General features: G+C 41.7%; 4 protein-coding genes and 2 pseudogenes across 6 annotated transcripts; 4 read left to right on the top strand and 2 right to left on the bottom strand.

The window, feature by feature from the left end:
- Positions 1-21,957: 21,957 nt before the first annotated feature.
- On the top strand, positions 21,958-26,815 carry LOC308283082 (nuclear factor 7, ovary-like; the record flags this gene model as incomplete). The annotated part of the gene is made up of 2 exons (XM_080723470.1): positions 21,958-23,343; positions 26,807-26,815. The coding sequence occupies 2 exons, from the start codon at positions 21,958-21,960 to the stop codon at positions 26,813-26,815; spliced, it is 1,395 nt and encodes a 464-aa protein (XP_080579596.1).
- Positions 26,816-29,742: 2,927 nt separating this feature from the next.
- Positions 29,743-43,749, top strand: LOC308283081 (annotated as a pseudogene). Its single transcript has 6 exons — positions 29,743-31,085; positions 34,521-34,645; positions 38,238-38,260; positions 38,508-38,638; positions 40,091-40,344; positions 42,344-43,749. The product of its transcript is annotated as an uncharacterized misc_RNA (transcript).
- Positions 43,750-49,648: 5,899 nt separating this feature from the next.
- LOC308283080 (nuclear factor 7, ovary-like) lies at positions 49,649-51,052 on the top strand (the record flags this gene model as incomplete). Its single annotated transcript, XM_080723469.1, has 1 exon — positions 49,649-51,052. The coding sequence occupies one exon, from the start codon at positions 49,649-49,651 to the stop codon at positions 51,050-51,052; it is 1,404 nt and encodes a 467-aa protein (XP_080579595.1).
- Positions 51,053-56,120: 5,068 nt separating this feature from the next.
- Positions 56,121-59,509, top strand: LOC308283079 (nuclear factor 7, ovary-like; the record flags this gene model as incomplete). Its single annotated transcript, XM_080723468.1, has 2 exons — positions 56,121-57,500; positions 59,459-59,509. 2 exons carry the CDS (start codon positions 56,121-56,123, stop codon positions 59,507-59,509), a joined length of 1,431 nt encoding a protein of 476 aa, XP_080579594.1.
- Positions 59,510-67,829: 8,320 nt separating this feature from the next.
- LOC308283078 (G-protein coupled receptor 182-like) lies at positions 67,830-70,088 on the bottom strand (annotated as a pseudogene). The gene is made up of 3 exons: positions 69,765-70,088; positions 68,820-69,023; positions 67,830-68,456 (listed from the first exon to the last, which is right to left on the bottom strand). The product of its transcript is annotated as a G-protein coupled receptor 182-like (transcript).
- Positions 70,089-91,185: 21,097 nt separating this feature from the next.
- LOC308283077 (uncharacterized protein) lies at positions 91,186-138,602 on the bottom strand (the record flags this gene model as incomplete). The annotated part of the gene is made up of 5 exons (XM_080723467.1): positions 91,186-92,181; positions 105,874-105,958; positions 113,227-113,355; positions 114,061-114,289; positions 138,240-138,602. 5 exons carry the CDS (start codon positions 138,600-138,602, stop codon positions 92,166-92,168), a joined length of 822 nt encoding a protein of 273 aa, XP_080579593.1. The 3' UTR covers positions 91,186-92,165.
- Positions 138,603-144,179: the final 5,577 nt, after the last annotated feature.

The raw sequence follows: 144,179 nt of genomic DNA, 5'->3' as shown, positions 1-144,179 counted from the left end.
TTATAGATCTGCTATTTTCTGTATTTATTTATGGAAATTATTCGATTTATTTTATTTTATTCATTAAATATTTGTTAGAATTGAATGCAATTTAGTTTGTAATAGATTGTTTAGTTTTTTCAACTCTTAAATAATTTGAAATAATATTACATATTATTTATTGTAGGAATAAAAAACAAAGGGTTATATTTACTCGCGACTCCCAAATAATTGGTCCACGACCCAGACATGGGTCCTGACCCACTGTTTGGGAACCAGTGCTGTAAGTGATCTGCACTGGTTCCCAAACAGTGGGTTGGGACCCATGTCTGGGTCATTATGAACGATGATTTGACCTTTGCTTTGAGACAAATAAATAGCCTAGTTACTGCACTTTTATATCTATTTCTTCCCCTTTGATCTGATTCAAGTTGTTAACCTGACATGACTCAATTCAAGGATTAGATTTTAACATCCTTTAATATCAATGTAAATGTTCTTCCTTTTCATTTCAATTCCCCATGGAAGAATTTGACATAGTGTCAACTGAATACGATCCATACAAACAAATTAGTAAAAACACATACTTTTTTTGTCAAGCGACATTTCGAAAGGGCAATGTGATATATTTATAACCACAATACCTCCAAGTAAGCTGTTTTAATATTTTATTATGGTGTTATCATTTTATTGACAGTGATTCAAGTGACTGCAGGGTTCATAGTCTACCTCACCGACACCAGCCCATTGTGGCTTAATAAAACTAATTTAATATTTAACATACTGACCTCTGCTAACCATCATATAACTGTACTTTGTCATAAAAGGATTCATCCAACGTGGTTATCTATATTAGGAACATTTATAAAAAATACAGTACAGTTCAGTAAAAGAGGAAAAGTATCATAATAATAGTCTGATGCATTTCACACGTGCTGTATCTCAACTGTATCTCATCGTTCTCAATTCTCATTCTCATTCTCATGTTGTCAATGCAAATAACCTAGCTGTGACAATTGAGGATTTAATTGCAGTCAAGAGCAGATTTAGATTTAGATTTGGACTCCTCAATGATAGCTACGCATGTGCATGTGCACACACGCGTATGGAAAGCAATGTTGTCTGCAGCAGGGACACCAGCCATTATGGGCCTGGAGGTCGATTAGAGTAGGATCCTATTGGGAGACTGGAGCCCAGGGCGTCCTTGGCTGTTCTCCGCTATTGCTGTTTAATTTCTCCAGAAAAAAAGGAATTTGCGAAAGGTGGGAACGAGGACACATTACATTTTTCCACCAAGGAGTAGTTTTTGGTGAAAAACAAATGCTTGCAATTAATTCCGAATCATGACAAATCCCAAGCTTGACCCCACACAAGCTATTATGGCAGAATTAAACATTTGTGGAGCATACCGATACTTTTCCTGGAGTTATAATTATAGTTTTACAGTTACGATCAAATGTCATGTAACTGTTTAGTTAATAGAGATGCATAGAGATGTGATAAGATTGATGATCAAATGTCATGACTCTAACAGTAGATCATACTTTTTCTTTTTTCTTTTTTTTACTTTATTTTAGGAACACAGATGTTTACTAAAGAAAATGTAAACCTTTTTGAAATAAACCAACTCAGTTGAGAGGCATATTTCTGCTGGCATGTGACTATTTTGTTTCGTGTACACCAAATGTACATTCTCAATTTAACGCTGGAAAAAACTGAAGTTACTTTTTCTATGTAACTTTACATACCAGGGGTAGAAATGTATCTTGATCAAGTTACTGCCATGGTGAGTTACTTGTAACTATGCAAGTTACGCTTTCAAAGTATCTTCCCCAACACTGCACATAATTCAGAGCACATATCTTCGAACGGACAAGGACTAGTTCAACTTGGCGAGGTCGCGCCAATTCTTGGGTATCTGGCCAGTGATGGGACCAGTTACTCATATGGAGACCCCTTCATGATAGTTATGTTATGTCAAAACATGCCCATATATGGACATTACCAAATATGGGCATTCCCATACTGTATATGTCCTTAATATTGATAACATAATATCCTTAATAATGTCCTTAATATTGACAATATAGGAATCTCCATATATCTCCATATATGGGCACAAAACGTATGTTAATTAGTAATGCCAAGCAGGGCCTTTGTGAGTTAGGGCCTTGGTTTGATGCCTGTGGATGTATGGGCATGTATGGGCATAAAACGGCCATGGTTTGATGCCTGTGGATCTCTATATATGGGCATAAGGGGGTACCCTAACATTCTCATTTTCGGCCTCCATTTTCTGTACAATGTCACGTGACATCCCTTTTATGCCCATATATGAGTCATTCTGTACCACATCACTGTGATCAACTTTCGCTTTGCCATGCAATCAACTTCAGAGCAGTGATGTGGCACAGAGTGACAGTGAGTCACAGTGATGTGGTACAGAATGACTCATATATGGGCATAAAAGTGATGTCACGTGACATCCCTTCCTGTACTGAAAAACATGTGACATCACACTGACATCACTTCCTGTACTGAAAAACACGTGACATCACAATGACATCACTTCCTGTACAGACAGACAAGCCATGAGATTTCTCAGGGTATATGCGACCTTCAGTCGCAATAATTGAGTTTTTCATTTCATTGTGTTTCTTTTGTAGACCGGCTGTATCATCATATTTCTGGTCTCTCTTCCGGTATGGACTCAATTTCGATCCTTTAGAGAACATATTATTCGCCTGTGGTCTTACAAGCTATATTTAAAATGTGTCAGCTGCATGTCTCTCTTCTCTTTTTGATTATGAATCTCTTGATGTCTTCATGTGCATCATAGCAATCGTGCTGGGAGACCTTAACCAGTGTTATTTGGACACTGTGCTGCCGGGGTTTGATCAATACGTCAAGGACGCGACGAGGAAAAATAATATTTTGGATAAGTGCTATGTAAACATTCCTAATGCTTATGTAGCCAAGGTTGGGCCACCCATATCGACCTCTGATCACAATGTTGTGTGTATGTCTCCAGTCTATAAGTCAAAGCTAAAGAGAGAAAAGCCAGAGAAGAAAGTAGTTAGGACATGGACTCATGAAAGCAAGGAAGAACTCAAAGCATGCCTGGACTGTACAGATTGGGACACTTTTAAGAACGGTTCATTAGATGAAATCGCCACCGTTACAAACGACTATATTAATTTTTTTGTGTACAGTTGGTTGTCCCCACAAGGGAGATAAAAATCTACCCAAATAACAAAACATATGTGACCAAAGACATTAAAGAAATTATAAATGAAAGAAAAACGGCCTTTGTAAACAAAGATTTTGGTGCTATGAAATTGGCAGATAAAAAGATAAAAATCAAAATGAGGCAGGCAAAATTGGCACATAGACAGCGGTTGGAGGACGCATTTAATGCCAATAATCACAAAAGGGTGTGGGATACGATGAAATCCATGACAGTGTAGTGCACATATGAATACTGAATATGGATACAGTATTAATATATATCGTAATATTAAAAATAATATTTCATAAAATAATTATGAAACATAATTTTTCTATCACGCTATTGTTTACAAGCGTGAGTTCTTGGCAGAGTTGCAATAAATGTTCATTACTGTGCATACATACTGTAAAATATGAATATTTACTAAAAATGACAAATTACCTTTTAATAGAATGCCTAAGCATTTAAGATTCCAGTACCAATCACATTGATTCAAAACACACAGAAAGAATGTCAATGTCCACACTTAAGGTTAAAATATGAAAAAGTGATTTATTATAAAAATCATAAAATGTACATTCAGACTAGCATAACTATGTCTGATTCTTCAAGCAAAAGATAGATAAATGGGTTCCTAGGGAAGTAGTAGGCATAGTATTTTAAAACCTGTCAAACTGTACAAAATAGATGGCAGGCTACTGTACATGTTATCCAGTGTTGCATATCGTTTCCCCAAAAACATATAAATCCAAACAATCACCAAAAGAAAAGAAATGAAAGAAATGAAATCATACAAAATCATTAAACATCTAATCTAATCCTACTCTGCCTTAGTTGCCATTGACACATGTAAAAACTTTGCCTTGCCTGCTTTCGTCACGTGTCTGAAGAAAGGAAACAGGAGGAAAGGGCTGGTGGCTAGCTGGTTGCTAGCTGCCTAGCATGCGTTGGGCGTCGGCCAGCCATGCTGTCTCCATGCGGCAGCCGCCATCTTGGATTGCCACAGGAAGTGATGCGTGCACCCCCCTTCAGGGCAGGAGAGGAGAAACAGGAAGTCTCCCGGTCTGCTGGTCTGGTGTCTTCGCTGCTGGAGAGGAGGAGCAGCTCCACACACCACCCTCTGGCTGGAGGAGAAAGTACAGGGGATACTGGAAATCCACCCTATATTTGTTGAGATATGTCGTTGCTGAAGTCGGCGAGAGCGCGCATGCTCCAATCGCGGTTCTGGATACCTTGCCTCTGATGAAGGGACAGAGAGAGAGCCGCTGTGGCCCTCTGTGGAGAGGCCAGAGGCCAGGCGTCCACTCTGTTATGCGTTGGTCAAAAGCATGCAAGAATTGTGAGTCCCTCCTGTATGGCACAGGAGTCTTTCAGAGAAAGGTAGAACCAGAGAACATGTGTCCCCTGGTGTATTTGCGAGCGGGACAGGAAGAGAACGTGTCTTCCCTGCTGTCCTGGTGTCCTTGTTCAAGAGCTTGTTTTTTTGAAAGAGAGAGTTGTGTTCACCAGGGCATGGCAGCCCCCGGTGGCTGAGTAGTCTTTAGCCCTACTGTCCTGTTGTTTTCTGTTCAGTGATGTTTTTGCAAGAGAGAGAGAGAGAACCAGGAAGTCACTTATAAAGTGAGTAGGCGGGGCTTGTTCCTAAGCCCCGGAATGGGTGGGGTTGAGGCACAGTCTTTTCGGCAAACCCCCTTTCTTAGATGGAGTGAAATTAACTTTTTCCTGTTAACTTCTAAGGAACGAGATTTTCGTACATTTGACCAGATATTTGTAATCATCATTATTTTAGACATGTATGGATACCAAGCATCATTGTTCTGCACCATGGAAAGAGTACTTGAGTTAAAAAGTCAAATAATGAGAGAAATACCCAATTGCATCATGCCAACTTGGTATATAGTTGGTGTACATCATGTTAGAATACAACACATATGTTCATGTTATGGAATGTTATTTCATTAAGCTTTAATTCGCCGCATTCCATGATTCATGATCTTCTACATGTGGTCTGAGAGGCTCAATACTGTGTGCACATGAAGAGAAGAGACCCTGGCAGGATGCCCCTTATCTTGATCGGCAGGGTAATAAAACACTATACTGGCACTTTGGAATGTGGTGTTGGGTGACACCATGGAGTAGAGAGTCAATATCTTTTTTGGGGGAAGAAGGGTACATTCAACCGGTCCTAACACAAAGGGTCCATTTGGTTGAATATGAGTTATGAATTTGTCGTGTCCATATCTAGCGTTCAGGCTACAGATCCCCCCTTTTGTCATCGAAGTCCGACAAAACGGAAGGTTGAAGTCACGACCTTTGGATGACAAAACAAAGATGAGAGCAGTATATAGGACACAGATGGCAGTAATATTTACACATGTCAGATGGCAACTTTTATTGATCTTCACTAACTGATCTAGCATCACTGGGTACAACTGGAAAAAGATAGTTCTACATCATGGATTAACAATTCATGAAATGAAAACCATAAATCATAGAACATAAAGTAAAACCCCTGAACATGGATAACAGTAATACGGTAACACGTAGTTCACATAAGGAGGCTTTTGTATCACCCAGTGAAATGGGCCTAATAGTATGGGGCCCTTAGAAATAGGATCAAGACAGGAAAGACAGGAAAAACAAAAACAAGATAAAATAATCAAACCAAAATCATAAACAAAACTATACTCGAAATGCCTGTGGAAAAGGTGTGTACATTCAACAGGTTTCTCCAGAGAGAGATAGTTATCAGGCATTACATAGTGTATGATTTTCTTATTGGGAGCTAAAGGTTCCTATCTATGTTTCAAAAAGCATATAAAAAAATGAAAATATGAGATAACAAACAAACAGAAACAAAACAAAAAGTTGCAATCATACAGTACATAGGTGGAGGTCATTCCCACTTTTCCTAAGAGGGAAGGCAATCATGCTTATCGATATTGTTCTTTAAATGTGTTTGTCATTATAATTCTCTTCGTCCTAAATGCCTTAGCAAATATTAGTAGTTTAACAGGCCATCTCCGTTGCGGCCTGTTAAGGATATTGTCATATATTAAGATTTAAAGTTTTGATTGGATTTGACCGTCTGAGTATACATTCTGTACTTGGTTATTTGTGATCCGAGCCTGCTTTCTAAGTACAAATATCAGTGGAGCTCACTCCCTTGACCTTGAGTTTGTCAAGGGAGGGCATCTGGTTCTGAGTATTTTAGCGTCAGAAAGGAACAGGTATAGGATTGTCCCATGATGGATTCAGGGAAAAACACAAGCACACAAGCATATCAATGAGAGGTGGTTTTGTAAATAGTGGTCTAGGAAGTCTGTGATCAGCAAACCGACTAGATTCTAACTACAATCCCGTGGGATTTGCTTCTATGAACATTTTGGCTCGGGTCTGGATGGATCAGATCCAGACACCGCTTACTAATTATCATGGGAGCAAACGGATTTATGGTATTCTTCCTATTGCAGGAAAAAAAACATAAAGAGAACAGGGCACACTTAGTATTGCCCAGGTGGGGCAAACCTAATGCAACTTAATGCACAGTGAATGCCCAACAATACTACATGTGCTTTATTGGGTTGAGCTATTATTTTGAAATAACCGCTGTGGTTTGAATGACCAACCAAACCCCCCTTTTTGCAAGGCGTCGATGTCCTACAGTGAGTCGTGGACCTCCCCTGTGCGGCTACTGCGTAGCAAACGCAGAGCAGAATAGGCAGCAGCAGCACACTCAAATAGATGAGCGTTGACATAAGGCGCCTTACCAAAAGGGGTGGGGTCTGCAGAGAACTAACGTCAGGGTTTGTGAACAGACAGACATATTGGGTGGGATTCAAAACAACATATTCCGTGGCGAGATCGGTCGCCCTAGCCCTGGCAGGGGTATCGGTGTCAGCCTGCAGTCGTTGGAGGGAGACCTCCCTGTCCAACGTAGGTACTGTCTCGACCATGTGTCGACGTCCTCCCTTTAGAGAAACACACTTAACAAAGTCAGTCAAATCCACAGGATTTGGCCTGAGTAAGCTAGCGGTTAGGGCGAAACCCCCCTCTGAAAGGTTGAGTATAGGTTCAGACACATATATCAGGTGCTTCACAGCCATGTGCCCTACCTGAATGAGACACAATAAGGCCTGATGCATTTGAGTACCAGTCATAGCGTACGGTTGAATGGGGTGAGACAACATGTGCATTTCACGGTTGGCACTTTGTGCCCGGTGTTGCAGGTCAAGGAACAAACTCTGTGACATCACACTAATGTCCGCTGTCGTGTCCAACAGCGCTTCGTGGGTTACTTCATGTTGTAACTTCACCGGCAGGGATAGCTTCCTATACACGCTCTTTCGCGGGACTTTGGCTAACCTTTGGGTCTGCCTAGTGTCCGCAGAGGGCACGTGGGGCTTGCAAGCTCTACGCGGGAGCTGTTTCGACTCACAGACGACCGGGTCACGTTGTGTTGCGAGTGTAACACTTTGAGCCATCGACGAGGCTAAGACAACGCAGACGGAAAGGGTGAGATCAGAAAGAAGGCCCCCAGGGACGAAGTCCCATGCTGAGTTGTTGACAGCCCCTGCTTTAGTAAGGGCACTTGCCTCGTCATTGAAAACTATGGCAGGTCCCAGAAGGTTTGAGTGGTTTCTGACCTTTTTACCGTATACCTGCATGTCTTGCTTGTTCGCGTTGTGATTGCGGGCAAGAACCAACTCCTTATGCTTGACGGGTTTTAACTCGGCTGTTCGAAAACCGTTTTTACGCCCGTTGGGCAAGTGATGAGTGTAGTCGAGACGGGTGTAGTGTGAATCGGTGCAAAACATTACTCCCTTATTGCCGTGCGCGGAAGCGCACCAAAGAGCGATCAGTATGCTGGAAATCACCGCAACAAGTTTGAAACACAAAGGTCTCGCCGGCGTGTTATCTATCCATACCAATTCTACCTTCGCTTGGCGAGGAGGTTTGCTGTATGAACAGATGTCAACACACACCGTAGGCGAGTCTGTGCACGTGTTGCCTTTCAAACTCCGGTCCTTTTGGGTGACATTGTTTGCCCCAGCGTCTGCTAGGGTGTCAGTCACGCCGTTACACGCAGTGTCTGCGAGGGGGCCCTGGAGAAAGGGGCACACAAGAATTTGTTGCTGTTGGAGGACACCCCCCTCGTTCAACGGTGGCATTGGCTTGACTACGGGTGGGTGTTTCCACGTCAGAGCGTCACACTCCACAAAGTCAGTTAGATTTAACGAGTCTTGCGCGGGTTTTTCAGTAGAGAAGGAGGATTTCTCCTCTGAGAAGGCAAGTACAGATAGTAGTTGCAGTAGTAACAGGACATAGCCCAGGAGAAGTGGGAGGTATTCCATTTCAGACGCATACATTGGACGGATTGCAGCCATGTGTCTCATCTGAAAAGGACACGAGAGGGCATGAACCATCTGAGTACTAGCCTTAGTATAAGGCCGAACACTGGGGGATTGATACAACCCGTCGCCCTCTAGGTGGGCACGCTGTGCCCGGTATTGCAGGTCAAGAAACAAACTTTGAGACATCACACTACTGTCAGCTGCTCTGTCCAACAGCGACTCGTGGGCCCATTCGCATTGCGTTGCGAGTGACAAACCACTGGTTTGTGCTATTAACGAGGCTGTAACAGCTGTGATGTGTATGTATCTGTACCTGTCAATCACTTTAAGAGTGCATGCATTGTAATCAGTGCACAGAATGTGTTCTGTGCATGATGGTGTGTCCTGTACTGGTGGCACATTTTCGCGGTTCTCAGCTCCTGGGCTGTGAGCGGCCATCTGGGCTTGATTGCTGAGCGTTTCAAACGCAGTGTCGTCTCCGGAGAGACACAGAACCTCTTTCAAGGGACACTTATCTGTTACCTGCTGAGATTTAGGGTCATTAACTTTGGCAGCAAGCTCTGACAACAAAGCTGTTGCAGAAAGCATGGACAGTTGTCCAATATCAAGGGATTGAATTAGGCTTTTATCACTAGGCAAAGGGCTTTCCCGTGTCGTAGGACGGGTTGACAAGCTTCCCGACCGAAGTAAATTGGCCTCGTTCGTACTTCCGTCACTGAGACTCAGTTCGTGGAACGGGCTTAGACTACAGTCACGAGAGACCTCGCCGTCAGGCAAGGAAAAGCAGTTGTGATTGTGAGAGGAGGGCCTGCGGCATCTTCTCCTCTCTCGATCAGGATCGCTCTGTCTCTCTTGAAAAGTTATATCACCTTTCGCTATGAGTTGTAAAGCAAACAATTCAAGCTTGTTGCTGGGCCTCGGACGCTCCGTCTTAAAACCCTGGCAAGCCAGTTTTTTTTTTACCTGGTGAACCGTCCTGGAGTAAGGCCCCAAAATGGGTGGACCGTTAAAGTTAGCAGTCGTCGCTAAGGACTTGATCATCGAAACAAAAGCCTCCATGATTACAAGATAGGCGTTAGTTTGACCAACTACAGCTGGAATATCAAGGAGAAATAAGATCGAACCCTGATATTTAAAATAAAAATGTTTTATTCCAAGCGTTGTTTTTGGGTTTATATTCTTTTCCAAACTAATAGCACAACAATTCCTCTAGGTTCATCCAGAAAGTGAAATCAAATTCAACAGCTGTTTCTTACGATGCAAACTGTGAAAACTAATAAGTTCTGTAAATTATGAGTTTAAATAAAAATTCCTCAGTTAGTCTTATAAATTAAATTAATAATCCATATGACTAACGGGGCTTATAAGTAAAAATTCCCTTTTCTTTCAAAAAGAAAAATTTAAAGAATTTAATTGAAATTTAGATCTTAATTAGAATAATTGTTTTCAAATACTGGATAAAGCACAAAGTAAACAGAGCTTACTAACGACCCAATAGCAAGATAGGTGACTCCAAACCTCGAGAACAAAACTATTAAATAATAGAACAGATTAAACTGGGTTAAAAGAGATTAATCCAATGTAATCCTCTTTGACTGGGACGGTTGTTTGACTGAACAGACTAGACTGGACTCAATGGAAGAGTCCCATCCAGTTAATCAATCACTCAAGCGTGTCAGATAGAATTTATAGAAACCTAAGTTCGGAAACACACAAAATGCAAGGTACAGTTTTGGGGAAAAGAACTATAAACTCAAAATTAATGATCGCTTACCAGTGTTCCGCAGAACACTGGTTGGTCAGACGCTTAAAGAAAATGAAATACTGCTTCTAGCTAACTGATGGAACGCTCGCTATAGTTTGTTTGTTATGTAGATTACCCACTGTTAAAACAAATCTAGTGCAAATGGCTGGACAATGCTCAGCATGCAAGCAGACCATATAGCCCTCACCGTCATAAACTTACAGGCCTGCGTGCGAAGGACGCAGGAGAGACAGTTTTATTGTCTCTCTGTTTTGTAGTGTTGTTTATGCCTGGAGTAGGGAGGTGCCTTGGCCTGATGGGGAAAAGTTTTAAAACAGGTAATCAAATAACAAAGATGTACTGTAGGTCCAGTGTTTGTCAAAACTCATACACAGCCAAGCGTGCGTGTTTTGATGGAAGTTGGACGAATGAGCGAGAGAGATGGGTTCCTTCTGAGTTATGGCTAAAGCGTTTTCGTCAGATGGTCCAGACGAAATGAAAACGAATGGCTGATCTGACAGTAGGCGGACACAAAGTGTCCTTAATAGGTAAATGAAGGATAAAAGAAATAAAAACAATTGATTGGCGTAATTGCAGGATTTGACAAAGATATTTTCAAACCACGGTGACCGAGATAATGAATTAATTAATAAATTAGACTGGATTACAATAGGTTAATCCAATTTAGTCTTTATTGGCTGGAACGATTGTTTGTTTGATTGACTAAACTGGAGCATGAAAGAGCCCAAATCAGTGATCAATCAATCAACCGTGTCAGCTATATAATTTCTATAGGTCTCCGAGGTTAGAGAATATGCCAAAAATGTCTGACTTGTAGTCAGACCAAATATCCTAGTTTGGGAACTTGATATTAAATAAACCTAGTAGGTTTTAAGTGTTTGCTCTAGGCTTTCATCATTCTTCTTCAAGTAATAAAGAACACCCTTGTATTTCATCCAGAAAGTGACATTTAAATTTCAATCTTTTCAATTTTTAATGAAATTTGAAACTTAATTAAAATAATTGTCCTTGATAACTGATGAAACACAAAGGGCGTAAACCATTAGACCTATTGATAGGTTTGGCAAAAAATATTTTTCAAGCGTCGATGACCAAAGTGAATAAGTAATTAAAACAAATTAACTTGGATTAAACTTGATTAATCCAATTAATTCATCCAGTAGTTGGAAGAGTGTTTGCCTGACAAAGCTGAACCGGTTCATGTGAGACCGATTCAGTTATCAATCAAACAGTCGTGCCAATTTATAGAATTCACTAAGTCCTCGAGGCTGGGAGAATACAGCCAAACTGAATAGGGAGAGAGTAGATAAGATAAGAAAACAAACACTTTAAACGTTTTAAAACAAAGCTCACAGTTACAGCTTGATAGCTATATAGGTGCGTGGAGTTGTAAATTATGGTTGGGATATCCTTAATGTTACAACGTGGTACAAAGTCGAAAACGGGTTGAAAACCCAAAGATCTGAGGTGATGTTAAGACTGTCACACAGAGAAACCTTTTAATTGTCCTCTGGTCTGTGTATTGTGTATGGGAGGTGTTTAATTCTCACCAGAGAAGTGATAGCTGCGCGTAACGCTGAGTGTGAGAGAGAGGGAAGTCCCAAAGCATGTGAGACTCCACCCTCTATTCAAGATGGCGTCTTAGCCAAAATGGGACTCAAATGGGTCTATTTTGCCTGGCTCTTGGAGAGCCTAGTGAAAGTAACACCCACTAAGCACGTACACCCACACACGCGCGCACAGACACAGACACACACACACACACACACACACACACACACACACACACACACACGCACACAGTTGTCCACGGAGTCCCGTGTCCAACGTCCCGCAGCTGTATATAACCTGCTTTGATTTAAGAATTGTGTTGGGATTTACAAGGCACAACGCTCCGGTTACTTTACTGTTTCGTAGAGTTTATCAGATACGCTATTAAATAATTCCCCTTCATACACAACGAACGATTTGGCTGTTATGAAGCGCTGAAAGTAGGACCAATTCTAAAAATCCTACTTTGTCAGAACACACAGTAGTTTTCTTCCAGTCAGTTTAAACGATAGTTTAATTTTGACGGGCGCACACTCACTTTAATTTAACTTAAAGTGGAAAGTGGCCCGGAATACCGACTACTTATGCTTAAATCAGGGTACATGTATGGAATGTAGCTATCATTACAAATGGTTACCACTGACTTTCAGGCGTTTCGACCCACCCCACACACATATACTGTACTCAATATGAGTACTGTACATGTACAGTATGAATTATTCAGAACCGTGGCCGCGACTCTGTCTAATCCATAAAGTAAAGATAAAGTACAGTATGACACTGACAATTAGTGCATTTGCTGTGGCTCGGTGCGATACTACTACAGTACGTCCAGCGTATATGTAATAGCCTCGACAGACACAGAAAATGGAAAATTACTTTCTGCTCATTTTGAACAAAATATGATTAATACTGGAAATCAGCTAAAATCCCGGACGATTTTTAGACCAAAAATCATTTTTTTCAGAAATATGAAATTTATGAATTTTCATAAATTCATATCTACAGTATGTACAGTAATGGAACAAGACTCTGCCCCACGTTGGGCGCCAAATATGTAGTGCACATATGAATACTGAATATGGATACAGTATTAATATATATCGTAATATTAAAAATAATATTTCATAAAATAATTATGAAACATAATTTTTCTATCACGCTATTGTTTACAAGCGTGAGTTCTTGGCAGAGTTGCAATAAATGTTCATTACTGTGCATACATACTGTAAAATATGAATATTTACTAAAAATGACAAATTACCTTTTAATAGAATGCCTAAGCATTTAAGATTCCAGTACCAATCACATTGATTCAAAACACACAGAAAGAATGTCAATGTCCACACTTAAGGTTAAAATATGAAAAAGTGATTTATTATAAAAATCATAAAATGTACATTCAGACTAGCATAACTATGTCTGATTCTTCAAGCAAAAGATAGATAAATGGGTTCCTAGGGAAGTAGTAGGCATAGTATTTTAAAACCTGTCAAACTGTACAAAATAGATGGCAGGCTACTGTACATGTTATCCAGTGTTGCATATCGTTTCCCCAAAAACATATAAATCCAAACAATCACCAAAAGAAAAGAAATGAAAGAAATGAAATCATACAAAATCATTAAACATCTAATCTAATCCTACTCTGCCTTAGTTGCCATTGACACATGTAAAAACTTTGCCTTGCCTGCTTTCGTCACGTGTCTGAAGAAAGGAAACAGGAGGAAAGGGCTGGTGGCTAGCTGGTTGCTAGCTGCCTAGCATGCGTTGGGCGTCGGCCAGCCATGCTGTCTCCATGCGGCAGCCGCCATCTTGGATTGCCACAGGAAGTGATGCGTGCACCCCCCTTCAGGGCAGGAGAGGAGAAACAGGAAGTCTCCCGGTCTGCTGGTCTGGTGTCTTCGCTGCTGGAGAGGAGGAGCAGCTCCACACACCACCCTCTGGCTGGAGGAGAAAGTACAGGGGATACTGGAAATCCACCCTATATTTGTTGAGATATGTCGTTGCTGAAGTCGGCGAGAGCGCGCATGCTCCAATCGCGGTTCTGGATACCTTGCCTCTGATGAAGGGACAGAGAGAGAGCCGCTGTGGCCCTCTGTGGAGAGGCCAGAGGCCAGGCGTCCACTCTGTTATGCGTTGGTCAAAAGCATGCAAGAATTGTGAGTCCCTCCTGTATGGCACAGGAGTCTTTCAGAGAAAGGTAGAACCAGAGAACATGTGTCCCCTGGTGTATTTGCGAGCGGGACAGGAAGAGAACGTGTCTTCCCTGCTGTCCTGGTGTCCTTGTTCAAGAGCTTGTTTTTTTGAAAGAGAGAGTTGTGTTCACCAGGGCATGGCAGCCCCCGGTGGCTGAGTAGTCTTTAGCCCTACTGTCCTGTTGTTTTCTGTTCAGTGATGTTTTTGCAAGAGAGAGAGAGAGAACCAGGAAGTCACTTATAAAGTGAGTAGGCGGGGCTTGTTCCTAAGCCCCGGAATGGGTGGGGTTGAGGCACAGTCTTTTCGGCAAACCCCCTTTCTTAGATGGAGTGAAATTAACTTTTTCCTGTTAACTTCTAAGGAACGAGATTTTCGTACATTTGACCAGATATTTGTAATCATCATTATTTTAGACATGTATGGATACCAAGCATCATTGTTCTGCACCATGGAAAGAGTACTTGAGTTAAAAAGTCAAATAATGAGAGAAATACCCAATTGCATCATGCCAACTTGGTATATAGTTGGTGTACATCATGTTAGAATACAACACATATGTTCATGTTATGGAATGTTATTTCATTAAGCTTTAATTCGCCGCATTCCATGATTCATGATCTTCTACATGTGGTCTGAGAGGCTCAATACTGTGTGCACATGAAGAGAAGAGACCCTGGCAGGATGCCCCTTATCTTGATCGGCAGGGTAATAAAACACTATACTGGCACTTTGGAATGTGGTGTTGGGTGACACCATGGAGTAGAGAGTCAATATCTTTTTTGGGGGAAGAAGGGTACATTCAACCGGTCCTAACACAAAGGGTCCATTTGGTTGAATATGAGTTATGAATTTGTCGTGTCCATATCTAGCGTTCAGGCTACAACAGGAATGTCATCCCCCACGAAACCTATTGTGGCAGATAATGAGCTTGGCTTTGCCAATGACCTAAACACATTCTTTGCTAGATACGAATCATTGGACAACTCCTCAAAGTGCACTGAGATACTGAAGGCTGTAACACCTGCCCCCTCAGACCGAATTACTATCACGGAAGAGGATGTAAGGAAAGTGTTTCAGTGTACTAACACGAGGAAAGCTAATGGGCCGGACGAGTGCAGTGCTTTTCTCCTCAAAAATTTTGCATCTGAGTTGGCTCCAGTGTGGCAACCATTATTTCAAACCTCTGTAAACACACACACACAATTCCTCTGCCTTGGAAAACATCATACATAAAACCACTGCCTAAAATCCAATGTCCAAAAGAACATAAGGATTATAGACCCATAGCTCTCACTTCAGTGATTATGAAATCACTAGAAAGAATACTCTTGCACCATCTTGTTAGTATGACCAAAGAGAAATTCGACCCCTGCCAGTTTGCATACAAGAAAGGTTGCGGTACAGAGGATGCGGTTGTCACACTAGTCCACTTAATTACAAAACACCTAGATAAGTCTAACATGAATCATGCAAGGGTGCTGTTCTTAGACTTTTCTTCAGCTTTCAACACAATACAGTCTGATATACTAGTGTCAAAGATGGTGCAGTTGGAACTGAATCCATACTTAATACACTGGTATGCTGCCTTTCTCACCAACAGGGTACAGAGGGTGAAAGTGAACGGAACCCTCTCCTCAGCAGTAACTACTAATGTTGGGGCCCCCCAAGGTTGTGTAAGCTCAGCTATACTTTTCACCCTTTATACTGACAGCTGCCGTACTGAGGAATGTCTGTCTGAATGTCGTACTAACGAACCAGACCAACACATTCTAAAGTACTCTGATGATACAGTTTTAATTTCACTCTTAGATAGTTCCAGTGATCCTGGACTGCACCAACTCAGAGTAAACTAGAAGCAGTGCTCTTCCGAGCACAGGTCTCCACCAGGCCACACAAATCGGCCTGTTATAGCGCCACCATGAGGCTGATTTAAAAAATGTGGGGCAGAGGTTCTGAATTAGCATCCAGGGAGTGTGTGTGCTCAGTTTGGCAGCGATCGGGCCAACGGCGCCGGAGATTAGCTGGTAACAACCAGGCCACACAAATCGGCCTGTTATAGCGCCACCATGAGGCTGATTTGAAAAATGTGGGGCAGAGGTTCTAGATTGGCATCCAGGGAGTGTGTGTGCTCAGTTTGGCAGCGATCGGGCCAACGGTGACTGAGATTAGCTGCTCACAAACTGCGAGGACGCACGGACGCACGCACGCACGCACGCACGCACGCACGCACGCACGCACGCACGGACGGACGGACGGACGGACGGACGGACGGAGGGGAAAACATACTCTCCCTCAGCCTTCGGCTGGTGGAGACAATAAGGTGGTTGAATGGAGTGATAACAACGCTCTCATCATTAACACAAAAAATCACACCTGTGTGAAGTGGAGCTGTGTGTGTGTGTGTGTGTGTGTGTGTGTGTGTGTGTGTGTGTGTGTGTGGATCATGTGTACCGATTTTTGTGACATTTGAAGAAAATATGTAGGAAAAGGAGCAAAAAGTGTGTTTTGGAGAAAATTCAAGATGGCGGAAAATCTATCATGGCGCAAATGGGCGTGGCCTATATGGGGAGATGCGTCATGACCCAAGGAATCCAGGGAAAAAATATTTTTAATTTTCCGACCTACGGTTCAAGAGTTACAGGCCAAAACGTAAAGTGGGGTGTTATGGCGCCACCATGCGGCCAAATGACACAATTATTTTTTATTTAATCCTTGAAATCATTATGAACCTCCTCTCCAAGTCTTGAAACTCTAGCCCCTATGGTTTGCGAGAGACAAATAATTGAATGTGAGTTTTTGCGATTCCCATTATAAGTCAATGGGGAAAATTAATTCACTAATAAATTAATATCAATTAAACTATTTAACCTTTCTCTTAGCAAGTTACTAGCCGACGATTCCCGAGTAAGCCGGTCGATTTGACATATGGCGCGAGTGTGTGGTGGCAAAACTGTGGGACTAGTAGCGTGCCGAAGTTTAGGAAGTTCAGGCTACATACAGACACACACACACACACACAGACCCACAAAGCTACGTATAGGGAGCCTGTGTTTCACACAGCTCCAAAAAGACAGAAGAGATTGTTTTTGGTGCACCACCAGATACACACAGATCTCCCATTACTATTTATGGTGAACAGATCAACCAGGTATGTTCGTATACGTACCTCGGAGTAGTAATAGACCATCTTTTGTCATGGAAAGATCAGATTGAATCTGTGTGTAAGAAAACAAAGCAAAGAATCTACTTCCTTCGCCGTTTAAGATCATTTGGTGCTAGTAGACAGATTCTTCTTATGTTTTTCACGTCTGTCATTATGAGTGTTCTTCAGTACTGTAGTACCACCTGGTATGGATGCTTGTCTGCAGCCCTTAAGTCACAACTGCTGCAACAACTGAACATTTGTTCAAAGATAGTTGGACAACCACTTCAGAGGCTATATACGACTACGTATGATAACAGCATTCTAAGGTTGGCAAGAAATATTACCTCTAATAGTAGCCATGTGTTGCATAGAGAATATAGGTTGCTGCCTTCAGGAAGGAGATATGGTGTTCCAGAATACAATAAGGTCAGACTAAAAAGGTCCTTTGTCCATCAGTCGACTTTAAGGCTTAATCAAGAGTTTGGCCATAGGTAGGCCTGGCGGTGGACACTGCTCTTGTCTATATTATCCTTATGTATGTAAACCTGTCTTGTTTTTGTTACATGTGCTAAAATGTTTGTATATACCGGTATGTTACTGTATGTGTCGCATACATGGCTGCTGTGTCGCAAGACAAATTTCAGTGTGAACTGACAATAAAGTACTATATCATATCATATCATATCATATCATAGTGAAAACACTCCTCCTGACACCGTGTAGAAGCATCCTTAAACAAGACCCTGAACCCCTAACTGCTTCTGTTGCTGCCTATACATACTGTATGTATTACCTGTGTCTGTCTCATGACGTCAGAACATCTATGATGTCACCATCTCCGTATTTGGGAAAGGTTTAATTTTAGCATTCTCCCAGTCAAAGGAGAAAATGAATTCACAAATAAATTAATATAAATGAAACTATACTAGATCCTTACCCCTCTCCTCACCCGTCCCTAAGGGATCCATACCTGTCCTTACCTGTCCTTACCTGTCCTTGTCCTGAGAAAGAGAGAGAGAGAGAGAGAGAGAGAGAGAGAGAGAGAAAGAATATAATATTATTTTTTTCATTTTCATGTCATTGTGTTTCGAATTGTTGACCTGTATCATCAGATCTCCACCTGGAGATTCTCCAGGTCACTCTCTTCCACTATCATATTAGTTGTATTTCGGGTAAATGTTAAAAAAGAAAATGGCATTCTAACGATTTGTTTTGTATCGACAGAAACGATTCAAAGCAATAATTCAACACTCATCATCTTTTAATTAATATCATTACAAAGTCGTAAAAGAACCCTTTTTAAAATGTGTCAAATGATTGTCTCTCTTCTCTTCTTGATGTATCTCTTATGTCTTCATCTGCATCATGATGAAAACTCTCCTCCTGACACTGTGTGTAGAAACATCCTTGAACAAGACAGTGCAGGTATGTGACTTGCATGGCTGTCAATGCCGTGTGAAAGAGTCAATGTGAGGCCTACAGTACATTGTAAAGCACTTTGAATGGTCAAAATGCATTCTGAGAAACACTGCTGTTGTCTTTATTGCGACCGAAGATCGCATTATACCCTGAAAAACCTTGTAGTTTGTCTGACTGTCTGTACAGGAAGTGATGTCAGTGTGATGTCAGTGAGTCACAGTGATGTGGTACAGAATGACTCATACATGTGACATCACTCCCTGTACTGACAATCAGACAAGCTACGAGATTTCTCAGGGTATAAAAGTCCATATATGGTGATTCCCAGAAAAAGAAAAAAAAATGTATGTCCATACATGGAGATTTCATAAATTCCAGGTCGAAAATGAGAATGTTAGGATACCATATATGGCCCATATATGGAGATCCACAGGCATCAAACCAAGGCCCTAACTCACCAAGGCCCTGCTTGGCATTACTAATTAACGTACATTTCTTTATGCCCATCTCCATGTATGGGCATAACATTGTATGTATATGGATACATATTATTATTAATAAAGGATAAAATAAAATAAAAAGTCCATATATGGTCATTCCCAGGAAAAGAAAAAAAAAACTTACTCAGGGCTCTATTCTTGGTCCTTGCCTTTGTCCTGATAATTAATCACTGTAAGTGTGTGTGTCCATATGCACATATTGCAAACAACGTAGACAAATGTACAATTGCATTAATTTAATAGTGTTCAAGTATCTGTGTGTGTGTGTGTGTGTATGTGTGTGTGTGCGTGTGTGTGTTTGTGTGTGTGTGTGTGTGTGTGTGTGTGTGTGTGTGTGTGTGTGTGTGTGTGTGTGTGTGTGTGTGTGTGTGTGTGTGTGTGTGTGTGTGTGTGTGTGTGTGTTTGTTTGTTTGTGTGTTTTACCAGGACTGAGTCAACCAAACTATAAAATAATAATAGATAGGTCTGTCTCCTCATAGTAGATTAATGACAGTTTGTTCCCATGTTCTTTTCTCAGTGGAGCTGCTTGAAAACATCAGCATAGTCAAATCACTTGCTGGATGGAGCATCCAGGTCATGTTTTCACCTTAAACTTTTGATTTAAGGACACAAAAAATGAGTTCATATCCATAATACAATTATTATAAAATGTACGATTTGACCACATATTGTGGGCATGTCATAAAAGTAAAGTTAAATATGCGAAATATGCGATAACAGGCCCATAATAATGCTGCTTTACAGAAACTGTATCTATGAATATGAGAAAGTTGAATCTGAAACACAATGTTATACAATATGTAGTGGGGGTCCCTGCTGTGTATCTCTCTCTATGTAGTGGGGGTCCCTGCTGTGTATCTCTCTCAGCTAAAAGCTCACAACGCAACATATTGTGAGCTTGAAGATCAGCTATTTTCCTCTCAGAAAAGGAATGCTCAGGTTCAAGTCAGGTTCAAGTCAGGTTCAAGTCAGGTTCAAGTCTGGTTCAAGTTGTAAGAAATAGATTTGCACACAGTAGCTCCATTCAAAGGTTTTATAGAAATCCTCCTGAGAGAAAGCTCTTCTTCAGACTCCAAAGTCAAAGTGCAGTAAGAAGACAACAATTATACTGATGAATTGGGCTTTGAAGTGTTTCTACTGTCAGTCAGTGGTTCCCAAAGCTTTTAGATCAAGGCCCAAAAGAGAAATGAGACATCATGAATAGCAGATCTAAAAGCTTATAGATCTGCTATTTTCTGTATTTATTTATGGAAATTATTCGATTTATTTTATTTTATTCATTAAATATTTGTTAGAATTGAATGCAATTTAGTTTGTAATAGATTGTTTAGTTTTTTCAACTCTTAAATAATTTGAAATAATATTATATATTATTTATTGTAGGAATAAAAAACAAAAGGGGATATTTACTCGCGACTCCCAAATAACTGGTCCACGACCCAGACATGGGTCCCGACCCACTGTTTGGGAACCAGTGCTGTAAGTGATACTGCACTGGTTCCCAAACAGTGGGTTGGGACCCATGTTTGGGTCATTATGAACGATGATTTGACCTTTGCTTTGAGACAAATAAATAGCCTAGTTGCACTTTTATATCTATATCTTCCCCTTTGATCTGATTCAAGTTGTTAAACTGACATAACTCAATTCAAGGATTAGATTTTTACATCCTTTAATATCAATGTAAATGTTCTTCCTTTTCATTTCAATTCCCCATGGAGGAATTTGACATAGTGTCAACTGAATACTATCCATACAAACAAATTAGTAAAAACACACTTTTTTTGTCAAGCGACATTTCGAAAGGGCAATGTGATATATTTATAACCACGATACCTCCAAGTAAGCTGTTTTAATATTTTATTATGGTGTTATCATTTTATTGACAGTGATTCAAGTGACCGCAGGGTTCATAGTCTACCTCACCGACACCAGCCCATTGTGGCTTAATAAAACTAATTTAATATTTAACATACTGACCTCTGCTAACCATCATATAACTGTACTTTGTCATAAAAGGATTCATCCAACGTGGTTATCTATATTAGGAACATATATAAAAAATACAGTACAGTCCAGTAAAAGAGGAAAAGTATCATAATAATAGTCTGATGCATTTCACACGTGCTGTATCTCAACTGTATCTCATAGTTCTCAATTCTCATTCTCATGTTGTCAATGCAAATAACCTAGCTGTGACAATTGAGGATTTAATTGCAGTCAAGAGCAGATTTAGATTTAGATTTGGACTCCTTAATGATAGCTACGCATGTGCATGTGCACACGCGCACGCACACATACGCACGCACGCACACACACACACACACACACACACACACACACACACACACACACACACACACACACACACACACACACACACACACACACACACACACACACACACACACACTAACCTGGGCTAACCTGCTTTCCCAAAAATGCCATGCATGTGACCAAGACGTCACATGCTAGTTTGAGAACCTGGCACAGACTCATTAAAGGAGTTTCCTTGTGTGGCAAAGCTCCACCCAGACTTTGCCAGATTCATACAGTATAAGACCATAAGATTCACGTTCAGATCAAACACAACTTACAGTGAGGAGGACAGACTTCTTTCCACAGCTACAGGAGGGAATACTGACCCAGACCACTGGAACCTGCTGCTGACTCTGACAGCTGAATGGACTTTAACAAGAACCACCATTCACAGTAAAAGTAAACTTCAGGGAACATTCTAGAATAGGGAGAGTGTTACCACCACTGACTGATTTCCTGGCTTGAGTAGCGTATTTGAAGCTACACACTGAGACCAAATGGCATCCAAGGCAACTCGCCCAGAAGAGGATTATTCATGTCCTGTGTGTTGTGACATCTTTATAGATCCTGTTGTTCTGCCATGTAGCCACAGCTTCTGTAAAGCCTGTCTGCAGGAATGGTGGAGAGAGAAGGTAATAAAAGAATGTCCAGTTTGTAAAGAGAAACATTCGGTGGATCCACCCAGAAACCTGGCTCTGAAGAACCTGTGTGAGGCCTTCATACAGGAGAGACATCAGAGAGCTTCAACAGGCTCTGGGGTTCTCTGCAGTCTGCATGATGATGAGAAATTCAAACTGTTCTGTCTGGAATGTCAACAGCCAGCATGTTTTGTGTGTCGAGATTCTAAAAAACACATCAACCACAGATTCAGACCCATCAATGAAGCTGCACCGGAACACAAGGAGAAAGTCCAGAAATTACTGAAACCTTTACAGGAGAAACTCGAGGTCTTTAATAAAGTTAAAACAAACTATGACCAAACAGCAGAACAGATTAAGGTCCGGGCCCGGCACACAGAGATGCAGATGAAGGAACAGTATAAGAAGATGCATCAGTTTCTACAAAAGGAAGAGGAGGCCAGGATCACTGCACTGAGGGAGGAAGAGCAGCAGAAGACTCAGATGATGAAGGAGAAGATTGAGGGTCTGAACAGAGACATATCAACCCTTTCAGACACAATCAGAGCCATAGAGGAGGATCTGAGAGCTGAACACATCTCATTCCTGCAGAACTACAAGACCACAGTGGAAAGAGTCCAGCTCACACTGCAGGACCCACAGCCGGTCTCAGGAGCACTGATAGACGAGACCAAACACCTGAAGAACCTGACCTTCAGAGTCTGGGACAAGATGAAGGACATTGTCTCCTACACTCCTGTCATTCTGGACCCCAACACTGCCCATCCAAACCTCATCCTGTCTGATGATCTGACCAGTGTGAGAAGTGGAAATAAACAGCAGCTTCCTGACAACCCAGAGAGGTTTGACTACTGGAACCGTGTCCTGGGCTCTGAGGGCTTTAACTCTGGGACTCACAGCTGGGATGTTGAGGTTGGAGACAACACATACTGGCTACTGGGTGTGCTAGCAGAGTCTTATCAGAGGAAGGGAGATGGAGGGGGTCAATTCTGGAGCATATGGTTATCTAAAGGTAAATACTGCACATACTCCTCACCAGGGTCAGACACTGATCTCTCAGTGAAGCAGAACCCCAAGAAGATCAGAGTCCAGCTGGACTGGAACAAAGGAAGGCTGTCCTTCTCTGATCCTGATACTAACACACTCATACACACCTTCACACACACTTTCACTGAAACACTCTTTCCATTCATTACCTGCACTAGCTGTACTCCCCCTCTGAAGATGTTACCATGGAAGATCAGTGTAACTCTGGAACCATGTACAGTAGTTAGACATGAGGATGATGATGATGATGATGATGATGATGATGATGATGATGATGATGATGATGTATAAAGCATATCAGTAATAGTACTATAATAACATAATTATTTGAATGATTTTAAAGGTAATTAATATTAGGGGATTCATACAAATGTAATTATCTCAGTAGTAAACATCGAGATATGATACTTTTACTCTTGTACCTAACTGCACTGTACTTTTTACACTATTTCCTTAATATAGAATCATCACGTTGGATGAATCTCTCGCGACATTATAAGTATGACATGTTATAATATGATGGTTAGCAGAGGTCAATATGTTTAATATTACATTCGTTTTATGAAACCAGAATGGCTGAGGAAGACTGAACCCTGCAGTCACTTGAATCACTGTTAATAAAATATTAAAACAGATTACTTGGAGGGATTGTGGGTCTAAATATGTCATGTTGCTCTTTTGAAATGTCGCTTGATAAAACAATTATTTGTTTTTAACTGAATTGTTAATCCCATTAAAATCAGGAAAGCATTTGTCCTTTTAGATTTTGTTTAGATTTGCTTTAGAACAGTGTAGTTCTAAAAATATACCAGATCTACAAGCTCACAGCCCGTCACCTTCATGCTGCGCTGCGAGCTTGTACATCTGCTGTTTTTGAAAATCTTTAGAAAAGTCTTGAAAGTGTTTGAAAAAACTTCTAATATTTAGATCTATTCTTTTGTGTGGACAATTTCAGATGGGTGAGTCCTGCGGCCCAAATACATACAATTTAGGGGGTCCTTGGCATGAAAACATTTTGAGAACCACCGATTTAAAAGGCATTTGTAGAATCGGCCTCAGGTCTTAATGGGTCGTTAAAGTATTCAGTTTACACTTTAATTTCTTCCATAGGGAATCTGAGAAATACATTCATATGAAACAGGAGAACATTTTACATTGATATTAAAGAAGGATACAAAAATAACAACTTGAATCAGGACACATCCACACAGACCCTTTAAAGGCAGCTGCTGAATCCAAAAGATCACAAGATCAAAGGGCAAGAAATAGATATAAAAGTGCAGTAACTACGTTATTTATTTGTCTCAAAGCAAAGGTCAAATAAAGAACACATTAGTGCAGTATCACTTACAGCACTGGTTCCCTAACAGTGGGGTGGGAACCCATGTTTTTTATTCATTAAATTCATATTTTTACCATTTTTATTCCTACATTTAAAATATATATAATTATTTAATGAAAAACATTTCATTCAATTCTAATATTTACAAAAGTATTTAATGAATAAAATAAAACATCGAATCATTTCCATAAATAACTAAAAATATTGTTTAAGTAGTAGTGAAAATAGCAGATCTATAAGCTTGTGCTATTCGTACTGCTTATTTCTCTTTTGGGCCTTGAGCTAAAAACTTTGGGAACCACTGACTGACAGTAGAAACACTTCAAAGCCCAATTCATCAGTATAATTGTTGTCTTCTTACTGCACTTTGACTTTGGAGTCTGAAGAAGAGCTTTCTCCTCCAAACTCAGGAGGATGTCTATAAAAACCTTTGAATGGAGCTACTGTGTGCAAATCTATTTCTTACAACTTGTTTAGTTTAGTTTTAGTTTAGTTTAATAGCACATTATTAAAAAAAATAGAACAATACATATTGAGTATACAAAATACTGCGCAAGGAGAGGAAGAAGCCAAAAGGCTTATCCTTTCCTTAATGAAAAAGGTCATTCATTTAACAAATACTAAAAAAAAAAGTTCACTAGGAACAAATACAATTGAATATACAAGTTATGTCAGAGCAGCTGTGCAATAAAGTAAAAACACAGAAACTCCACAAAAAACAGAAAAAGACAAAAACAAAACAAAACAAAACACACATTTGGTAATACAACACATCAGTAGATGAAATCATATGGAATTACAGTAAAGAAATAAGATATTGTTTCATACGTTTCTTAAATATTGACAAAGATAATGATGACTTAAGTGATGTATCTAAAGAGCTCCACAATTGAGGGCCTCTAAATGTAATAAATAATTGATGTTTCGTGGTACGACAAAGAGGTCGTTCAAAATCATCTCTATTCCTTGTAAGGTAGGAGTGAATGTCAGAAGTAACAATTATGAAAAGAAAGGGGAATGTCTTGTTTGCATTTTTTAAATTCAAACATAAATAAGCAGGTTTGTAAAACGTTTACTTTGTCTATAGGCAATATTGAATATTTAATAAAGAGAGGAGCCGATGGCTCATATCTATTTGAGTGTGAAATCATCCTCAGAAACCTCTTTTGAATGATAAGTAATTTAGATAGGTATGTCGGATATGTTGCAGCCCAAACAATATTACAGTAACTAATATGGGGGAAAATTAAGCTATAATAGAGTGTTAAATACGATGAAGGAAGAACAAATGGACAGATTTTTCTTCATCAACTTGAACCTGAGCATTACTTTTCTGAGGGGAACATTAACCGAAAATAGCAGATCTACAAGCTCACGTGTTGTAATGTGAGCTTTTAGCTGAGAGAGATACGCAGCAGGGATCCCCAATACATATAACACTGTGTTGAAGATTAAACTTTTTCATATTCATAGATAGTTTCAGTTTCTTCATACACTTGTTTGTAATGCAGCATTATTATGGTGTTGCGTACATACTTTTTTTATTTTTTTTCTTTGTTTACTCACTTTTTCTATTAATATGCGGGTTCATGCTAATGTGTATTTTCAGACATTTAAACACTTAAACCCTCAATACTTCACCAAAAATAGCTGCTCTACAAGCTCACGTGTAGTAGACCTATGCTGCAACAAGCTGTGAGCCGTTATCCCTGTTTTTGTATCTTTACTGTTACTATTATGACATGCCCACAATATGTGGTTAAATCATACATTTTATAATAATTGTATTGAAATGGATGTGAAGTCAAACGCATTGTTTTTGTGTCCTTAGATCAAAGTGTTAAGGTAAAAACATGACCTGGATGCTCCATCCAGCAAGTGATTTGACTATGCTGATGTTTTCAAGCAGCTCTGCTGAGAAATGAACAAGGGAACAAACGGTCATTAATCTACTATGAGGATCTATTATTATTTTATAGTTTGGTTGACTCAGTCCTGGTAAAACACACATGCACACAAATGCACGCACACAGATACTTGAACACTATTAAATGAATGCAATTGTACGTACATTTGTCCACCTGTCTACATTAATAGACACATATACAAATGTATGCATGTATGCCATTGCCATGTGTGCTTATGGACACGCACACTCACAGTGATGATTTAGACAGACAAAAGTAGGTGACCAAGAATAGAGCCCTGAGGGACAAATGTCAACTAGTAAACATGGTTTAAGTGGTAAAAACAAGTATAAAATGTGTTCAAATATTCCCAGTCCTCAGCCTCACCCTGTGTGCTGTTGACTCCCTCTAGTGTCAGTGAAGGTGTAGTGTTGTTCAATAGATATCAGTGGTGTAGGTTAAACATGCAGCTCATACAACCTCTGTTCTACACAGCTACTGTAGGTCCCTTCCACACCATGTCATAAACAACATGTCTATCACTAGTTGATTTAAAATACTAGAACATGCACATCATAAATACTATAGTCATAGATAGTTTTATCTTTTAGTTTTAAGAGAGGGAGGTAGCTTTGTGGATAACTTGGTGCTTTCTTTGATTTTATTTTGTAAAACAGAAAGTATATGTCAACTCAATATTCTCAACAAAAGTCAAAACATCAAAACACTGAGGAGACTCCATGCTCACTGCTTATCAGAGTAGTTCAGTTCCTACATACAGTGGTTTCTGAACGGCAGACATAACAAATACAACCATTAGTTGTGTTGCTGCCTTCACCCAGTGCTTTGAAAAGCTCCTGATACCTCCTGCTCCAATATGAAGGACCACACTACAATATGTGCAATGCTTCTGCTTGGGAATTGTTTCCTTCCATGCTTTGAATGTGATGGTGTGGCTGTAGGTGAGACTACAACACTGCTAATGTTTAGGAGGCCTGTCAGCTGTGATGAGAGTCTCCACTTTATGTGCACTAATATGGAGACATAAACTGCAATCTGAGAACTTTTAACAAGAGAGTCACTGGTTATGGTTACATGAACACCAACATCTCAGAACAACAGTGGGATAAATGTACCTGGAATATTCTGACAATGTTCACAATACTGACTGAATTGAATTGAATTCAATTGAATTAGCCTTTATTGTCTCCGAGGAGAAATTTGTCTTGGGCAATGGAGCACACAGATTGCCTACGGAACTCGCCTGTCGGCTCGTTCCTGCGGCAAGGCTGTCGTGCAGGATAACCGTGTTATATGCACACCCTCTCGTGTAACATTGCTTAATTATTACACAATACAAAACATGTGTTATACCAGTACGTTGTGCAAGAAAGTTTCCAAATACAGTCACATTCTATCCCCTAGAACAGGGGCCAAGGACATCTTAGCTGAGAGAGAGAGATGAAGCAGGGACCGCCCCCACATATTGTATAAAATTGTGTAAACTTTTTCATAGATTTCATAGACAGCTTTATAGAGACCAGTGTTGTGTTAATGAATGTTTTATTTTTTATTTTATTTTTGAATTCTCACATTATCCTTTCTATTATAACTTGGATTCAAGTTAACATGCCATTATGTAACTTTTCTTTTTATTCTGTCCGATCTGTATGGTAAATATTAATACAATATAATTTGGGAGGTTGTATTTAGTCTCCCTGCCCTTCTATTGAGACATTTAGATGTGTCAAAGGTCATGTCTCATATGTCTAGACACAGGATCTGACAGAAATATCGACCTGATGGTCAAGATTCAATTTATCCCCTGAGCAAGCAGGCCAGCTTACCATTGAGCTCATGGTTCAATGGAAACCGGGTTCAAATCTGGGACAGAAGAGGAAAGTTACATAGTGCAGCTTTAATGTGTATTTTCAGACAGTTAAGCCCTTTGCACACAGGACAGTTGCGTTTTTTTCAATTGCTGCATGAAAAAACACTTTATGTGCACTAATATGGAGACATAAACTGCAATCTGAGAGCAATGGCACTTTTAACAAGAGAGTCACTGGTTATGGTTACATGAACACCAACATCTCAGAACAACAGTGGGATAAATGTACCTGGAATATTCTGACAAAATTTTATGTTTAGAATACTGACAGATGCTCAGTTTTGGCAGCACGGCTAATTCGGATCGGTGTGCATGAGGTCGTAGAGAATCATTGTTTTCTTTTAATAAAATTAAATTGTCAGTTTTATCCATGCAGATAAACACGCCTGTGTGCAAAGGGCTTTATCCTTCACTGTTGCCTCTGTACTTGGTCTGCTTTTTTCCCTCCACAGTTTAAAAGAAGGAGCGAGAAGCAGAAACCAATAATCTTTAATCCTACAAGAGTTAGCTCTCACTTCAGTATACAACAGAAAACCAACTCATCTCTGGGCCTACAGAGTTAAAGGTTTGGAATGTGGGGAGAACAGATGATCATTCTGGGGAGAAGGAACAAAACTCACAATAACAAAATGTCAAACCAGTGCCAAAACAGTCATGTGCTCACTCCACACACACACACGACACACTTGCATGCAAGTGAATGGGAACACGTGGGTATAGAGGCTGTCTGAAACAAGAGAACCAGACCAATCATAATGTATAGGAAATGATGGTAACCAATGATTGTATGACATGAACTCATGTAATATGTTAATGAGGTGAATAACTTGCCATGTGAAGCCAGCGCCCAGATTCAGAGTCTACAACTATGCTCACTGCTGTCTCTGTCTGCACCATTCTGTAACTAATACATTGTAGCAGAGAACCATGTCTTTACCCCAGCGTGTACAGTGTTATTTCTAGTCCCAAGAGGACATTGTGTGTGTGTGTGTGTGTGTGTGTGTGTGTGTGTGTGTGTGTGTGTGTGTGTGTGTGTGTGTGTGTGTGTGTGTGTGTGTGTGTGTGTGTGTGTGTGTGTGTGTGTGTGTGTGTGTGTGTGTGTGTGTGGCAACAGGTCTGTGGTGTGTCAGAGCTCCTCCCCAATCTGACTCAGAGATCTCAGGAAGCAGAAACTTACAGCACACTCCTCTCTGTAGACACACACAGAGAGACAGACAAAAGATTCACATTCAGAACACAACTTCCAGGAGGACAGACAGTCTTTCCACAGCTACAGGAGGGAATACTGACCCAGACCACTGGAACCTGCTGCTGACTGCTGAATGGACTTCAACAAGAACCACGATTCAAAGTGAAAGTAAACTTCAGAGAACATTCTAGAGGAGGGAGTTTTACCAACACTGACTGGCTGATTTCCTTTATTGAGTGGAGTGTTTGTTGCTTCATTCACGGACAAAATGGCATCCAAGTCATCTTTCTCAGAAGAGGATTTTTCCTGCCCTGTGTGTCATGACATATTTAAAGATCCTGTTCTTCTGTCATGTAGCCACAGCTTCTGTAAAGCCTGTCTGCAGGAATGGTGGAGAGAGAAGGTAATAAAAGAATGTCCAGTTTGTAAGGAGAGACATTCAGTGGATCCACCCAGAAACCTGGCTCTGAAGAACCTGTGTGAGGCCTTCATACAGGAGAGACATCAGAGAGCTTCAACAGGGTCTGAGGTTCTCTGCAGTCTGCATGCTGAGAAACTCAAACTGTTCTGTCTGGAATGTCAACAGCCAGCGTGTCTTGTGTGTCGAGATTCTAAAAAACACATCAACCACAGATTCAGACCCATCGATGAAGCTGCACCGTCCGGAACACAAGGAGAAAGTCCAGAAATTACTGAAACCTTTACAGGAGAAACTCAAGGTCTTTAATAAAGTTAAAACAAACTATGATCAAACAGCAGAACAGATTAAGGTCCGGGCCCGGCACACAGAGATGCAGATGAAGGAACAGTATAAGAAGATGCATCAGTTTCTACAAAAGGAAGAGGAGGCCAGGATCACTGCACTGAGGGAGGAAGGGCAGCAGAAGACTCAGATGATGAAGGAGAAGATTGAGGGTCTGAACAGAGACATATCAACACTTTCAGACACAATCAGAGCCATAGAGGAGGATCTGAGAGCTGAACACATCTCATTCCTGCAGAACTACAAGACCACAGTGGAAAGAGTCCAGTTCACACTGCAGGACCCACAGCCGGTCTCAGGAGCACTGATAGACGAGACCAAACACCTGAAGAACCTGACCTTCAGAGTCTGGGACAAGATGAAGGACATTGTCTCCTACACTCCTGTCATTCTGGACCCCAACACTGCCTATCCAAAACTCATCCTGTCTGATGATCTGACCAGTGTGAGATATGGAGATGAACAGCAGCTTCCTGACAACCCAGAGAGGTTTGACTACTGGGGGCGTGTCCTGGGTTCGGAGGGCTTTAACTCTGGAACTCACAGCTGGGATGTTGAGGTTGGAGACAACACATACTGGGTACTGGGTGTGTCAGCAGCGTCTTTTCAGAGGAAGGGAAAGGGAGGGGGTCAACTCTGGTGCATATGTTTATATGATGGTAAATACAAAGCATCCTCATCACCAGGGTCAGTCACTGTTCTCTCAGTGCAGCAGAACCCCAAGAAGATCAGAGTCCAGCTGGACTGGAACAAAGGAAAGCTGTCCTTCTCTGATCCTGATACTAACACACACATACACACCTTCACACACACTTTCACTGACACACTCTTTCCATTCATTGACAATGGTCATACTGTCCCTCTGAAGATGTTACCATGGAAGATCAGTGTAACTCTGGAACCATGTAGTTATTGATGATGATGATGATGATGATGATGATGATGATGATGATGATGATGATGATGATGATGATGATCATGATGATGTATTAACAATATATTAGTAATAGTACAATTGCAAACAATAATGGTAATTAATATTAGGGGATTCATAGAAATGTAATTATCTCAGTAGTAAACATTGAGATACTTTAAAATGTATCAGACTATTTTATGGTACTTTTAATCTTGCACTGTACTTTTTACTGTCTATTTCCTTTTTTTTCTTTTTTTTTTTTTTTACTGTCTATTTCCTATTATCGAATCATTACATTGGAACAATCTCTTTATGCCATTCTAAAGAATGGCATGTTATAATATGATGGCTAGCAGAGGTCAGTATGTTAAATATTACATTAGTTTTATGAAACCACAACGGTTGAGGTAGACTATGAACCCTGCAGTCACTTGAATCACTGTTAATAATAAGACCATAATAATAATAAGACCATAATAAAATATTAAAACAGTTTACTTGAAGGTATTGTGGGTCTAAATATGTCACGTTGCTCTTTTGAAATGTTGGTCGACTAAACAATTATTTGTTTTTAACTGAATTGTTTAATAAATTCAGTTGACACTTTCATTTCTTCCATAGGGAATCTGAGAGATACATTCACATGAAACAGGAGAACATTTTACATTGATGAAGCATACAAAAATCTAATCCTAAAATATATGGTCAAATCTTTGTTCATGATTATAGGGGATAAAGATTGACCTCAAGAACAGATTAGTGCAGTATCACTTAAAAGGTAAACTGGTTCCCAAACAGTCGTTATGGGTCGCGAGTAAATATATTATGTTCCATAATATGTTCCTTCATGAAAAAATATATATAATTATTTCAAAAGATTTAAGAGAGTTGAAACAAGTAAAAACAATTCCAAGCTTTTCATCAAGTAAAAACAACTATTAAAAGCAGCATTTCAAAATGATTTAATAAATAAAAAAGTCTAATAATTTCCATTAAAAAAATATAAACTCAGTAGCTACAAAAAGAAAGGAAACTTGACTTCGGTCCATTATGTCTCCCCTTTAATAATACCAATTTGTAGTGTGTTTTATATAATTTTCAGCATTGATTCGTCAACGATTGGTTTCTTTACAAGGAGCTATATTTGGTAAGCATCGGGCATTCATGGATTGAGCACCACAGCCAAACGTGTGGGTAGCGCCGACCAAATTGTTGCCAAAATGGCTTGCAATATAGTCCTACTGTTCTGCTGGAATTTACTCTCGTTTTGGGCTTCCCTGACACTGACCTTAAAATTAACTGAGTGTAAAAATAGCCAATATGTGCTGTTTTTTCTTTTTCTAATTCCTGTCGGAGAGTGCAATCATTCAATGAACCAAGCAACAAACGAGAACACCAAAAGAACTGTATTGCAGGCCTGCCAGGCCATTTTTGGAGGGGCGCTACCCACACGATTGGCTGTGTTGCTCATTCCACGAATGCCAGATCCTTACACTTTGTTGTAAAGGTGACAAATCAACGATAAAAATTATATCAAACACCATTTGGCATAATTAAAGGGGAGATATAATGGAAATTTTGGGTCTACCCACACGTTTGGCTGTAGTGCTCATTCCACTAATGCCTGATGCTTACAAACTGTACCTCCTTGTAAAGGTCACAAATCAACAATGAAAATGATAAAACACAATACAAATTGGTATTATTGAAGGGGAGATATGGACTGAAGTCAAGTTTCCTTTCTTTTTGTGCTGAGTTAATATAATGTTTAGTAGTGAAAATAGCAGATCTATGAGCTCACAGCGTGGCATGGTGTGAAGCGACACATTGTGAGCTTGTAGATCTGCTATTCATAACATCTAATTTCTCTTTTGGGCCTTGAGCTAAAAACTTTGGGAACCACTGACTGACAGTTGAAACACTTCAAAACCCAATTCATCAGTATAATTGTTGTCTTCTTACTGCACTTTGACTTTGGAGTCTGAAGAAGAGCTTTCTCCTCCAAACTCAGGAGGATGTCTATAAAAAACATTAAATGGAGCTACTGTGTGCAAATCTATTTCTTACAAAGTTCTAGTTTGGCTATTATTTCACATTAGGTCTATCAACTGTGGAACCAAATCAAACTAAATGTAATACTCCTATAATTCCAAGTGTTATTATTATTATTGTATTCTAGTTTGGTTGACTCAGTCCTGGTAAAACGCACGCACACACGTGACAAATATCAACAGAGTAAACATGGTTTAAGTGGTAAAAACAAGAATAAAATGTGTTCAAATATTCCCAGTCCTCAGCCTCACCCTGTGTGCTGTTGGCTCCCTCTAGTGTCAGTGAAGGTGTAGCGTTCTTGTTCTAGTAAGCTATACATGCAGCTCATAACAACCTCTGTTCTACACAGCTACTGTAGGTCCCTTCTACACCATGTCATAAACAACATGTCTATCACTAGTTGATTTAAACTACTAGACCATGGACATCATAAACACTATAGAGACCAGTAGATAGCTTTATCTTTGTATCTTTATTTTAAGAGGGAGGTATAGCTTTGTGGAAATCAGCAAAGGATCATAGTTTTGTGGATAACAGTGTTCTTAGATTTTATTTTGTAAAACAGAAAGTATATGCCAACTCAACATTTTCAACAAAAGTCATAACATCAAAACACTGAGGAGACTCCATGCTCACTACTTATCAGAGTAGTTCAGTTCCTACATACAGTGGTTTCTGAACGGCAGACATAACAAATACAACCATTAGTTGTGTTGCTGCCTTCACCCAGTGCTTTGAAAAGCTCCTGATACCTCCTGCTCCAATATGAAGGACCAGGACCACGCTACAATATGTGCAATGCTTCTGCTTGGGAATTGTCAAAAAATGTTTTGAAAAAGTTTCAAACATTTTCAAAAATAGCCGATCTACAAACTCCCAACATGTTGGGAGCTTGTACAGTAGACAAGCTATTTTGGAAAGTCTTTGAATAGGTCTTAAGTAGTTAAAGGCACGTATTTAAAGATATACAGTGAATAAGACCATAAGGGGCTGTTATTTCAGATGCAGTGTGTATTGTACAGTGTGTACAGTTTGTACAGTACTAGTCAGTGTGGTAGAACATCCCAGGGGATTGTTGTCCTCATAGAACATCCCAGAGGATTGTTGTCCTCATAGAACGTCCCAGAGGATTGTTGTCCTCATAGAACATCCCAGAGGATTGTTGTCCTCATAGAACATCCCAGAGGATTGTTGTCCTCATAGAACATCCAGAGGATTGTTGTCCTCATAGAACATCCAGAGGATTGTTGTCCTCATAGAACATCCCAGAGGATTGTTGTCCTCATAGAACATCCCAGAGGATTGTTGTCCTCAGGGGAACACGTCAGTGGGCAGATGGAAGTCTTTGAAGGTGTAGAAGGAGATGTCACCATGGTCCACCACAGCAAAGGTGACAGGAACGTCCCTGCTCTGGAAGGCCAGCAGTTTGACAGTCTGCAGGTCAGGAACTGGACCCTGGAAGCTGTGGACACATGGACACAATCACATTATTATGTTGGTTAGGTTTTACTATGGACATGCACGTTGTAGGCACACAAGTGAGAAAAAGAAAACACACTAGCACACTATACAGGGAGCTCTGCACTTATTTACTCATTTGTCAATACTGTGCTGCATGGTGGTGTGAATGTTCCATAGAGAATGAATTATGACATTTTAGTCTTGTCTACACCAGTATGCCAAACGAGGAACACTGGTCTGCCTTGAAACAAGCCCAGGTGTGTCAACCACAAATTACTGTTATTATACAACATACAACTATACAAGACTATTATTATCAGTATTGTGCAAGAAAGTTTCCAAATACAGTCACAGATTTCTTTTTCATAGATTTCATAGACAGCTTAGATCAGTGTTGTATTAATGCATTTCTTTTATTCTCACATTATCCTTTCTATTATTGTCATGTTAAAGCGGCATTATGTAACTTTTCTTTTTATGAATAAAATGTTATTTTGTCCAATCTGTATGGTAAATGTTAATACAATATAACAATTGGGGAGGTTGTATTTTAGATGTCAAAGGTCATGACTCACCTAGACACAGGATCAGACACAAAGTTTGACCTGATGGTCAAGATTCAATTTATCCCCTGAGCAAGCAGGCCGGCTTACCATTGAGATAATGGTTCAATGGTAAAAAAAAAGAAAAAGAAAAAAAAAATCTCTCAGTAGTAATCATGTTGAGGAATTGAGATACTTTAGTATACTTTAGTGAAATGCATCAAACTATTATTATGATACTTTTGTTCTTTTACTTTTTAATACAATTTGCTAATATAAAATCACCACATTGGATGAATCTTTTTATGACAAAGTACTGTTATATGATGTTAGCAGAGGTCAGTATGTTAAATAAATTAGTTTCATGAAGCCACAAGAGTTAGTGAGGTAGACTATGAACTCTGCAGTCATTTGAATCACTGTTAATAAAATGATAAAGCCATAATAAAATATTAAAACAGCTTACTTGGAGGTTCTAAATATGTCACATTGCACTTTTGAAATGTCACTTTGTTTTTACTCAATTGTTTGTATGGATGGCAGGCCTATTCAGTTGACACTATGTCAAATTCTTACATTGAATTGAAATGAAACAGAAGAACATTTACATTGATGTTAGTGGATGCAATAATCAAATCCTTGAATTGACTGATGTCAGTTTTACAACTTGAATCAGGGTAAAAGGACACATCAACACAGAACCTTTAAAGACGGGCGCTGAACCCAAAAGCACACCAGATAAAAGGGCAAGAAACAGATCTGCATCCTGTAGTGAACTGAGTCTGAAGAAGAGCTTTCTCCTCCAAACATCATAAAAAATATACATCTTTGAAGGGTGCTTCAGTGTGCAAATAGAATCTTTACCCTTTGAGTTTAACCCTGATTGTGTTTGGCTATTTGTGAGCTTGGTCTGCTACAACCTGCAACTGGTCTGTATTTTTCCATGTGCCGCCCACAGAAAGCAGCCAAAACAGTGAAAAAGATTGTAGTATTGTCATCATCCACCGGTCATTATAATTATCTAATCTTAAAAAAACTTCAGGCCCACGCAGATTTTTCCAGGCACATTTTGAACAGGACATGAACCATGAGACGAAAGCAGCTCACGCTTAAATCCAAGGCAATGTTTAAATGTTTGTTCAACTAGTGTCAATTGTTTACAGTTAAGCTCATCTTGATCAAACAGCCCATGTGTCAGTTAGTGCAGACTTTTGACCTACAGACACATGTGTCAGTTAGTGGGGACTTCTTACCTACAGACCAGTGTTGTTTTTGACAGCAAATTTAGATTTAGTTTTAGTCATAGTCTTTTGACTAAAATGTCATTTAGTTGTAGTCATAATTTAGTCACCTGAAAAGTTTTAGTTTTAGTCTAGTTTTAGTCGACTAAATATCATAATATTTTAGCCGACTAAATGTACAGTTGATTTTGTCGACAAAACATTTTTGGCGGGCCTTGATGGTGTCGTAATGGCTGATTTTACACACTTAGTTGCACTCTGAAAATAGCCATTCTACAAGCTCACAACGCGTCGCAATGCGACGCGTTGTGAGCTTGTAGATCTGCTATTTTCAGAGTGCAACACCCGCGTGCAACCAAACATAAAATTCCTTTTTTTCTTTTACTTCTACTGGATCTCTTCTCCACTAGTCCGTCTAGTTTTTATTTGTTGACAAAATTGTCAATATATTTAGTCATAGTTTTAGTCACCATAGCTTAGTTTTTATTTCGTTTTTATCAGTGAAAAAAGGTAGTCTACAAACATTTTTCGTCATAGTTTTAGTCGACAAAATCAACACTGCTACAGAAACACATGTGTCAGTTAGTGGGGACTTCTTACCTACAGACACACATGTGTCAGTTAGTGCAGACTTCTTACCTACAGACACACATGTGTCAGTTAGTGGAGACTTCTTACCTGCAGACACACGTGTCAGTTAGTGCAGACTTCTTACCTGCAGACACACATGTGTCAGTTAGTGCAGACTTCTTACCTGCAGACAGACAGGTGGGAATAGGGTTTCCCCGGGTTGCTCTTCTTGAAGTCGGCCACCGTGTCGGGTTGGTAAACACTGAAACTAATCCTCCACTCCTCGTCAGCTGTCAACCTGAACACACAAAGCACAAGGTCACCTTGTTCCCCCAATACTGTGTTATTATGTATTAAGTCACTCTCATGAAATCATAGGAATACACACTCGATCCATACTGTAGCTGTAGTGTTCATTCAATAATGCTTTGCTTTATAATAAAATGGATGTAAAGTCAAATGCATTGTGACATTTGAAATCAAAAGTTAAAAACATTACCTGGATGCTCCATCCAGCAAGTTGGATGATTTGACTACGCTGATTTTTTCTAGCAGCTCAGCTGAGAAAAGAGACAAAGAAATGTCACTCTGTTATTCATATCTTACAAGCAAAAAACAATATTTCACTCACCCTCCCTCCCTCTCCATCTCTGCCTTTGATATCAGACATAACCATGTTGAGGCATAACATGGTGAGCGGGTGATTTGTGCAGACATGGTTTGGGCATAATATTCACATTTTGGGCCATAGAAAAGTAACTTAAGACCTGAGGCCGATTCTACAAAACCAGTAGTTGTCCCACTTTCAAGATTTTTCAGATGCACAAGCTCGCATCACGGCACAAAGTGACAGAATGAGCTTGTATAACTGCTATTTTTGAATAACCAACACAGCAAACCACCTGGTGACAGTGTAGTGCTGCTGACCCACTCTCATAATAGGAAAACGATAACTTTTGTTCATCGTAATCGTAATAGAGTCAAACTCTGTCATTTCTTTCTAACATGGGGTCAGAGTGTGGTCATACCAGTCAGGGTGTAACATGTCTTTCTAACATGGAGTCAGAGTGTGGTCATACCAGTCAGGGTGTAACATGTCTTTCTAACATGGAGTCAGAGTGTGGTCGTACCCGTGGGGGTGTAACATGTCTTTCTAACATGTGGTCAGAGTGTGGTCATACCAGTCAGGGTGTAACATGTCTTTCTAACATGGGTCAGAGTGTGGTCGTACCAGTCAGGATGTAACATGTCTTTCTAACATGGGTCAGAGTGTGGTCCTACCAGTCGGGGTGTAACATGTCTTTCTAACATGGAGTCAGAGTGTGGTCGTACCAGTCAGGATGTAACATGTCTTTCTAACATGGGTCAGAGTGTGGTCCTACCAGTCGGGGTGTAGTGGTTGGGGTCGTGTAAGGGAACGACGGAGCCCTCCCATAGGTGGGGGGGTCTGTTGCCGTGGCGACGGTGCCGCCTCCTCCCCTCCTGCAGCTGGTGGTACTCTGTCCAGCTGCTGCAGCGTCTCACCTCTCTGTCCTCGTTGACGTCCCGCCTGTACCTGTCCCTGTCCTCCTCCCTCCGCCGCTCCCCCGCAGACATCTTCATCTGTCAGGGACAGGAACGTAGAGTACAGTACTCATGATTCAATCTCAAGAAGACTGAAAATGTTTGCATGACCAAGTCGTAACAAGTGATTTGTGAAACAGTATGAAAAGGAGCCCCTCTCACACACTAGCACTGTTTCCTAATTAACACAATATGTAAAATTATGTTTTTGTATTCTTGTTCTACATACTGCCAAATAGGGCTGGGGACGTGCAGCGGTTACCGTCCAAAAAACGCTGTACCTGCATCCCTCAGCTCCACAAAAAATATATCTAATTGTCCGCTTATAAAAAAGTAAACTTGGATGGGTTTGTTTCGCTTACCAGGCGAATGTTTCTCCACCTCGGCTACTGCATGTCTGCTTCAACTTGTGATCTTATATTTATATAATTATTTTAGGATAATATTCCTAAAATAATATCCTATGGAATGGAAGTGATGTATTGCAATTCATTCGTCGTTGTTTGACCAGGGACTGAGTTTCAGTGCAGTTTGTTCACACTTCACAGTGATAGCGGGCAGTGTCTGTAAAAGCCCCACTCACTCACGGTCCTATAGTAACCCGACACTGCACAGATATACAAGCTCACAACGCGTAGCAGACGTGACGCATTGCAAGCTTGTAGATCTGCTACTTTTGAAGCGAGACCGGCTGCGCTGTACCACTGTAAGGCTAGTATAACTCAGGCTTATATGACTGTGGAGCAGCGAATTTTGGTCCGATGATATTTTTGGCTTATATATATTTTTTTAGGTATCGCAATATCGAAATTTCAATACCGACCCACCCCTACTGCCAACCAGGTGAAGAAATCACACATTGAGGCGTTAACCTTGCTTTGAAATGGAATCCTCTAGACAATTAAGATTTTAGTTTGACCAATGCTCTAATCTTCAAATAATAACCAAAAATGGCCAATCTACAAGCTCTCAATGCGTCTGAGCTTGTAGATGGGGTAATTTATAGCAACATGAAGACATTCTGGCTTTGATGGAATACAAATGACAGTAGAAATCAGTAGTGTGGTGAACTTGAATCCACAACCACAAGTACATTTATATCTGTACTTTACTTCAGCATTTGTATTGCTTGTGGCTTCTACTCTGTTATGTTTCAAAGACAAATATTGTACTTCAGACTCCTTCAACTTTTCCAGGAAGGGAAAAAAGGAAAGGGAATAATAACCACTCAAGCCCCATTTCAAATATAGTGTAAATAGCAGATCTACAAGCTCACATTACGGAAGATCTTTGTATTTATTTTGAGAATAATTGCAAACAAACAACAAACAAAAAAAAGCAATAGATTGATAAAAAGAAAATGTACTTTCTTTGTAATTTGTACTTTTGAATACTTAACTATTTTCATGAGTAAATACTCCAGTACAGAGCAACTTTAACTTGTAGTCGAGTAATATTTGACCAGGAGTATCTATACTTTTGACTCAAGCACTGGGATTCACTACTAGGGTTCAGTACTTTGCCCACCACTAGTCAAGTCCTCACCTGGCGCAGGTTCAGCCTGTGCAGCCAGGGGGCGACGTCGCAGCGGCCCACAGCCAGAGCCCCAGGCAGCAGGGAAGGGTCCGGGGAGGCCAGCCTTGTGGAGGAGCTCCACCTGGAGCCCAGGTCTGGGAAGGGAATGGAGTGGAAGTCCCAGCGTGGAGAAGAGGAGCAGGAGGCCCTGGGCCTGCTGGGGGGAGGCTCTGCTGGTCCCCGCTCTGTGTTACTATACGTTTAGTTGAAAATGAATTGTCATATAAGTAGTTGTGATTAATTAATGAATTGACAATTTAAACACAAATAAGAATTGCATTTATTGAATCCTATTATTAGACCATTGATTTAATAATTGTATCTCACAGAGCAAACCATGCCCTAAAGAAACTAAGGACTCCACAGTTTAAAACTCCAGCTGCTACAGTATACAGTACTTTTCATCTTGAACTCCAAGCTTCAAGATGAAAACAAGTTACTGTACATTGTGACGAATTCTGAGCTTGTAGATCTGCTATTTATGCATTTTTGTAATCATCTTCAAAATATACGAAACATTTTCAAAGGATGAATGCGAATTCTGACCATTATGCAAAACAACAATGATTAGTTTGAATAATTGCTCCCAGGCTATTATGTAATGTAAAAGGCCTACACTGGGGTCAGTTTGCAGCAGGTTCTGGGTCTCTGAGGTCTCAGGGGTTGGAGGGTCTGCAGCAGACTCTGGGTTCTTCTCATCCTTCTCATCTGTGTTGTCATGTTCATCCACCTCTGTTCTGTCACAGACGGATCCCTCCTCAGCTTCTGTTTGGCTGCAAGAGGACACACAGTACTGTAGATGCAAGACACCTCTCACACAGGAGATCCTTGCACACAGGCAAGGATCTTCACAAATACATTGACTGCCATGTACATACAAGCTCACAACAAAGAAATCCAAGCAATATTAATCCATGTGATGTGTTAATTCAGGCTAGAGCCAGATCATTATATCAGTCTGGCTGATTTATTGGTCATGTGTTATGTGACTTTTTGACAACGGCATCTGAAGTTATATACAGCAGCAGGCGATGTGTTCGATTTGTAATCAACCACTTCCATCTCTTAGGGCTTTTTCTGTTATTCTTTTGGAATTATTGATTAATTAATCGTACCATTTGCGAACTGTTAATCAAATCAACCTAACGTCCACAAATTACAACTAGAAGCAGTGCTCTTGCGTTTTGCAAAAGTCTACCTGCTGGTGGCGCTATAACAGGCCAATGTGAAAAGGGTGGCATTTGTTCCTCGACCTAGTGGGAATGTGCGTGCAAATTTTCGCTGCGTTCATGATTTGAGACATTTTGTTTAAAACGATCCAATCCTGCAAACTTGCCTTTGTGCTGGCGAACATTACTTTTTATTAAGTAAAAATGTTTATCAAGTCATCCTACCCAAACAGGGCTTAAAATAGGAAAGATTGGATGAATTGTTAATCTGGTTATTTTTCTCCCTTCAAAGTCCATTTTCTCACTGTTAGTAACACATCAAAGCTTTTACATCTCCGGGTGACCGCCATTGAACTCCCGTTGAAACCCCCCCTCTCGCGTTACTTGTGTTCTCCAATGCAAGTGGATGGGACCCAGAAGTACAGCAAGACTTGGAGAGAGATGGGATTTCAATGGGAGTTAAAAGTTGGCTCCAGTGGATCTGCTCATTAGCCAACAGTATAAGACAGTTGTTGTACTGGGCATGACGTTAAACTGCTCCATTGTAACTGCCATCGTCAAGCAGATGCAATGGATGCATTTGCAACTTCTGTGGACTATGTAGCTTGCATGGTTGTTGGAGGGTTTCGACATACTGCCGAGTTTCATAAAAAGCGACTGCACGGTCTAGCCACTATAGAGAAAAAGTGGCGGAATAATAATAGTAATGATGAAGTACAATATCAATGAGTGGCCTTTGGCGTGCGTGCGTGCATGCGTGCATGTGTGTGTCTATGAACTTTGCAAAACTTCTGTTGTGTGCCAAAGCTCCTCCCATCAGACTCAGCAGACAGAAATAGGAAACAGAAATATAAACCTTACAGCACACTCCTCACAGACCACTGGAACCTCCTGCTGACTCTGTCAGCTGAATGGACTTTAACAAGAAACTGGATTCACCGAAAATGAACTTAATTTGAAAACTCTAGAAGAGGCAGTGTTATCACTAATGACTGGCTGATTTTGTGTCTTGAGCAGTGCGTGTGTAAAATGGCATCTAAGTCGTCTCTCTCAGAAGAGGATTATTCCTGTCCTGTGTGTTGTGACATCTTTAAAGATCCTGTTCTCCTGTCCTGAGCCACAGCTTCTGTAAAGCCTGTCTGCAGGAATGGTGGAGAGAGAAGGTAATAAAAGAATGTCCAGTTTGTAATGAGAGACATTCAGTGGATCCACCCAGAAACCTGGCTCTGAAGAACCTGTGTGAGGCCTTCATACAGGAGAGACATCAGAGAGAGTCTGAGGTTCTCTGCAGTCTGCATGATGAGAAACTCAAACTGTTCTGTCTGGAATGTCAACAGCCAGCGTGTCTTGTGTGTCGAGATTCTATAAAACACATCAACCACAGATTCAGACCCATCAATGAAGCTGCACCGGAACACAAGGAGAAAGTCCAGAAATTACTGAAACCTTTACAGGAGAAACTCGAGGTCTTTAATAAAGTTAAAACAAACTATGACCAAACAGCAGAACACATTAAGGTCCGGGCCCGACACACAGAGATGCAGATGAAGGAACAGTATAAGAAGATGCATCAGTTTCTACAAGAGGAAGAGGAGGCCAGGATCACTGCACTGAGGGAGGAAGAGCAGCAGAGGACTCAGATGATGAAGGGCAAGATTGAGGGTCTGAACAGAGACATATCAACCCTTTCAGACACAATCAGAGCCATAGAGGAGGATTTGAGCGCTGAACACATCTCATTCCTGCAGAACTACAAGACCACAGTGGAAAGAGTCCAGCTCACACTGCAGGACCCACAGCCGGTCTCAGGAGCACTGATAGACGAGACCAAACACCTGAAGAACCTGACCTTCAGAGTCTGGGACAAGATGAAGGACATTGTCTCCTACACTCCTGTCATTCTGGACCCCAACACTGCCTATCCGGAACTCATCCTGTCTGATGATCTGACCAGTGTGAGACGTGGAGATGAACAGCAGCTTCCTGACAACCCAGAGAGGTTTGACTACTGGCCCCTTGTCCTGGGTTCTGAGGGTTTTAACTCTGGGACTCACAGCTGGGATGTTGAGGTTGGAGACAGTACACACTGGGTACTGGGTGTGTCAGCAGAGTCTTATCAGAGGAAGGGAAAGAGAGGTTGTCAACACTGGTGCATATGTTTATCTGAAGGTAAATACAAAGCATTCTCCTCACCAGTGTCACTCACTGTTCTCTCAGTGAAGCAGAACCCCAAGAAGATCAGAGTCCAGCTGGACTGGAACAAAGGAGAGCTGTCCTTCTCTGATCCTGATACTAACACACACATACACACCTTCACACACACTTTCACTGAAACACTCTTTCCATACATTCACACTAAACATACTGTCCCTCTGAAGATGTTACCATGGAAGATCAGTGTAACTCTGGAACCATGTAGTTAGACATGATGATGATGATGATGATGATGATGATGATCATGATGATGTATTAACAATATTAGTAATAGTACAATTGCAAACAACAATGGTAATTCATATTAGGGGATTCATAGAAATGTAATTATCTCAGTAGTAAACATTGAGATACTTTAAAATGTATCAGACTATTTTATGGTACTTGTAATCTTGCACTGTACTTTTTACTGTCTATTTCCTATTATCGAATCATTACATTGGAACAATCTCTTTATGCCATTCTAAAGAATGACATGTTATAATATGATGGCTAGCAGAGGGCAGTATGTTAAATATTACATTAGTTTTATTAAACCACAACGGCTGAGGTAGACTAAAATATAAGGTCAAATCTTTGTTCATGATTTTAGGGGATAAAGATTTACCTCAAGAACAGATTAGTGCAGTATCACTTAAAAGGTAAACTGGTTCCCAAACAGTCGTCGGGACACATGTTTGGGTGGACCAATTTTTATGGGTCGCGAGTAAATATATTATGTTCCATAATATGTTCCTACATGAAAAAATATATATAATTATTTCAAAAGATTTAAGAGAGTTGAAACAAGTAAAAACAATTCCAAGCTTTTCGTCAAGTAAAAAACAACTATTAAAAGCAGCATTTCAAAAGTATTTAATAAATAAAAAAGTCTAATAATTTCCATTAAAAAAATATAAACTCAGTAGCTACAAAAAGAAAGGAAACTTGACTTCGGTCCATTATGTCTCCCCTTTAATAATACCAATTTGTAGTGTGTTTTAAATATTTTTTAGCATTGATTCGTCAACGATTGGTTTCTTTACAAGGAGCTTTATTTGGTAAGCATCGGGCATTCGTGGATTGAGCACCACAGCCAAACGTGTGGGTAGCGCCGACCAAATTGTTGCCAAATTGGCTTGCAATATAGGCCTACTGTTCTGCTGGAATTTACTCTCGTTTTGGGCTTCCCTGACACTGACCTTAAAATTAACTAAGTGTAAAAATAGCCAATATGTGCTGTTTTTTTCTTTTTCTAATTCCTGTCGGAGAGTGCAATCATTTAATGAACCAAGCAACAAACGAGAACACCAAAAGAACGGTATTGCAGACCTGCCAGGCCATTTTTGGAGGGGCGCTACCCACACGATTGGCAAAGAAATGTCACTCTGTTATTCATATCTTACAAGCAAAAAACAATATCTCACTCTCCCTCCCTCCCTCTCCATCTCTGCCTTTGATATCAGACATAACCATGTTGAGGCATAACATGGTGAGCGGGTGATTTGTGCAGACATGGTTTGGGCATAATATTCACATTTTGGGCCACAGAAATGTAACTTAAGACCTGAGGCCGATTCTACAAAACCAGTAGTTCTCACACTTTCAAGATTTTTTCCAATATGTTCAAAAATTTCAGATGTACAAGCTCGCTTCACAGCACAAAGTGACAGAATGAGCTTGTATAACTGCTATTTTTGAATAACCAACACGGAAATCTAAAATGACAGATGCTTTCCCGGTTTTAGTAGATTTAATAAACTATTTCAGACCAGCAAACCACCTGGTGACGGTGTAGTGCTGCTGACCCACTCTCATAATAGGAAACCGATAACTTTTGTTTGTCGTAATCGTAATAGAGTCAAACTCTGTCATTTCTTTCTAACATGGGGTCAGAGTGTGGTCGTACCAGTCAGGGTGTAACATGTCTTTCTAACATGGGGTCAGAGTGTGGTCGTACCAGTCAGGGTGTAACATGTCTTTCTAACATGGAGTCAGAGTGTGGTCGTACCAGTCAGGGTGTAACATGTCTTTCTAACATGGAGTCAGAGTGTGGTCGTACCAGTCAGGGTGTAACAGGTCTTTCTAACATGGAGTCAGAGTGTGGTCGTACCAGTCAGGGTGTAACATGTATTTCTAACATGGAGTCAGAGTGTGGTCGTACCAGTCAGGGTGTAACATGTCTTTCTAACATGGAGTCAGAGTGTGGTCGTACCAGTCAGGGTGTAACATGTCTTTCTAACATGGAGTCAGAGTGTGGTCGTACCAGTCAGGGTGTAACATGTCTTTCTAACATGGAGTCAGAGTGTGGTCATACCAGTCAGGGTGTAACATGTCTTTCTAACATGTGGTCAGAGTGTGGTCGTACCAGTCAGGGTGTAACAGGTCTTTCTAACATGTGGTCAGAGTGTGGTCGTACCAGTGGGGGTTTAGTGGTTGGGGTTGTGTAAGGGAACGACGGAGCCCTCCCATAGGTGGGGGGGTCTGTTGCCGTGGCGACGGTGCCTCCTCCTCCCCTCCTGCAGCTGGTGGTACTCTGTCCAGTTGCTGCAGCGTCTCACCTCTCTGTCCTCGTTGACGTCCCGTCTGTACCTGTCCCTGTCCTCCTCCCTCCACCGCTCCCCTGCAGACATCTTCATCTGTCAGGGACAGGAACGTAGAGGGCAGTACTCATGATTCAATCTCAAGAAGACTGAAAATGTTTGCATGGCCAAGTCCGAACATGTGATTTGTGAAACAGTATGAAAAGGAGCCCCTCTCACACACTAGCACTGTTTCCTAATTAACACAATATGTAAAATTATGTTTTTGTATTCTTGTTCTACATACTGCCAAATAGGGCTGGGGACGTGCAGCGGTTACCGTCCAAAAAACGCTGTACCTACCGCATCCCTCAGCGACACAAAAAATATATCTAATTGTCCGCTTATAAAAAAGTAAACTTGGATGGGTTTGTTTCGCTTACCAGGTGAATGTTTCTCCACCTCGGCTACTGCATGTCTGCTTCAACTTGTGATCTGAAATTTCAAAACCGACCCACCCCTACTGCCAACCAGGTGAAGAAATCACACATTGAAGCTTTAAACTTGCTTTGAAATGGAATCCTCTAGACAATTAAGATTTTAGTTTGACCAATGCTCTAATCTTCAAATAATAACCAAAAATGGCCAATCTACAAGCTCTCAATGCGTCTGAGCTTGTAGATGGGGTAATTTATAGCAACATGAAGACATTCTGGCTTTGATGGAATACAAATGACAGTAGAAATCAGTAGTGTGGTGAACTTGAATCCACAACCACAAGTACATTTATATCTGTACTTTACTTCAGCATTTTTGCTTGTGGCTTTTACTCTGTTATGTTTCAAAGACAAATATTGTACTTCAGACTCCTTCAACTTTTCCAGGAAGGGAAAAAGGGAAGGGAATAATAACCACTCAAGCCCCATTTCAAATATAGTGGAAATGGCAGATCTACAAACTCACATTATGGAAAATCTTAGAATTTATTTTGAGAATAATTGCATTTTAATAGAGCAATAGATTGATAATAAAAATAAAATGTACTTTCTTTGTTAATTGTACTTTTGAATACTTAACTATTTTCACAAGTAAATACTAAAGTACTTTAACTTAATAACAAGAGCAACCTTCACTTGTAGTCGAGTAATATTTGAACAATATCTTTGACTCAAGCACTGGGGGTCAGTCAGTAGCCTAGTACTTTGTCCACCACTAGTTAAGTCCTCACCTGGAGCAGGTTCAGCCTGTGCAGCCAGGGGGCGACATCGCAGCGGCCCACGGCCAGAGCCCTGGCAGCAGGGAAGGGTCCAGAGGCCCTGGGCTTGGGGGGAGGCTCTGGTGGTCCCCGCTCTGTGTTATTATACGTTTAGTTGAAAATTAATTGTCATATAAGTAGTTGTGATTAATTAATGAATTGACAATTTAAACACAAATAAGAATTGCATTTATTGAATCCTATTATTAGACCATTGATTTAATAATTGTATCTCACAGAGCAAACCATGCCCTAAAGAAACTAAGGACTCCACAGTTTAAAACTCCAGCTGCTACAGTATACAGTACTTTTCATCTTGAACTCCAAGCTTCAAGATGAAAACAAGTTACTGTACATTGTGACGAATTCTGAGCTTGTAGATCTGCTATTTATGCATTTTTGTAATCATCTTCAAAATATACGAAACATTTTCAAAGGATGAATGCGAATTCTGACCATTATGCAAAACAACAATGATTAGTTCGAATAATTGCTCCCAGGCTATTATGTAATGTAAAAGGCCTACACTGGGGTCAGTTTGCAGCAGGTTCTGGGTCTCTGAGGTCTCAGGGGTTGGAGGGTCTGCAGCAGACTCTGGGGTCTTCTCATCCTTCTCATCTGTGTTGTCATGTTCATCCACCTCTGTTCTGTCACAGACGGATCCCTCCTCAGCTTCTGTTTGGCTGCAAGAGGACACACAGTACTGTAGATGCAAGACACCTCTCACACAGGAGATCCTTGCACACAGGCAAGGATCTTCACAAATACATTGACTGCCATGTACATACAAGCTCACAACAAAGAAATCCAAGCAATATTAATCCATGTGATGTGTTAATTCAGGCTAGAGCCAGATCATTATATCAGTCTGGCTGATTTATTGGTCATGTGTTATGTGACTTTTTGACAACGGCATCTGAAGTTATATACAGCAGCAGGCGATGTGTTCGATTTGTAATCAACCACTTCCATCTCTTAGGGCTTTTTCTGTTATTCTTTTGGAATTATTGATTAATTAATCGTACCATTTGCTAACTGTTAATCAAATCAACCTAATGTCCACAAATTACAACTAGAAGCAGTGCTCTTGCGTTTTGCAAAAGTCTACCTGCTGGTGGTGCTATAACAGGCCAATGTGAAAAGGGTGGCATTTGTTCCTCGACCAAGTGGGAATGTGCGTGCAAATTTTCGCTGCGTTCATGATTTGAGACATTTTGTTTAAAACGATCCAATCCTGCAAACTTGCCTTTGTGCTGGTGAACGTTACTTTTTATTAAGTAAAAAGGTTTATTAAGATCTTTCGTCTAGTATCAAGTATAGATACTGCTGGTCAAGACATCAAATAAGAATAAAATAAAACTTAATGATGTACAGAATATTTTAGTTAAAAATCAAAAAAATCTAAAATCTATTTTTGTTCAAGCCGTCCTACCCAAACAGGGCTTAAAACAGGAAAGATTGGATGAATTGTTAATCTGGTTATTTTTCTCCCTTCAAAGTCCATTTTCTCACTGTTAGTAACACATCAAAGCTTTTACATCTCCAGGCGACCACCATTGAACTCCCGTTGAAAACCCCGTCTCTCGCGCTACTTGTGTTCTCCAATGCAAGTGGATGGGACCCAGAAGTACAGCAAGACTGTACCCAGAGAGATGGGATTTCAATGGGAGTTAAAAGTTCACTCCAGTGGAGCTGCTCATTAGCCAACAGTATAAGACAGTTGTTGTACTGGGCATGACGTTAAACTGCTCCGTTGTAACTACCATCGTCAAGTCTATGCAATGGATGCATTTGCAACTACTGTGGACTATGTAGCTTGCATGGTTGTTGGAGGGTTTTGACAAATTAAGATGCCCAAAGATGTGACAGAAAGGCTGGCAAAGTATTGTGCTGTCCTCTGCTGCCATTATACTGTATGGTGGAGCCACCACTACTTGTGCCATGGAGTGGCATATCCATGATTTTATGAATGTTACCTTTACTGCACCTAAAATATGTGTGGACATACTGGTAAGTAAATGGTTAAACTGTGCGTGCGTGCGTGCGTGCGTGCGTGCGTGCGTGCGTGCGTGCGTGCGTGCGTGCGTTTATGTGTGTGTGTGTGTGTGTCTATGAACTTTGCAACACTTCTGTTGTGTGCCAAACCTCCGCCCCATCAGACTCAGCAGACAGAAATAGGAAACATAAATAGAAACTTTACAGCACACTCCTCACAGACCACTGGAACCTGCTGAATGAACTTTAACAAGAACCTGGATTCACCGAAAATGAACTTCATCTGAAAACTCTAGAAGAGGGAGTTTTATCACTAATGACTGGCTGATTTTGTGTCTTGAGCAGTGCGTTTGTAAAATGGCATCTAAGTCGTCTCTCTCAGAAGAGGATTATTCCTGTCCTGTGTGTCGTGACATCTTTAATGATCCTGTTCTCCTGTCCTGTAGCCACAGCTTCTGTAAAGCCTGTCTGCAAAAATGGTGGAGAGAGAAGATAATAAAAGAATGTCCAGTTTGTAAGGAGAGACATTCAGTGGATCCACCCAGAAACCTGGCTCTGAAGAACCTGTGTGAGGCCTTCATACAGGAGAGACATCGGAGAGCTTCAACAGGGTCTGAGGTTCTCTGCAGTCTGCATGCTGAGAAACTCAAACTGTTCTGCCTGGAATGTCAACAGCCAGCGTGTTTTGTGTGTCGAGATTCTAAAAAACACATCAAACACAGTTTCAGACCCATCGATGAAGCTGCACCGGATCACAAGGAGAAAGTCAAGAGATTACTGAAGCCTTTACAGGAGAAACTGGAGGTCTTTAATAAAGTTAAAACAAGCTGTGGCCAAACAGCAGAACACATTAAGGTCCGGGCCCGGCACACAGAGATGCAGATGAAGGAACAGTATAAGAAGATGCATCAGTTTCTACAAGAGGAAGAGGAGGCCAGGATCACTGCACTGAGGGAGGAAGAGCAGCAGAAGACTCAGATGGTGAAGGACAAGATTGAGGGTCTGAACAGAGACATATCAACCCTTTCAGACACAATCAGAGCCATAGAGGAGGATCTGAGAGCTGAACACATCTCATTCCTGCAGAACTACAAGACCACAGTGGAAAGAGTCCAGTTCACACTGCAGGACCCACAGCCGGTCTCAGGAGCACTGATAGACGAGACCAAACACCTGAAGAACCTGACCTTCAGAGTCTGGGACAAGATGAAGGACATTGTCTCCTACACTCCTGTCATTCTGGACCCCAACACAGCCCATCCACGACTCATCCTGTCTGATGATCTGACCAGTGTGAGATATGGAGAGAGACAGCAGCTTCCTGACAACCCAGAGAGGTTTGACCACTGGGGGCGTGTCCTGGGTTCTGAGGGCTTTAACTCTGGGACTCACAGCTGGGATGTTGAGGTTGGAGACAATACAGGCTGGTGGCTGGGTGTCTTAGCAGAGTCTTTTCAGAGGAAGGGAGAAGAAGGGGGTCAACTCTGGTGCATATGTTTATATGAAGGTAAATACAAAGCATACTCAACACCAGGGTCAATCACTGTCCTCTCAGTGAAGCAGAACCCCAAGAAGATCAGAGTCCAGCTGGACTGGAAGAAAGGAAAGCTGTCCTTCTCTGATCCTGATACTAACACACACATAAAGACCTTCACACACACTTTCACTGACACACTCTTTCCATTCATTAACACTGGTTGTACTGTCCCTCTGAAGATGTTACCATGGAAGATAAGAGTAACTCTGGAACCACATAGTTAGATATGATGATGATGATGATGATGATGATGATGATGATGATGATGATGTATTAATCATATTCGTAATAGTACTAGTGCCAACAATAATTAATATTAGGGGATTCATATAAATGTAATTATCTCAGCAGTAAACATCAAGATACTTTACTATAAAATGTATCAGACTATTATTATGATACTTTTACTCTTGCACTTAACTGTATTGTACTTTTTACAATCTATAATATCATCTCTTTATGACATTATAAAGAATGACATGTTATAATATGATGGCCAGAGGTCAGTATGTTAAATATTACATTAGTTTTATGAAACCGGCTGAGGTAGACTATGAACCCTGCAGTCACTTGAATCACTGTTAATAAAATGATGAAACCATAATAAAATATTAAAACAGCTTACTTGGAGGTATTGTGGTTCTAAATATGTCACATTGCCCTTTTGAAATGTCACTTGACAAAACAATTATTTGTTTTCAACTGAATTATTTATCCCATTAAAACAGGGAAAGCATCTGTCATTTTAGATTTGAGTTGTAGTGCTTTAAATTAGCCGTGCTGCGAGCTTGTACATGTGCTGTTTTTGATAATCTTTTGAAAAATCTTGAAAATGTTTGAAAAAATATATATATATATTTATATTTATTCTTCTGTCAGTCCCACGGCTCAAATATCATTTAGGGGATCCTTCCTTAATACAAAAAAGTTTGAGAACCATCAAAGGCATTTGTAGAATCGGCCTCAGGTCTTAATGGGTCGTTAAAGTATTCAGTTTACACTTTCATTTCTTCCATAGGAAATCTGAGAAATACATTCACATGAAACAGGAGAACATTTTAAACTGATAAGAAAGAAGGATACAAAAATCTAATCCTTGAATTGAGTCATGTCAGTTTAACAACTTGAATCAGATCAAAAGGGAACAAATAGATATAAATGTGCAGTAACTAAGCTATTTATTTGTCTCAAAGCAAAGGTCAAATCATCGTTCATGATTTTAGGGGATGAATAACAGATTAGTGCAGTATCACTTACAGCACTGGTTCCCTAACAGTCGGTCGGGACCCACGTTTGGGTCGTGGACAATCTTTTGGGGGTCGCAAGTAAATATTCCCCTTCGTTTTTTATTCCTACATTAAAATATATATAATATTATTTCAAATTATTTAAGAGAGTTGAAAAAAAACTAAACAATCGCAACTTTTCATCAATTAAAAACAACTATTAAAAACTAAATTGCATTCAATTCTAACAAATATTTAATGAATACATTTAAAAAATGTAATAATTTCCATAAATAAATACAAATATTGTTTAAGAAGTAGTGAAAATAGCAGATCTATACGCTTGTAGATCTGCTATTGTTAATGTCTAATTTCTCTTTTGGGCCTTGAGCTAAAAACTTTGGGAACCACTGACTGACAGTTGAAACACTTCAAAGCCCAATTCATCAGTATAATTGTTGTCTTCTTACTGCACTTTGACTTTGGAGTCTGAAGAAGAGCTTTCTCCTCCAAACGTCACTCAGTCAGGATGATGTCTATAAAAACCTTTGAATGGAGCAACTGTGTCTAAATCTATTTCTTACAACTTGAACCTGAGCATTCCTTTTCTGTAGGGAACATTAACCGAAAATAGCAGATATACAAGCTCACAACGTATCGCATAGTGAGCTTTTAGCTGAGAGAGATACACAGCAGGGACCCCCACTACATATTGTGTTGCAGATTCAATTTTGTCATATTCATAGATACAGTTTCAGTTGCTTCATATTGTATAATGCAGCATTATTATCAGTGTTGTGTAAATACGTTTTTGTTTGTTTCTATTAACCCACATTTCTTATTAATATGTTGAGTTCATGTTAATGTGTATTTTCAGACATTTAAACACAATAGAGCCTCAATACCAAAAATAGCTGCTCTACAAGCTCATGTGTAGCATGCAACACTGTGAGCCTTTTATCCCATGTTTTTGTTGAATTTTCGCATCATTACTATTATTATGACATGCCCACGATAGTGGTTAAATGTACATTTTATAATAATTGTATCTAAACGGATGTGAAGTCAAACACATTTTTTGTGTCCTTAAATACAAAGTTTAAGGTAAAAACATGACCCATGGATGCTCCATCCAGCAAGTGATTGGACTATGCTGATGTTTTCAAGCAGAGAAAAAAGAACATGGGAACAAACTGCTATTAATACATAGACCTATCTATTATTATATTCTAGTTTGGTTGACTAAGTCTTGATAAAACACATGTACAAATGTATGCAATATGTGTGCATTTGGACACACACACACACACACACACACACACACACACACACACACACACACACACACACACGCACGCACACGCACACACACACACACACACACACACACACACACACACACACACACACACACACACTCACAGTGAAGACGATGGCCAAAAGCAGGGGGGCAAGAATAGAGCCCTGAGGGACAAATATCAAAGTAAATATGGTTTAAGTGGTAAAAACAAGTATAAAATGTGTTCAAATATTCCCAGTCCTCAGCCTCACCCTGTGTGCTGTTGGCTCCCTCTAGTGTCAGGGAAGGTGTAGGGTTGTTCAATAGATATCAGTGGTGTAGGTTAAACATGCAGCTCATACAACCTCTGTTCTACACAGCTACTGTAGGTCCCTTCCACACCAAGTCATAAACAACATCATTAGTTGATTTAAAATACTAGAACATGGACATCATGTTAGTGTTGTCTACACCAGTGTCTCCCAAAGAGGAACACTGGTCTGCCTTGAAACAAGCCCAGGTGTGTCAACCACAAATTATTATACAACATACAACTATACAAGCCATGTATTATATCAGTACTTTGTGCAAGAAAGTGTCCAAATACAGTCACATTCTATACATTAGAACAGGGGTCTTTGAGGTTGTTCAGGCCAAGGACCCCTTCACTGAGAGAGAGATGAAGCAGGGACCTCCCACTACATATTGTATGAAATTGTGTTGCAGATTAAACTTTTTCATACATATCATAGACAGCTTTACAGAGATTAGTGTTGTGTTAATGAATGTTTTTTATTATTTTTTATTCTCACATTATCCTCTCTATTATAACTTGGATTCATGCCAAGCGGCATTATGTAACTTTTCTTTTTATGAATAAAATGTTATTTTCTCCAATCTGTATCGTAGAGTATGTTAAATACAATATTTTGGATAGGTTTTTTCTCCCTGTTCTTCTATTGAGACATTAAAATGGTGTCAAAGATCTTGACTCACCAAGACACAGGATCTGACACAATGTCTGACCTGATGACCAAGATTCAATTTATCCCCTGAGCAAGCAGGCCGGCTTACTATTGAGATAATGGTTCAATGGTAAAAAAGTACAGCACATATGCAAGAGACCGGGTTCAAATCCGGGACAGAAGAGGAAAGTAGCATAGTGCAGTTTTAAGGTGTATTACAGTGTAGAGGATATGAATGAAGAGGCTATAATCTTTAATCCTACAAAGTTATAGAGTTAGCTCTCACTCCAATATACTGTACAACAGAGAACCAACTCATCTCTGGGAGTTAAAGGTTTGGAATGTGGGGAGAACAGATGATCATTCTGGGGAGAAGGAACAAAACTCACAATAGAAAATATTAAATGTACTTAACAGTGCCAAAACAGTCATGTGCTCGCTCCTCATGAACACACTTGCATGCACGTGAATGGGAACACGTGGTTATAGAGGCTGTCTGAAACAGGAGAACCAGTCATAACCAATCATAACATACTAGGAAATGGTTGTAACCAATGATTGTATGACATGAACTCATGTGATATGTTAATGAGGTGAATAACTAACCATGTGAAGCCAGCGCCCAGATTCAGAGTCTACGACTATGCTCTCTGCTATGTCTCTGTCTGCACCATTCTGTAACTAATACAACTAATACTATGCTCTCTGCTATGTCTCTGTCTGCACCATTCTGTAACTAATACAACGAATACTATGCTCTCTGCTATGTCTCTGTCTGCACCATTCTGTAACTAATACAACTAATACTATGCTCTCTGCTATGTCTCTGTCTGCACCATTCTGTAACTAATACAACTAATACTATGCTCTCTGCTATGTCTCTGTCTGCACCATTCTGTAACTAATACAACTAATACTATGCTCTCTGCTATGTCTCTGTCTGCACCATTCTGTAACTAATACATTGTAGCAGAGAACCATGTCTTTACCCCAGCATGTACAGAGTGTTAGTTTTAGTCCCAGGAGGATTCTCCTCTTCAGCTATTTTCACAGAAAATACTTCCGGCTTTTGTTCCTCCTCACACAAAAATGTGGTGGACCCCCTGAGGACCCCCTGTTGAAGACCCCTGTCCTAGAAGTACATTTTCCATCATGCCCACAAAAACTTTGAAAACCACTGTAGAGAATATAACAACACACTGAACCACTGACTGCCCCTGATGAGCAGGACTGTCTCTGTTGTCAGTGTGTGTAAGAGTTAATATTTAGCCTACACAGTCACAGTTTCGTTTGAGACAATAAACACATAACCACACACACACACACACACACACACACACACACACACACACACACACACACACACACACACACACACACACACACACACACACACACACACACACACACACACAGCGTGTCCATGATCTAACCTACTTTCCCATAAATGCCATGCAAGTGATGACTTGTTTGACAACCTGATGGCTTGAGGCACAGAGTATATGAAGGAATTTCCTTGTGTGGCAAAGCTCCACCCAGACGTTGCCAGATTCATACAGTATAAGACCATAAGATTCACCTTCAGATCAAACACAATTACAGTGAGGAGGACAGACTGTCTTTCCACAGCTACAGGAGGGAATACTGACCCAGACCACTGGAACCTGCTGCTGACTCTGTAAGCTGAATGGACTATGACAAGAACCACGATTCACGGTGAAAGTACATTTCAGGGAACATTCTAGAGGAGGGAGAGTTACCACCACTGACTGGCTGATTTCCTGGCTTGAGCAGCGTATTTGAAGCTACACACTGAGACCAAATGGCTTCCAACGCATCTCGCCCAGAAGAGGATTATTCATGTCCTGTGTGTTGTGACATCTTTATAGATCCTGTTGTTTTGTCCTGTAGCCACAGCTTCTGTAAAGCCTGTCTGCAGGAATGGTGGAGAGAGAAGGTAATAAAAGAATGTCCAGTTTGTAAGGAGAGACATTCAGTGGATCCACCCAGAAACCTGGCTCTGAAGAACCTGTGTGAGGCCTTCATACAGGAGAGACATCAGAGAGCTTCAACAGGGTCTGAGGTTCTCTGCAGTCTGCATGCTGAGAAACTCAAACTGTTCTGTCTGGAATGTCAACAGCCAGCGTGTCTTGTGTGTCGGGATTCTAAAAAACACATCAACCACAGATTCAGACCCATCGATGAAGCTGCACCGGAACACAAGGAGAAAGTCCAGAAATCACTGAAACCTTTACTGGAGAAACTGAAGGTCTTTAATAAAGTTAAAACAAACTATGATCAAACAGCAGAACAGATTAAGGTCCGGGCCCGGCACACAGAGATGCAGATGAAGGAACAGTATAAGAAGATGCATCAGTTTCTACAAAAGGAAGAGGAGGCCAGGATCACTGCACTGAGGGAGGAAGAGCAGCAGAAGACTCAGATGATGAAGGAGAAGATTGAGGGTCTGAACAGAGACATATCAACCCTTTCAGACACAATCAGAGCCATAGAGGAGGATCTGAGAGCTGAACACATCTCATTCCTGCAGAACTACAAGACCACAGTGGAAAGAGTCCAGTTCACACTGCAGGACCCACAGCCGGTCTCAGGAGCACTGATAGACGAGACCAAACACCTGAAGAACCTGACCTTCAGAGTCTGGGACAAGATGAAGGACATTGTCTCCTACACTCCTGTCATTCTGGACCCCAACACTGCCCATCCAGAACTCATCCTGTCTGATGATCTGACCAGTGTGAGACGTGGAGAGAGACAGCAGCTTCCTGACAACCCAGAGAGGTTTGACCACTTTCCCCTTGTCCTGGGCTCTGAGGGCTTTAACTCTGGGACTCACAGCTGGGATGTTGAGGTTGGAGACAGCACATTCTGGGGACTGGGTGTGTTAGCAGAGTCTTATCAGAGGAAGGGACAGGGAGGGGGTCAAAACTGGTGCATATATTTACATGAAGGTAAATACAAAGCATACTCCTCAACAGGGTCAGTCACTGTCCTCTCAGTGAAGCAGAACCCCAAGAAGATCAGAGTCCAGCTGGACTGGAACAAAGGAAAGCTGTCCTTCTCTGATCCTGATACTAACACACACATACACACCTTCACACACACTTTCACTGAAACACTCTTTCCATTCATTCACACTAGTCGTACTCTCCCTCTGAAGATGTTACCATGGAAGATCAGTGTAACTCTGGAACCATGTTGTTAAACATGATGATAATGATGATGGTGATGGTGATGGTGATGTATTAATCATATTAGTAATAATACTGGTGCCAACAATAGTGGTAATTAATATTAGGGGATTCATAGAAATGTAATTATCTCATTAGTAAACATTGAGATACTTTAAAATGTATCAGACTATTTGGTTTAAGAAACACAGGATAAGATGTTGATTTCCTTTGTGCAGGGCAGGCACATGCGTTAGTGTGTGTGTTGTCGTTTAGGATGCATCATCAGTAGTGTTTGTACTCTTGTATTGCACTTGAACTGCACTGTACTTTTTACACTGTCTATTTCCTAATATAGAATCAACACAACAATCTCTTTATGACATCATAAAGAATGACATGTTATAATATGATTGTTAGCAGAGGTCAGTATATTTAATATTACATTAGTTTTATGAAACCAGAATGGCTGAGGTAGACTATGAATCCTGCTGTCACTTGAATCACTGTTAATAAAATGATAACACCATAATAATATATTAAAACAGCTTACTTGGAGGTATTGTGTGTGTAAATATGTCACGTTGCTCTTTTGAAATGTTGCTTGACTAAACAATGATTTGTTTTAACTGAATTGTTTATAGTATTCACTTTACACTTTCATTTCTTCTGGGGAATCTGAGAAATACATTCACATGAAACGGGAGAACATTTTACATTGATTTTAAAGAAGGATACAAAAATCTAATCCTTGAATTGACTGATCAGTTTAACAACTTAACTCAGGACACATCCACACAGACCCTTTAAAGGCAGGTGCTGAATCCAAAAGCACACAAGATCAAAGGGCAAGAAATAGATATAAAAGTGCAGTAACTACGATATAGCAGATAAAGATTTACCTCAAGAACAGATTAGTGCAGTATCACTTACAGCACTGGTTCCCTAACAGTGGGTCGTGGACCAGTTTTTATGGTTGCGAGTAAATATCCCCTTTTGTTTTTTTTATTCCTACATTTAAAATATATATAATTATTTCAAAAGATTCAAGACACAAAAAAAAACAATCACAACTTTTCATCAATTAAAACAATTATTAAAAACTATTTCAAAATTCAATTCTAACATTTTGTAAAGTATTTCATAAATTAAAAAAATTGAATAATTTCCATTAAAAATAAAAATATATAATGTTTAAGAAGTAGAGAAAATAGCAGATCTATAAGATCTATAAGCTCACAACGTGGCGTGGCGTGAAGCGACGTGTTTTGAGCTCATAGATTTGCTATTCGTATCATCTAATTTCTCTTTTGGGCCTTGAGCTAAAAAACATTGGGAACCACTGACTGACTGAACACTTCAAAACCCAATTCATCACAGTCATTGGAGTCTGAAGAAGAGCTTTCTCCTCTAAATGTCACTCAGGAGGATGTCTATAAAAACCTTTGAATGGAGCTACTGTGTGCAAATCTATTTCTTACAAGTTTGGCTATTTTCACATTTAATTGTGGAACCAATAAGTCAAACTAATTGTAATGCCTCAACTCCTATAATTCCAAGCACTGTCAGGATGCATGGGATGTACCCATGCACTCCCCAGTCCCCAGCTCAAATATGATTCTTTTAGTGCACGGCCTGGAAAGTTTGGGAACCCTTGCTCTATACTAGTGGCTTTTCAGTTATCACTCATTAAATATCTTAGAATAAAATAGCAGGTCGACAAGCTCACATCCGAAAGTTTCCCCCAGAATATGGTTCCTGGGGTTTAAGAATGCAAATGTATGTTGCACTTGCACTTAATGAAAAGTAGTTGGTTTTGGGGGTATGAGGTTTCCACCTGACAGTGACAATATTCAAAGTAACTGTATCACATAGTTTATTTTTAATGAAACCATTTAACAGTTTAAATCTCATACTGACATTTATTGATATGTCCCATTGTTTGTGCTCTGTGTCCCTGTACCAACAGGAGGTGACACTAGATGGTGCTGTTTACACTGCAATGGTGGAACCCAACTAATTCTGAGATAATGTTGGATTATTCAGTTTGGTTCACATTTTTCATGCTTATTTCTCTTAATAGTTTCTAGTTTCTAATGTGGTTAGGCTTTCAGTGACATTCGTTATAATATAGCCTACAACTTACTGTAGTAGGCTATCAACTTTAAAGAGGCATTATGATCCTATATGTTAATGACAGTTTTCACTCAAGGAAACCCCAAATAAAGTAAATCATGATCGTTCATCAAGTTGTTTCCATTTATTGTTCAGAGGTCAAACGTAACCTTAACCTGAGCTTTAGCGCGTGAGATTGAACTGAAATGAAACAAATAACATCAGTAAAAGCAAAACTGCCCACCAAAACTTTGATTATTTATCCCCTTTAATATTGACAATCAGTATTGTATTTTATATCATCTTTACCGTTGATTAGTCACCTTTACAATGAGGGGGTCCAGCTTGTAAGGATAGTGCATTTATTGGAATGAGCAGCAAATGTGTGGGTAACGCCCCAAAATAAATTTGCAAAAATCCCCTGCAATATTGTTCAGTTGGTATGCACCCTTGTTTTGAGTTGCTAGGTGGATTGGATGATTGCACTCTCCCACAGTATAAGGAAAAACAACACATATAGGCATTTTATACATTTTTTCAATTGGGTTGAGGTCTGGACTCAGCAGAGGTCAGAGGACTGAGTGGGCAGGTGCGCAAAAGGCTCTTCTGCGCGGGCCTGGTGGTCTTTTTTTAGCACAAGGGTCCCTTGTGCCATTTCACACCAGAAATGTAGCTATCATATTCATAGCATGCTTTCTGGCCGCCTCAAATACAGTTGTTTGCAGCTGCAAGGTTAACGAGGTGGAAGGGCACTTGACATCTCTGCATCAGGTGAAAAGAAAAGAAAAGAAAATATGCACGTGCCTGGTGGTCTGTGACTCTCTCAGAGTTATGGTGGTCCTTGAAAAAACGTCTATCCTAGTGTGCCATAGGTGTCATAGTCTGAAGAGAACCTGGAGACTGACATTCAATGACATTCAGCAGTGGGGTCTTGGTGTTCAAAATAAGAACATTATAATGCCCACGGTCAAGGGCAAGTCTTGCCATGTGTCTGTTTACGGCCATATTGATGACCTGTGTGATGATCCGGGCTCTGGGTCTTTGACTTCATGCTGGAACACCAGCAGCTTCCAGTTGTCCTGTTGCACATATATATATATATTTTTTTTTTACTTTTTTTTTTTTTTTGCAGATTTTCACATGCATCTCAGTACAGGGTTTACAATGTTATCATTTCAAATGTCTCATTTCAGTCCGTTTCACAGTTAGTTATCAGTGGTGTCATCCTGTTGGGTGTTATACACAGTCCATTTTCCCCACTTCTCCAAAAATAGTTCTTCTTGTAACCTGAGCTTGCGTGTAAATCTCTCCATCACACATAGCCTGGGATCGCTTCCAATTTCGGGCTTTTGATCCGGTCGGGAGCGGATGACGTCCCACGTCATATTGTATTCAAAACGGACTACACTTTGGCAGAAACTACCGACCGGAATCAGTTTTAATCTGGTTTTGCGCATGCGCTAACTGGAATAAAACTGATTCCGGTCGGTAGTTCCGGCCAAAGTGTAGTCCGTTTTGAATACAAAATGACGTAAGATATCATCCGGTCTATACCGGATCAACCAACCTGTTTAGTAAACGAATACCAGGCTTTAAAGCCTGGTGAGGCGAGGTTAATCACACATATCTCCTCCACAATGCACAGCCACAGCTCACAACTCGGAGGGTCACTTTTATACCACAATCTTGTGATTGCTTTTTTGCTGGCTGCCAATAGCACCTTAATCAGATAAATGTCCTCTCCACGTGTGTTTTCCTGTGTCAAGTTCCCTAGATACAGTACCACACTTGTTTTCGGTATTTCGTATTTTATTATCTTCTTTATTACTGACCATATATCATCCCAATATTTGACAATTTTTGAGCAATTCCAAAATATGTGTTTGTGATCAGCATCCATGTGGCCTGGTTGTTTCTCTGCTGTAAAGTGTCCTCTGATCTTTGACGTTATGAAATATCTGATAACATTTTTCCCACGAAAGTCCCTCCACAGTCTAGAGCTTGTGGCTGCTGCTGCACAAATCTGTTGCCTTCATTCCATTTTGGGGGCTGGGCGGCCAACAAAGTAAATCGTCACTGTCGGGCAGAAACCTCGTATCTCCAAGTTTCAAATGTATACATTTTTTCGCAAAGCAAATCCCTGCTTCATCATACAAGGCCATTGCACAAAAGTAGTGAAAACAGCTGATCTACAAGCAAACAACGCATCGCGGTGCGAGGCGTTGGGTGCTTGTAGATCGGCTGTTTTCACTAGTTTAAATCATTTTTAAAATGATAAATACAAAACAAACGGTTTTGGACATACAAGGTTTCCACCCGACAACGACGAAATATAACTCATGTACAGTAATTGGCCCACTGGCTTGTCACTTCTTTTTCAAATCTTTGAGTAGCAGCAGCGCTGTAGAGATCTCTCTCTATAGCGCGCAATGAGGGCCTCTCCAACTCTTTTTCCCGGGCTGAATCAGGGGCCCAGCACGTCCCTGCTGGCACACACCTGTGACTGGCACACACCTGTGACTGGCACACACCTGTGACTGGCACACACCTGTGTCTGGCACACACCTGTGACTGGCACACACCTGTGACTGGCACACACCTGCCAGCACTTGAAGCTCATAACGAAAGTGAATGCCAACAGAACAATGTTGCAGGGTTTTTGGGGGGGCGCTGCACACACATTTTGCTGTGTTTCCTGATCCTTTCAAATCCTTACTTAAAGGTGTAAACTAATCAACGATAGAAGTGATATAAAATACAATATCAATTGGTTTTATTAAGGGGAGAAATAATTGACCGAAGTTGACGCACGCACGCACACATGCATGCATGCACGCACGCAAGTCTGTTTTGCTCTTGTTTTTGTGAATGAGTCGTGTACCAGTGCTGATGCAGTAATAATATTAGCTTTACTGCTCTGCTAATAGTGCTGACACCATTGTTGATGGTGTTTACTCAGACTTTCACACAGAACACGGTGGGCCTCAGGGACCGCTCTTCCTTCAACTTTCCTAGAATTAGTCATTCTGTGCTGACTACTCCTTCCTGCTGCTTTGGGAAAAGACAGAATGACTGTCTTTAAACAATGAAAATCAAGCAGGATGGATGAGGAGAGAACGAGCGACAGTGGCGGACAAAGTAGGCCTACTCAAGCCCCAGTACTCGATTTCTGGTCAAATTGTATTCAAGTGAAAGTTGCTCTGTTGTTTGTACTTTAAGTACCGGGGTACACATATATACTCACTATCCACTACAAATTATAAAACCATGTTCTTTTCAATATCAGCAGTGTAGGCCTACTTCTGTATACTGGAATTCTGCAATCTCCCATCCCTCAAAATGTAAAGGTTTTCCATAAATAAAAATAACACCATTTAAGAGCATTTATTTTATTATTATTATTTCATTGCACTTTGGACGACATCTCTAGGACCGAAACGTACAAAATCAATATTATGCCCGTAAGCCCTATTTCAAATAGTGCAAATAGATGATCTACAAGCTTGTGGTGCTTATACTGTAGATCAGCAATTTCCAATATAAAGACATAAAATGTTAAATAAATTAAAGAAAAAAATCTGACCATTTCTGAAAATGTACTTTTGTAACTTGTACTTGTGATATACTTATTTACTTGAGCGTAGAATTAGACTATATGTCCGTCCAGCACTGGAAACAGGAGACATGCCATTAATCTGTAGCTGATGTGATGCTCGGCCAACACAAACGTCCCTGCACTCTGTCCTCTGTCACACGGTGACCTCAGTGCTGGTTCTAGGACTCTAGTGGCCCTATGCAAGATTATTTTAGGTGGCCCCTCACTAACGGATGCGCGCGTACGCGCGCATCCGTTAGTGAGGGGTGAATCTGCCTGTACATGAATCAAGTACAGGCAGCCAGGCCTAGAGTGAAGTTTGGGATTATGAGGAAGGAGGAAGGGGAGCGCATATTAAAATAATAACGCTAGTTTTTGGATAGGGGATACATGACATAATGTAACACTATGTTTAAAAAATATCTTCTTCCTGTGATGTGGCTCCCTTATTGGTTGTGGCCCTAAGCGGCCGCTTATGTTGCTTATGCCAGGAACCGGCCCTGGGTGACCTTGTGTGACCTGGCCTGACTCTCACCCTGGTGACCACATGGTCAGCTATAGACCAGGGATACTCAAAGCTGTGGGTCGGGACCCCTCAGGGGGATCGGCACATGAATTTCGGGGGGTCTCGGGATGCGAGATGACAGTGAAGTGACACTTTAAGATTATATTAGATTAGATTAAAAAATATATTTTTAAAATCTAATCACACAAGATTTGGTGCCCCTCTATAGTAGCTCTGCGGACCCCCTAGGGGTCCCTGACCTCCTGTTGAAGACCCCTGAGGTAGGCTGCACAAAAAGCAACACAGCTTTCTGGCTGTAAACCATTGTACAGTCCCATTTGTCTGCCCAAAGGTTGGGTGAAACATGGAAGACAATTCCCATGAACAAAGCCCTTTAGTCCAGCTGCCTTGGATCCCTTTTGTTCCCCACCTTACCTTTGAACATTTTTGTTACTACGGAATGGAACTAAAGTTTTTGTCCTAATATTCAGATACCCTCTCCGAAGAGCACCTGTTTACAGCGTATTCATCATTCACGGACCCACGTAGCGCTTCTTCTTCTTTTATCTATAACAAAAACCTTTTTGAAAAGTAATGTGTCATGTCTACCAAATTCATTTTAACATACTTCAACAATTCCAAGTTTCATCTCAATTGTCCTATGTGTGGCCCTTCGCTCACTTCATCAAAGTGTTAAGTCAATACTGCTGCAGCTTGTAGATCTATTTTTGAAAAGTCATGAAAATGAATACCATATGTATTTTTTAAGCGAACATTTGTAACTAAAAATTTGCTCAGGGGGTCCCTGGAAGTAAATATTTTGAGATGGGGGTCCGTGGCCAAATACATATCATTTTGGGGGTCCTTCAAATGAAAAGGTTCGAGCACCACTGACATAGAAACATGTTTTTCAAATACTTTTTCACGATTTTTCAAAAATAGCAGATCTATATCTGCTATTTTTCAATAGTTAAAGCACAAAATACCATGTAATAATGCGTTCCCAGTCTAAATGGGTTAACTTCTCGCGTGTCTATGGGAGAAATGATAACTACCTTCTTCTCTGGCCTCCTGAAAGGTGAGTTTTCAGGGCAGTTTTGAAGGATGCCAGCGAGCTACATGTTTTAAGGGAGGTAGTCAAGGAATTCCACACCTGGGTGGCAGGTGTGGAATCGTGAATAGCAGCATTCCAATTTCCGAGGAGAACGTTCGCCAAAATCTACTATTGTGACTTTGTGAGCTTGTAGATCAGCCTTTTTTCGGTGAAGAGACTTGGTGTAGATGGGGGGGGCAAAAAGCAATCCAAGTTGCAACTCATGACAATTTCTGTAAGAAGCCAAGGACCCCTTAGCTGAGAGAGAGATGAAGCAGGGACCGCCCACTACATTTTGAATATTGTGTTGCAGATTAAACTGTTGCATCGATTGCATAGATAGATTCATAGACTTGTTTGACAGCACTATAATTAGTCTGGATTCATACTTAGTAAGCTTGATTGACCTTTCACTCTGTATTTAGTCTGCTCTTTTTTCCCTCTGCACCAAACCTTTGCTAGAGACTTTACAAGCTCTCAAAGCCTCGCAGCTTGTAGATCTGTTACTTTTGACGTATGTTCTCCTCAGAACAGGGATGCAGGGTTCAAGTGGTTAATGTAAAAACATTATCCTATCTCACAAAGATTTGGTGGCCCCCCTTTAGTGAATCTGAGGCCCTGGACCCCCTGTTGAAGAGGGTTTAAAGGGCCTACACCATGCTTTTAAAAGTATATTTTTTGTATAAATATATGCTCAAAATTGAGTCTTAGACAGGTTTTAACCCTCAAAAAACACTCTGACCATTCTTTTTGTTTGTTCTACCTCTACTATAATGAGGCTCTCCAGCTGCAATACCAAAACGGCCTCTGTTTGCTCAGGGGCGCATCTAGTGGGGTTTTTCCAGAAAAAAAAATAGTTTTTTGAAAAAGTTTTGAAAAAAAAAATTTTTTTGACTCTGCATTGCATTTTTTTGAAAAAAAAAAGTTTTGAAAAAAAAAAGTTTTGAAAAAAAAGATTTTTTGAAAAAAAAAAATTTTTTTACTCTGAAAAAAAAACGGGAATCCGAGAGTGACGTCACTCTCGTCAACTCTCAGAACAGCACTGTTCTGAGAACCCGTGGAAAGCTTTTCATCTCTGTCTGCCCAAAACCAGAGAAAGACACAACGGTCAGAAATAGGACTTTGTGAGGATAGAAGGTGCCAGTGGGACCCCAAAAAAAGGTTTTAAAATAGAAAAAGTGAAAATTCATGGTGTAGGTCCTTTAAGAAGAGTGGTAAATGGTAAATGGTGCATTTATATAGCGCTTTTTATCCAAAGCGCTTTACATAGATTGTGCATTACATTCACCCATTCACGCACACATTCATACACCGGTGGCGGAGGAAACCATGCAAGGTACCAACCTGCTCACCGGGAGCAATTAGGGGTTCAGAGTCTTGCCCAAGGACCCTTCGACATTAACTCAGGGGGAGCCCGGATTCGAACTGGGAACACTTCGGGAACCCTTCGTGCTCTAATAACGGTTTCTCTACCCCTTGAGCTATGCCGCCCCTACGGCAGGTGTGGGCAGAACCCTGAACTCTTGTCCCCCCCAGACCCCCCTTCTCTCTCCCTCTTCTTATCAGTCCGTCCACATTGCTGGAAGTGGAAAGAAGCAGCTCAGCCTCTGGCATCATGGCTGAAATGGAAGTCACAGGATCGGCTTGGACTTCCTCACTAAAGGCCACAAGAAGCCAGATATAGTGAACTGCCACTACAGCACATTGTTATGGCCTCTTTTTCCCACTCCGAGAACTAAGCAAACATAGTGTTTCCACACACTATATACAGGCTCGGTTCAGTGCTTCAAGGGCGTCAATTGGGTATGGCAGGGGTATGCAGCTGCCATACCCTGGGTCCAGTGGGAAAATAAAAGTTACTTTTATGTGCTGGTTTATTATGTTGTTAAATTACAGTAAAATAACTACAAATTAAAACATTTAATAAAATGGTCACTTTATCAAGTATTATAATTATATTCTCCACACTTTTATTCTCCCCATCTTGACAAAATGGTATATTCCCAGGTTCCGTATGTCAGCTGCACAGGTGCATTTTGTTAATTGTGGCACGTTTACCAACATGTCAAGTTTAGCTGCACTTCAACAACCGTTCCAGCCTGCCATAGCCAGCCCAAGAAACCGTAGAAACGGGGGGGAAAAATAAAATGTACTTCTTAAAATAAATGTATCATGCCTGTTGCTAAGGTTTGGCAACATGACTGCTTCGCGCGCATTTGCCATACCTTAGCTTTTTCTGAACTGACGCCACTGCAGTGCTTCATTTGTCAATGAATAGGTGCCGGTCTGCCGGATCGTGTGCTGCATGCGTAAACTGTTTTCTTTTTTTCCCTCTCTCTCTCTCTCTCTCTCTCTCTCTCTCTTTTGACCTAAATTTACACACCCAGTATAACATTAGCAGCCACATGCCATCAGAACACTATAGTCGAGTCAATCTATCAATTTGGAATAACTCGGATATTAAAAGAATATCATTTTATCGTTAACAAAATTCTATGACACCATGTAGTATAGCTTGTCTATTGTGTGTCACTGTCACCTATGAAGCACCACATCAGAAGAATTACAAGAAATTGAACAAAAACATGGAATAATAAGGTAAAGAAAAAAGGTCTCAATTTGGAAGCAGTGGTTCCCAAACTTTCTTAAAATGAGATGTTTGCCCTGAATCCAAACTAGTGAAAACAGCAGATCTACAAGCTAGTAGACCTGCAATTTTCACTAATGATATAGTTTTTTTAATTATGGAATTTCTTAGATTTGTTTGTTTTGTCGTTTTATTTCTATTACAAAATCTTTTAAAATCATGTTTCTTTATCTTTTATGTTGGAAAAGAAAATGGGATTTTTACTTGAGTCGTGACCCATTGCTTGGGGTAAACACAGGTTAAAGGCCATTTCCCACTGTGCGCGAAAACGACAAAGATAACGATAAAAAATATAGTTTTCAATTGAAGTGGATGGCAGCGTCCACACCACAACGATAAAGCCGTCATAATTGATGTGAACGCTGACACATCGTTACCTTTATCGTTATCGTGCCCAGTGGGAAAGGGCCTTTAAAGTGGTTAAGATCCAACATCTGAGTGGCTGGTGCTCATGTCGCTCCGCTCGCAGCCCTCTCTCCCCCGCCCGGCGCCGGCCGCCTTCGACCGGGGACCCCGCCGCTGCCGCCGCCGTCTGAACCGCAGCGACCTCCTCCACCCCGCGGGGCACATAGCTCGCCACGGCGCCGGCCAGGTCGCGGCGGAAGCCCTCGCGGAGGAAGTTGTAGAGGACGGGGTTGGCCACGCAGTGGAAGAGCGACAGGTTCTGCGTCACGCCGTACAGGAAGTAGAGCGCGTCCAGCGTCCGGCAGCCGTAGTAATCTCCGTAGTAGGACACCATCAGCAGGACGACCACCAGGTGGTACGGCAGCCAGCACGCCACGAACACCAGCGAGTAGACGTGCACCAGCCGCGCCTCCCGCAGCCCGCCGTGCCGCTCCCGCACGTCCGGCGGGGCCTGGCGGAGCGCGCGGGCCGCGCGGGCGTTGCAGGCGACGATGACGGCGGCGGGGCCCAGGAACTGGCACGCCAGGTTGAGGAAGAAGAACAGCTTGAACCACTCGATGTGGCCGTGCTCCGGCATCAGGTAGCAGTAGTGCCCGTCCCACTCCACCTAGTAAGGGGGTTTTATAAGATATTTAGACCAGTCTGCGAAGTAAATCGTTACCAAGAAATTTCTTCACCAATGCGTTTCTAAAGGTGTGTAATAATATGTACTAAAAGGTCAAAATTCAACTCTCGGGGGAAACCTCATAAAAAAAAAACTGATTTTAGCCCATGGAATGTTTTTTGGATTCATCATCATGAAAAGCCTCTAGTTTGATCCCTCACATGCTACTTAAAGCATATTTATTTTTTGTCTTTTTTTCCTGCATAGTAAATTAACAGGACACAAACACAAATCAGTTTCCCCCGAGAGTTGAATTTCAACCTTTTAGTACATATTATTACACACCTTTAGAAACTACTTACTAACCAGGTCCACGTGCACGTTCTCCAGCAGCGCCAGCAGGAAGGAAAAGAGCCACAGGCCGCCGCCGAGCAGCCAGCGGCGCCGGCGGTCGGCCGGCGGGAAGCAGGCGGCGGAGGGCCGGGTCAGGGACAGGTAGCGCTCCAGGGTCATCAGGGCCAGGAAGAGGGAGCTGCTGTAGAAGTTGAGCATGTAAACGAGGTTGGAGACCTTTTTTTTTGGGGGGGGGGGGGGAGAGAAATGACAGTTGGGTGTAAGATGTAAGATGTAAGTTTATATGCAGATGCTCTTGTCCAGAGCGACGTACAATAGAGCATCTTAAAATCTCCCATTAATTTTCCCCATAGACTTTTACAAAGATATTTATAACAATTATGTTAAGCCCAGAACCAAGCCATCCAGGATTGCAGTGAATCATGACCATGCAATCTTTGATTTTTTGATTTGATTTGATCTTTTGATTTTTTTGAGCTTGTAGATCTGATATTTTTGAAAAATCATGAAAATTAGAATTTTGACCCGATTCTATAAGTGTCTTTTGAATCCTGCTAAGGTTTTTTGAAAAAGCTATCTATGTCAGCAATCTGGCTTAGCCATCGTCAAAGAAAAGGTCCTTTTCACTCAACTGGAGCTCAGTTAGTCTGTTCTTGAGAGACTACTATGTCAGTGGTTCTCAAACCTTTTCATGTGAAGGACCCCCAAAATGATATGTATTTGGCCACGGACCCCCATCTTAAAATATTTAGTTCCAGGGACCACCCAGAAGCAGACTTTGAGTTACAAACGTTTGCTTTGAAAATACATATATTCAAAGATTTGCACACATTTTCACGACTTTTTCAAAAATAGCAGATCTACAAGCTCGCAACGCGGCACACAGTGCCGCGCTGCGAGCTTGTAGATCTGCTGTTTTTCCCTGGTTAAAGCCTTCAATAATTCTTAAAAGAGCACCTTGCAGAGGAAGTGTCCCCAGAGCCACACGTCTCCCACCGTCACCTCCATCATGAAGAAGGGCAGCACCAGGACCATCATGAGGTCCGACAGGCTCATGTTGACCACGCAGAAGAGGACGCCGCCGGGCCGCGCGGTGCCGCCCGCCGCCAGTTGACCCACAGCACCAGGACGTTGCCTAGCAGCCCCGCCACGAACACCCGCCAGGTAGAGCAGGAAGAGCGTGATGCGCCGCGCCTCCTCGCCCAGGTGGAAGATGCACTCGTGGAGGTACCAGTCCTCCGTGGCGTTGTCCGAGTGGTTGCCGTGTTCTCCCAGCGACATGGTCTCTGTCGGGGTTACATTTGGGCAGTGGTGGAAAAGTTATAGGCCTACCTACTCACATTCTTTACTTAAGTAAAAGTGTCAATACTGCAGCTAGTATATATCCCCCTACCCTGTCAAAAAGGCTGCCTGGGGAGGGGCATCCCAGTATGACACCAGCTTTGCAAGGCCTATTGTTCTCGCTGCATTTGGGGAAAAATATCTTTTTGAAAAACGTATGTCGCTATATCAGTGGTTCTCAACGTTTTATATGTCAAGGACCCCCCCCCCCCCCCCCCCCCCCCCCCCACACACACACACACACACACACACACACACACACACACACACACACACACACACACACACACACACCAAAGTTATGTACAGTATTTGGCCTCTGACCCCCATCTCAAAATGTTTTGTACAAATATTCATGATTTAAAATAAATACAAAATAGCAGATCTACAAGCTCATGTGACCCGCCCATAGGTCCTGCCCATATAGGAGCTTGAATAGCCAAAGTATAAAATAGTGTTTTTAGCACAAATCTAAAATGACACAGATACTTAAACTGCAGTTCAATCTGTTGAAATCCGACTCTGGCTTTTTAATGTTGTGCTTTTAGGTTCATCTGGTTTACGTTGTCAAACCTTACATGAGCGCAGCACTAAAGGAGGATCTTCTATAGGCAGACATGCTGGGCTATAAAAATGTGGTGATTTCAGAATTAGTTTGAGGCGGGATAATGTGAGGATTGTGTAGCTAATGTAGATAATGTAGCTTTGTCTTGTTATTTCTTTTAGGTGCAAGATAGTAATACAGGTGTATGCTATTGTGTACTGTTGTTCATTGATCTAGGCCTATCTATTTTATCTATCTATCTATCTATCTATAGTAGTAAAGTAATATATTCATATTCAATTATGAATTTGAAGTGCACTCAGTTCCAAAACAAGGCATAGTGTGCCTTGTTTGTGGTTCAACAATATATATATATTTTCACCTCTATCAACAAAGCCATTCAGATAAAGATCTATGTTGCAAAGCACACAATAATCCCAACGGAGTGGCAGGACTGAAAATGACTTTAAGATTTATCACATTTATCAGCTTGTAACAGTCACAGCATTATCAAAGTACTTAGAAAAGTAACCACATCAACTGCATATCTCTGCTGTTTGGCCGAAACCTCCTAAATTGTAGATCTGCTGTTTTCCCTAGTTTGGATGCTGGGCAAATGAGCTCAAGTGGAGTTAGGAGGATTTGGCCGAAGGGCTTTTTACTACTTTTCATTGGTTCAATATTATTTTAACCAACACACAGACGTAAAGGGTGTTCAATAGCACATATTTATGAAAAAAGCGAGGGCCAATCAGGTGGAGTTAGCTAGTTTGGCAGAAAGTGTGGAGTTAGGAGGTTTTGTCCCAAGCAAGCACTTTTTACTACTTTCCATTGTTTCAATATTATTCTAACCAACACTCAGATGTAAAGGGTGTTCAATAGCCCTGATTTATGCCAAAAATACTGATTATATGATACGAGGCAGCCAAAGTGGTGGTATTTACCTTGGTCTGTTGGTGTGTGTCTACTGAAGAGGATGGATGGTGAGGAGGCAGGGTTCCATGTTGAGGAGCAGCTTGGTGTGTGTGTATGATCAGTCACAAGACAACTCTCCTCTCCAGCTCTCCGGTCCTGTCCTGGACTGTCTGGGCAATACAGGCATCCTGGAGTTTCTCCCCTCCCATTGTTCATTGCCCACTTGAACCCCAGCATTCTTATTGTGGGGAAATGTTTGCAGGAAATGGCAGATCCACAATCTCACAGCTTTGTCATTAACTCGCTGATCAGCTATTTCCAGCTAAAGCTTTCCCCACAATAACAGAAAAGACACTAGTATAGGGTTCATGTTTTAGATTGTAATTAGAGAAAAGACAAGATGAATTTTAAAATGTTTTCATTTACTGCTGATCTACAAGCTCAATGTTCTGCCAAATCCACTGGAAATCTACTGTCTTTCTTGCCAATGGCAGGACGTGTGAAGTTTTGAAACGGCACGTCTGTATAGTCCATTCATCCAAAGCACATGGCGGAGGAATCCATGCAAGGTTTGGTGTCTTGATCAAGGACACAATTCAACACTACTCTGTTTTCCCTTGTGATTTCTCACAGAAAACTCAAGGATTTTATACAGGACATAATGAAGGATTGGAACATTCTGCTGTTTACTCCAATTCTTTAGTCTTGTTTCTTTATTATTTATACAACATTGCATTAACCACTTCAGAACCTATATGTCATAATTTGGCTATTAAAGAAAATTGAATACTTTTACAACTATGCAGTAGTTGTTGATGCCAACACGTGCATTTTACATCTTTCCAAGATTTTAAGATTTTACAATACAAACCCTATTTATACCCCCACTTGCTGCGAGCCCACGCAGTTTCCTTTCAGGCTTAAAATGTTTTCAGATACAGTACATATTGTAGTTTACTTTTTAATGATTATTAAAATCAGGTGTGTTTGGAGGAACATGCAGCTATTAGAATCAGTCACACAGGTGAATTATCATTATTCATATTTATTCATAAAGGGCTTGTTGATGGAAAAGTAATTACAGTAAGATTACTTCTGGGGAACATTTACATAAAAATACACAACAATACATGTTCTATCTGTTGTCAGCTATGTGCTAGCTCACAAGCCTAAACGTGTGAAAACATAACTTGAAGTGCAGTAAGTAGTAGGCCTAAGTAAATCACATCATTATTCGATAAGAAAGTTGGAAATGGGAATGGAAAATAAACGTTTTAAAACTGATTTATTGATCTAGGCTACATAGCACAAAGCATTCCAATTCTGTAGTCATTAGGCTCCCCTTGTTGAACTAAATAATGAAAATATGAATATAAATTGTAACGCAATGCCTACAGTGCATATTGTGTAAAGAATTACAAGGAGACAAACAAAGCCATGCAGACAAACTACCGCAGGCAAACAGTAGCCTGATACTTCAGTCCGCACATCACCACCCCCTGTTGGTGGGTGGTGTGAAGTGTGTGATTGAGTCTGACGCTTGCAGTCAGGCTAGGCAAACAGAGCCATCATGTAGCCATAATAACACACCAGCTAACTAATACATTGTGAAAATGATTATTTCAGCACAGAACTCTTTCACAGATCCAGTATTTAGAAACAGAACACGGGAAGTCGTTCCATCCAATTCCATGAACTCTCGGGTGAGACCCATCATAATACCCAATGCAGTCTTCATCACCTGAGTTATTAGGCTCACTAGCACGCCAGAACCTGCATGGAGAAGTATAGAAATCACTCTAAATCACTGTTTCTCAGAAAGTGGGTTCAAATATCACCACAAGTTTAAAGAGGTGGTGCCAAAGTTTTGTACTTTTTTTCCTGTTTTGTATGTGAGTTAACATTACTCTTATAGACCACAGGGTGGGGTTATAATGTACATTGTTGCCTTCCCTGAGTATTTTTGGTTTCTTCCTGAAAGCTGAAAGCCCCCGAGTCAAAAGGCCTGATTGAAAAACACATTGACTTAATGACATCATAAACCTATCCCCTCCCCTTTTACCATACACCCAACACTGTGGGTGTGGCTAACTTCAGCTTGGTTAATCAGGCATACTCACCCCTAGAAAGAGAGAGTTATGAGTCGATGCTTAAGTTGACTCCCATTGTAAGCGTGGAAAGCTATGAAAGTACAGTAGCTAGCTTAGCCTAGCATACTGGAGCCTGTTCTCATTCTTAGCGAGCCTTTGCTGCTCTTCAGCCCCGTCCGCCCCCATTATAACCGAGGCATTTTCACTCGCTGGTAAGTAGACTAAATCACGTCTTTTTTCCCCCTTTTAATAATGTTGTCTACCTTGGAGAAGAAAGAGTTAAAAGCGGGAAAAAGACGTGATTTAGTCTACTTACCAGCGAGTGAAAATGCCTCGGTTATAATGGGGGCGGACGGGGCTGAAGAGCAGCAGAGGCTCGCTAAGAATGAGAACAGGCTCCATGCGATGCCACTTCCGGTCTGCGGCGAGATCAAAGTGTGACGCCACTCTCCTTAAACCACGCTGGGCATACTTAATGAACAATGGGTGTGGCCTTTCTGTACACTTTTTGTAAAATCATAATACCTGATCATCATGTTTTAGGGGGGGAAAAATCATGTTGTGACCTAAAAGTTTGAGAACCACTGAAGTAAAAAAGAAAACAGACAGCGTAAGCGGGTAGTAGGTTTGCATTTTAACATTTAAAATTATTCCGAAAAAGTGTAAATCTGTTTAAAGGAAATGAAAAGGGGAAGAATTAAGGTAAAATGAAGTCTTACGTTGGTGTGGTCAGTGGTGATCCATCCACCCAAAGGAATGACCCTTCTCTGTCTCTGTCTGTCAAACCCAGCCACACTTGCTTGTTTATATGCTCAACAAAGTCCTGGACAGAAACGCTGTTGTTAATAAACTGTACCATAGATGTACTGTATGTCTCCACAAAGGGCACTGATAAACAATGAACACACACCAGGGACGTGCTGGGCCCCTGATTCAGCCCGGGAAAAAGAGTTGTAGAGGCCCTCATTGCGCGCTATAGAGAGAGATCTCTCTCTATAGCGCTGCTGCTACTCAAAGATTTGCCATCATGACAAGTGACAAGCCAGTGGGCCAATTACATGAGTTATATTTCGTCATTGTCGGGTGGAAACCTTGTATGTCCAAAACCATTTTAAAAATGATTTAAACTAGTGAAAACAGCCGATCTACAAGCACACAACGCCTCGCACCGCGAGGCGTTGTGTGCTTGTAGATCTGCTGTTTTCACCACTTTTGTGGGACGACCTTGTATGATGAAGCAGGGCTTTGCTTTGCGAATTTTTTTTTACAAATTTTGAACCTTGGAGATACAAGGTTTCTGCCCGACAGTGACGATTTACTTGGTTGGCCACCCAGCCCCCAAAATGGAACGAAGGCCGATTTCTTTCTAATTTTTTATTCTAATGGCCGGCCTGGACCGGCCGGGAATGAACTGGCCGTTCGGGAGTTGTCCCGCTTTTCCCAATGGCCAGCACGTCCCTGACACACACACACACACACACACACACACACACACACACACAGCACACACACACACACACACACACACACACAACACACACACACACACATACCTGTTTTTCTCTGCTCTTTACGGCAATCAGGTCTGAGTCTCTGTTTAGACACCACTGTCTGCTCTCCTGCCAGTTCTTGGTCTCAGTAGAGATGTAATAACAGAGACCATCACCAAATGTAAATCCATGTGATTCTAAGGGCAAAACAATAATGTTAGCGTCGTTTTTGTCAATTCAAAAATGAATGACCAAACAGTGAAAATCGTGAGATGGCAATGAAGGAAAAAAACAGTGATGTCCCACTAACCACAGAGTGTCCTCTTCAAGCAATCTCTCTCTTCGGTCACTTGAATGAATGAATGAATGAATGAATGAATGAGTTCACAGACATTAATTCAAATATAAAATACAACACAGAAGACAAAACAGCAACAATGTCTGAGAGGTTGGTTGTAGCTGGTCAGTAACTGGTCAAAAGGCCCTGTGGTCCACCTCTCTCTAAAGGGCTGGCATTATTAAATAAAGGAAGACAAATCATATCTGTGGAATCCTTTCTCTCTGTCTACAGTCTGTGGATGGAATGGCTCAGATGGTAAGGTGTGTGCCTTTCTGTCCCAAAGTTCGAGCCTTACCTCATGCAGGCTTTATTTAAAACGCATTGCACAAAAAATGATCGTGATAATTAATGCATGTACAATATTTACTGTAAATTGAAATGCTATACTCTTTTTTGAGAGTAGTTATTTTCAATGTATGGCGTCATTTGTTGTGAAAATAGCGTTCTACAATCTCACCACCCCTTTCGAATGCTATCAATGCACTGAATGGGAATTTGTCATGTGCGAGCTAAAGCGAGCGGGACACCGCGTCACCTTTACAACGAGGTACAGTTTGTAAGCATCGGGCATTCGAGGCATGAGCTACACAGCCAAACGTGTGAGTAGCACCGACCAGAATTTTGCCAAAATGGCTTGCAATGCTGCTGGCATTACTCTCTTTTTGGGCTTCCATGACACTGAGCTTAACATTAACAAAGTGTAAAAATGGCCAATATGTGTTGTTGTTTTTTTCTTTCCTTATTACTGTGGGAGAGTGCAATCATTCAAATCCCCAATTAACAAAGGTGAACACCAAAAGAACAGTATTGCAGGCCTGCCAGTCCATTTTGACCATTTTTGGAGGGGCGCTACCCACACGTTTGGCTGTGTAGCTCATGCCTCGAATGCCCGATACTTACAAGCTGTACCTCGTTGTAAAGGTGACAAATCAGCATTAATGATATAAAACACAATACAATTTGGTATTATTAAAGGGGAGATATAATTAATTATTAATATGTTTCCTTTCTTTTTGTGCTGAGTTGTATGTATATGTATATATATATATATATATATATATATATATATATATATATCGTCGTTGTCCGATGAAAACCGTTCGATTCATTTTAAATGATTTAAACGAGTGAAAACAGCCGATCTACAAGCACACAACGCCTCACAGCGAGGCGTTGTGTGCTTGTAGATCCGCTGTTTTCACAACTTTTGTTGCGACGGCCTTCTATGATGAAGCAGGGCTTTACTTTGCGAAAGAACATACAAATTTGAAACTTGGAGATACAACGAAGATATATATATATATATATATATATATATATATATATATACGGCTTCTGCTCTGCACCAGAGCAGGGAGAGGAGAGCCTAGAAAGGGAGGGGATCTTCTCGTCTGTTTGACAAGTAAGGGTGCCTGTGAGGTCAAAACAGCGTTTTGGTTGGTCTCAGGACGTTGTGTAAACACAATCCAATAAAAAAATACTAACTTTGAAGCTAAAGAAATAACCGCACTAGAATAAAGTCTATCTACAGCCGAAATTTAGCAACAGGGGCAGCTATGAAAAAAATCGACTAAAGCAGGTATGAAGGGGTATGATAAAAGGCAGATTTAACCCTATATGTGTTTTGGTCTGAACGAGCTCTCCTGCTCAGCTCACATTAGCTATTGACTCCCTGAAAGCAGGATCTGCTTGTGCCCTTGCACTTTTATACAACACACACGCATCTATACACTGCAGACATGACTGATTACTGACTTGTTCACACCTCATACCCATTTATGTTTGATCATTACCTTTATTGACTTAATTTAGAATAATAAATGTAATTTAAACGTGTCATGTGTGTGTGTGTGTGTGTGTGTGTGTGTGTGTGTGTGTGTGTGTGTGTGTGTGGACTCCCTCTGTTTTGTTGTGCATCCCTAGTGCATGACTATACACACACACACACACACACACACACACACACACACACACACACAGAGACAGACAGACAGACAGACAGACAGACAGACAGACAGACAGACAGACACGGTTGTAAATTACCGGTGATGTCCGTCCTAGAATGTTGCATAACATAAAATAGCTGATCTATAAGCTAACGAGGTTGTAGATCATGTATTTTCACTAGTTTTATTGGTTTAATAATGAAATAAAATAATGATAATAATGAAAAGGAACTGTTTTGGACACATGAGGTTTTCACACGACCGTGACGATATTTGACACACATACTTACGGGGTTTTTCAATGGCAGTCAGTCACATGAATTTAACATGAATGTTAAATTAACACGATATCAATATTAAATCAATACAACATGAATATTAAATTAACAAAGTATCGATATTAAATCAATACAACATGAATATTACATCTAAACAATGTGAATATTAAACAAATACAACATGAATATTAAATCATTACTACGTTCATATTCAATCAGTCATACATGCTCATTGCTCCCATTACAGGGGTGGGCAACTTTGAAGCTGGAAAGGGACACTATTTTCACACACATGCCAGAGGGCTACAATGCATACAGTCAAAATAGCAAAAATAGCAGATCTACAAGCTCAAAACGTGTCGCAGTAGCGGCGCGTTTTGAGCTTGTAGATCTGCTATGTTTGTTCATTTTTAAATTGGTATCCTGAAAAGTTTTGTTTTTTATTTTATTTTATTTCAAATGCATGTATAGGTTCTTATGTTACTTTACTTCTTACTTTATGAACTTAATCACAAAATGCATTGGACATAAAAAAGAGACTAGTTGTAGGCCACTAGTCATCAAGAAGATACTAATATACAGTCGACTGAAGTAATTATAGTGGGTCATGTTTGCACGTTTGGAACTATAACAGCTGAAATCAATAATATATCAGTATTCTGATATTAACCTGCGGGCCGCATTAAGTGAAAGTGGGGGCCGTATGTGGCCCCCGGGCTGCCAGTTGCCCATGTATGTCCTATTAGATCAAACATAGGCCTACAGTATAACATGATGAAATCACGAACAGATATCTGAGCTCAACTGAAGGAATTGTAAATCAAGTAACTATCATTCTGGTCTAATTACCTTCACTTTCTGTCTCCAAGTTCTCCGCCTGTTCTTCAGTGGTACTGAGTCTGCTATGGAGGACTCCAATCTGCTTTTCAGTGGTACCGAGTTTGTTATGGTGGATTTCAACGGTGTCTTCAGTGGTACTGAGTCTGGCCTGGAGGAGTTCAACCTGCTTCTGGCAGGCTGTCACATTGGCCTCCATGGTCTTCAGCTTCTGACCCATTTCGGCCCAGAAGTTAGGTTCGAAGAACTGAGCTCCAGCCTCAGAGAGACACAACAGCAGAACAAGCAAAGCCCCAGCAGCCTTCATTCTGGAACCGAGAGTGAAGATACTGTACAGTCCAGCACATCATTTATACTCTTCCTCCTCATAGCCAAGCATTGAACACGTCATGGTACCCAGTGGAATATTAATCTAAAGCTGGACCCTAAAGTCAAGGACCATCTGAGAACTCAACAACATGTGGTCCTCGATAAGAGCTGTATGTCCTGGCTCTGAAAAAGAGTGGCAGTGAAGATATTCAATGTAATCAGCTATTGTTATTTCAATAAAGATATACAATGTAATAATCAGCTGTTGTTGTTACAACAAACGGCGTGGGCTTGTTTTTCTGCTGTCATGCGAGGAGAGGTTCACGTGAAGCACATTTTTTAACTTTAAAAATATATTGATATTTATAAAAAAAGGATTATCACTGTAAAATAGGTTGATATTCATTAAAATGATCACTTTAAAATAGACTGATATTTATTCAAATGATCACTAAAAAATGGACAGGCATCTAGTTGTGGCCCTTCACTCACTTTATCGAAGTCAGTTTGGCGCTCTGGAAAGAAATGCTGCCCATCACTGTCATAATGTCCATAAGTGTTACTTTTCAGCATTCAAATTCCAATGTAGCAAATAGTAAGCCTGAGCTTTTGAAGATTGGCTATTTCTTTTTTGTACGTTTGTGTGACACTGTAGCATGATGACGAAACTGAAGAAATTAATTTATGAAAAAATAAAATAGATATGGAAATGAGAGTTTTTTTTTGTTCTGGGCATGACGATTCTGGACACAGTGAAAGTAGCAGATCTACAAGCTTAAAGTTGTACTATGTAACTTTTTTTATAAAACAAATCTTAAAATTCTCCTAACTATTAAATCACAAAAGTTTTAGAAGATCCGCGCCGTGAATTTCAGCCTGTAAAGCCTTCTCTGTATGTAAACTGAGATCCTTGCCGTGGACCGGATCTCGCGCGAAAATTGCGTCATCACACTACCGGCCAATCACAGCGAGGGTTATACAACTGCCGGCCAATCACAGCGCATCTTGAAGTGGGGTCGCTATGGCAGCCATATTTGTTGTCGCCCGTTTGTACCATCCCTTCTCTAGGTAATTTCGCCTACCAGGCAGGGTGAAGGAGTCCGTATCTCTGGAATTACTGAACGCACAGGAACAAGGGACCCCTTAAAAGATAGATCTCAGCGAGGTGGAGGCAGACGCGGGGGTCTGAAGGTACGAAAAACGTCCGAAAGACGCGGACGCGACCGCGGTTTGCTATAGGGCTAATGACCACTAGTTGGGCATCTTACACAGTATGGCTTTAAAGTAGTAGTATATATATACATACATACATACATACATACATACATACACATGTCACAGTTAGTTTGAGATTCAGTTAGATTGAGAACAGGAGCGCTCGTTTTTGGGCACAAGGTGGAGCAGGCGGTGCCTCCTTCGGGGAACTAGAAATAATTTGACTGAGGTTAGGGTTAGGATTAGGGTTAAGTTTAGGCATAGTTTTACTGAGGTTAGGATTAGGGTTAGGTTTAGGTTTAGGCATAGTTTTACTGAGGTTAGGGTTACGATTAGGGTTAGGTTTAGGCATAGTTTTACTGAGGTTAGGGATAGGTTTAGGCATAGTTTTACTGAGGTTATGGGTGAGGGTTAGGTTGAGGCATAGAAGCACTCACCAGGTTAGCATTCACCAGCTACCACTGAGACATGGGCTTCTTCCACATCCAGGTGAACCTCTTCCACATCCAGGTGAACAAAAACAAGTGCTCTTTTTCTCAAACTAACTGTAACATATATACAGTATAGGCCTTTAGGAGGGCCATTCAAGCCGCAAGCGGAGCCTGCAGCACCACCTTGCCTAAGTGAAGCTTGCAGTACTACCACCGGCCAACCCTTGCAGGCCCAACCACCTGCAGCAGCTGAATGGAATGTTTGGATCAGGAGTCTGGTGCAACGCACAAGGCCTGGACCTGGTGAGAGCAGGAGAGGACCTGGTGAGACGTAGGAGGAGCCCTGCCAGGAGTCAACCCACAGAGCCTGGTTCTTCCACGCGCCAGAGTGGCGCTGCCCCCAATCCCGGCAGAGTAGTTCCGGTGCAGCGCATTGAGTGACCCTGTCTTTCCTTGATTGTGGATAGCTACTGGGATGTAATCGGGACTTGATCACCCCGGCTGGGTCTCCTGGGCGAGGGTGTATATATATACGTATATTCAATGGGGGTACATTTATTGTAATCAAATGTGTCCCAGCGCGGCTGACAGCTAGTCATTGATTTTTTCATTTTCATTTTTTCATTTCATTTGAAAGCTGGGAATCATAGCTACAAAATTATATATTGGTTGTGGAGATTGACCCAACAGTTTTGAAGATATGGCTTATAGAATGATGCCATGCTGAAATACTACTTTTGAGATATTCAAGTTCTAAATTTGGGAGGACCAACATAATTATGTCCCGATCTCTCACATTAATTAAAAAAAGTCTTATTTACATGCAGAGTTAAGCTCTGGCGTTTAAGTGAAATGTAGCCTGATACTTATGACATGCTTTGTCAAAAAAAAAAGTAATTTCAGCTGTGGTCTAAAGTAGTGGCTTCCGAAATGACTGCCCCAGTGTCATGCTCAGTCACGAATGCGATGAATAAATAAAAAAGATATTATTGAACTCAAGTCTCCATGGCGTGAGTAATCAATACAGAAAAAGTCATTTGGTGGGTGAAATAAGTTACTCCTTTAATTCACAACTGGGGGTCATTGCCATGCTGGTATGTGGTAGACATTTTTGTCAAAATTTTGCCACAGACAAAACACATTTAGAGCTAGCTCCTTTCCTTGATTGACCATTACAGGTCTTTAACTCTGAGTGTTCCATTTGTACACTCTCAGAATTTATGGTGGTCTTAGTACTAGTTGGACTCCTTATGCCATACATAGTATCATAGTAAATCAGTGTTGTACATACAGTATAGTGGTGTGGTGTGTAAAAACCACTATATGTGTAAAAAAAGAAATCATCTAAAATTTGCCAGGGACAAGACCAAGTCTTTGTCCGTGTCTAGACATATTGATAACCCTGTTCCAGTGGCGGCTCCAGGGGGGGGGGGGCTAGAGGGGCCTTTAGCCCCCCCTGGTGAAGGCTTAGCACCCCCTAAGCCCCCACAAACCCAATTGTGATGAAAAATATTTAAGGAATAAATAAATAAATAAGACAATTGACTGACTTCTATGTAAACCAAAATCATACTTTTTATGCTGAAAGCATCTTCAGCCTGACAGCCTCTCAAAACCCCTATCCGATCACCTACAGTCCTCAGATTTGAAGCTGGAAACTGCCAATGAATGATCTGGTCTGTTCAATTATCCATACCCTAAGCGAGAGAATCTCGTTTGTCATATTAGTACTATTCATTGTTGTTGTTTTTTTTGCCAAAATGAATTAGCCCCTGCTCTAAAAAAGCCAGCTCCCCCATAGCCCCCCAAGTCACAATTCTCTGAAGCCACCGCTGCCCTGTTCACAACTGATCCAAGGGTTGTGAGCATTATAGATCAGTTATTTTTGCCAGACAGACAGACAGACAGACAGACAGACAGACAGACAGACAGACAGACAGGCAGGCAGGCAGGAAGGCAGGCAGGCAGGCAGGCAAGCAGACTACTGCTATATTGACCTTTGTGACTAAAAAAATAACTATGAATGCCAAGTGACCTTCAGGGGTAATATAATTAAGAAAAACAACAACAACGTATTATTAACTTTATCTAAAATAGGTCAGAATAATCTTGTTGTTCTTGTCTCTAGAATGTTGACCTTCCAGACCTGCTCTGCCCTACGAAGTCAAAGTGCAGTAACTATGTTTTTGGACACGCTGACTTATTTGTGTATCCCAAAGGTCAAATTATCCTTCGTGATTTGTGGGATAAACAATTAAGAGCAGATACGACTAGAAGGGTGCAATCCTGGGATATTGCAAGTGTGGTTGCACTGACGTGTGTCGCAAGGAATCCACTGGGAACTGAATTCCCTATTAGCCTACTATTTATATTATATATGATTGGTGACAGTCCTGTCTGATAGGACATTATATTGTCAAAGACATCCAGACTTACAAACCAAAATCAGTCAAAAAGTTAACAAAAAGCAGGTTCACTTTGCTGTCAAAAAAATAATAATAATCTTGGACCGAATAGTGTGTTGCCTATCGCAACCACACTAATAATTAGGATGCTGATAGTGTGACATCACAGTGAAGCCAGAGCGTGATGTCAGAGTGGCAAACCCATTCTGTTAAGAGTGTTTCCCCAGACATCCCAGTGACGTCAGAGCATGATGTCAGAACGACAAACCCATAGAACCACAGTGTCAGGCGTGAGAGAGAGAGAGAGAGAGAGAGAGAGAGAGAGAGAGAGAGAGAGAGAGAGATACATACATACATACACACATACATTCATACATACTGTACATACATACATACATACATACATACATACATACATACATACATACATACATACATACTGTACATACATATTGTACATACATATATATATATATATATATATATATATATATATATATATATATATATATATATATATATATACATGCATACATACATACTAAAATATGAACCCTTGTTGTAAAAAAAAAGAAGAGAGAAAAAAAAGGGGTTCCTTTAAGTGCCCTGCTCAGGGACACTTACATAAGGGCCCGGTAGGTGAACTGATGACCTTCTGATAACTCTGCTACTGCCAAGTATCCCTCACTGCACAGTGCAGAACACATCTCCTATGACAATAACAAGCTTCATGGTGCCACCTGCTGGACTGTTGTGGGTGACAGGTACCAAACGTTCATGAACTGGGCAAAGAGCTGAACACATTAGACCAAGGCTACAATAATCTGGATCTTTTTCTAAACTCAGATTTTCGTATATCCACTAAGAACCGGATATTTTTGTAAATCTTCACTTTCTAAATCTTCGGTTTCAAAAAAGATCCGGTTTAGCGGACGAAATCTCCAGCTTTGTGTGGCTGCAAGCCCCAATTGCACAAAGAAAGGTCCAGATTCAGAAAGATCCAGATTTGTGTAGCCTAGGCCTTAATCCCTATCCGAGTGGAGCAGATTTATATGGGTAATTCAAAGCCAAAAATACAGGATTGTGGTCAGTTTGTTATCTGAAATGGGACGGTAGAATGTCTCAGCAAACATGCCTGTAAGAAATACAAGGTTGATTAAAATACAAGGTTGATTAATCAAATAATATCTTCACGCAAAATCCAAATATTGGGCCTTGGAGATGGTCAAGGAAGATCCCCTGAAAATCCTAAGGAAAGATATTTGCTATACAGACACACACCTTTATTGTTCATATTTCCCTTGATAACCAAGATACTGTATATTGTGTGAGACCCAGTCGCAACACAATCTAAATCAGGGGTCGGCAACCTTTTTGAAATGAAGTGCCATGTTTTTATTTTCTAGATAGTCAGTGTGCCATGTCAACATTTTAATGACACCCCATCAAAAAATCAGAGATATTTGGATTGTCAGGTCATTGTTGTAATGATTATTAGACTCAAGCAATAAATTCACTGCATAGATTTGAGCCAACAGTTTTTGGAGCTGTGTGCAGCTCCCTATACGTGGCTGTGTGGGTCTGTGTGTGTGTCTGTCTGTGTGTCTGTGTGTATGTAGCCTGACTTCGGCGCGTAACTAGTGCCGCACCATTTACGCCACTCGCGCAATATATACATCAAAATGTGCGGCTCGGCCGGGAATGGTGTTCTATTACCTTTCGTTCCGATCCGCCTTACCATGCCGACGTAATCGGCAAAAAACGACGCTTAATTGTCCCCATTGACTTATAATGGGACAATGCAAGAAATCACTTTCAAGTATTTTTCTCTCGTAAACCATAGGAGCTACAGTTTCAAACCTCGGAGAGGAGATTCATAATGATGTTAAGAATGAATCGAAAAATAATTACATCACTCGGCCTCATGGTGGCGCTATAACGGCCCACTTTACGTTTTGCCCCGTAACTCTTGAACCGTAGATCGGAAAATTAAAATTCTTTTTTCCCTGGATTCCTTGGGTCAAGACGCATCTCCCCATATACGCCCATTTGCGCCAGGATAGATTTTCCGCCATCTTGAATTTTCTCCAAAACACACTTTTTGCTCCTTTTCCTACATATTTTCTTCAAATGTCACAAAAATCGGTACACATGATCTACACACACACACACACACACACACACACACACACACACACACACACACACACAGCTCCACTTCACACGGGTGTGATTTTTTTGCCTTATCTCAAAGGTGTTTATTGTTGAAAAAACGACATACAAACAGAAGTATATAAACATACAGTATACGCATAAAAAAAAAACTCACATACTGTGCTTCCTTTACAACTTGTACATATCCCAAACTCAGATCTGCTATTTTAACTACTTTTATGATGAAGTAGGGCATTAATTTACAAAAAGTATGTATTTTGTCAAAAAGTGAAAAGGAACAATCTACAAGCTCATAGGGTGTCACAGTGTGCTTGGAGCATGGATACAGACTGGGCTCTATTTTGATTGTCTTATTACCAGCTCGTATGCCTTAATGTAAAGGCCTGTCCATACTGTCTCCGAATAAGTCTCAGACTTCTCGTCTGAGAGTTCTGACTTTCCGACGTGCAGCTTTCCGAACTCTAATTCGGGGTAATGCTTTTCAGAAGATGCGAGTGACGTCATTTTGTAGTTGAACCTCCCGACATCCCACAGGGGTTGTCGTTATATAGCTGGAAGAGGATGGTGAGGAATTTGGTTTGAATCAGTTTTATTCCACAGTCAAGTGTTTCAACACTGTGTAGACTAGTGGACTACAGAGAGTAGAGTTTGAGTTGTTCTCTCTGCTAGACTACAGTGGGTAGAGTTTGAGTGTTTCTCTAGACCCAAAGGAGAAATTAGACGTTCAAAAAAGAGGGATATTTATTCCTGGCCTGTGTCCGCGACCCACTGACACACTGTTTGTGCTCTAGTAGACTGCAGTTTGAGTTGTTCTTTACATGGAGTAGAGTTTGAGTTTGAGTCTACTAGACTACAGGGAGTAGTAACCTCACGTCACCAGTCTTTCCACCTCGGAGGAAAGCCTGGCATTGGTTTTAAACGGACTGTGTGATCCGGTCTAGACGTGGCCTAAACTGGAAACAGGCAGAAGCGGCATAACTTTGTTTAGTTTGTTCTGGTCATACCTGTTTGTTTCCCCAATCCCTATTTAAATGCTCGAGAAGTGTAGTCTTGCCAGTCGCTACGAGTTGGAGTAAAAGCTGGATATACCAAACAAACTTAAAAAAAAAATAAAAAAAATAATAATAATAATAAAAAAGCGAAACTACAAGGGTTTTATTGGGTAGGCCCTAAAATTATGCCCTTGAGCGCGGGGAATTATTTGGGGTCAAAACTGATTGACCCAGAGAGTAGAGTTTGAGTCGTTCTCTACTAGTAGACTACAGAGAGTAGAGTTTGAGTCGTTCCCTCTACTAGTAGACTACAGAGAGTAGAGTTTGAGATGTTCTCTACTAGTAGACTACAGAGAGTAGAGTTTGAGTCGTTCTCTAGTAGACTACAGAGAGTAGAGTTTGAGTCGTTCTCTACTAGTAGACTACAGAGAGTAGAGTTTGAGTCGTTCTCTACTAGTAGACTACAGAGAGTAGAGTTTGAGTCGTTCTCTACTAGTAGACTACAGAGAGTAGAGTTTGAGTCGTTCTCTACTAGTAGACTACAGAGAGTAGAGTTTGAGTCGTTCTCTACTAGTAGACTACAGAGAGTAGAGTTTGAGATGTTCTCTACTAGTAGACTACAGAGAGTAGAGTTTGAGATGTTCTCTACTAGTAGACTACAGAGAGTAGAGTTTGAGTCGTTCTCTAGTAGACTACAGAGAGTAGAGTTTGAGTCGTTCTCTACTAGTAGACTACAGAGAGTAGAGTTTGAGTCGTTCTCTAGTAGACTACAGAGAGTAGAGTTTGAGTCGTTCTCTACTAGTAGACTACAGAGAGTAGAGTTTGAGTTGTTCTCTACTAGTAGACTACAGAGAGTAGAGTTTGAGTTGTTCTCTACTAGTAGACTACAGAGAGTAGAGTTTGAGTTGTTCTCTACTAGTAGACTACAGAGAGTAGAGTTTGAGTTGTTCTCTACTAGTAGACTACAGAGAGTAGAGTTTGAGTCGTTCTCTAGTAGACTACAGAGAGTAGAGTTTGAGTCGTTCTCTACTAGTAGACTACAGAGAGTAGAGTTTGAGTCGTTCTCTACTAGTAGACTACAGAGAGTAGAGTTTGAGTCGTTCTCTACTAGTAGACTACAGAGAGTAGAGTTTGAGTCGTTCTCTACTAGTAGACTACAGAGAGTAGAGTTTGAGTTGTTCTCTACTAGTAGACTACAGATAGTAGAGTTTGAGTCGTTCTCTACTAGTAGACTACAGAGAGTAGAGTTTGAGTCGTTCTCTACTAGTAGACTACAGAGAGTAGAGTTTGAGTCGTTCTCTAGTAGACTACAGAGAGTAGAGTTTGAGTCGTTCTCTACTAGTAGACTACAGAGAGTAGAGTTTGAGTCGTTCTCTACTAGTAGACTACAGAGAGTAGAGTTTGAGTTGTTCTCTACTAGTAGACTACAGAGAGTAGAGTTTGAGTTGTTCTCTACTAGTAGACTACAGAGAGTAGAGTTTGAGTCGTTCTCTACTAGTAGACTACAGAGAGTAGAGTTTGAGTCGTTCTCTACTAGTAGACTACAGAGAGTAGAGTTTGAGTTGTTCTCTACTAGTAGACTACAGAGAGTAGAGTTTGAGTTGTTCTCTACTAGTAGACTACAGAGAGTAGAGTTTGAGTCGTTCTCTACTAGTAGACTACAGAGAGTAGAGTTTGAGTCGTTCCCTAGTAGACTACAGAGAGTAGAGTTTGAGTTGTTCCTTCATGTCTCCTTCCGTCACGTCGCCCAGTGCTGCTTGGTTCTCTCTGAGCATCAGGAAGATGGCCGCCAGCTGCTCCCGTTGCACCCTGGGAAGTGAAGTCACACACATGCAGCCCCGTCAATCCCACCTCAGACACCGAGAATACACACCCAACTGTTTCATAAGGAGTCGCAAATTAATATTCATTTGGACTCCTGAAGATTGCTTTAGAAAAGTCTGGAAAAATTGGGAATAATTTTGAAAAACATTTCACAATAACCTTCCCTTATGGGGTCACAGTTCACAAAACAGCTCACAATGAGAGCTTGTATATTGGCTATTTTCGCTCATTTGTATCATTTTATTTGTATAAGAAATTGTTGTTTTATGAAACTAGATTTTCAGGCTGCTATGCGGCCTTCATATCCAGTCCTACAGTACATTCCTCTGATCAGAGGTCACTGAGATATGGACACATAAGACGCAGCCTATCCTTACCCTCCTGACCCTTTTACTGTAATATCAATTATTAATTTTATTTCTGCTTTCTGATTGTTTCATGATGTGTTTATTTGTCCGGCATTTAATGTTTTCTTCTTCTTCTTTTTTTCATGAATTGAGTACAAAAGCCCCCAAATGCAAACCAGCCTTTGCGCTTTCTTGTGGTCTAAAATCCTTTTAGTAGACCTTGCCCATTTAAGGGGTATTTCACTTCTTTAATGTCTACTCTCTGGCTATTGTGTGCACCCCAGACAGTTCTGAAGTTGCTTGATTCAATAATTTGATATATGGTTTAGGTTTTTATCAGAAACGTCTTATATGAACCCATTGTAACTTCAAACTCTAACTAACCATGTTAGACTCAGTAAACACACATCCCTGGTTCTGGTGACTGATATTGTCCTTCTAAAGAGTGAGGGGCCATGTTTTTCCCATGACTAATTTAATGTATTTTAAAATCATTTGACTGTAGACATAACATGTACCGATTTGCATGATGTTTGGTTGTGAAGTTTGTGCGAATGTGCTTGCAACGTTACACCGCAATCGACTGCTGCATTCATGGTTTGCGGAATTTTGTTCTGCATACTTTAGATCTCAATCTTAGCTAATCAGGATGGCAAATGAAAAAGCAAAGATATTCGTCTTGATCACATGACTATAGAGATCTGATTTGAGTGAAATTTGAATTTAATCTGAAGAAGTAATAGCCTATCAATCTGTATTTTACATAAGTTGGCCTCCTGGTGGTGCTATAAAAGGCATGTGTGAAAAATGCAGAGCAAAGGTTTCTCCTATAGGCCTCTAGGGAGTATGCATAGCCTACACGTTTTACAATGATTGGTGGATTTAACACAAATCCTTATCATAGTGCCACCATGAGGCTTCTTTTGAAAACATTCAAGTGGCATTTCTTTCTCCTAGTGGGAATGTGCGTGCAGAAATCTGCTGTGTTCAGGATTGGAGGCATTTTTGTTCAATCATCCTGCAAACTTTGGAAGCCAATCGTAGCCAATCAGAATGGAATATTAAAAATCTGAAAGACCCGTTTTGTTTAATAACTATAGAGATAATGTCTGCTGATTTGTGTGATTTTTGGACAAAATGACAAAAAAGCTTCCTGGTGGCCCATGTGTAATAGGCCCATGTGAAGAAATGTGGTGCAGAGGTTGTGATGGCATCCAGTTTCCCTGCCATCACTGTATTACCTTGCTTATTGTATTGTACAGTGTCTGCTAAATGCTTAAATTGTAAATTGTAAGCAATCCAACAATTCTGGATATTACTGTAGCTGTTCATAGACAGACAGGGTGTAAAACAGTCTCTGATATGCCTGTCGGCCTAACAGAGACAATGACATAAAATGAAGTAGACATAAAATTACACCAGAAGTGTTTTAAAGTGAAATAAATGCCCATTTAAATTGAATAGTTTGATTAACAGCCGCACCCCTACATAAGATTCATCCTGAGTGGCCGGGTTTGGCATGAATGTCCACATAGATGACAACACACACATGATGTGAAAACTATTGGCACAGTGAAAATTATATTATTTTCTGTTGTTTCATTACTCATTTCCTTCCCCATTTTTTGTGTTACTTTAAAGCTGCAATCCTTTGGTTCTACTCCTTATCTGCAACAGCAGTTGCTTTTAAAATATAATCACTGACATAAAATGAGAAACCTTCTCACTTAGTGACATTATGCAGCGGAAGAGGTTTCTGTACATAGTGCATTGATATTACATGATACAATTGAGCATTTTGTTGACAGAGTTTAGGAGAGTTTTATCAGACTGGACTTACTCCAGACATCACAAAACATTATTTATTTTCTGAATCAGGGATGTGCTGGGCCCCTGGTTCAGCCCAGGAAAAAGAGTTGGAGAGGCCCCCATTGCGGGCTATAGAGAGTGATCTTTCTATAGCGCTGCTGCTGCTACTCAAAAGATTTGCCATTTCAGATCATGACAAGTGACAAGCCAGTGGGCCAATTAGATGAGTTATATTTTGTTGTTGTCGGTTGGAAACCTTGTACGTCCAAAACCATTTGTTTTGTATTTATCATTTTAAAAATGATTTAAACTGGTGAAAACAGCCGATCTACAAACACACAACGCCTCGCACCGCGAGGCGTTGTGTGCTTGTAGATCGGCTGTGTTCACTACTTTTGTGCAACGGCATTATATGATGAAAGCAGGGCTTTGCTTTGCGAAAAAAATGTATACATTTGAAACTTGGAGATACGAGGTTTCTGCCCGACAGTGACGATTTACTTTGTTGGCCGCCCAGCCCCCAAAATGGAACGAAGGCCGACAATTTATTTTTATTTTTTTCCTAATGGCTGGCCTGGACCGGCCGGGAATGAACCGGCCGTTCGGGAGTTGTCCCGCTTTTCCCAATGGCCAGCACAACCCTGTTCTGAATACGGCAAATCTGCTGTTCAATCACAAAGCATTTAAATGTATCTGTAGTCAAGATTTGAGACCACAGCTTCATCTGCTTCATCTGACCCTGAACATACAGTGAAAACAAGCAAAAGCACACAAGCGTTGGTTTAGACAAATTGGCTTTTAATAATCCAGAGTTCATACAGTAAAACCCCCCAAAACGTAATGTTTAAACAATTACTTATCTACAAGATCTGTACGTTTTCATAAATGTACTACTACGTGTCAAACACGCTATGTCACGTATACTCAAGCTAAAACAACTCAATTGGCAACACACTTTAAGCTAGCAACGCGTCGTGACGCATTGTTAGCTTACATCTTCATTCTTGTCGCCAAGCGACAACGCCACACAACGGAGTATAAATTTGGCTTTAATGTATAACAGACATGAGTGTTCATTAGTCAGTGTGCATATTTAAAATGACACAAATTTCTACCGCTGTTCATCTGACAACAGGAGTGAGATATTGATTACAAACTCTGGTATTCTTCTCCTCCTCTCTTCTTTTGGTACTTTTGAAAGTTTTGGGGTCGGCACACGCTAAACAGGAGGTTATTATTTTCTTCCGTAGAAAAGTTTAGCCTGTAAAAGAAGAAAATACCACACTAACTTTTCTCTGCTTTGTACCGACAATGTCTAAAAACAATATTCATAATCCAAACAGATCAAATTCCCCACTCTCTACCGCCTGAACGCTTATTGCTGCTTCTTTCTTCACTTGGATTTAGTTTTTTGGAATCTGCCCTCCCCATACCGGTATATACCAGATAACAAAATTAACACCACCCAGACAAACAAGAGGCAAGCAAACAAAAATGTGTACAATACAACTTCAGAGGCACTTGGGTGAATGGCTTTAAAAAAAAGAAGCCGCTCGCAATTCACAGGCAAAACAGAAAAGAAATCGCACGTCTTCCCCTGAAAACTGCAGAGGAACTACAGGGAGGGAAGAGTGGAAGGCGATGGCTGGGTCCTGGGGGTCCTGGGGGTCCGCGCGGCGTCGCAGTCGTCGACGAGGCAAACCGATCTTCTAAAAACGCACCCGTCGTCTCTCTTCCTGGGTTCCTCCGCTCTCTTCAAAGATCAGCTTGAAAGCAAAACCAAAAACGAAAAACAAAAATCAATAACTGAAAGAGTCGGCTGCTGGCTGGGACTCCTCAGATGGCTTGGACTCCTCAGATGGTTTGGACTCCTCAGATGGATGGGACTCCTCAGATGGATGGGACTCCTCAGATGGATGGGACTCCTCAGATGGTTTGGACTCATCAGATGGCTTGGACTCCTCAGATGGTTTGGACTCCTCAGATGGCTGGGACTCCTCAGATGGCAGGGACTCTTCAGATGGCTTGGACTCTTCAGATGGCTTGGACTCCTCAGCTGGCAGGGACTCCTCAGAACTCTGAGGCTCTGGAAGGAAAAAGAGGAGGGAGAGGAGACGGAACGGCGTGAGTGAGAGTCAGGATGTTAAAGGTACCTGGCATTAGAGGTACCGGAGTATGTGTTATGGCAGTGGTTCTCAACCTTTTCAGGCCGCGACTCCCCCAAAAAATAATCATATTTGAACTAAGGACCCCCTAAAGTGATCATATTTGAATTGAGGACCCCCTAAAGTAATCATATTTGAATTGAGGAACCCCTTAAGTAATCATATTTGAATTGAGGACCCCCTAAAGTAATCATATTTGAATTGAGGACCCCCTAAAGTAATCATATTTGAACTGAGGACGCCCTCAAAAGAATCATATATCATGAACTGACATCTGGGACCACCCCCTCCACCCCCAAATCATGGGGGACCCGACCCACAGGTTGAGAAACCTCTGCGTTATGTAACGCTGTTAGCAGAGAACAAGGCTAAACCCTCTGTTCTTAGGGCCTGTTCAGACTGGCTGCCCAAAAATACGATTTATGGCCTAGTAGAGTTGCGTCGCGAGGTTTTTATGCAGTCCGATTTTTGGCTAATCTGATTTGGATCACATTCCTCAGTCTTGTTCAGACTGCGTGAAACCGATCCCGACTGCAACCTTGGATGGGAAATGAGATTTGGGCTGGATTTGGGCTGCCGATCTGAACAGGGCCTTTGGCGAAACGGACCACGTGGTTGCATCTGTACTTCTGCTCTCGCTTTCCTACAAACTAATCTCTTTGCCAGAAATACTGTGGCAGATCTACAACCTCGCAACTTGTGAACTTGCGGAGAGGCATTTCTTCCAAAAATCGAAAACCAGGAAAGCGTCTGTGTTTTTTGAGTTGGCTATTCAAAAGAAATAGCAGATGTACAAGCTCGCAGCGCGTCATTTCGTGCCACGCTGCGAGCTTGTACATCTGCTATCCTTGAGCATTTTTAGAAACATCTTGAAAGTGTTTCGAAGGCATTTGGAGAATCATCCTAGGCCCTTCTAATGGGTTAACTCATGACCTGGAACACATTATTACGCATTATGACTTTAACCACTATTTTATACTTTAACTATGAAAAAATGGCAGATATACAAGCTCACAGCGAGCTCATGGATCTGCTATTTTTGAAAAATCTTGAACATTTGTGCAAGTCTTTGAATACATTGAAACCTTTTCATGTCAAGGATGTATTTGGCCAAAGGACCCCCATCTCAAAATATCTTGTTCCAGGGACCCCCCCCAGAAGCAAATATTTGAGTTACAAATGTTCGCTTGCAAAATAAATCAAGATTTATTTCAAAAATAGCAGATCTACAAGCTCGCAGCGCTGCGCTCGGTGCCGCTCTGCGAGCTTGTATATCTGCTATTCTTTGATAGTTAAAGCATCAAATAATGCGTTAAAGCATAAGGAGGTTATGGAAAGAGAGTAGAGTTAGCACTCACCCAGCATGCAGAGTTAGCGGGGTTAAGTAGCAGCGCTTGTCTGAAGGTTAAACTGGAATAAATATGTTAAAAAAGAAAGAAAGACCCCCCCACACACAGTAAGAGTGTAGCCCACCACCACAGAGCGGTCACGTTAGTACAGCATGTCCTCTGGGATTGAAAAACAAAAGCAAATCTTGTGACTGAAATGTGTTGGTCAGGCCCTGATACAGCCCAGTCTGTGATGTAGTGAAATGGCTAACACAGTCAACACGATATGCAGAGATATTGTATAGTGTCGTCCCAAAACCTACGGTCCTGCTGTCTGTACATACAGCCGCAAACCAGGTTGAGGAAACGTTCATGCGTCCAGTGCAGTGGTTCTCAAACCTTTCCAAAAGGGGCCTCTGTATGTCTTGAGAGGGTCCATTTGGGAAGCCCTTCAATTAGACCATGACGGTCGCTGGACCCTGCTTTGGGAACCACTGGTCTAGAGGGGTTGTCAACTCATTTGGGTGTGAATGCACCACTTACGAGGACGGACGGAACGGACGGAACGGAGCAGGAATGAAGGCGGAAAAGAGAAAGGCGGTAAACGGAAAAAGTACCTGGCTCTGTGACCTCCACGGATGGTTCATTTTTCTCTGTGCTGTAACGACCACCACAGATTTTATACCGACTGATTTACCATTCGTTATTCAGAGAACTAGTCCAACCGGATGCAGTGAGGTGATGTGAATGACCATTTAGGCCTCTGAACATATTCATACATTTCTCCTTTAAAGGGCTGAAAGTCCTCATTTACATCTCAATAATTAGTGTGAAAGAAAAGTATTAGAGCCAAAAGGATTCTCAAGTTCAATGCAAAAACAGTTACTGTGTTAGTACTGTAGAGGGCGGCAATGTACAACAGCAGGGAGCTCCCGTTTTCCTTGCAGGGTGCAAACAAGCTACAGCAGTCAGTTCTCAAAGTTAACTTTTTTTATTTTATTTCAAGGACCCCCCCCCTCCCCCCACAATTGGTAGGCCCACGGACCCCCATAACTCTGAGAGTGTACGGGTCCATTTGGTTCCATTTGTACACTCTCAGAGTTACAGACCTGCAAGGGTCTGTTTGGTTCCTATCAACAATTTAGCTGGGGACCCCCTGGAACCCCGTCAAGGACGCCTGGGGGTCCCTGGAGCACCACTTTGAGAAACAACAAGTTAGTTACTGTAGTAATATACATAGCCAACCATACTCTAGACTAGAAAGCCCTTAAACTGGGCTAGCCAAACATAGCATATAGCACACATGTTTTGCGCATAGAGTCTGTCAGTGACAGTATAGAAAACATATCAAGGAAAATGGCATGCACAAGCCCAAAGTAGACCTGCTAGAGCGATAAGGTCACACTGTATCGTAAGTACATCCTTTTTTAGAACCACTCTGCGAGTCCAAACACGTTCACGTTGTGCACAGGGCATCACACGCACACACACACACACACACACACACACACACACATAGGGATGTTTGCAAACACAGCAGCTGCATGGCATAAGATTGATTCACATTTTGTCAAGTAGCTCCTAAAATCTGAGAGGCGGTGAAAGAAATCCCACTGGAATATTAGAAATGGGACGTACTGTATACACTACATTATTATGGATTGGGGTAAGTCCCTGCAACATGCTACAGCGTCATGTCCAGGGGGTGTAGTTGTACATCAAGCTACCTGACGCTACAGAAACAGGAGATAGGTTCCTGCCCTATGGGCCTCATGGCTTGGCAAGGCTAACTTATTACTACTTTTACTACTATTATTACTACTACTACTACTAGCCTACTACTACTACTACATTATGTCCAAAAGTAGTTTTCAGGCTGCAAATAAAAGAAAACAGCAAAAGTAGCATAGGGGCGGCATAGCTCAGGGGTAGAGAAACCGTTATTAGAGCACGAAGGGTTCCCAGTTCGAATCCGGGCTCCCCCTGAGTGAATGTCGAAGGGTCCTTGAGCAAGACTCTGAACCCCTAGTTGCTTCCGGTGAGTAGGTTGGTGCCTTGCATGGTTTCCTCCGCCACCGGTGTATGAATGTGTGTGTGAATGGGTGAATGTAATGCACAATCTATGTAAAGCGCTGTGGATAAAAGTGCTATATAAATGCACCATTTACCATTTAGCAGATCTACAAGCTCAAAACATGTGTCGCGGTGCGTTTGGAGCTGCTTTTGTGTGACCCTCTGGTATGATCATTTGGACGTTAATTTGCGGGAGGAAAAAAAATAGATAAGAGGTTTCTGCCCCAATTCATTTGTAGTCCTACAGCGGCCATGTTGAGGACCAACACTCAGAGTTGAATAATATTTGTAGTTTTTTGTCGCATTCCTAAGACAACAATTGGATTACAATAAATGTACCCTCATTGATTCCGGATGGGGACCCAAATGGGATGGGGACCGGAATCAATGGGGGTAAATTTACTATAAGACTTTTTTTTTGTCTTAGGAATGAGACACGAAAAATATTATTGAACTCAAGTCTCCATGGCGTGAGTAATCAATAGAAAAAGAAAAGTCATTTTGGGGTTGAACTACTCCTTTAATTAATGGATGTCCCTGGTTGACACCAACACCACGTGCTTTTGTCCGAATATTGTTCCCAGACGCGTTGTTTGGTGAAAGAGTGGCAGCATCTCTTTGTGTGTGATGCATGTACATGTTGCCCATGACCCACATATGGGCTGAAGTGTATATAGTGTCCCATGAAGTGTATATAGTGTCCCATGCCGCCAGGCCCTCTTTTGTGAAGACAAGAGGCTGATTCAGGGCCGTATGGTAGCCCAGGGGAAGCAGTGGTGGAAAACAAGTACTCTAATGTTTGACTTGAGTCAAAGTAACACTGCACTATTCCGTTACAAGTTAAAGTACAGAATTCAAAATGTACTTAAAGGAGTAGTTCACCCCCAAAATGACTTTTTTTTCTATTGATTACTCATGCCATGGAGAGTAGAGTTCAATAATATTTTTTGGTTTTTGTCACATTCCTAAGACAAAAATTTGATTCGAGTAAATTTAGCCCCCCTTGATTCCGGATGGGGACCTGTTTCGAAACGGGTCCCCATCCGGAACGAATGGGGGTACATTGATTGTTATCACATTTTTGTCTTAGGAATGCGACAAAAAACTACAAATATTATTGAACTCTAGTCTCCATGGCGTGACTAATCAATAGAAAAAAAATCATTTTGGGGGTGAACTACTCCTTTAAGTAAATGTACAAAAGTATTAATTGAAATGTAGTTAAAGTACCACAAGTAAAAGTATCATTATGCAGTACAAAAGTATTGGCATCAAAATGTACTTAAAGTACCAACAGTACTCATAATGACAGTGTGTGTGTGTGTGTGTGTGTGTGTGTGTGTGTGTGTGTGTGTGTGTGTGTGTGTGTGTGTGTGTGTGTGTGTGTGTGTGCGTGCATGCGTGCATGTGCGTGTGTGTGCGTGTGTGCGTGCAGCGCAAGGCGCTGTGAGCTTGTAGATCTGCTATTTTTGGCTACAGTTCTCAGAATATGGACGCTAGGGTTCAAGAAAAAGAGAAAACAAGTTTCTATCACACAAAGATTTGGAGGACCCACTGTAGCAACTCTGAGGACCCCCTAGGGGTCCCGTACCCCCTGTTGAAGACCCCTGGGTTACAGGGTTGGCAGCCGGTGGAAAGTCAGCAGAAGGTTGGTGATATTAAGAGCATCATGTCAGATGTTGAGTTCATCCTCTCTCTCTCTCTCTCTCTCACCGGAACTACAGCTGTACCACCCATGTCATACTGTCCACCAGGGACGTGCAGAGAATGTTATAGAGGCAGGGGCTGACATTTCTAAAAGGGCCTTTTGGTGAAAATATCGAAAATAGCAGACCTCCAAGCTCACAACGCGTTGCAGCGCGACGCGTTGTGAGCTTGGAGGCCGGCTATTTTCGGTGCTTGATACCACACTGAACTAAGCATAATGAAGTCAATGCTAGAGATGTGGCGTAACGGCATGGATTTCCACACAGAGAGGGCAATTCTTTCAAGATAAGATGCTGCATTCAAGTTCTGGAGAGTTTGGACAAGGCCATTCTCTTGAATGCTGCCTTCAGGTATGGAAAGAGGGCATTTGCGTTTCTTTCACCATAGTAACAACTGCATTCATGGTCTGGAGAGGGCATTTTTTTACAGACGGATAAAAGGGCAGGGGCTCAAGCCCCCTTTGATGTCTATGTGTGCACGTGCGTGCTGTCCACTGTAGTGACACCGTAGGGACAGTTGCACCCACAAACGCGCCACCCGAGCAGCTGGGATTATATTAATTACCCATTTAGGACTGAGTCTGATTCTAAAAATGCCTTCTAAATCATGACCTACGGTCTTCACATATTTATTCAAAAATTACAAAAAAATATATTGTTCATAGCAACAACTACCTCAAAAGGGATTCCTGTCTTTAAAAAGGTAAAAACCCCAAAAGGGGTTCCCATCCCAAACGAGTTAGAGACAATTCACTCTTTGTCAAGTCCCGCCCGTTGTCTTCACACCCATTGGTTGATGTGTCTTGGTGGGACACTCGGTGGGACACTCCATCCACTACCATTTTAATTCAGTTGCTTCGTATTGTTATTCTGTGTGTTCAATTCTAATTTCAAACTTGGTTTCAGTAAAATGGAGCTGCTCAGTGGCAGTATAGTGGCTCAGCATGTTTTAAATGTTTTTATTTCCCCAAAAATGATGTTTTAGCAAATTCCACATAAAAAAGGCGGAACCAGGGTGGGACAAGGCAGATAGAGCCTGCTGGTTGGTGGGTCAGGGACCAACCAGAGGGCTAACAAAGGGTGAATTGTACAGTCCACTACACCTAATCAAGGGTTAATATGGAGTGTACAAATGCAACAATGTGTACACTCTCAGGCTCACTGGAAGGTAGAGGAAAAGCTAAGCAAATTGTCAGCAGTAATGCAAAGTAATAGCGAGTCAGCGCTCTCGACATACAAGCCAGCGTGGAGGTGGTGTTGATGAAGGGATGGGTGGGGTGGGGTGGTCTTTAAGGGGGGAGAGGGAGGGGGCTTATGGGAGGAGGTTTGGTGATCGGTTGTGGTGATGGAGGTGGGGTTGATGGAGGGATAGCTGAACTGTCTTTAAAAAGGTGATAAAACGTTTTTGGTGTTGTTAAAGTAAGTGTTAAACAGCTCTATATTCCCATAGTAATCATTGCTACAGAGTGTTTGTTCAGTAACAGGGGTCTCCCTGTCTCTCCAGTAAATATTAAATACATTTTCAGCTCAGGATACCAATTGTGTCCTATCAGGAAAGAGAACTCGTACAGGATAAACAAGTGCAGGGTATGCGCGTGACAATGACATCATCATCATACCCGGAGGTTATGCGCGAACGCCTACTGAGTGCAGTGGTGTAAAGTAACTAAGTACATTTACTTAAGTACTGTACTTCAGTACAATTTTGAGATATTTGTACTTTACTTGAATATTTACAAGTTCCAATACTTTTACTTCTACTCCACTTCATCTCAGAACCTAATATTGTACTTTTACTCCACTACAATTTTTATATCTTGGCTATCTGAAAATAGCCGATCTACAAGCTCACAACTTGTCGCATGGTGACACGTTGTGAGCTTGTAGATCTGCTATTTTCAAACATTTTGTACTTTTACTTTTAGTACTTTAAGTACATTTGGTGCATTGGCATCAAAATGTACTTTAAGTACATTTTGATGCCAATGCACCTTTTGAATTCTGGACTTCTACTTGTAACAGAGTACTTCTACAATGCAGTATTGACACTTTTACTTAAGTAGATAATGTGAGTACTTTTTCCACCTCTGACTTAGTGGCAAAAAACTTCTTTCTGGCCTTGACAGCCCATACATCCAAACAGAAGTGCTATATGATTGCATTAAACAACGTTAAACTCACTTTGCCACTCGATTTGCCATTTTTTATAAGTACCCCCACTGAAAATGTCATTTATGTTTACTAAAGAGCTGGAGGGACAGGGAAACCACTGTTACAGAACCAAGCAATGATTACTATCAGCATATGGAGCTTTGACTCTTTAACACTGTTCTCTTTTGTTTGTTTTAACCAAAAACACTTATAGCACCTTTAAAGGCAAGGGGCCATTATATATTATTCAATGCGAGGAGATGAATAATACACACAACACAAACACACATGTGGTTCTTTGGCTCATAATCACAGAGGAACCTCTCTTGGTGTTGTATCCATCTTTAAAGGTTCTACATACAGTAGCATAATGAATGAACCACTTAAAGGGGAAGACCACCCATTTTCAATATTGAACTATGTCATTAATATTGCTTAGAGGAGTTGTGTGGAAATATCTTTTTTTTTATTTCCACACAACTCCTCTAAGGTATATTAGTTCAATGTTGAAAATGGGTGGTTCTATCACTTTTTGTGGTCACATGTTCAGATACTGGATTCTGATTGGCTTAAAACAGTGGTAAATCAGTCAACAACCTTGAGTTGGCTCATGGACCCCGCCCACTGTTGTGTTGCAGTGATTGTAACTAAATTAAATAACCTTGCAAGTTACAACTGTGTTTTCTTTCATTTATATGGTAGAAGTGGTAGAAAAGCAATTTACCATTCGAGGGTCGTGGGTTGTTGGCTGATTTACCAATGTTTCAGGGTTGAAAACAGTGGTAAATCAGCCAACAACCCACTCCCTCTCATGGTAAATGGCTTACTTTTCCCATTTAAGCCCCATTTAGTAGCCATTCTACAAGCTCAATGCAACGTGATGAGACCTTTTTTTTTACATTTAAATTCAGAAAATGTTGGATAAAAAAAAATCTTTTGAAACAATGAATAAAAATGAAAGTGTAGGGGGGAAAAGTGGGAAATGTATAATAATAGCAGTGATATACAGTATACATTACCTCCACCATCCCAAAGAACCACTGAAGAACCACTAAAGGAAAAGGAAAAATACCCTATGCCTCCATGAAATGACGACGCTGGCGTGAAATGGCACGTTTGGCGTCAACATTTCAGAGAAATAAATTCAAGGAGACATAGTTTATTTCTTTCCATACTATATTATTCATCTCCTCCCATTAGAGCAATGGGATATAGTCGGGTAATATGTTTTTCTTCTTTTAACTCATTCTCTGCCAAAAAGGTTTTTTCTTCCTTTCTTTTTTTAAGTCCTTTGTTTGTTTTTTGTTTGTTTTTTCACAAGTTAGCAAAGCGCTCCATCTAGTGTAAAAATCGTACCTGCGCGATGGTATCAAACACGACAAACACGCATATCTCCTTGTATGGCCCGTTCTGTACGTTTTGACCACCGCTCAAAAGTCGCATAGGGACATAGGGATGCATACTGCATTGGACATAGGGACATACACACAAAGTCAAACGTAGGAGCGGTTAGCGTCACTCAAACAAATCGTAGTCAGAGTCCCACAGGAGAACAGGAAATCATGTCATCGCAACGTGAGATACCGATCCACTTCCTGTTAAAAAAATGAATCGCGGACATGCTGGCTTATGTTGGCTCCTGTGTTGACATTGCAAAACAGGAGCTGACGCGGCCCATAACTAGAGAAGCTGGTATTTATTATTATTTTTTGCGGAAGATAAGCTCCGACTTTAACAACGATCGGGGGATCGATCACACTGGACATAAATATACTGCGACTGCTTGAAAAGGTAAGAAAACCTGAACATCGGCGGCAGTGGTTGGTATTATTGTATTATTTAGTGGGGCAGTGAATGAGTTAAAACGGAGGAGGGAGTTGGTTTAAAGGGACAAGGTGTGCTTGGGGTTGGGGAATGGGGGGGTTTATTGTAGAGAAATATGATCTTACCATTATGTTTCTAACACACACTGTGGCCTGTTGGTGTTGTCTATAGAGAGGTAAAATCAGCTGTAAGCTCTATCCTGAAAGATAAAGATGGGATAGAAGTGAAAAGCTCTGGTGAAAAGCAGCACAGTAGAAACACGACATGGAAAATCCCCCCCAAAAAACCTGACAGCCCCTTGAAAACGTTTCTTTTTTTAACTGAACCTTGATGATATGAATTGGCTTCACGTTAAAACTAGTCAAACTAGAACAACTTGTGATTAACGTTGTCACTGTCGGGCAGAAACCATCTCCAAGTTTCAAATTTGTACGTTTTTTCGCGAAGCAAAGCCCTGCTTCATCATACAAGGCCATCGCACAAAATTAGTGAAAACAGCAGATCTACAAGCACACAACGCCTCGCGGTGCGAGGTTTTGTGTGCTTGTAGATCGGCAGTTTTCACTAGCTTAAATCATTTCTTTAAATGATAAATACAAAACAAACGGTTTTGGACTTTTAAGGTTTCCACCCGACAAGACGATATGTTGTTTTGTCCGCTAACCAAATTGAGAACGGTGACTGAAATGAATTTATTTATTTTTCTCCATTTGAACACTGGTTCCTAACTATACCAATGATTTACATAGCTGTGGTGCTGCGGCGCACTTAAAATGTGGCGAAACCTCAAATCTAGGTGGTTACAGTGCCATGTGAGCTACCATTTAGACGGGTTGGTGTTGTGGAGATGCTTACGGCAACTTATTTCACTCGGTTCCCTGAAAACCCCACGTCCCTGATTCGGAGTAGACGTTAAAATGACCCCTGAAGTGTTTTAAAGTGAAATACCACAAGCAGGGCCTTCATTTGACGTACTAAGGAATCATTTGAGACGTAAAGCCACCGAGCAACGGCCGATCAATGTGGTTTGTCTCTCTCCTTCCTAAAGCCCCCTGAGCTCCACTCTAAGCTCCTTCTCAGACCCTAAGCTCCCTCCCTCCCTGATCCTAGATCTGGGAGGGAGCTTGGCACTGGTAGTCAGATGTGTTACTTAAAGGGATATTTCACTTTCACACACTTTTGGGGTCATTCGATGAATGCGGCCCATCACGTACTAGGAGGGCCAGTATGAGTCACCACTCACCACAACCAAGGACGGGTGTTTTTGATGAATCTATCATCATGGTTAAAATGGAGTTTGAAGTTACAATGGATTCGAATAGGAAGTGTCTGATAAAATGTATATGAAATATCTAAATACTGAAACAAGCAACTTAAAAAAAACTGTCTGGGGTGCAAAAAAAAAAAAAGCCAAAGTAGATAGTTAAAATGACCCAAACATTGTTTGAAAGTGAAATATCCCTTTAAGTAAAAGTACCTATACCACACATATACCACCCCTCTGTTGTAAGTAAAAGTACTGCATTCAAAATGTTACTTGAGTACTATCGACATCAAAATATCAATTGAATAACAAAATGAAGTTGAATTTAATAAAGGAGGTTGAGTCCATTTATTGTAATTAGCAATGCATTAATGTGTTCATCACTTTAATAGGTAACAGTGGGGCTGATGGCTCTGTGTGCTGCTGGGTAGGATTATCCTATCATAATACATCATCATGCATCATTAATGTATGTTTTTGTATTGGTTGAAATCTTCAGAGTAACAAGTGGGAGAGGGGAGGGGAGGAGAGCTGGCTTGTTGTGACACATGACAACATAGTCCTCTTTGTTCTCTGGGGCGCAGCACAACAGGGGGCTTTAATGGAGGCCTGGACGGAGTGTGTGTGTGTATGTGTGTGTGTGTGTGTGTGTGGGGGGGTGGGGGGGTGGTTTCATCATGACGTAATCCCATTTCTACACTGAAGAGCTGTCATTCAGATCTGACCGATAACGTCAAGATTCGGAGCGAGAAGGGAACATGGTCAAAAGACGCCTAAAAACCCTATGAAAGTTGTTGACTGCTCCTTTTCACCCTCTATCTATACAGTATACGTAAAACCTCTTTGCCGGAAATAGCCGACCTGCGAGCCCGCGCGCGAGCCATGTGGACTTGTAGCGTGGCTATTTCCGCCGGATGTGTGCACCGTTTTCACCGACTATGCCGCTGCAAAGCCCAGGAGACATTTTAAGAGTCTGCCTCACCAAATGTGAAAGCTTAAAAAAATAAAAAATAAACGTTTTACATTGTGCCATGCGTCTTGGAAAGAAAATAAGGTAAGCCTAACGCCATAGCTTTTGCCGCGCGTCTTCAAAAAACAACAACTTTGTGTCATGCGACCGTGTCAAAAACCCTTTCAACTTTAGGTTTCACACGTTTCCAATACGGTTCTGTGTGTGCTGCTGTGACACCAAGCGCTGTGGTGTAAAGTAACTAAGTACATTTGCTTAAGTACTGCACTTAAGTACAGTTTTGAGGTATTTATACTTTACTTGAGTATTTCCAGTTTTCAGTACTTTTACTTCTACTCCACTACATCTCGGATCCAAATATTGTACTTTTAGTACTTCTACAATTATTTGAAAACTTTAGTTAGTTACTTTGCAGATATAAATGATTATATCATTAAACATACATTAATGCGCTTTAGCCCTATTCTATACCGTGGCTATTTGAAAATAGCCGATCTACAAGCTCACAACGCGTCGCATCGCGACGCGTTGTGAGCTTGTAGATCTGCTATTTCCAAACATGTTGTACTTTTACTTTTGGTACTTTAAGTATATTTGGATCCCAATACTTTTAATCAAGTCCATTTTGAATTACAGACTTTTACTTGTAACGGAGTATTTCTATATTGCAGTATTGATACTTTAACTTCCACCACTGAACAAGCGACCAATAAACACTTGGTGTTTCTGCATTTTCTATTGTCCTCAGTCGGCCCCCTTTTCCTCTCATTCTACGGAGAGAACTTCCAGTTCCTAAAACGGGCCCTCGGGGGGGCTCCGAGACCCTCCACACAGCACAGTATGGAGATCGGTAGCAGATAGCGTCTGCAGCGCTGGCTTCTGTTATGCAACAGCTCTCTGTGCGGAGCAGAGGAGATGGAGGGCCTCGGGGCGTGTTTGCGGGGACAGACGCAGAGCCACGCGCGCGGGGAGACAAACATTAGCAGCCCAGATGCAGTATGAGGTCACGGAGACCGGAAAAGGGCTACTGGAAATGTTCTGGCTGCTGCACAGAGAGAGAGAGAGAGAGAGAGAGAGAGAGAGAGAGAGAGAGAGAGAGAGAGAGGGGGGGGGGGGAGCCTGGTTCCCAAGCCCTGCGGCTGCCGATCAAGACCGAGCGCAGACATACCGGAATATGCACGTCGGTTTTGATACAACTGACCCACAGGGATCATTTGGCAGCTCCTATATGGCAGTGGTTTCCCAAACGGTTTAGCTCCAGACCCAAACTTGTGAAAACAGCAGATCTACAAGCTCACAACGCATCGCTTGTAGAGCGGCTATTTTCACAACTTCTTAAACGTTGGTTTTTCTAATTGATGGCATTTCTTCGATTTTTCTTTGATTTCTAAACGAAAAAAATCTTTGATTTTTTTTTTTATTCATGGAAAAAAATGCTTTTTTGGGAATGTTTTTGGAGAAGGTTTTGAAATGTCACGATTTTTCCAAAAATATTTTTTAAATGTTCTGAAATAATAATAATAATCAAAAACACTGTGTCTCCTGCATGATCAGGTCAGTTGGCAGCTCGATGCCAGCTCTGCATGTGAAGCACAGCACACACACTGAGACGGGATGGAAGGACAAGCAGGATGCAGCGAGGCCAGCACGGTGTAGGGACTTATTTGGAATTAGTGTGCGTGCTTGGAGGAACGTGCAGAAATTCAGTGTTTTGTTTAGTTTTTATATTTTTTACCATGGACCACAATGCTACGCAATCTGTGATAAAGTGAGATACCGTCACCGACCACCAAACCTTTGCCGGAAAGGTCCGACTTTCCAACGAATTTCATTCGTAGTTGAACTTGACCTTTGGGAAGAAAAGTTTGTTGGTCGGAGACAGTATGGACTGCCAACAAGTAGCAACTGTAGCAGGTGCCCGTGTACCGCTAACATGTTTAGCGTTTAAGAATGGTTCCGCAAAGTGTTTTAATTACACAAAATTATGTTTTCATAGGTAATTATGTTTTATGCTTATTATTCTAGCACTAAGGCCCGATGTATACTCCAGTCGCACAACGAAAATGGGTGAACAACACAGTCACAATGCGTTACACACCGCGCAATGCGGTTGTGTGCTTGTAGATTGCTCATTTTCGCCGCGGGACGTCGGCGCTTGGTAAAGCGGGACCTGCTACGGAGACCTGCTACGGAGACTAACTGTTGCCGGGCGTTATGGTCCAGGTAAGACCGGCCAAACGGTGGGGCTGAGGTGGGTTGTAGTGGGAGGGGTCTAGGGGACGGGGACGGGGCCTCACCTGTGTTCGTCCTCCATCTCCTCTTTGGTCATCTGGGTCTCGAACTTGCTCTCATGCTTCTTGGTGAAGTCAACGGAGGCCATGTCTGAACACACCAGAGAGGGACAGGTTAGAACGCCGTGTCAGGCAGAGACCTCATCAGGGACGTGCTGGCCATTGGGAAAAGTGGGACAACTCCCGAACGGCCGGTTCATTCCCGGCCGGTCCAGGCCGGCCAATAGGAAAAAATTCAACTGTTTGCACAAAAGTAGTGAAAACAGCAGATCTACAAGCACACAACGCCTCGCGTGTGCTTGTAGATCGGCTGTTTTCACTAGTTTAAATCATTTTTAAAATGATAAATACAAAACAAACGGTTTTGGACATACAAGGTTTCCACCCGACAACGACGAAATATAACTCATGTAATTGGCCCCCTGGCTTGTCACTTTGTCACACATCTTTGAGTAGCAGCACCAGCGCTATAGAGAGAGATCTCTCTCTATAGCGCGCAATGAGGGCCTCTCCAACTCTTTTTCCCGGGCTGAATCAGGGGCCCAGCACGTCCCTGGACCTCATATGTGACCGCTCGGCGCTCACAGCGCTTTGAGACACAACGGGGCCATGGTCATTTTTTTTCTACTTTTTACATTTTCCGAAAGTACAGAATGTAAGCTTTCATATCTCTGCTGTCGGGCCGAAACTCCAAAATGTTCATTTTCGGGAAAATGAGCTCAAGAGGAGTTAGGAGGTTTTGACCGAAGGGCTTTTTACTACTTTTCGTTGGTTCAATATTATTTTAACCAACACACAGACGTAAAGGGTGTTCAATAGCACATATTTATGAAACAAAGAGAGGGCCAATCATCACTTCAGAAATGTGCAGATATACCCTCTATAAACAATAAAACTTTATGTTGGTTTGTTTACTGTTGAGAGAGAAAATGACATTGCACATTAAGTTACCGGTAATCATCTGGGCACCCCCCCCCCCCCCCCCCCCCCCCCCGAAAATAATGTGGGGGTCCCGACCCACAGGTTGAGAACCACTGCTCTACCCTAAAGATTGTATAAATTATAATAACATACTCTACCATACAGAATGTATAAGTTAAACTGTATTAACATACTCCACCATACAGACTGGACATTGTATTCGTACAGGAAAGGTTACAAGGCGCTGCTTTAAGCCAGGATAAGACAGAAGGCTCCTTTCACTTGCATTGAGAGCCAGAGTCAGCTGGGATTGACATTGTAATGATGTTATAATCTGACACTAATCTGGGACACTTGTTCTGAGACGCTGCACTGCTGGCAGACACTGCTTAGAGACGCCAATGTCTGGAACTGGGGCTGAGTAACTCGTCTCAACAGTTGGTCAGGCCACAGCACAGCTACAATAAAGACCATTCTGTACATCGTCACTGTCGGGCAGAAACCTCGTATATCCAAATTCCAAGTTTGTATGTTTTTTCACCAAGCAAAGCACTGCTTCATCAGACAAGGCTGTCGCACAAAAGTAGTGAAAACAGCCGATCTACAAGCACACAACGCCTCGCAGTGCGAGGCGTTGTGTGCTTGTAGATCGGCTGTTTTCACTAGTTTAAATCATTTTAAAAAATGATAAATACAAAACAAACGAGGTTTCCACCCGACAACGACGATATACTGTATGTATATAGTCTCTGTCGGTCTATATCCTTGGCATCTTCTTTAGGGATGTACGATTCGTCGGTACGACATGTCGGTACCGGCGATAACGGCCTTAAAGGACAACTTTGGTGTTTTACAACAAGGCTTCATATTTTAGATTGTAATTAGAGAAAAGAAAAAGTGAGTGTTAAAATGTTTTCATTTGCTTCGTTCTATTGTTTTATCGCGTTTATCGTGCTAAAATGTGGGGCATGCGTACGCATGGGGGCATGCGTACAAGTGGCTAAATATGTATTTTTAGACACAATAAGCCAGCCGTTTCTTTATTGCTATTTACAGTAACACTTCTAGCCCCCATAAGTCACATCCAACCATGAAAGGTTGCGTTATATCTTGGGAATGGGCTTATTCTGTGTAAAATGACATATTTAGCCACCTGTACGCATGCCCCAACCACTGAAATAAGAATCTCTAAAACAATAGAAAGAAGTAAATGAAATAATTTTAACACTCATCTTTTATATTCTTTAATTACAATCTAAAATATGAACCCTTGTTGTAAAAAACTAAAGTTGTCCTTTAAAATGGATCCCTGGCTAATACCCCATTGACATTAAAAAAAATGTGGGGGTCTGTGTTAGCCCAAGGAATGTTTTTCATGCAAAATAAATGCTTGCAATGGATCCAGAATCATTAAAAACCCCAAAAATCATTTGACCCCTCACATAATACTTAAAGCAGATTTTTGGGGGTATTCTTTCCCTTTATAGTATAGTGTATAGTAAGTGATGGGCTCCAAACTTTTACCCCCTATAAAAGAAATTGCTCAATGATGACAGGCGGAGGTGGATTCATGACTGTATGTATATAGACAATATTTTAGGCCAATAAAAAATATATATACAGTATATATACCAAATTTTATACCCCACCTCAGGGGCTGCCGGACTATTGTGATTAGAAGCTTTCAAAATGATCAACAAGTTGGAGAAATGTGAAATAAAAACGACAAAATCTACATGGTTTGAACTAATATTAGGTCACAACAATGCACTGTTTATCAGAAGTCTGCATCTGCAGTTGTAACGTGGTGTTGTGTGTACTGTCTGTGGTACTGTCACATGCCTTCCTATGCCAATGTGACAGAGAAACACGTAATCTCGCACGCACATTGATCAAAGGATTTCCTGCTTTGATCAATGAAAAGATGTGTCTGGTACTTCTCCATAAGTGTAGCATAGTTTCTAGTATATCGTCACGGCAGAAACCTCGTATCTCCAAGTTTCAAGTTTGTACGTTTTTTTGCAAAGTAAAGCCCTGCTTCATCATACAAGGCCGTTGCACAAAAGTAGTGAAAACAGCCGATCTACAAGCACACAACGCCTCGCACCGCGAGGCGTTGTGTGCTTGTAGATCGGCTGTTTTCACTAGTTTAGTTCATTTTTAAAATGATAAATACAAAACGAACGGTCTGGGACATACAAGGTTTCCACCCGACGAAATCTTAACGGTCCATTTCCTCAGCCCCGGTCGTAGGGGAAGCACGACAACCCCATAATCACATGTGTTCATTGAAAAGTCACTAAACCGGCGTCTGCCCAGTTCAGTTCTTATGCACCACATGCAGTTGTGAGACTTGTCTGCCACAACTCTCACTTCTTTTAAAATCACAGTTAAAAACCTCTCAGTTTGCCGACGCCTTTTATTGACATTTCTAAACTTATTATGCACTGTAATTTTACACCGTCCCACCCGCCCCCCCCCCCTTTTCCTTTTTACATTTAAAGGAGCTATAGTCAACTTTTTCTTGAAAAACGGATGCTAATATAAAAATAATGTTTCGAAAATATTTCATTAAAAAAAATAAGCTTCATATATGTGTTTCTATTCAAGATTTTGTTTACATTTTAGTCTATAGACTAGGATGTAAACAAAGTGTCGGCCCTACAATGAAAAAGTTGACTATAGCTCCTGTAGTACACGAGAGTTTGTTATTGTAATAATTGGACCTTCTGCGTTGCCGCAGGCTGGAGCCCGAAGGGTGAGTGCCCATAGGCAGCGCAGAAGGTACAATAATCACATAACCAACACCCTTGAGTGTAATAATGCGATTATACAACAGTTGCCCTAAAAAAATAATAAAACAAAAAGAATGTTGACTTAATTTCATTGTAATTAAGATATTCAATAGAATTTTGTATTTTTTTAAATCCACATTTAGCTACTATGTCCCTGAGCGACCAGCACAACTGATATCTTTCTTTGATGAGACCCGTGTGGTAGTGCTCATCGCACGGGTAGAGAGCTATTTCAACCAATCAGATTGCTTCATCAGAACTACCTGTTGTATACTTATTTTGTTTTACTGTAGTCAAATTTACATTTATATCGTTTTAGTTTTGTGCTGTGTCCTGAATTGGCATATCCAAATTAAGGAGATAGATTATGAGGTTATTTTCTTTATCTCTCGCTCGCTTAAATCATATAAACATGTTTTATAATGCTTTATGTAAAGCTCATTGAATTGCCTTGTAGTTGATATGTGCCATTATAGCTGTCCGGAGACTTGTAGAGAGGCAAAGCTATTGGCTTTTCCTGGGAACGTGTTATCTGCTCTCTGCACAGTGGCGTTTCGAAGCAGCCTTGTATCTTTACAACTCAAGAGGCTTAAGCATGCAAAGGAAGGACGCCTCCAATGCAAACACAACCCCGGACAGATATAATAAAAGGCATAAAGATCATAGTACAGCAGTGCCCTGTAGCCCAGTCCGGGGGGCCCCCAGGGGTCCTTGAGGGGTGTTCCAGGTGGTCCCCAGCTAAATTGTTGACAGTTAGGAACCAAATGGACCTTTACAGATCTATGACTGTGAGAGTGTACACATGGAACCAAATGACCCCACAAAAGCAGTGATGTCATTACGTGCGCATCCTGCATCAAAAACTCATTCAAGTCGCCAGGGACTCATTCATGTCATGGTCCTGGGGTCCTGTTAAAATAATTTACCGGGTCGCGGTAAAAGAAAAACATTTTAAAATTCCACAGACACCACCACTGTTCATGGGTGAAAGCATCCTACTTTACCCTACGTTAACACAAATAAAATCCACGTAGAAAGTCTTAAACAGGCGATAGAAACGTCAATGTTTTGATTCCACCGACGTCCGACGCCATTTTGCACGCCCGAATTCATTAGGGGCACAGGTTTTAGTGCCCCTAATGAAACATTAGCCAAATTGTAAAATAAATATAAGAAATAGGCAAACATTTTGAAAATAGCCGACCTACAAGCTCACAGCGCTCGAAAACATTGTATTGAGGACTCATAAAACTTTTCTGGGACCCATTTGAATGACCACCTGTGGGTCCCGGGACCCATTACATTGAAAACCTAGTAACATCACTGCAAAAGGGTCCATTTGTACACTAACACAGTTATGAGGGAATGCCCTAATGCAGTGCTTCTCAAATGGGGGTACACTTACCCCTAGGGGTAGGCATAGGTATTACAGGGGGCACGTCAGAGAAAGTGAAAAGTTGACATTTATTTTGATGTCACGTTTAATGATTAAACATTGACAAACTTGAACTGCTGCTCTTTAAGAATTTAAAACTTGACGAGAACGCACGTTTTTAAATATTTGTTTTACATAAAAACATACATTTACGGAAATAGTATGGCACCAGTTTAAAATGAATCTGCCCAGGAGGCACTCATTTCAACCCTTTCATTCCAGTTCGCATTTGTAATGTTTACGTTTCAACATTATAATAATACATCAAACTTATATAGCGCTTTTCTAGGTACTCAAAGTCGCTTTACAGAACAAAATAAAGGTAAAAAACTTTATTAAGGAAATAATTAAAATGTTAAAAGGCTAAAAAAGGACCCAGAGCAAATTTAAAATAGCTGAGAGGGAGAGTAGAGTTAGGAAGGGAAAGCAAGTCTAAAAAGGTGGGTTTTGAGGGAGGCATTCTTCAAACATTCCTCAAAAAGGCGCTGGCTATGGTTTTATTGTGCAGTTCCCAAAGAAGAAAAAAAAGGGAAAAAAAATTATTATAAGCAGTTGATAAGATGTGAACTGCTGAAGGTCATGGAGCTGAACAGAAAGGCTCTGAATAAAAAGAAAGAAAAAAGAAACACATAGTAGGTCCCGGCCTTAAACTGTGGCAGATTTACTGGTAAAGGGAGCGTTTGGAGATAGGGAGGGCTTCCATATCGTTGTTGTTGGGTGGAAACCTTGTATGTCCAAAACTGTTTGTTTTGCATTCATCATTTTAAAACTGATTTAAACTAGTGAAAACAGCCGATCTACAAGCACACAACGCCTCGCGGTGCGAGGCGCTGTGTGTTTGTAGATCTGCTATTTTAACTAGGCTTGTGTGACAGTCTTGTATGATGAAGCAGGGCCTTACTTTACAAAAAACATACACATTTGTAACTTGGAGATACGAGGTTTCCACCCGACAACGACGATATAGAACGTAACCAGCCGGTGTTTCCGTTGGCTCTCCTGTGGAATGAGCACTTATAGCAGAAGAACACCGCCGTATGTAAACACCCCCACAACGCGTCCCAGCTGTCCACACAGTCACGCATAACGCAGTGGGGACAAGCCGAGGCGAAGGGCCGACCTCGACAGACCTATGCAACGTATGGACACAGGGTCATGCACTGAACTCATCTGAAGCCGTGTTTATACTCCTAGTACGACGTAACCAGTGTTAACTAAATACGATAAGATCTTGATGGCGTCGTAATGTCGGATTTTACACTTGGTTGCATGCTGAAAATGCTACTTGAACTCATTCACTGCCAAGAATATTTAACCAAACCACTAACCACTGCCATCTATTACTTAGTTTAGTCACAGAATACTTCATTATTTTTTTCTTTCAACATTTTTATCCCATGATTTTGTAAGCCATTTTTCACCCAGTGCCAATTACCTAAGCTGTAATCATGGGTGCTGCTCTCCCTTTGCCAAGCTGCAGGGAGAGGCCCGAACTGAGCTCATGAGGCGTGAGCAGGCAGCTTCTTGCCACCTGACAGGGGGGAGCTTCCCCGGTTGGACGTAGTAGCACGTGCATGGAAGGAACACGTTATTCCAACCAGTTCCTTTCCCCTCCATCAGGCTTGCCAGGGGGAGGCGCTATAGAGACCAGGATTACTGCATGTTCTTTGTGAGGGTATACTACCTACACTAGGGGACACGTGAAAACATGGGATTTGCGGGGCCAACACAAAAATTCTGTGAAAAGAGTTTAGTCAAGGGTCTTAAATAGGGGATCCGGGACCCCTAGGGGATCCTCAAAGTTACTAAAGTAACTCTTGTGAGATAGAAGCTTTTTTTCCTCCTTGCTAGCGTCCATATTCTGAAAACTTTAGCCAAAAATAGCCGATCTACAAGCTCACAACGCCTCGCAGTGTGAGGCCTTGTGAGCTTGTAGATCGGCTATTTTCGGCAAATAGGTTTGGTGTAGTGGGGAAAAGGTACAAGTTCAAGTGCATAGTGAAAGGTCAAATGTATTAAGTATTGACGGTTCAAGTGGTTAAATATCTTAAAATACAAATTGACATTAATCGAAAATAGACTGATGATTGTGCTGTCAAACAATGAAACTATATGGAATCTATGGGTTGTGGTCTCTGCTTCATCTCTCTCTCTCGACTAAGTGGTCCTTGGCCTGAAAAACTTTGAAGAAATGGGAGTACTGCTTACCGTTGTAGTTGTAGGGTTCGGGTTCGTGGATGTGTTCTGCGTGCTCGGCGACATGCGCGGGGGCTTCTTCCTCCTTGTGCTCTGGCTCGTGGGTTAGGGTCTCCACAACAGCTGGCATGGCCTCAAGCACTGGTTCACATGTAGACACAGGGCGAGCAAGGCCATTAGAATTAAAGGTAGGGTAAGTGATTTCATTTCATTCAAACGATGACAAAATGGGTCTATGTTCTGATAGTACTAGTTGCTATAGAGTGTTTTGTCCATATTTGGACTTCAGCCTTAACGCCTGTGATTATCAAAAAGGCAGTTTCAAAAACTGCAGGGTGACAAGTTTCCTCCAATCAGGATAAACTGGGGCCTTCCTCCAATCATGGTCGAGTGGGGGCGGGCCTTACGCACACCCAGGCCTGCCCCCACTTGATCATGATTGGAGGAAAGCCCGTGCCTGTCACCTACATGAAAACTGAAACTGGAACTTAAGTTAAATCACTTACCCTGCATAAGGTAAGGTAGGTGGCATTCCTTAAAATAGGGTTTAAATAACTGTATCTTCTGATAGTTATCAGTGTTTGCTCAGTAATGGAAGTCTTCCCTTTCTCTCCAGTTCTTTAACTCTTTCAAATTCTGCATAATGCGTACCTTCTACTTTTGGTACTTTAAGTACATTCCAATACTTTTGCACTTTTACTCGACTAAATTTTGAATTTCCGGAATTTTACCCAAGAGAAATATGTGAGCGATTTCTGCACCACTGGCATTTTCTCAAAATGAAAACTGAAATAGCAAACGCGCTTTACGAAAGGAAATGAAACTAAAAGAAAAATGTCAAATTACCTTCAGGCTCGTGGGCAGGCTCAATGTGCTCGGGCACCACCTCTGGCTCGGGCATGGGTTCGGGTACGATCACCTCGGGTACGGGCTCTGGAACTACAACGGGTTCTGGAACTACCACGGGCTCAGGAACTACCACGGGCTCAGGAACTACCACGGGCTCAGGAACTACCACGGGCTCAGGAACTACGACGGGCTCAGGCTCTTTGACCACCACAGGCTCGGGGACGTGCTGCGTAGAGGGACGATATGGAGAATTGATTGAATACTTTATTAGAAATTTGCATAGGACAGTGTTTCTCAAACTTTCAAATTCCAAGGTCTCCCCTTAAAGACCCAGTGAAATGAAAAATACACATGTGAAATCGTTAAACATTATAGGTTGGAATAATAAGGAAGTTGGTAACAAACATTCTGTACAAGAGGCAGCCTGATCGTGTCTCTCTGCCTTGCTAATGAGAGCTACAAACAAAACATTAAGCATCACATGACTCATTGACTGATTTTTACGTCCCATTGCCTGAAGGGCAGTTTATGGGCAGATCTATGTAAGCAGGTCTCAGAACGGGCTGTCTGCTGTCAGGAGGCGGGGAGGAGTGTGGGGGCCAAAACTGGCTAAATAGCGCAGTCCTCCCACTCAGGACAAGGTGGTATTGCAGCTGAAAATGCTCTGAAAGCCAGGCAAAAATGACAGGGGCTCTGTATTCAGGAGTGGTAATTTAGCCTCAAACCTTTTGAAAAACTTTTTTTTGGGACACAAACAATGTTATATAAATTATTTTTAAATGCATGGTGTAGAACCTTTAATAGAACTTCAAAATCAGTTTTACCGCTTGAACCTTAGCTAGACATCAGCTATTTGTCGATAGCAGATCTACAAGTTCACAACGTGCGTCTCAGAGGAGGACTCCAGTCCAAAGACCCTCCCGGTGACATCACTGGTAGCCACGCCTGGAATTCATTTCAAACCATGTTTGAAACTTTTGGTTTCAAATATGGTTTCAAATGGCTGAAATGGTCCTTTAATCAACTCAGATGCCCTGATAAGACTTGTGTCCTGACAGAGTCATGAAGCAGACAGTGATTAATGTCACTTGCAGTTCTCTCTCAGGTCCTCCTTTAAGGGCCTCCGTGGTCCCACAGCCACCGCCTGCCACTGACACCTTGACACTCTCACACACACCTTTCACTTTCGGGACCTTTCCCTGACAGGTCATTACTCTCACAGACCCCATACACAAATATACACACATACATACTGTACATACACATATACCATACATGGGCAACATGCGGCCCCCATCTTCATTTAATGCGGCCTGCAGGTTGATATATTATTGATTTCAGCGGGTACAATTCCAAACATGCAAACATGACCCGATAATTACTTCAGTCTAGGACCTGAATAATGACTAGTATCAAAATGTTATTGACTTGTTTATGTCCAATGTATTTGTTGCGACCGCAGGTCGCAGTTTATTATGAGAAACGGCACATCATGTCTCCGTCCGTCTGTGTACGTTTTTTTACGGTCTATGGGTTTGCGGCTCTGGCATCACTGAGATGTCAGGGGAACCACACTAACAGAATCCCTTTTATGCCCATATATCGAGATCCCTGATGTCATCAATATTAAGCCCATATCTAACAGGACTTCATATGTTAATGTCCATACTGCATATATGGAGGCCACATTGGCCACACACTAACAGAATCCATATATGGCCAAGATAGATGGCCAAGACAGCCCATATCTGTGTGGCTGTTTCTACAGACAGGGATCTCCACATATGGGCATAAAAGGGATCGTATGTATGATGTCAGATGTCATAGACGTCATAGGACTTTCACATTTTATGAAACTTTTCATATAATAAATAATAATAGTTACCCACTTCCAATTCAGTATTTTCAGCCCAACCCAGCTGATTAGCTGCCCACAAGGAGCACGTGAGCAATTAGAGGTTAAGAGTCTTGCTCAGGAACACACATCTACATTGCTACCCCGGCCTGGAATCGAACCAGGGACAACCAGTGGTTCCCCAGGCGGGCTCCCTAACCATTCAGCTAACAAAAACAACAAAAAAACATAAAACATATCATTAACCACAAAACAACCATTTCTCTTGTAAACGTCTATTTCTTTGCCGGGGACATTTGGCCCTGGCATAGCAACACACACGCACACACACGCACGTCCCTAAAAAAAGACAGAGTCAAGGCCACAGCCTTGTCACTCACTGTGTGCATTCATCAGGCAGCTGTTTGCTGACTTTGCATAGATAGCAAGGGGAGCTGCTCAGCTGCACCAGGCCATACATGGGACGGTCAGCCTTCCTGTAGGACTGATCTATAAATTAAGAACCCAGTAAGAGTCAAAACTGACGCCGTGACGCAGCTGTCACAAGTCTGGCCTCTCGACAGTGGTGTAAAGTAATACATTTACTCAGGCACTGTACTTTTAAGTACACTTTCGAGTTACTTTTTACTTTACTGGAGCATTTCAAGCGGCACACAGTATCTCTAAAGTCATGTCATCAACATGGATCTGTCCCATCTCCCATATTCCTTCCTGATTGGCTACCATTGCCTTCTAAAGTTTGTGTATGCGACCTGACAGTCGCTTGTCTCCCGATTAGGGAGTCTTACTGGTATTCATTTTATCAGACACTTTCCTATAGATTCATCAAAAACACCTGTCTTTGGTTCATGCGATTGATATTGTCCTTCTAATATGTGAGGAGGGCGCGTTTATCTATCTATCTACCTACCTACCTACCTACCTACCTACCTACCTACCTACCTACCTTCCTATCTATATCTATATCTACGTAAATAATGAAAAAAGAAATAATCGCAACAGCCAGAGTAGGTGTTAACATGTTTGCACGTGAAATATCCCTTATGCAACTGAGGTGTTGAGAGTGCAACATCTGGTGGCTGAATGTCGTCTGTTGAACTTTAACATCTGATGAAAATAACAGATCTACAAGCCAGTCATTGTTCGACATCGCCTGTACGACCACGCATAAAATCAGGCTTTATTAGGCAGAATGTGACAAGGACGGGACGGTGACACCAAAAAGACAGCCGTGCAGAACTCACAGACAGACAGTGTGGGGTTACACTTCCCCTGAGGTCTGCCTGTCATATCACATCAAACCTCCTGACTGCTCAAAAAGCTTCACAGAGACAGAGACAGAGAGAGAGAGAGAGAGAGAGAGAGAGAGAGCATGCATTTTGAATGCTCACACAGAATCCAAATCTGGAACCAGTAAGACTCCCTAATCGGGAGATAAGCAACCGTCAGGTCACATTTATACACAAGACATACTGTACCGCTTTGCATGATTTTAGGGCAAAATCTGTAGGAGCAGTGTCCAACAATGTGTTTTGCTAGAATCTGCCTCATAGTGGCGCTAGAAGAGGGGCTTGTGAGAAATGAGGGGTGGAGGGTGTCATATCTGCCATGTGCAACTTCAAAGCCTAAAATCCAAACAGAAATGTAATTGTCAACGACAAAAACACAATTAATTGTCATATAAAATGTCATAATCGTGACAGAAAGAAAGGCTCCCTCTTCTCAGGAAACTGAGCTGTTTTAATGCTAGTAAACACGCCCTGACCTTGGTCTACAGTAGGGTTTCTTAAGGGAATACATTTTATATTTCATTGTATTGCATTGTATTAGTTATGTGTTTTATTGTGTGTGTATAATGGTTGCCATGGTGCCTAAAGCCCCTGATACACATAGCAATTTTTTCATCGATATCAACCAGCAACGACCAGCAGCGTCAATTGGGTATGGCCATTGGCAGCGCCATTGGATTAATCTTTTAGTGCCTTCACACGTGCAAGACACCAGTCATGTTGCCATACCTTATCAACAGGTATGAATTTATTTTAGGAAGTACATTAATTTTTTTTCCCCCTTTGGCAAAGGTAAAGCAACTGCCATACCCAAATGACGTCTCTGGTCGTTGCTGGTTGATATTGATGAAATAATTGCTACGTGTATCATGGGCTTAAGGCAAATGTCCAATTTACTGTCTGTCAAATCTGATGGACGGGCAATAAAGTTTTCTTTATCTTTACCTTTATATCCCAAAGGAAAGGATAAAAACAACAGCACCAAGCAATGTGATCAAACATCAAAGCCACTGAAATGATGTGTGCACCTCTTCCTCTCGCGTGCACCTCTTCCTCTCGCATGCACCTCTTCCTCTCGCTTCAACAAGTGATTTATTTGTCAAAATGCCAACCCAGGAAGAGCTCATGCTGAATCACATTCTTGTGACACGTCAAGTGACACGTAGCGGGCATTACAAGATTAAAGTCACTAATAAAAGACATAAAATAGCAAAGTAAATAGGCAAGAATAGCTAGAGCTCGACGACTGATAGTCTAGTTCAGGGGTCTTTTTCAGGCCAAGGACCCCTTAGGATCCCATAGATTTCATTCAAGGTTGGTTCAAACAACAGTGGTTCCCTATGGAGACACAAAGAGCCTGCTTTGTTCCCAACTAGAGGGTTGCGGCCCTTCGGGCCGCTCCCATCTAGTTAAAAAAAAAAAAAAAAAAAAGTAAAAAAAAAAAAAGAAAGTTTAAAAAAAAAAAAAAAGGAAAAAAAAAAAAAAAAAAAAGGAAAAAAAAATTGTGGCGGAACTATTGTGCCGCAGCGCACGTTTCCGGTCGGACATATTTGACCGCCGGACGCACTGGAGAGAAGTGACTGTTATGCCTCTGCTATTTCTCTGCACTCACTGTGGAGGCAGCAGCAGCAGCACGCACATGCAAACACAGTGGTGTCAAATTTCACTCTCTCTCTCTCTCTCTCGCTTGCCCGCCCCCCCTCCCCTGTTGCCTCCTCTCTCTCGTGCTTAGCGAATGAGCGGACGGCATAGAGGTGGGCGGTATTATTCCCTACGTCCTTCTCCCTACCGTTGAGTTGAAGTAGAGTTGGAGTGGATGCAGAGTGGGCGTGCCATGGGCTTGGAAGTGGGATGCGACTTTAAGCCAATTGTAAATATAAGACGGAGACACAAAGGGCTCTATTTTGATTGTTTTATAAGTACCAGCTCTTATGCCTTAACTTAAAGGCCTGTCCATGCTGTCTCTGAGAACCAACCTTTTCGTCTGAAAGGTCCGGTTCAACTACAAAATTACGTCACTTGCATCTTCTGAAAAGCATTAGCCCGAATTAGAGTTCGGAAAACTGCGCGTCGGGAAGTCGGAACTCTCTGACGAAATGTTCGGTGGTCAGAGACCGTATGGACAGGCCTTTAAGTTAAGGCATAAGAGCTGGTACATAAGACAATCAAAATACAGCCCAAACAGTCTCCTCAAATCATTGGCTTAGGAATGCGACAAAAAAACCAAAAATATCAGATATACAAGCTCGCATATCCAAGTCTGCATGGGGTGGGTAATCAATAGAAAAAGGTAATCTTTTGGGGAGTGTCCCTTTAATGTGTAATTTTCAATACTTTAACTTGACCTCTGGCTCTGTACTTGGTCCGCTCTTTTTTCCTCTAAAAAGGGATGCTAGGGTTCAAGTGGTTAATGTAATGTAGAGTTCCTATCACACAAAAATTTGGCAGCCACCCTATAGTAAGTAACTCTGAGCGTTTTGAGAGATTAGCTCCACATACAAAGACAAGAGACACGCAGCGGTGCAGGCTGTTATAGACAGCTAGCAGTAAATGTATCCCCCTGTCAATACCTGTCCCTGCTTCAGGCCAACAATGACAACTGGTCACATCATGCATGAGGTGGTGGAACATTAAACCAGTGGTCCTCAGCATCAGGTCCGGGGACCCCCAGGGGTCCAAACTGACTTTTTACGGGTCTGTAAGGGCTGATTCATACTCCACTTTTATTTATTTCGGTTCGGCTACCGTTCGGTACCGCCATTAATTTGGCTGTTCGGTACCACCGAGATTTTTTGACTCTCTGAACCGAACCAAAATAAATTCGGCTCTAAAAGTGGAGTTTGCATTGGCCTCTGAGAGAGTACCAAACGTACAAAACAATGTAAACAAAGTGTCGGTCTGACAATGGCCAAAATGATTATTTTATCATTATTTTACGCTTTTTGTGGTCAAAGGTAAAGTCAAAAGTCACTCTAAAAACACAGAAAACCCCAAGGGGCTTGTTTCCATTGTGGCCCAATGCACTCAATTAATCAGTAAGCCATACAATACATGGCAGCAAAAGCTCCAGTTGCAGCAAAAGGTATATTTACAGGAAAAAAGGAGTGGTGGGGGCATTCCAGGGAGTTCTGCAAAACCCAATTGTATTTTGAGGTCAGCCATTCTTTTATATACAGAGCATATAGTCTCTGTCAGGTGGAAACCTCATATGTTTTTCCGGATTCAAACGTGAACATTAGAATATGGAGATATGTGATTTCTGGCCGACGGCAACACCAGGAAAAGTGTATTAACCCTTTCAGGAACACATTGTCACTTTAACCATTATATTATGCTTTAACTTTTACAAGATAACAGGCATACAAGCTCACAGCACGGCCCGAGAATTCTTTGCAAATCTTTGAATATATCTTTTTAAAAGCGAACATTTGTAACTCAAATATTGGCTTCCGGGGGGTCCTTGATAGATAATATTTTGAGACGGGGGTCTGCGGCGGTCAAATATAATTCTAGGGGGTCCTTGACATGAAAGAGTTTGAGCACCACTGTGGATAGAAACATGCGTTTTTTCAAAAAACCTTAAACTTATAGAATTGTGTCAAAGATATTCTCTTTTTTTCAAAAATGTAAGATCTACAAGCTCGCAGCGCGGCACTTGGTGCCGCGCTGCGAGCTTGTATATCTGCTGTTTTTCAATAGCTAAAGCATAGAGTAATGGTTAAAGTGAGTGTACTAAAGCCATTCCAGTTGGCCTGTGCTCTGGTGGGCAGACGGGCATCTAATCCCAGCCCAGAACCCTCCCTCGCGCCCACGCTGGAATGCCATCCAACCCTCTCCCTCTGAATGCCACGGAAAACACCAAAATACAGGAGGAGAACTAGCACCACCAGAGAACAGGCCAACTGGAATGGCTTTAATACACTCACTTTAACCATTACTTTATGCTTTAGCTATTGAAAAACAGCAGATATACAAACTCACAGCGCGGCACTCGAGCTCGTGGAGCCGAGTCAGCGGGCTTTAAGCAATACCGCAATGTAGAAACACTATGTTACAAGTAGAGAGTCCTGCATTAGACCTTTTACTTGGGTAATAGCAGAAAGGTATTGGCATTAAAAAATTGAGAACGTGAGAAAGTGAGAGCCACTGATTTAGCGCATGGGTGTGCATTCTCAAGGACCCCCCCATTTGGCAAGGCATCAGGTATGGATACCCGTAAAAGGGTCCTTTTGGTTCCATTTGCACACTGTTACAGACCTATAACTGTCCATTTGGTTCAGCAATCTTGCCCCCTTTCAAGGACCCCTAAGGGTTTTGAGAGGCACCGATTTAGTGAGATGATGCTAGCGAAATGTATGCAGACTAAACACCACAACCCATCCGTCACGTTTAGCCACGTTCTATGATTCACACCTAATTTGGTCAAATCATTCTTTGGGCGATGAGTAGCCTAATGCTTCTGAGATGAGTAATACCTCCATGACATCATCCCCCCCATGCATGTTCTCCTCTTGGACAAGAGGTTCTCCTTCAGACTAAGAGTGGCTGCGAGGCTTGAGGACTGCATGGGATTTTTGTTAAAAAAAACAAATCAAACCAAGTTTGAAGTGAGCGGTGGATGTGAGCAGTGTGTGTGAGAGGAGCGTGTGCGTGTGAACGCAAGGCGGGGGGGTCACCTGTGTGTGTGTCTCTCGACAGCGCCACTTGATCGCCCAGTGGTATTGCAGCTCATGCTACAAAGTTACAAACGTACAAACATACACACCCAGTCACGCATAGGAGACAGTGTGACCACCGCTAAAAAATACGATTCAATCCTCAAGCAGCACCCAAAATACCATAAATAAAGAAACAGAAAGACTTAAAAGTATTCTGTGTCAAGGCAGGAGCTTGCAGTGTAAGAAACTTGAGTGATTAACTGCCTGAGGCCGAATTAATGAATTAATTTAGCCCTGTGTGTGGTAGGACACTGTTGGCATTCGGGATGTCTGCCAGTCATGGAGACCTCCGTGGCAACACTTCTCTTTCCCAGGCCACATTATAGAGCAGCACAATTCAACCTGTGGGCCGCATGCGGACCCTGTGGCATGTCTATGCGGCGACCGCAGTTTTCCCAATGACCCTGAGCGCAACGGTGGGGGCCAGTGGTGGGCAAGGAGGTAGGGAGCGATTCCCTGTGTTCACTTGGACCGCGCAGAGGTGCCGAAAGGGGGGACAAAGATTTACTATTCTGTCCATATGTGCACAAAACTCGGTAACGGCGCTGAGTCGGCTAATGCGACCGTCGCAACGCTCGACACAGCGACTCGCTCGCTCACCGGCGTCTCGCGTTGATCATGGTCGCCTGAGACGGCTTGCCTCCGTCGCCAAAACCCATGCAGCCCCCCTCGCCCCCACCGTTGCGCTCAGGGTCATTGGGAAAACCGCGGTCGTGTCTATGCGGCACATCATGGCCATAACAACGCAAATACAGTATGTTTTGTCTACTTTCAGTGAGGACAATGGTGCCATGTGTGAGCCAAGCTGGCTCCACAGAGATTAACACTCTGTTAGTCTTGACGAGGAACCAACCGAGGCAATGAGCTGATGCAGCAGACAGGCCTTTTCTTTTTTAGGTAGCGAGAGCGCTGCCAGCATCATTTCATAGATTCAAGTTCAGGTTTTATTAGAAAGCTTTGCATAACTGTGAGCCACGATGTTTCCTACAAATAGAAAGAGGACCGCTCTGAGATAACACTGTAAGATTGCATCTGCTGGATCGTCTTACATGAGCACTGTACACTTAACGTTGTAATGATGAATAGCCAAAATAGCCGGTCTGCCCATGCTCACAGTTGTAGTGACTGAGAGAGAGAGAGAGAGAGAGAGAGAGAGAGAGAGAGAGAGAGAGAGAGAGAGAGAGAGAGAGAGAGAGAGAGAGAACAAGGCTTGTTGTTATGTGTGGGTGACCTCCCACCCTGCCCTGCTGTCTGTGGGTAAACACGCACGCGCACGCACGCGCACGCACGCGCACGCACGCACGCACGCACGCACACACACACACACACACACACACACACACACACACACACACACACACACACACACACACACACACACACACACACACACACACACACACACACACACACACACACACACACGCACACACGCACACAAACACACACGCAGTTTCCTGGCCGCCACCCCCCGCTGTGTCTCTCTGGATGTTGAATGAGACCGCCACAGACCTCCATTCCACTACATAATGCATCCAGGGGGAATTCATGACAGAGTGAGTCTGGTCTTGGGGAATGTGTGTGTGTGTGTGTGTGTGTGTGTGTGTGTGTGTGTGTGTGTGTGTGTGTGTGTGTGTGTGTGTGTGTGTGTGTGTGTGTGTGTGTGTGTGTCATATATTTTCAAACATTTTCCAAAATAGTGGAAATAGCAGATCTATAAGCTCACAACGTGTCGCAATGTGACGTGTTGTGAACTTGTAGATCGTCTATTTCCACTATCGATGTTCTTGTTGTCATTGCTTTGTATGTTTTAGGTTATGTGTCATATTTGCCAGGCGCAAGCCTAAAAGCCAAACCGAAATGCAACTGTCAACGACAAAAACACAATTGAATCATTAATCGCAATTATCTGAGTGACAATTGAGTACCTGAGATGAAAAACAGTCTAAGTCACTTTTTTTTTATTGAATAGGCCTATAGATGATTTTTCTTTTTTTTCAGACTGTAAACCACAAACTAGTAGTTTTTAATCTGTTAAATTGCTAATGCACTCCCCCCTCATTTTGTTCAATTACATTTTTTTGCTTAACTCTTAAAGGTGATACACCATGCATTTAAAAAGTATTTATGTCATGTTGTTTATGTCCCAAAAACGTTTTTCAAAAGGTTTGAGGCTAAATTACCACTCCTGAATAGAGCCTCTCTCATTTTTGAATGGCTCTCAGAGCATTTTCAGCTGCAGTACCACCTTTGACCTGAACTGCGCCATGCCCCCCCCCCCCCCCCCCCCCCTCAAAAAAAAATCTTTTTGAAAAAAAAATTTTTTTTTGAAAAAAAGATTTTTTTGAAAAAAAAAATGTTTTTTCTTCAAAAACGGCCGATGATGACGTCACAGTCGGCAGCAAATCTGGATAGCCTGTTTTGAGAACCCGTGGGATACTTTTAACCTTCGCCTTCTCAAAACCAGAGAAAGACACAACGGTCAGAAATGGGACTTTGTGAGGATAGAAGGTGCTAGTGGGACCCCAAAAAAAGGTTTTAAAATAGGAAAAGTGAAATTTCATGGTGTATCACCTTTAACTGTTATTCGTCTCAGGTACTCAAAAATCGTCATGTAAAACGACATCCCCAGCAACAGGGTGCGAGCGCTGCTGTACTGAAGCAAGACTTTCAAACACAAATACACAAAAAAAGTGACAAAACCAAACACACACAGTGCTCTGTGTCCCAACAATCAATAGACGCAGTGTTCACTTGCATCCCGTTAGAATGACTAACTCCCCTCAGCCTTTCTCCCCTGACACCATCATGGCTTCCGTGACATCCCCGCAGGAAAATAAGTCAAACGGCGTTAACTTAACCCATTCAGAACGGGTACACATTTTGTGTGTCATTATTTTATGCTTTAACTATTGAAAAATAGCAGATATACAAGCTCACAGCGCGGCACCGAGTGCCGCGCTGCGAGCTTGTAGATCTGCTATTTTTGAAAAATCGTGAAAATTTCAATTTTGACCCGATTCTATAAGTGTCTTTTGAATCCTTCTAAGATTTTTGGAAAAAAACCTATGTTTCTATGTCAGCAATCTGGCCAGCCATCGTCAAAGAAAAGGTCCTTTCCACTTAACTGGAGCTCAGTTGGTCTGTTCTTGAGAGACTACTATGTCAGTGGTGCTCAAACCTTTTCATGTGAAGGACCTCCAAATAAATGATATTTATTTGGCCACGGACCCCCATTTCAAAATATTTAGTTCCAGGGACCACCCAGAAGTAAAATTTGAGTTACAAACGTTCGCTTTGAAAATACATATATTCAAAGATTTGCACACATTTTCACAACTTTTTCAAAAATAGCAGATCTACAAGCTTGCAGCGCGGCACTCGGTGCCGCGCTGTGAGCTTGTATATCTGCTATTTTTCACTGGTTAAAGCATGCAATAATTCTAGGCCTGAACCCTAACCCTAACCCTAACCCTAACCCTAACCCTAACCCTAACCCTGTCCCTGAACTATTTTAGCCTGGAGGGAGGCAGCGCCTGAGCGGCTCAGACGCAGGGTTGCCATGTCCGCATGTTATAAGCGATTTTGGTCTCTTTTTTTTCTGTAAAGTCGCTTGACCACCTCCAAATGAATATGTATTTGTCCACGGACCCCTGTGACCCCTGGACTGTTCCGGATTTGTGTTGTTAAAATTAGGTCTGGGATTCGATAAAAAAAAGAATCTAAATAATAAGAGGCTTTGTAATTAATTAATCAAAATTATTCTTATGTTTAGAGCAGATAAATTGACCTGAGATCTCTCTTTTATTTTTGTATTTTTTTACAAGCGGGTTTTGACCAGATGAAGAGCTTGTAGCTCGAAACGTCGTCAATAAATATTCCAGTCATTTGAAGCAGAGTGTGCGGGTTTCCTTTTCAATTGTGCTATTTCTCACCCAGCACCTCTTAAGAGATGTGCGTATTCTTCTACTTTTGATCAACTTCAAAGCCTAAAAGCCAAACAGGAATGTAATTGTCAACGACCAAAACACAATTAAATTGTTAATCGCAATTATTTGAGTGACAATTAAATGCCATGTGAAATGTCATAATCGTGACAGCCCTACGTGCGTGCGTGCGTGCGTGGTCACTGAAAGGTGCATGATGGGAACAAGGAACAGGTCGGAGGGAAATACCCAGTTGATGGAGTATGGGTCAGGATGCAGAGGTTTGACCAATCGGTAATCCGCTCAGCAGATTCCATTACATGCTACTGTTAGACCAACCTCATAGGACTCACATGGGAGCGGAATGTCTGATACACGCACACACACACGCACACGAGAGCCCCCTAAACTAGGCTTTGTGATTCACAATTTGCTCTTTCGGTTATGGGTTAGGATGTGTACAGCAGGGGTTTTCAAAGTGGGTGACGGGGCACCCTGGGGTGCCGTGACGGCAGTCCAGGGGTGCCGCGTGATAATTTGATGATATTTGGAATTTATTTGGTATGATTTTAAACTTGAAGTGCAAAGTTATTTTCAGTCAGTCCTAACCAAAATGGCTATTATCTCAACGTTTTCCTCGCAACATAATCACTAAAATATAGTTAGTATAGTGTCCGACCGATAGTCATTTTTGGTGACTGATACGATAACCGATTTGAGAGAGGGGACAGTCACCCATAACCGATATGCTAACGATATATGTACAGTATGCATAATGAAAACAGGCCCTTTTCTGTGTGGATTGTGCTTATGATTATGCAAAGGTACAGTGACAGTAGTACTACAGATAGGTGCTTTCTTAAACCATTGTCTTTATTAAAGACAACTTTTTTTTTTACTTGTTAGTAGGGGTGGGCGATATGGTGATAATTATCGTTGAGATGATAAAATGTCTGCACGATATGCCTTTTCAGAGATATCAAATATTTTGTGATACAATTGAGGGAGCCTTGTAAAAAATCCTGTTTAATCGTTAATACAGAGATTCATTGCAGAAGAAGAAGAATTCAATTTAAACCTGCATTTTGGTCTAAATCAGTAGTTCTCAAACTTTGAGGACAAGCCAGGCTTGTTACAAGCCTTCATCACACATGTTGATATTTGAATATATATATATATACAGTGACGTCAATACGTGCGCGTCCCGCGTCTCTGACGCATTCACGTTGCCTAGAGACGCATTCACGTCATTGTTCTGGGGTCCCACGGACGCATCGCCTCCATGGACCATTGGTGTCCACGTTAAAATAATTTACCACGTCGCGAAAAAAATAATATTTTAAAAAGTCCACAGACGCCACCATTGTTCATGGGTGAAGGCATGCTACTTGACCCTACGTTAACACAAATGAAATCCGCGTAGAAAGTCTTAAAACAGACGATAGAACTAAGACTGTGTGTGTTTTGAATCCACAACGCCATTTTGTGCGACTGCGCTTGGTCACAGAATTCAATGGGTGCATGAGTTTTAGCGTAGCACCGGGCCGCTCTCTGACCATAGTGGCACAGCGTGTTAGGTGATACACCGAAAAGGGTTCCCCCACAGAACGTGTAGCACGGCGCAGAAACGTGACGTCACGTCTCTACACTGCAGCTCACTGCTCAGACAGCGACCCGCCTCCTTTCCCCTTCATTCAATAACAACTGGATATACAGTACACGCGCTATTGTTTATAGATGTGGTGGACATTGGACAACGTGTTAGAAGCCACACAGGTCTTCATTGCGTCTTTACAACAATAGCGACGATTAACGTTGTGGTGAACATGGTCAAATAACCTTTATTGGCTCAACTACAACACGGAGGAAGCAAGCTAGCCTAGCATGTATGCTATCTGAGACAGTCTATGTATGTAGCCTAGGCTGTCTAACTGTTTGATTGATTATAGCGTTTTCGTGGCAGCGCCGTCCATTTGGTGGTCCGCCGGGGCAGCGTACCACCGCGGCCGCCTGTGCCTTGCCCTCCCGCATCCATAGAGGGGTGGCACGTCCCTCTAGGATCAACCGTTCAAAACAAAAGTAGCCGATCTACAAGCAACCCAATACACTGTTTTTGACCCAGTCCACTGGTTCTCTGTACAGCAGAGCAAACACAAGCACGCCATTCCATAGAAGCAGTAACAGTACAAACAGGAGACATCATCTCACTGAGAAGATCCATATATTATCGATGTATATAAAATAACAGGTGGCTGTTGATTATGAAGACTCGGTAAAAGCTTCTATCTGCGCCCCCAAGTGGTCAACATCCGATATTACCGGTTCGGTATAAAAAAAATCAAACCGTCACATGACTATTTGGAAGTATTAAAATTGTAAGATTTGGAATTGTGGTTCATTTCTTTCAGACACATTTCTACGTAACATGAACATAACCATATAATAACCAATTCAAGTTAAATGCTGCACTTTGTCAAAAATGACATGACGCGTTGAATTTTTGTGGGACCCATAAAATATCCCTGGGACTCATCCGAAAGACCCTTTGTGGGTCCTGGGGACTCATTACATTAAAAACCTATTAACATCACTGTATATATATATATATATATGTATATATATATATATATATATATATATATATATATATATATATATATATTTTCTTTTTTTTTTCCCTATCGGGGAGACATTTCACAGATACCGATATGATCCGATATGACCAAATAAGGGCATATCAGTGCCCGATATATGGGTTACCGATATATCGGTCTGACACTACTTTAGTACATTGTTTCAATGCTTCATACTCCATCTCAAGAGTATAGGGCAGCGCCAGATACAATTTCTTTTTCATAAATATGTTGGTAACAATATATCAAAAGTCCTAAGACACAGTTTTGTGTGTGTTAGTTCAACTAATCAACAGTGTTTTCACCTTCTCTCACTCTAGGCATGACAACATAATTATTTAAAGCATTTTATTTCGGAGCGCCACACACTATTTAAGCACTTGTACAGAAACGTAACTTACAGTATCGGTATTCGGTATCGGCAAGTACTTGGTCAGGGACATCCCTACTCAAGAGGGAACCGTGTTTTACTCCACAAAACATTATTATCACAAAACAAATGAAGCCCTATTTTATAGTTTGTCTGTTCCAAAATGGCCCGCTGTGAACTAGTGCACACACAGTGTGTGGAATAATGATGGAATTCATCATTCTGAACATACTGTTCCTCAGGCACATGCACACATAGACATGAAAGGGGGCTTGAGCCCCTGCCCTTTTACCCGTCTGTAAAAAGTGCCCTCTCCAGACCATGAATGCAGTTTTCACTATGGCGAAAGAAATGCAAATGGGGGGGTTGTGTATATGACATGTAAGCTGAGAGGAAGGACACACCAACAACATGCTAAGCACACATGTGTCCAAAGGTCACTGAGCCACTTTAGGCTCTCTGCGGCGGGTACATGGACATGTTTATGGGGTGGAGGGGGGGCAGGAGGGGGTGCAACAGCTATAAATCTAAGTACTGGTAACTTAATCGTCACCGTCTCCAAGTTTCAAATGTGTACGTTTTTTTCGCAAAGTAAAGCACCGCTTCATCACACAAGGTGGTCGCACAAAAGTAGTGAAAACAGCAGATCTACAAGCACTGTAGATCGGCTGTGCTTGTAGATCGGCTGTTTTCACTAGTTCAAATCATTTAAATATAAAAAGATTATGATATTGTCACTGTCGGGCAGAAGCCTCTCATCTCCGTATTTAAACTTTTCGTGACTTTTTCGCGTATAATAACGCCCCTACTTGATCATACTACCGCATCACACAAAAAGCACAAGTAGGCCATGTATGGCACACACACAGACACCTACATACCTACATATAGCCCCTTTTCCACTGACATGGCCCAACACCACACCACACCGCCCACTTGTGCCAGGTTTTCCACTACAAGAACCTGGGTAGAGTGGTGTGAAAGGGGTTCTAAACGTGGTACTAAAAAGTATCCAATCTAGAGTAGGTCTGAGCTAGCCCAAACAGGGCCAAACACTTCATAATGACTAATCACTCACTGACCTTTCATTTAGACCACCAGGATATAGTTGTGACAATACATGATAATAGATTGTATTGTGTTATAACCACTATTATAATCTATTATAGTGTATTATATAATAGTAATACATGCATACTTTATAGTGTATTATAATCGTAGTTGTAATACAAATTTATATTATATTATAATCACAGTTAAAAAGGGTCAATTTGTTTCTTACCGATAGGGGTACTTTTGTGTAACGGAAAATGTAGATATTTTATATGGTGCGGTGTGGTGTGGTGTAGTGTGGTGTAGTGTGGTGCTAAAGCTGCAGTCGAAAAGGGGCTATACCTACATACGCAGCCGAACGCAGTACTTGCGCGCTCTGCTGGCGCAAGTAATTAACCTCGCGTCACCACTTTCCACCTCAGAGGAAAGCCTGGCATTGGTTGTGTGATCCGGTCTAGGCGTGGCCTAAACTGGAAACAGGCAGAAGAAGCGACGTCGCTTTGTTTAGTTTGTTCTGGTCATCCCTGTTTGTTTCCCCAACCCCTATTTAACTCATGGGATGCCCACGAGGTGCCCACGCGTCAAACTCTTTGATGTCGCTGGAGGCCCACGACGTTTTGACGTGTTTACTGTATTTACAGTATTAACTTTAAATCTCACCGTCAGGGCCCCGCCGGGATGTAGCCCATTAGCCGCTAGTCGCTTCGAGTCGACGCTGAGAGCATCGCGCGGCCGTTTTTCTCCATATACTCCAATGCATTTCCCCATCGTTAACGCCCTTTATCTCTGATGTTTGTTTTATGGCTAAAACTGTGGCGGGGTGCGGCAAAATGTCCAAATTTTGATCGGCAATGAACAGTTATGATCAACACTGGTCCATACAGAAAGTTACACAACAACATCCTGTCTGCACTCATGTGACCAAGTGACGTCATGACGCATGCATTGACGCAGCAGGGCCGGATTCAATACAATGGTGGTGGGCCTGGGCAGCGAGAGGGGATAATGGGGCTCAATACAGGGGCACCTGATGTGTTAAATGCCAGAGAAGTGTAGTCTTGCCAGCCGCTACAAGTTGGACTAAAAAATGGATACACCAAAATAACTTTTCGTAGGTTGTTGTTTCCGCTCCTGACCGGATCAGAAACCAGAAATTCTACTGGTCCCAGGCTAAGTAGAGCAACGACGAGCCATGGAAACGAGGATGACGATTATGACAAAATAACTGACATTATCTCAATTAATATAGGAGATTATGTAATAATTGTCCCAGGCGTAGCTCTGGGTGGGATTCAGGACCAGCCCATGGGTTCCTTGCAGCACGTGGACTTGAGTGGACACTCACAGGTGTTCAGTAAAGTCACAGTGTGTTTATTACAGTGTGTGGTTGGTGGCTGGTATAGCACAGTACCAGCATGAGGCAGCTGGTCAGCTTATGTAACTAGTAGACGGGGAGTGGTAATCTCTCTGTGCAGAGTTGGGAGTTACATACACGCAACTCTCCTAAAAGGAGCCACCCGTGGTACAACCCGGAGGGGTGAAGGAGACTGACATTTTGTTCCCGGGCAAGATGAGCACCGGGGGCCGAGGAGGAGCGGAACACTTTGTGTCTCACTTAAGACTCCCAGCGCACGCACGCAAACGCACGCACGCTCTCGAGCGCAAGTCAAAGTGGAGGAGGATGAAGAGAGCGAAGGCGCGGAGAAGGTGGGAGGGAGAGAGAGAGAGTAAAGACAGATAGAGAGAGAGAGGGAGAGAGGGACTGTGAAAGAAAGACAACGGTGTGTGTTAGATAAAGACAGAGAGAGAGAGGGAGGGAGAGAGGTGGGTGGGTGAAGTAAAACAATGTGCAAACACAGCAGCAAGATTTGTGAGCTGTGATAGAAGAAGGATATCAAATGGAACACAACCACCTTAAAGACTATGGTATATATCCCTGCTCTGCCTGCGCGTAACCTTGATGCATGACAACTGTTACGCTCTTTTCACCTGTACATATTTTGTTCCGATTGTATTGTATTGTATTGTGTACACAATTCTGCTTTGGCAAAGTAAACATATGTTTTCTCATGCCAATAAAGCCCTTTGAATTGAAATTTTGAATCGGGAGGGAGGGAGAGAGAGAGAGAGAGAGAGAGAGAGAGAGAGAGAGAGGAAGACCGAGAGAGAGACAGAGAAACAGAAACAGAGACAGAGAGAGAGCAAGAGAGTGAGAGAGGTGAAGGAACTCTCATAGCAACACATGGAATCAGCCCAAACATTCCTGTGCTGGCTGCCTGCAGATGTATCTTGGCTGTGTTCAATCTGACTGCCTGTGCTGTTGTAACAGTTCTCAACACAGCAGCAACAGAAATCCTAATCATTATGCAATGCTGACTAATCCCATTTCATTTGAAGGTGTGGTAATGTCTGCAAACATTTACCCTGTTGATAGTGATACTAAAACAAGTAAGACGCCTCAGGGCGACAAGCCAGGTCACGCCACAGTGATGTCCACATCCCTGATGTCCACATCAGGGATCTCCATATATGGGCATACAAGGGATTTGTTCCCCGTGGCATCACAGGGATCTCTCTAACAGGGCATCATTGATATTGATGACATCAGGGAACTCCATATATGGGCATAAAAGGGATTCTGTTAGTGTGACATCACAGTGAAGCCAGAGCGTGATGTCAGAGCAGCAAACCCATTCTGGTAGAGTGGTTCCCCTGACATCACAGTGACATCAGATCATGATGTCAGAGCGGCAAACCCATAGACTGTAAAAATGTGTACACGTCTACACGGACACGGACAAGCTGTGACGTTTCTCATAGTAAACTGCGACCTTCGGTTGCAATGAATAATGGCATTCTAGACAACATGTTTTAGGGACAGTTCAGCCTAAACTGTGCTTTTGGTCAAAACAATATAAGCAAAGGTATTGCAATGTCGTATTAGGGAGGGGGCGGGTCTGATAAAACGAATGTCAAAAGTGTAAATACTAAATCAAGCAACTTAAGAACGGCCTGGGGTGCTCACAAAAGTGAAACTAAGTGAAATAACCATTTACGCCCAATGTAATATCGCACAATGGCTTCCTGCGGCGAAAATAGCAAATCCACAAGCTTGTAGATCAGTGATTGTAGCCTACTCCTTAAAGGAGAGAACCACCCATTTTCAACATTGAACTATATGTCATTTAACTCATTAAAAGCCTCAGACATTAACGGATTATAATATCCAGAGTGCCTCCCACCCCCCCCCCCCCCATTCACGGCCGTTCTCTTATTTTGTCTTATTTTGAAGGCCACCGGAAGTACTTCCGGTCTGACGTCATCGGATCCTTCGACTGAACCGATCATTGTTTATGTGGAGCCATGCTGGATCGGCTCGTAGCGTTTATACATGTGTTTTATAAGCGAGCATCTGCCTCCATCTTCGCTTCTAAAGTGTAGTTTTGAGATAATGGACATTAAAGATGAGGCGGCCCGTCCACCTCAATGTTATGGGATGACTATTGTGTGCTCGTGGAGCCGTGATGATGACAAATCAGCGCGGATTTCGTCTCCGGAGCGTCGGCCATTGTACTAGGTATTTTTACTCGCCGTTACAGTAATATATTACTTTTCCCGCGACATCGCGTGGATGGCACTATAGATACTCTATTACTTTTCCCGCGACATCGCGGGGTTGGCTTTTAATGAGTTAATATACCTTTGAGTTGTTATGTGGAAATAAGAGAAAAAAGTCCCCCTCCCCCCCTTCTGTGTTGCCTAGAACAGGAGGATTGATTTGGGGGTTTGGCTTGCAAAGTACACTGTGATGATGTCATCACGGTGTACTTTGTAACGACATAGTTCATTGTTGAAAACGGGTGGTTCTCCCCTTTAATGTCCTTACGCTTAGCTTAAACTACAAGAGACTACAACACCACATCTTGTCAAAGTCTCAACGACGCAGACTTTAAGATTGGAAAAAAGTAACAGGATGACGACACTAGGACAAGTGATGGTGCCGTTTCGCTGGGTGACTGACTGGACAATCTGTTTGACTTCCCACAGGGGTCAACGGGCAGCCCAACTGAATCAAACAACTGTTGTGACAAATGCATGGGCAGGCCTGGAGAACAGTAGACGGTCTGTTTCACTTATACTGTGCACAGGGTGGAGAAACAAGCTCCTTAATGTGGACTCTTTTTGCGCAACGGCAAACTGTGAAACACACACACACACACACACACACACACACACACACACACACACACACACACACACACACACACACACACACACACACACACACACACACACACACACACACACACACACACACACACACACACACACACACACACACACACACACTCTGGAACATACAGTACAGATTGTAGCTAAGAGCGCTGTTCATGGCATGGGACCTATTAGGGCAAGTCAAACAAATTAGGCCACAGATGGAGCCTTCAAGTGCCCACCATAAAAACGGTTTGAGTGCTGCCGTTGTTGTTCGCTCGCAAACTGCTTTGTATAATGACAGGGGACGATCGAGAGAGAGAGAGAGACGGCTCAGGGAGGGGTGTGATCTGATGGGACGAGTCTTTTCTTGCAGGGGAGGGCCGTCTGCAGGGGTGTCACAAGGGGGGGGGGGGGGGGGGTAGTGGGACTGAGTTACTAGGGCCCAACTTTAGCTATTGAAAAATAGCAGACCTACAAGCTCACAGCGCGGCACCGAGTGCTGAGCTGCAAGCTTGTAGATCTGCTATTTTTGAAAAGTCGTGAAAATGTGTGCAAATCTTTGAATTGGCTATATGTATTTTTTGGTACATTTGTAACTAAAATTTTGCTTCTGAGGGGTCCCTGGAACTCAATATTTTGAGATGGGAGTCCGTGGCCAAATACATATCATTTTGGGGGGTCCTTCACATGAAAAGGTTTGAGCACCACTGACATATAAACATACAGAAGGTTTTTCCAAAAATGCCAAGAATTTTTAAAAAATAGCAGATTTATAAGCTCGCAGTGCGGCACTCGGTGCCGCGCTGTGAGCTTGTATATCTGCTATTTTTCAATGGTTAAAGCACCCAGGGCCCAGAATTTGGTGTGACACCCTTGGCCTCACCCCTGGCCTCTCTTTACAAGTCGAGCACTGCCTGAACAACACATGGGCAAATGGATACATTATCCAAGTTGGCTATTGTTCAGAATTGCATCCAATTATGTGTCTCTGTCTGACTAGTTCATAATCATATACACATTGCTTCCATTATGAAAACAGCTGTCAATTTGTGTCAATTTATAAACTAAACATGCCACCGTCTGGAGTCGTTTTCAAGGACCTAGTGAAACTTTAGATCAAGGATGTGTTAAGCCACAAACCCCCATTTGATCATGTGATTGTTCCAATCTCTGGGACCCCAAAATCAGAAATCACAAGTGTTGATTTTACGGGACAATTTGGTTCTGGTTGTACACTCTCAGAGTTACAGAGTCAGACCTGTAAGTGAACCGTATTCATAGCATCGCCTTTATACTATTTGTTACGGTCATTTTTTTTTTAGTTTGTTTTGAATCAATCTCTTATTAGCATCCATGCCATCATTGTCCCACACAAGCCGCCACTCTCTGCTAGAGAGAGAGAACAGATGGTATGCTGTTATGTGTTTTGCCATGTCCCGGAAAAGACACACTGTGATTGGCCACTACAGTCAACTTGATTGGCAGTTCACCCCGAAACATGATTTATGAGACTGTGGCGGCTTGCGTGGGACAACCAAGGCATGGATGTGTTCGTAATGACAAATAGTAACACATTCATGAAAATAGAAATTACTTTGGACCGCAACAAATAGTGTAAAAGAGCGATAGGCTTAATATGGGCTCCACTCTATCCTTGAGGGCTGCTGGGTTCTGCTGGGGAAACTGGACGAGAGGGACATTTCTGCCTAATAGACCCCATGGACAGTCATTTGGGATAAATATAATTAGGAAAAGGAGCCTAGATGTTATTTACTGCGGCGTTGTCCTTTAACAGGAACCGGCGGCGGCTCACACCCTGAAGTATCGGGCAGGAAATAACACCGCAGATTGTATTCAGCAAGTGGCATTCACATGCTCCCGAACCGCTGTCACACACAGTTGTCACACCCACTTCTATGGGTGGCACTGGCCTTTTCAGCTTGTCCCCCTCCACCCGACCCCAAGCGGCAGGGTCCATTACAGCCATGTGACACCCATGTCAAGAGACATACGTGTAAATATAGGTTAGGCACCAAATATAGAGGTGTTCTGTGCCTTTCTTTGTAGCGAGCACATACCTCATGTTACGGGAGACATTCTTCCCTCTAGTCCGGGGCCCTTTAAAAAAAAAAGGGCCCCCGGCTAGCGCTGGAAAAGGTCAGAAAGAAAAAGAAGAAAAAAAAAGTGCCATGGAAAAGATCAGGTCAAAATGCTAAAGTGACCTTTCGGAGTCGACACCGAGTCGAGTCTTGCCGGCGGGGTTGACAGGTGTGCCAGACATTGAGAAATGCATAGTCAGACACACTATCATGTAGCACTTACACAGCAAGTTAAAGTTAAAGTTCAGTTTCCCCACGGTATGGTCTTGTCTAGCATTATGTGGGGAACTTGGTTTTCGGCAAATGGTGCTCCTTGTTCTGTTTGTCGATCGTTCAATTCAAACGCTAGAACGCGACGGATCCTCGGGAGGAAGATCCGTCCGCGATCCTTCAAAAGATCTTGAAGATTTTTCTAACGCCGGTAAACAGAACAAGGAGCGCTATGTCTCCTCTCCGGTGTGCGTGGGATCTAGCCATCATGTTTGAACTTGAGCTTCCACACCAAAAGTCTGGAGATCTTCGCAAGAGTTCCATGGTCTAACAGTCAGAGTACAAGGCCCAACACGACAACACGTGTGACTCACTGGGAACTATTACAACTGCCAATAAAGGCATGTCCATATACTCTCTCCGAAACTGAACTTTTTGTGGGAAAGGTCTGGTTCAACTACAAAATGATGTCACTCTGAACTTTTGGAGTTTGGAGAGCTGCATGCCGGAAAGTCGGGAACTCTCCGACGAAAAGTTGGGTTTCGGACCGAAACCGAACTTTTCGCAGGAAAGGTCCGGTTCAACTACAAAATGATGTCACTCGGAACTTTTGGAGTTTGGAGAGCTGCATGCCGGAAAGTCGGGAACTCTCCGACGAAAAGTTCCGTTTCGGAGAGAGTATGGACTGGCCTTTGAAAGCAAATCATCTGGACATGACTAAATTATTTTAATGTGACTTTGGGGAATAGAAGTAGCCAGTAATAGCAGACTACGTGAAGCTGTGCACAGTTTAAGTGGCACTGCAGTCTGCCATTGACCATCACTTTGCGCATAATCCGCTTTTATATTGGAGGACTACAGGGCCGCAATTACATAAAACAAACATCACTATTAGTTTAATGAATAAATGCATAAAACGTGATTAAATAAATAAAACTGGCAAACAAAACATACAAATGCCATTCGAAAACAGTGGTTCTCAAAGTGGGGCAGGGTAGGGGAACTCTTAGGGGTCCTTGAGGGGGTTCCAAATGGACCCCTACAGGTCTGTAACTCTTGAGCTTATACAAATGGAACCAGCTCAGAGTTAAAAGGTAGGGTAAGTGATATTTTATTTTGTTAGATGTTAATGCTCTATATTCTGATAGTAGGGTCTAATAATTGCTATAGAGTGTTTGTTTAGTAACCGAGGTCTCCCCTTCTCTCCAGCTCTTTATTTAACAGAAAATAGGTGACAACATTTCAGCCAATCAGGAGAGGGTACCCATTTATAAGCTTCTTTTTTTTCCCTTTTTTTTTATACATATAGCCTATAGTGTTCCAGTTCTGATTCTGTCTCATTTATGTGTGCCATCACTTCCAATTTCACCTGTTTAATCTGTATCCTGTCTGATTGGATAACATTGGTATCTCCTGATCTGAAAATGCATTTTCTGTTTAATCCACTCCACTGGATGAATAAACGCTCAGAACACAGAGCTATTGAACACTTATTTCTAACCAAAAGAAACCCACCTCCCTGCCTTGTTGTAAGGAGATTCTTTGAAATGAGAAAGAGTTTTAAGAACCACTGATCTAATCCAGTGCACACGTTTTAGCCAGTGATTAGGCCTAATTCAAAACTATTAGACATTCATGACAATCTTAGCTTTTGGGCGGATTTTTTTCCTTCTTTTTTTAATAATAATTCAAAACAAAATGCAGGGGAGAAAAAAATAAAGGACCCATAAAAGTGTGTCCCAAGTCCCGACCTATAGTGCTTGGAAAAACAGTGATCCCATCCATCCATCCATCCATCTCCATACCTCAGCGTGGTGGTGCGTTTCGGGGACCACCACCTCGGGTTCCTTATGCTCGTGGTGGTGCTTCTTTTCCACAACGGCGACCTCCTCCACCTTCACGGGGGCAGCAACAACGGGGACGACTTCGGGCTCATGGTGGTGCTTCTTCTCCTCTTCGTGGTGCTCGTCGTGGTGCTCGTGGTCTACTCCCATGGGCATGCCCCGGCTGGGGGGCACGATGCCCTCGTAGCCCACCTGGCGCTTCACGTTCTTGTCCTCCGCACCCTCCTCCTGGTTGGCGGCGTACTTCGCCTTCAGGTAGACGAAGGCGATGTAGCCCGCGACCACCGTGAAGACGATGGCGTGGATGACGCTGTCCATGTCCATGATCGCTGTCGGTCGGTCGGTTGTTTAGGGAGTGTGTAAGACTAGTGCAGTGTGCTCTGCTGCTGCCCGGAGGAGTTGTTCAGCCGCAGTGAACTTACCACTGAGGAGGCTGGCATCCACACTGCGCTGGGATAAAGTGCAGATGGGACGTTCGCGAACGAGTCGAGTCTTTTGAACGGCTCTTTGAAAATGAACGATGGGAGCCGGTTCGCAGTATAGGGAGCCGTTCCTTTCTAAATGAACAGTTGTGGGAAAAGTACAAACATTCTTTACTTATGTAAACGTATCAATACTGCAACGTGGAAATACCCTGCCACAAGTAGAAGTTCGGAATTAAAATGCATTTGAGTAAACTGTAAAACAGTAAAAGTACAAAAGTATTGGTATCAAAATGCACTTAAAGTACCAATAGACAATGTCTATTGGGAGATTATGCATAATGAGTACTCAATTTATGTCTATTAGACATAGAAAGTAGGTCTACTCATTATGCAGAATGTCCCGTTTCACAGGTTTTCCAATGAATAACATTTTGAAGAAAAAAAAAACATTTGAAAATAGCAGATCTAAAAGCTCACAATGTGTCGCGTTGTGACGCATTGTGAGCTTGTAGATCAGCTATTTTCAAATGGCAGGTATGTAGGCCTACCTATATTATGTCTGAATTTGTAATTATAATCAAAATCTACAAAGTAACTAGAATAAGCCAGTCTTTTGAACGGCTCTTTGAAAGGAACGGATCCAGAGGTCCGGCTCACTTCATAGAGCCATAAATCCCATCTTTAGGATAAAGAGCCCAGGTTGCCATGTTCCTGCGAAACAAGAGCACAAGAGCACGAACACCTCCCCCCCAAAGAAACATAAGCCGACAAGGTTTTTTTTACACTTGAACTCGGCTACACGCAGTGGTGGAAAAGGTAAATAGGAAATAGCATGGAAATAAGTGCAGGCGAGAAAGGAAAACCATAGGGCTTATGTTCTCTAACTTCTCTATGTCTACAAGGTTTTACGTTTGCACTCTATAGGCTAATGTACAGGCCTATGCAGTGGTGGAAAAGGTATAGGCTTAATTAGCTACTCTTGTTTTACTTAGGCTAAATACAAGTAGCCTAGCCTATCAATACTGCAATGTAGAAATAGCCTACTCTACAAGTAAAAGGCTGAATTTGTCGCATTGCATAGCTTGTAGATCTGCTATTTTTCAAATGGCCGAAATAGGGTTGAAGTGAGTCAAGTGATTGATGTAGGCTATTTTTGGAATAGTAGGCCTAATCAAAATCTACAAAGTAACTTGCAACTAATGTTTTAAAGGTAGGCTATCTATAATATTTGCCTGAGTGTGTAGTGCTAGTGGAGTAGAAGTAAATGTAGGCTACTGAAAACTGGAAATACTCTTTTTGGCCATTTTATCATCTAATAATGAGCAGCTTTTATGTCTTGACCACCCTGGATATATTTTAATTTGCTTGATACAGTCTGTATTTTATGTGGGAGGAGTAGGCTAGCACAGCAAAATAAAGTTTATCTGGAAAGAAAGATGGATTTCAATTTTAAGAACGCCTGCCATTTGTGTATTTCTGCAAAAATCCGCTCCATTCCCATTGAAATGTATTGGCAGAATCCACCCTCATAGGTAGAAAAAAGTGCGGCGTGACTGTCCCCTTAGTAGGCCCAAAGATGTAGAAACAAAACAGCAAACCGCAACTAAACAATATTTGCAAACGACTTTAACAGGAACACAAGCCCAAAGTCGCTTATAATAAGCAGACTTGGCAACAGTGTAAAGCACAATTCCCACCGGGCAGTGGGCACGGTAACTAAAGATAACTAGGCTATAATATAACCTATATAACTATAGCTACCATTCACCTTTTTAGTTTTCTTTTTTTAATAGCTGGTGTGGTCATTGCCATCCACTTGGCTTGGAACCATTTTAAAAACTATATTTTGTTATAGTTATAGACAGTAAATTAAGTTATAGTGGAGCATCAAGTAGCACACTGAGGAACACAGCACTTCTTGTCCAAGGCTACAAATTAAAAGTATAAAACACATTATTACACCTATTACCTTACCTCTATATGGTTTACAGTTTACACACTACTAAAGAATATCATCAACTAGTCTTGAAGCTTCCCCAGAAAGGAAACAAAGTGAACTTAATAATGCAGTAGGCCTATCATTTAATACTGTACATCAGGGGTGTCCAAACCTTTTTCAAAGGGGGCCACATTAGAAAATATTAAAACACCCAAGGGCCGACTATCTCCCCAAATAATGTACTTTCGGTCGAACCATAACAAAGTCACATAAATGTATCGCATTTAAAGGATTTTATTTAACTATCTTCATCAATATTCAATATAAATGGTCTTTTGTCAGGTGTCTGCTCTGAACAAAACACGAATAATTCAGCCTTATTTCACATTACCAAATGTAACCAGACCTGCAAGGTAAAAAAAATACAATAAAACAGCCTTTCTTCGACCTCTTCAGAATGAGACAACAGGGAACAACCTTGACAAATTATACTCCGAGTCTGGGAAGATATTCTTGTTTGACGTTGATGGCGGGCCGTTCATAATACAATTTAGGAATGAAGCCAAGCGGGCCATATAAAATGTGTCCCCAGGGCAGGGCCGCATTTGGCCGGACTTCGCTCCCCACGAACAAAACACACAGCTTTACCTCCGACTTCAGTATACTTAGCAGTCCAATCTTTGTTGAAACCCCGGCATTCGGCATCGACTTTTCTTTTTTTGGCCACTTTAGCCATTTTTGATGGGTAAGGTAAGGCAGGTCGTCTTGACGTGTGACCAGTCTGACCACCTGCTGATGTACGCATTGCATCCATAATGTACGTGAATTAAAAAAAACTTTAGTGCATGCATGCATGAGGTAAAATTAGAAAAGGTGTTTATTTTTTAATTTGCTATTAACCCTACAAGGGACGGTCAGAGTGAACCAAAGGGCCGGTTCGACCCCCGGGCCGCACAATACCCAGGTCTGGTATAGACTGTATAATCATTTCTATGCTTTTATTTTGGAGGCAGAATTGACTCACCTTTCTTATCTTGCTGTAGTGTCAGTGTTGCCAGATGTACGATAATTATCGTATTTGTACGATAATTTGACCCTCTGTACGATGTACGATCAATAATTCAAAAAATGCCCAAATGTACGATAATTTCGGCATATCACCAAAAAGAGTGAATTCACTATTTTCCCTGGCTGCTGATCTGGGATCTGGTTTGGCTTCTCAAAATAAGCCAGGAAATCAGTCAATCTGACCCTAGATCTGTACTTGGAGGCATTAAAAACAGCGGTTGCATCTTTCCAGACCAGTTTCAGGCTTTTATTTGTGTAAGCTCCAAGAAGTTGCCTGCCTCCACACAGCATATCTGATGCGTTTTTGTTACTCAGGAGTCTCAAACAAGGTTGTTTCTTACACTAAAGACACATTTTATGATGAAATCACGTTTTTACGCGAGTGATTTCTCTTTTTTGGCTGTGTACGATAGTTTCATGTCAAATACGATAATTCTGAGCCTCCGGTACGATAATTCAACATTTCCATTTCCTGGGGAAGCTCCACTGTGTAGTGTCCTCTCAGCCTAAAGGTGTCTATATCAGGGCCCGTTGTCCGGATTTAAAACGAAGCAAACACCGAACTAAAGTTCCTATGATTGGCCGCTAATTGCGCTGTTCTGGTATCAGAAGCAACATATTCTAGGATTCCTTTCATTTCTCCCAAACTTTTAAATTCAATTTTCTTACCTTAATAAACATTGTCTTAAATACTTTAAGGTTCCTGTCGCTGGTTTAAAGCCTTGTTTCAATCACCATGATATGCGTGTGAAAATATGGTCCAATTTATGTTATATTTCATGTTAAAGCAGGGTATGCTGTAGGAGGGGCTTGTGATCATAGGCTTGTGATGATTCTTCTTTGTGCTTTATTTTCGGGTAGACCACATTCTCCCAAGTATCCCTGCGGTTGCACATAACCGTTGGCAGCCAATAGCATTTGAGATGGTACCGTTTCTACCAATGAACGTTGTTTTCTTCAATGATGGCGACACCCGTACAAGGGCCAAAAAAACTTAATTTTCACAGCATAGAAACCAATGGCTTCCCACCGTCCATATTTTTAGTCTATGGTCTATATCCATGATGCTATGCAATTCATCTGAACAGTGTATTCCTTATAATGACAATATGAATTAAGCCCAATAAACAGCATAAAACCTTTGCTGATTTTACATTACAGTATCATTGTGCATTATTAAATCCAGGACAATCCATCTGAAAATCATGGTAATTTAACCCTCTCTTTCATTGATACATTGGTGCTTTAAAGTCCAGGGACCCTCGGGGTTCCAAAATGGACCATTGAAGGTTTGTAACACCAACACAGAGTGTGCGCGATTAAATGGATCTTTACATTTGGATCCATTTGCACTCTCTGAGTAATGGCGTTCCTTGAAATTATCATTATTTCTAAATAACAGAATACACCAATAACTGATCATCATTCACAAAACATCATTGACTATACTCCAACTGTAAAAAGGAAAATGAATGAAACCATTTTGAGCACTGAAGTGAAGCAACAGCAGCACACTTTGATACATAGAAAAACAACTTTTATTAGACTTGTCGACAAACAATATTCACTTTTGTCAAGGTGTGTCAGTGTTCTCTCTCTCTCTCCCCCTGCTCATTCTTTCAACACTAACCATCCATCTTGTGACATCATTAATGTCAGGTGGCATGTCCAAAACCTTTTATTCTGAATCCTTTAAAAACTATTTAAAATTGTGAATAATGACGCCCATCTACAAGCTCACAGCGCATCGCACTGTGAGCTTGTAGATCAGCTATGTTCATGACTTGTGTGCGACACACACGTATGATGAACTAAGCCTAAGGCATTAATAGATGAAAAAAAAAAAAAAAAAGGAAAACCTTGAAATAAGGATAGGTTTCTTCCCGACAGCAAGGATATACATTATCTTATCCATGCTCATTGCTCTTACGGGTGTTATTGGGGGGGGATGGTGGGAGGTGATTCCCAGAGCATTTCTGGCTCATTGAACTCTTTGAACTTGTTTTCCCGTTTCTCTTTACAAAAAAATTACGACCGCCTCATACCGGACCGGTTAGTTAAATAAAAACAAACAATGTATCTGAAGATATGAGGATTCATACAGGGAGAAGCTGTTAGTTCAACCTAACAAATGTTTTCTGAATCCATGGTCATTCATTCTAAGTTCTGTTCTTTACTTTGAACACTGAAGCCTACAAACACTTTGGGAAGCCCCTCGTCTCAGACCAGCCAGACTACAATGCTTGTGAGGCGGAGGCGATGACAGTGAAATTACAGACTGAACATACTTTTTTGCGTGTGGTTTCGCCTACCGGAAATAGACCATGAGTGACACTGGCGAGTTGAGTGCCAATGTACAAGCTTACAAGAGAGCTTGTAGATCTATTCTCACTGCACTACACTAGCACGCAATAGGGCATTCACCAAATATTTGAATATTCGAATATCAAAGTCACAATTCAACGTTGT

This window comes from Nannobrachium achirus, assembly GCF_963921795.1.
Source record: "Nannobrachium achirus genome assembly, chromosome: 4".
NCBI classification, from domain to species: domain Eukaryota; kingdom Metazoa; phylum Chordata; class Actinopteri; order Myctophiformes; family Myctophidae; genus Nannobrachium; species Nannobrachium achirus.
This window is presented reverse-complemented; position numbering and strand designations above follow the sequence as displayed.